Source organism: Bufo gargarizans, chromosome 5 (genome assembly GCF_014858855.1).
Source record: "Bufo gargarizans isolate SCDJY-AF-19 chromosome 5, ASM1485885v1, whole genome shotgun sequence".
NCBI classification, from domain to species: domain Eukaryota; kingdom Metazoa; phylum Chordata; class Amphibia; order Anura; family Bufonidae; genus Bufo; species Bufo gargarizans.
Window position 1 is genome coordinate 20,863,967 of NC_058084.1, and position 144,179 is coordinate 21,008,145.

The 144,179-nt window shown below is 46.8% G+C and overlaps 1 protein-coding gene across 1 annotated transcript; it reads right to left on the minus strand.

Moving 5' to 3' along the window:
* Window positions 1-14,253: 14,253 nt before the first annotated feature.
* LOC122939126 (cytochrome P450 2C25-like) lies at window positions 14,254-112,344 on the minus strand. Its single transcript, XM_044295119.1, has 10 exons — window positions 112,262-112,344; window positions 57,699-57,880; window positions 53,844-54,006; window positions 49,540-49,680; window positions 40,064-40,224; window positions 35,626-35,802; window positions 32,605-32,746; window positions 21,924-22,111; window positions 16,912-17,053; window positions 14,254-14,768 (listed from the first exon to the last, which is right to left on the minus strand). Exons 2-10 carry the CDS (start codon window positions 57,873-57,875, stop codon window positions 14,575-14,577), a joined length of 1,485 nt encoding a protein of 494 aa, XP_044151054.1. The 5' UTR covers window positions 57,876-57,880; window positions 112,262-112,344; the 3' UTR covers window positions 14,254-14,574.
* Window positions 112,345-144,179: the final 31,835 nt, after the last annotated feature.

Here is a 144,179-nt window from a genome sequence, read left to right on the forward strand (position 1 = left end):
ACTGGCGTTTTGGCTTTCTGTTTGTGAGATTCGTTCAGGGCTCTCACAAGCGTCCAAAACGGATCAGTTTTGCCCTAATGCATTCTGAATGGAGAAGGATCCGCTCAGATTGCATCAGTTCAGTCACCATTCTGCAGTGTTTCACTGTCCGCCTGACGAAGCGGAGCAAATATGTATATTTATTTATAGTTGATGTATTTTATATGTCCGCCTGACGAAGCGGAGAAAATATGTGTATTTATTTATAGTTGATGTATATATGTTTATATGTAAAACTGGGAAAGCGGTGATTTATACTTAATATTTTATTTTTTACTTTTACCGTCATGGATGTGGAAAAATGCTTCCGTTACAATAATACAACCGCATGCATCCGTCATGAACTGACATATTGTCTGTAACATAGCCATGATGGATCTGTCTTGAACACCATTCAAAGTCAATGGGGGACGGATCCGTTTTCTATTGTGTCAGAGAAAACGGATCAGTCCCCATTGACTTACATTGTGTGCCAGAACGGATCAGTTTTCTCTGAAAACGGATCCTTCCCCTATTGACTTTGAATGGTGTTCAAGACAGATCCATCATGGCTGTGTTACAGACAATATGTCAGTTCATGACGGATGCATGCGGTTGTATTATTGTAACGGAAGCGTTTTTCCAGATCCATGACCGTAAAAGTAAAAAGCAAAAAAATAAATAAATAAAAAATATTAAGTACAAATCACCGCTTTCCCAGTTTTGCATATAAAATATATCAACTATAATTAAATACACATATCAGATATCGCCACGTCCAAAAAGTCTAAACTATTAAAATATTAAAAAAATCTCCTATGCGGTGAACACCATAATAGAAAAAAAAAAATGCGAGATTCGCCATTTTTGGGTCACCTTGTCCCCCCCAAAAATAGGATAGGACTGTTCGATTACGGGCTGGACGTTCCATAAAATGCGGAATGCACACGGCTTTTATGGTGTTATATTATTTTCGCATGGTATCGAATGTCGCAATATTTTTTTATGGTATCGAAATCGAATCAAAATTTGGGTATCATGACAACCCTACCATTGATATAACACAGTGATAACTCTCTGAGTACAGATAATGTAGATGTCACCTGCAGTCCTATGTAACACCACAGATAGCATAGTGATAGCTCTCTGAGTACAGATAATGTAGTAGATGTCACCTACAGTCCTATGTAACACCACAGATAACACAGTGATAACTCTCTGAGTACAGATAATGTAGTAGATGTCACCTGCAGTCCTATGTAACACCACAGATAACACAGTGATAGCTCTCTGAGTACAGATAATGTAGTAGATGTCACCTGCAGTCCCATGTAACACCAGAGATGACACAGTGATAACTGAGTACAGATAATGTAGTAGATGTCACCTGCAGTCCCATGTAACACCAGAGATGACACAGTGATAACTGAGTACAGATAATGTAGTAGATATCACCTGCAGCCCTATGTAACACCACAGATAACACAGTGATAACACTCTGAGTACAGATAATGTAGTGGATGTCACCTGCAGCCCTATGTAACACCACAGATAACACAGTGATAACACTCTGTGTACAGATAATGTAGTAGATGTTACCTGCAGTCCTATGTAACACCACAGATAACACAGTGATAACTCTCAGAGTACAGATAATGTAGTAGATGTTACCTGCAGTCCTATGTAACACCACAGATAACACAGTGATAACTCTCAGAGTACAGATAATGTAGTAGATGTCACCTGCAGTCCTATGTAACACCACAGATAACACAGTGATAACACTCTGAGTACAGATAATGTAGTGGATGTCACCTGTAGCCCTATGTAACACCACAGATAACACAGTGATAACACTCTGAGTACAGATAATGTAGTAGATGTTACCTGCAGTCCTATGTAACACCACAGATAACACAGTGATAACACTCTGTGTACAGATAATGTAGTAGATGTTACCTGCAGTCCTATGTAACACCACAGATAACACAGTGATAACTCTCAGAGTACAGATAATGTAGTAGATGTCACCTGCAGTCCTATGTAACACCACAGATAACACAGTGATAACTCTCTGAGTACAGATAATGTAGTAGATGTCACCTGCAGTCCAATGAGACACCACAGATAACACAGTGATGACTCTCTGAGTACAGATGATGTAGTAGATGTCACCTGCAGTCCTATGTAACACCACAGATAACACAGTGATAACTCTCTAAGTACACATAATGTAGTACATGTCACCTGCAGTCCTATGTAACACCACAGATAACACAGTGATAACTGAGTACAGATAATGTAGTAGATGTCACCTACAGTCCTATGTAACACCACAGATAACACTAAGTACAGATAATGTAGTAGATGTTACCTGCAGTCCTATGTAACACCACAGATAACACAGTGATAACTCTCTAAGTACAGAAACTGTAGTAGATGTCACCTGCAGTCCTATGTAACACCACAGATAACACAGTGATAACTCTCTGAGTACAGATAATGTAGATGTCACCTGCAGTCCTATGTAACACCACAGATAGCACAGTGATAACTCTCTGAGCACAGATAATGTAGATGTCACCTGCAGTCCTATGTGACACCACAGATAGCATAGTGATAGCTCTCTGAGTACAAATAATGTAGTAGATGTCACCTGCAGTCCTATGTAACACCACAGATAACACAGTGATAACTCTCTGAGTACAGATAATGTAGTATATGTCACCTGCAGTCCTATGTAACACCACAGATAACACAGTGATAACTCTCTGAGTACAGATGATGTAGTAGATGTCACCTACAGTCCTATGTAACACCACAGATAACACGGTGATAACACTCTTAGTACAGATAATGTAGTAGATATCACCTGCAGTCCTATGTAACACCACAGATCACACAGTGAGAACTCTCTGAGTACAGATAATGTAGTAGATGTCACCTGCAGTCCTATGTAACACCACAGGTAACACATTGATAACTCTCTGAGTACAGATAATGTAGTAGGTGTCACCTGCAGTCCCATGTAACACCACAGATAACACAGTGATAACTCTCTGAGTACAGATACTGTAGTAGATATCACCTGCAGCCCTATGTAACACCACAGATAACACAGTGATAACACTCTGAGTACAGATAATGTAGTGGATGTCACCTGCAGCCCTATGTAACACCACAGATAACACAGTGATAACACTCTGTGTACAGATAATGTAGTAGATGTTACCTGCAGTCCTATGTAACACCACAGATAACACAGTGATAACTCTCAGAGTACAGATAATGTAGTAGATGTTACCTGCAGTCCTATGTAACACCACAGATAACACAGTGATAACTCTCAGAGTACAGATAATGTAGTAGATGTCACCTGCAGTCCTATGTAACACCACAGATAACACAGTGATAACACTCTGAGTACAGATAATGTAGTGGATGTCACCTGTAGCCCTATGTAACACCACAGATAACACAGTGATAACACTCTGAGTACAGATAATGTAGTAGATGTTACCTGCAGTCCTATGTAACACCACAGATAACACAGTGATAACACTCTGTGTACAGATAATGTAGTAGATGTTACCTGCAGTCCTATGTAACACCACAGATAACACAGTGATAACTCTCAGAGTACAGATAATGTAGTAGATGTCACCTGCAGTCCTATGTAACACCACAGATAACACAGTGATAACTCTCTGAGTACAGATAATGTAGTAGATGTCACCTGCAGTCCAATGAGACACCACAGATAACACAGTGATGACTCTCTGAGTACACATAATGTAGTACATGTCACCTGCAGTCCTATGTAACACCACAGATAACACAGTGATAACTGAGTACAGATAATGTAGTAGATGTCACCTACAGTCCTATGTAACACCACAGATAACACTAAGTACAGATAATGTAGTAGATGTTACCTGCAGTCCTATGTAACACCACAGATAACACAGTGATAACTCTCTAAGTACAGAAACTGTAGTAGATGTCACCTGCAGTCCTATGTAACACCACAGATAACACAGTGATAACTCTCTGAGTACAGATAATGTAGATGTCACCTGCAGTCCTATGTAACACCACAGATAACACAGTGATAACTCTCTAAGTACACATAATGTAGTACATGTCACCTGCAGTCCTATGTAACACCACAGATAACACAGTGATAACTGAGTACAGATAATGTAGTAGATGTCACCTACAGTCCTATGTAACACCACAGATAACACTAAGTACAGATAATGTAGTAGATGTTACCTGCAGTCCTATGTAACACCACAGATAACACAGTGATAACTCTCTAAGTACAGATAACTGTAGTAGATGTCACCTGCAGTCCTATGTAACACCACAGATAACACAGTGATAACTCTCTGAGTACAGATAATGTAGATGTCACCTGCAGTCCTATGTAACACCACAGATAGCACAGTGATAACTCTCTGAGTACAGATAATGTAGATGTCACCTGCAGTCCTATGTAACACCACAGATAACACAGTGATAACTCTCTGAGTACAGATAATGTAGTAGATGTCACCTGCAGTCCTATGTAACACCACAGATAACACAGTGATAACTCTCTGAGTACAGATAATGTAGTAGATGTCACCTACAGTCCTATGTAACACCACAGGTAACACATTGATAACTCTCTGAGTACAGATAATGTAGTAGATGTCACCTACAGTCCTATGTAACACCACAGATAACACGGTGATAACTCTCTGAGTACAGATAATGTAGTAGATGTCACCTGCAGTCCTATGTAACACCACAGATAACACAGTGATAACTCTCTGAGTACAGATAATGTAGTAGATGTCACCTGCAGTCCTATGTAACACCACAGGTAACACATTGATAACTCTCTGAGTACAGATAATGTAGTAGGTGTCACCTGCAGTCCTATGTAACACCACAGATAACACAGTGATAACTCTCTGAGTACAGATAATGTAGTAGATGTCACCTACAGTCCTATGTAACACCACAGATAACACAGTGATAACTCTTTGAGTACAGATAATGTAGTAGATGTCACCTGCAGTCCTATGTAACACCACAGATAACACAGTGATAACTTTCTAAGTACACATAATGTAGTACATGTCACCTGCAGTCCTATGTAACACCACAGATAGCACAGTGATAACTCTTTGAGTACAGATAATGTAGTAGATGTCACCTGCAGTCCTATGTAACAGCACAGATAACACAGTGATAACTCTCTGAGTACAGATAATGTAGTAGATGTCACCTGCAGTCCTATGTAACACCACAGATAACACTAAGTACAGATAATGTAGTAGATGTTACCTGCAGTCCTATGTTTCACCACAGATACCACAGTGATAACTCTCTGAGCACAGATAATGTAGATGTCACTTGCAGTCCTATGTAACACCACAGATAGCATAGTGATAGCTCTCTGAGTACAAATAATGTAGTAGATGTCACCTGCAGTCCTATGTAACACCACAGATAGCACAGTGATAACTCTCTGAGCACAGATAATGTAGATGTCACCTGCAGTCCTATGTAACACCACAGATAGCATAGTGATAGCTCTCTGAGTACAAATAATGTAGTAGATGTCACTTGCAGTCCTATGTAACACCACAGATAACACAGTGATAACTCTCTGAGTACAGATAATGTAGTAGATGTCACCTGCAGTCCTATGTAACACCACAGATAACACAGTGATAACTCTCTGAGTACAGATAATGTAGTAGATGTCACCTGCAGTCCTATGTAACACCACAGGTAACACAGTGATAACTCTCTGAGTACAGATAATGTAGTAGGTGTCACCTGCAGTCCTATGTAACACCACAGGTAACACAGTGATAACTCTCTGAATACACATAATGTAGTACATGTCACCTGCAGTCCTATGTAACACCACAGATAGCACAGTGATAGCTCTCTGAGTACAGATAATGTAGTACATGCCACCTGCAGTCCTATGTAACACAACAGATAACACTAAGTACAGATTATGTAGCTATCTGAGTATAGAAAATGTAGAAGTGTTACCTGCAGTCCTATGTAAAACCACAGATAACACTAGTGCTGATAATGTGGTAGTGTTACCTGCAGTCCTATGTAAAAACACAGATAACACTGGTGCTGATAATGTGGTAGTGTTACCTGCGTCCTTAGTGTGCCTCCCTGTGCCTCTCCCGTGGGACTCCATGCTGGCGACGCTGCCTCCTCTTCTTCCTTCTTCTTCTTCTTGCCCCGCACAGAACGTCCTGATGCAGCTGTGTCAAGACATAGGTGGTGATGGTGACACACACAGGGACACACACAGGTACAGACACACACACAGTGACAGACACACACAGGGACGGACACACACAGCGACAGACATGCACACAGGTACAGACACACACAGGGACACACACACACACAGGGACAGACACACACACACACAAGGACAGACACACACAGGGACAGACACACACAGGGACGGACACACACAGCGACAGACATGCACACAGGTACAGACACACACAGGGACACACACACAGGGACAGACACACACACACACACAAGGACAGACACACACAGGGACACACACACACAAAGGGACACATACACAGGAACAGACAGACACACAGGGACACACACACACAGGGACAGACACACACAGGGACAGACACACACAAGAACAAACACACACAGTGACAGACACATACAGTGACAGACACGCACACAGGTACAGACACACACAGGGACACACATACACACAGGGACAGACACACACACAGGTACAGACACACACAGGGACACACACACAAGGAGAGACACACACAAGGACACAGACAGGGACAGACACACATAGGGACACACACACAAGGAAAGACACACACAGGGACACACATACACAGGGACACACACACACAAGGACAGACACACACAGGGACAGACACACAGAGGGACACACACACAAGGAAAGACACACACAGGGACACACACACACAGGGACACACACACACACAAGGACAGACACACACAGGGACACACACAGGGACAGACACACACAGGGACACACACATACAAGGACACACACACACAAGGACAGACACACACAGAGACAGACACACAAGGACAGACACACACAGTGACAGACACACACACAGGTACAGACACACACAGGGACAGACACACACACAAGGACAGACACACACAGGTACAGACACACACACAGTGACAGACACACACAGCGACAGACACACACACAGGTAAAGACACACACAGGGACAGACACACACACAAGGACAGACACACACAAGGACAGACACACACAGGGACAGACACACAAAGGGACAGACACACACACAAGGACAGACACACACAGGTACAGACACACACACAGTGACAGACCCACACAGCGACAGACATGCACACAGGTAAAGACAAACAGGGACACACACACACAGGGACAGACACACACACAAGGACAGACACACACAAGGACAGACACACACAGTGACAGACACACACACACACAGGTACAGACACACACAGGGACAGACACACACACAAGGACAGACACACACAGGTACAGACACACACACAGGGAACAACACACACACAAGGACAGACACACACACAGTGACAGACACACACAGCGACAGACATGCACACAGGTAAAGACACACACAGGGACACACACACACAGGGACAGACACACACACACAAGGACAGACACATGCACAAGGACAGACACACACAGGGACACGCACACACAGTGACACACACACACAAGGACAGACACCCACAGGGATACACACACAGGGACAGACGCACCTTGGGACAGACACACACAAGGACAGACACACACAGTGACAGACACACAGGGACAGACACACACAGTAACAGACACACACACAGTAACAGACACACACAGGGACACACACACAGTGACAGACATACACACACAGGTACAGACACACACAGGGACACACACACACAAGGACAGACACACACAGGGACATATACACACAGGGATAGACACACACACAAGGAAAGACACACACAGGGACACACACACACACACAGGGACACACACACACAGACAGACACACACAGGGACAGACACACACAGGGACACACACACACAGGGACAGACACACACACAAGGAAAGACACACACAGGGACACACACACACAGCGACACACACACAAGGACAGACACACACAGGGACAGACACACACAGAGACACACACACACACATGGACAGACACACACACACAAGGACAGACACACACAGGGACAGACACACACAGAGACACACACACACATGGACAGACACACACAGGCACACACACACACACACAGGGACACACAAACACAAGGACAGACACACACAGGGACAGACACACACAGGGACAGACACACACACAGGTACAGACACACACAGGGACACACACACAAGGACAGACACACACAGGGACAGACACACACAGGGACAGACACACACAGGGACACACACACACACAGGGACACACACACAGGGACAGACACACACTCAGGGACAGAGAGACACACAGGGACAGACACACACACATAGGGACAGAGACACACACAGGGATAGACACACACAGGGACAGACACACAGTTAGGCCTCACCACACTCCAGCCTGTCTTCTCTCCATACAGGAACACAGCTCTCTGCTCCTCTGGCTCCTCCCCCACTGGTATTATGGGTGGATGACATCAGGAAGGTCCTTTAGCCATGTCTGAATCTTGAGGCCGGCCACCCCAGCAGTGCACTAGAAGAACATTTTCTGCATTCCTGGGGTAAGCTGCTCTAGAATTCAGAAAAGGCAGTTTTATGAAGTTTTCAGCTCCTCTCACTTTCCTCATATTTTGTTATCTTGCTCCTTGTGCTATAAGTTCCCCCATAATGAGAAAGTGAGAACAGAATGTTTGAAATCTTTACTAATTTATAGAAACTGAAAAACTACAATCTTGCATTTACATAAGTCTTCAGCCCCTTTACTCTGGACATAAGTCTTCAGCCCCTTTACTCTGGACATAAGTCTTCAGCCCCTTTACTCTGGACATAAGTCTTCAGCCCCTTTACTCTGGACATACGTCTTCAGCCCCTTTACTCTGGACATAAGTCTTCAGCCCCTTTACTCTGGACATAAGTCTTCAGCCCCTTTACTCTGGACATACGTCTTCAGCCCCTTTACTCTGGACATAAGTCTTCAGCCTCTTTACTCAGGTCATAAGTCTTCAGCCTCTTTACTCAGGTCATAAGTCTTCAGCCTCTTTACTCAGGTCATAAGTCTTCAGCCCCTTTACTCAGGTCATAAGTCTTCAGCCCCTTTACTCTGGACATAAGTCTTCAGCCTCTTTACTCAGGTCATAAGTCTTTAGCCCCTTTACTCAGGTCATAAGTCTTCAGTCTCTTTACACAGGTCATAAGTCTTCAGCCCCTTTGGCAGTGATTCCCTCCTACAGTCTTTTTGGGGATGACATCACAAGGTTTGCACCCCTGGATTTGAGGATTTTTGGCCATCCTTCTCTGCAGATCTGTCACGACCATGGTCATGGTCGTGACTCCTGTAACCGCATGCAGTTGCCTGCAGTCTTTGTTTTGTTGTCAATCACAGGTGAGGGCTAAAGTATGTTGCCTCACCTGTGTTAGCCTCTGGCAACAATGTTTATGTGGCAGCAGAGCAGCCTGAGCGTTGCTAGGCAGCTTGCTGCAATCTGCATGCGGTTGCACCTGGCAACCTGCCTTTATATGTGTGCACATTCCCTGTTTGGTGTGCACAGGGTTTGAGTTGTATGCACTTCCCCTTTAAGTTGATATCTTCCCTTCCCTGGTGTTGGAAGGGTTAACTTCCCTTCCTAGTTTGTGAGCACTGGGTGTGTCTGCGTGGGTGTGGCTACATGGGCTATTAAAGCCTCAGTTAAGACCTGATGTCTGAGGGGTACTCCAGCCTTGTAGTAAGCTGGAGGCACTCTCCTGGTCCCATATACCATCTGCCAGTGACGGCCACCCTTGTGGTCATAAATTGTGATACTAATATGTTTATGTGATGTTAAGTTTATGTCTATGTGGTGTCTGTTATTATTGCAGCTATGGTTCTGGGTCCCTGTGTGTTTATGTGTGCTGTGTCCTTTTATGTTTGTGTGTGGACAGCCAGCACTTGTGTCCAGGGATCCAGTCAGTGTGTCTGTGGCAGGTAGAGGTGGAAGTCTTTCACTCTCCTGCCATATCCATAGTCTGTTTATGGTTATATCCCATTGCAGCTCGGCCAGTTTAGACTCCTGTTTCTCCGCATCCAGGAGGAACAGGTGGTCTACCCAGCTCCTAGTTCAGGGATCGGCGGAGGGTGAGTAGGGATCCGAGGTTCCTGAGCATGGGCCCTCCTACCTTCAAGGTCGGCTCATGCAGCTAGGAGTTAGGGTCGGATTAGGGATGCGTTAGGAGGTGACCTGCTCCCTAATTCTGTCATCCTGGCCGAGCAGCCACTAACATCTTCCAGGCATCGCACGGCTGAGGGTTTTCCCCATCCTCAGCCGTGACAGTATGACCACAAAGGATCCTCACAGTGGCATTTCCCTCGAAAGAGGGGTGCAGCATGTACCGCCATCCGCTTGATGGGGTGCATGCACGTTCTCCGGAGGGAGAGCGTTATGGGGGTTTTCGCCGCTGACGGCCCGGTGAGTGGCTTTGCCCCGCCATTCCTTCACCAGTTGCCTGTTTTGGTGTCCCCTTACTTTTATTTTTCCCTCACTGTTGTTTGTTTGGTGTGCGGTTGCACACCTTCGAAAGAGGGTGCAGCATGCAGCGCCATCTGCTTTTGGCCTGCATGCGCATTCTCCGGAGGGAGAGCGTTTTGGGGATCACCGTTAACGGCGCGGTTGGTGGCTTATTCCCCGCCACCTTACCTTCCGTGTCCGTGTTGGTGATCCCTTATCCCTCTCCATGTTTCTATCTCTGGTCGTCTGCTGGCAGCTTTCCGTTAGTCGTCCGGCTGTGTGCTGGTTAGAAGTGTCTGCTGGCAGCGACTGGAGTGGGGACGTGAGTGGGGAGTGGACGCAGTGTCAGTGCGCTCTCCCCGGGCTGTTTCTTTGCTGGTCTCCGGTTCCTGTGTGTTGTTCCGGAGCCTGGCAGTCGGCTCCTGGTCCCTGTGTGTTGCTCCAGGGGCCGGCAGCAGTCCTGGGGAGACGCGCATGTTATGACACTGATTCCCCTTCTCCTATCCCCTTGTATGGGCCCCTCTCTGGTTTTTCCTTTTTTTTGGGGGGGGGGGGCTTTGAGGGGTGGGAGTGTCACGACCATGGTCATGGTCGTGACTCCTGTAACCGCATGCAGTTGCCTGCGATCTTGGTTTTGTTGTCAATCACAGGTGAGGGCTAAAGTATGTTGCCTCACCTGTGTTAGCCTCTGGCAACAATGTTTATGTGGCAGCAGAGCAGCCTGAGCGTTGCTAGGCAGCTTGCTGCAATCTGCATGCGGTTGCACCTGGCAACCTGCCTTTATATGTGTGCACATTCCCTGTTTGGTGTGCACAGGGTTTGAGTTGTATGCACTTCCCCTTTAAGTTGATGTCTTCCCTTCCCTGGTGTTGGAAGAGTTAACTTCCCTTCCTAGTCTGTGAGCACTGGGTGTGTCTGCGTGGGTGTGGCTACATGGGCTATTTAACCTCAGTTGAGACCTGATGTCGGAGGGGTACTCCAGCCTTGTAGTAAGCTGGAGGCACTCTCCTGGTCCCATGTACCATCTGCCAGTAAGGGCCACCCTTGTGGTCATAAATTGTGATACTATATGTTTATGTGATGTTAAGTTTATGTCTATGTGGTGTCTGTTATTATTGCAACTATGGTTCTGGATCCCTGTGTGTTTATGTGTGCTGTGTCCTTTTATGTTTGTGTGTGGACAGCCAGCACTTGTGTCCAGGGATCCAGTCAGTGTGTCTGTGGCAGGTAGAGGTGGAAGTCTTTCACTCTCCTGCCATATCCATAGTCTGTTGATGGTTATATCCCATTGCAGCTCGGCCAGTTTAGACTCCTGTTTCTCCGCATCCAGGAGGAACAGGTGGTCTACCCAGCTCCTAGTTCAGGGATCGGCGGAGGGTGAGTAGGGATCCGAGGTTCCTGAGCACGGGCCCTCCTACCTTCAAGGTCGGCTCATGCAGCTAGGAGTTAGGGTCGGATTAGGGATGCGTTAGGAGGTGACCTGCTCCCTTATTCTGTTGTCCTGGCCGAGCAGCGACTTACATCTCATGGCATCACACGGCTGAGGGTTTTCCTCATCCTCAGCCATGACAAGATCCTCTCTAGCTTTGCCAGGTTGGAGGGGCTGTCGGTGGACAGCCATTTTCATGTCTCTCCAGAGATACTCTATTGGGATCAGGGCTCTGGCTGGGACACTGAAGGACATTCACAGAGTTGTCCCTAAGCCGCTCCTATGTTGTCCTGGCTTTGTTCTTAGGGTCATTGTCTTGTTGGAAGGTGAACCTTCTGAGGTCCAGAACTCCGGATTAGGTATTCATTAGGAATATCTCTGTACATCCATTCAGCTTTCCCTGATCTCTGACCAGTCTCCCTGTATGTACAATTACAGGTGTGGTCCAGTAATTAGCAGTGAGTCGCATGTGAATCCCATTTCCTGGACCGCTTTGTGTATGGGCAGCCTAATGCATGTTATGTAATCACATCTATCGCATAGATGGTAGAATGTTGGATGCATGACCAATAAGATCAAAACATGGGTCACGAAGCAACTATTGGATATACCATTGTCACCAACTTACCTGTCCAAGCTCCAGCAATGCGCTCTAGGGTTGTAGCATATACGCGCGCTGTGAGATGCGCTTCCGGCCTGCGTCCCTTGCAACACGCTGTCTAGACCACACCCCATGATGACACCCTGTGATCCCAGTCTGGTTCTGACTTTGGCTTGGCTATTCTTTCTACCCTCTATTTGGTAATGTATTGTCTGCCTGGTTTTGATATATTTTAAATACGACCTGTCTCTGCTTGGTTGTGTCTGTGTGTCTGTCTTGGACTTAGCAAAGCAGGGAACGTCGACCAGTTGCAGACTGCAGGTTCTAGCCCAATGGGGCGCTGAGTCTATGGACCTATCAGGTTTGGATCTAGGGACTCAGCACTCTATTTAGATCCCCTGCTGGTAATTCACCCTTGTATGTAGGTTTTAACTCCCTTCCTGTGCTCCCGGTTCTGTTCTTGTTTGGATTGTTATATTAGTATTGACCTCAGCTTGCCTCTGACCACCCTCTGTCTCGTGATTTGGTACTGTGATCCCAGTCTGGTTCTGAATTCGGCTTGGCTATTCTTACTACCCTCTTTCCTCTGATTTGGTGATGTATTGTCTGCCCGGTTTTGACCTATTTCCATATGACCCTTCTCTGTGTGGTTGCATCTCTGTGTCTGTCTTGCACTTAGCAGAGCAGGGAACGTCGACCAGTTGCAGACTTGCAGCATAGGGCTTGCACTGCAAGTAGGCAGTGCTTCTGTATTGCATTGTAATGAAAATGGGACTGTTAGTCTAATGCATCTGCCACAGGGAAGGGATGGAACCCTCTCTCTTGCCTAACTGTTCAGGCATTGTGGTCACAAATACGTCTGATTCTGGCTGCTGCCGTAGTGTGTCCATTGAATAACACCGCCGTCTCAGCACCATTCCAAACACCCCTGACATATATGTATATACGATGCGCTTAAGGCTTAATTTTCACCCCTTAAGGACGCTGCATTTATTTTTTATTTTTTTTATCCCTGCCTTCCAAGAGCTATAGCTTTTAAAATGTTTTTTTCTGTCGACCTGGCTGAATGACGCCTTGCTTTTTTTTTGGGGGGGGGGGGGGGGGGGTTGGGATAAATGGTTAAATGCATGAAAGCTCTGACATGCATTTACAGCAGAATCCGCAGCAGAAGTCCAAGGCCTTCTCATCTGTCTTTTCACAGATCTGACAGTGCATTAGCCCCATTTAATTTAAATTCTAATTATTGTACTGGACCCGTGAATTTCCATGCGGGAAACCATCAAGAAGGGATATATCGCTTCTTTTTTCTGCTATGCGTTTTTTTTATGCTGCGCCTTGGAAAACAGATTTCCCATCAGATGAAAAATAACAAGCTGAAATCCATGCAGGAAACAAGGCGGTGGGAACATAACCCTCAGAATCTGTACCAGAAATCCACCACAAAGTACAATATAAAGTGAGCAAGGGAGGATTTATATCATTAGAAGATGCAGCAATACCACAAGACATAATAGTGCACATCATCATCTTATCATTACAGGAAGATGGCGGAGAGCCGCAGCAGATCCCGAACCTCATCCACACTGGATTCACCCTAGAAGGCATAAGCTCCTGAGATATTCTAACACATGACGGCTGATCCGTCGCCATCACACTTTACGTTAATACTTGGAAACTTTTTCATGTTTTTTTTTCTAGTTTTTTTTTTTTCGTCATATTTTCGTGATTTTATTTCTCATTCTCTTCCACGGTCTGCGGCTGAACAGCGGGCTATCAGTTGCGTGCATGACGATACTCCGCGCATATCTCGGCTTCTCTCATGTAGTATTGCTTGCGTTTATTTAGCGTTTTAAAGTCCCGTCGTGGTTCCCCTGGGGGCATTTTGAAGGTGAAGTTCTGGACCAGAGCAGCAAAGACGATGAAGAGTTGCATGCGGGCCAGCCAGTGTCCGGGACACCCGCGCTTCCCTAGAAGGAGAACACAACTGTGTGTAATAAGCAGGACACTATTACTTTTTGTTTTACTTTTGCACCATTTTAAGACCTCTGCTTGTTGTCAGTGAATTTGAACATTCTTGTTTATATGTAGATGATGGGTTTTCTGCCGTGTATCTAGACTGGAAGTAATTGTATTAGGTCTATAGGCCAGGTTCACATGTGCGCACAGAGCATTTTTGCTGCATTTTACCAAGTGTGGTGCATTTTTTTATTTATTTTACAGAACACAATGTTATTTTTCACTGAAAACCACACAGCAGTTGCAATGCAAGCGCCACGTGTAAACCCGGTCTTAGGCTAGCTTCACACTAAGTATTTCGGGCAAGGATTTGGGCACAGATTTGGTGCCAAAAACTCATGCAGAACTTCCACATTGCTCTCAGTGGGAAATATGCATATTAATCCATATTGGACAGTTTTTTTTTCCAGAAGAGATTTTGAAAAACGCATGGTGGAAAAAAAGAAGTATCCTATCCAATCTTGACGTGGATTCAGTGTCTAGAATTCCATTGAAAATGGTCAGAAATGAAAATCCTCACCAAAACGACAACCAAAACCGTTTTAAGGAACACATGGAAAATGTGCTAAAAATCCTCTGTGTGAACCTAGCCTGGCTTGAAAACGCACTTATGTTAATGCGGCCTTAGGCTAGGTTCACACAGAGGATTCATGGCCTGGATTTTTTGAACCGGAATCCGCTGCCAATGTTAATGAATAGCGCTATTCACATGGATGTATAATTTCCGTCAGTATATGAAGTCCGCAGCATGTCCGAGTCTTGTGCGTATTTGCTTCCAAATACGCACATCATAGTCTATGAAGGGCATAAAAAATGCAGGAAGGAAGGAATACGCATATAAATCTGGAGGAAATACTGATGACAATACTGACTTTAGATCATCCGGAATCAATGCTTATTTCACATGGTCAGCATTCGGTCAGTATTTTGCATCAGTATTTGTAAGCCAAAGCCAGAAGTAGAACCTACAGAGAAAAGAATAGAAATATTTGTGCCTCTTCTGTGTTTTGGACCCACTCCTGGATTTGGCTTATAAATACTGACCGTGTGAAAGAGGCCTTAGCTAGGTTCGCAGTGAATCCGCCTCCAAAATGAGTGCACGTTCCATACTGATTTTGGATATGGACTTCACAATACACTTTGCCCGTATTGCAGCCTGCCATATGCGGGCATCGGCCGCGTGCTCACCACATCATGGATGTGGACCCATTCGCTACGGAGTGCTCCCGCTGAGTTTCTCTCCGTGTCTCCGCACTGCAAGAAAATAGAACATGTTCTATTTTTTTGCAGCGCGGACGGATTGAATGGAATCTGCACGGATGTTTGCCCATGCATTGGGGACCACAAATTGCAGTCCCCAATGCACAGAATGGCCAAGCAACAGCTGTGTGCATGAGCCCTTACAGTTCAAATTCCCATTGAAATCAATTGAAGGCAGATTTGAGGCGTTTTTCATGCTGATTCCAACTAGAAGGTTCTTTTACTCACAGTAAGCAGAGGTTGTGAGAATGGTGAGAAATTTCTACAATGATTATCACCAATTTCTGTACAACACGACTCCTGAGGACGAGACCAAAGTTGCTGCCTCTGGAGCCAATTCTTCCCTTCTGTCTGTGATTCATGGGCCAACATTTACTAATGTCACCTAGACCTGTCGTAAATTACTGCATTTGGCGCATCTAGTTTTAGAAAAATCCACTGCTCCTAGCTCACACTGGGACCAGCACCACAAAAACTGAGAATTTGTATTCTTTGGATCCCCCTGAAATGAACAGAGAGACAGGTCGAGCATGCTACTTCTCTGCTGGAGATCCAGAGACAGCGGAGTACAGCGCTCGGCTATATCCGGGTCTCCCATAGAGATGCATGGAGTCAATGCTAGGACCTTCACTGATCTAATACTTGACCCCAACTGGAATACCCTTTAACTATGAGGATGAACTAAATAATGTGGTCCTGATTAGTTAATTGAAGCCTTCTGCCTAATCCCTATTCACTATGATAGGAAATCTGCCTCTTTGTCCCTTCTGCTATAAACATCTCAGATGCTTCTCCATCTTTTCTTTGCCTCTGTTTTGAATCTCCAGTTCTTACCTGCGGAGAAAGGCAGGAACGCCGGCTTGGTGCAGAACTGTCCGTCCTCAGTCAAGAAATGTCCAGGATTGAACTCTTCCGGAGTCTCCCACTCAGTTGGGTCTCTGAGAGCGGATGTGAGGAAGGGGATCAAGGTAGACCCCTGACAACGAGAAAGACATGCGTTATATAAATGTGTCTCGCTCATGAGGATTGCGGTATGCTAATGACTCTATCATTGTCAGGTGCTATACATGAGTTATATAACTTTATGGAGCTCGAGTACAGGTCAGCTTATCGGCTTTATAAAGATATGTGCATGTGGACATAGGCATAAGTAGAAAAACTCTCTCTTGTGAAAGGGGCCTTGGGAGGTGTGCTTCTCAGGCTCTGCTCAGATAGAACTTTTAGTCACAAACATAATTCCTTATAAGTTTTTCCAAAATGATTTACTTTACTCCAAAGTTGCATGAAGGTGTCTACCAGTATTAGCGAGCTTGGTGGCGTTTTCACCTTGTGCCTAATGTCCACATGAGAATGGTCCTCCAACCATTTTTACCTCCTCCTGCAGACAGTGAGACGATCTGTCCATAGGAGGCAGACCTCCCTGCTAATGCAGGACTTTCTCTGCCTTTTTATTTTATTTTATTATTTTTATCAACTTTTTAGGAGGCAAACTATGTCAGCTCCCACACCATTCCACCCTTTTACCCCAAGAAAAGAAAGTGGAACAGAGTAACCATGTGGTCCCACCACCGGTGTACTGCCACAACTATATGCCAGTCACTGAATGGGTGACCCTGCTGTTGGTTCTCATGGGGGAGAAGAAGTGAAAAAGGATGAAGATGGGATGAGCATTTTGGGATTAGGTATTCTCACCTACCCAACCATACAGATTCAACTTCTCAACTTCATGGCAAGAATGCAGTATCTTCCTCAAAGCTTGCATAGTATACATCCTAGTGTCGCTATAGAAGCAGTTTGCATGTTCTGTACACGTTTTTCCATCTCGCTCTCTTTTCCAAGATCCTCCAGAGAAATCAATTCTGATTGGTTTGGGATTGACCCTGCTGGGGCTGGTGCTCCAACGTCATTCAGCCCCTGGGTGACTTTCCCTGGCATGTTTCAGAGGTGACCTTCTCTCTCATGGGCCAGTCTATCACCAGCATTTAATCATTATGTTGAATCTCTAATGGTTGTTGAATCTGCAATTGTACAATCCCATGGTTTGTCTGACAGCATGTCATCTCCCGCCTCTTGAGTTTTCCCCATCTTGTAGCCTGCTATTTTTGCACCATGGTTTAGACTTAAGGCTTAGACATATCTCAACTTTTCCATCATTTCCTGGGTTCCGAGACAGAAATCCAAGCTTATTCCAAGGGTTCTTCCACTCAACTTCCCCTGTTGTCCTTCCATTTAGCCAAATGATCTGGTCCTGTGACAGCAGACAGCTTCATTTGAGCCTCTTAGGGAAATTCCCCTCAGTCTCCCTTACCAGAACAGCTATACTTCTGGTGGATCTGAGGTGATTTGTAGAGGTCATGGCCAATAATGATAGAGATACATTTCCATGGCACTCAACTGTAATATGCTTAAACAAATAGCACTCAGGATTGATGCAAATCCAGGCAAATCAGATTTCATACACAAACTATTATAACCACTGATGAACAAACCAGATATTTCGGTCCTAACAGACTGATATCTAAAAACTCCATCCTCAGGTGCTTCATACCTGGGTGCAACCAGCCATAATAAGGAAATTCTACAGCATTCCATTAGAAGTCTTTTGCAATTCAGAAAATGAAATTTATAATGTTCAAGTCCAGCACATAGTAAATAAAATATCTGATTTGCAAAAGACTTCTAATCTGAAGAATAGAATGTCCTTATGATTGATGGATGACTAGGTGCACTTCTGACACGCACGCTGCATTTAAGGAATGCAAATCTGATCATTCTGATAAAACCAGCCATAGACTCATACCGTTAGGAAAGGTCTGTTAGCAATGAAACACCTGGTTTCTTCATGAGTAGCTATAATTATTTGTGCATGTAATCTTTTTTTTTGCCAGGACCGTGTGTGAATTTTGCATCAATAAAGAGTGCCATTTGTTTAATTAAGTGTTCTTGCATGGCAAGACCACTTATTGTTATCTCACATATATATTATTTTATATTATAGCCAAATTTACCACCCTAACTCCTCCCACAGTTTTTACCCTACATAGACAATAATATTCCGAAATGTACGGATTGTTCCCGATTGGTGTGCTATTACTTTGTGGAACGTTTCGCCGAATGGTTCACAAAATATCAGCGTTTTTGTGGCGAAATTGGTCCCATAGGAATGAATGGCGGAATGTTCAAAACTAGAGTGGGAGCTGACAAAAGCTAGAGTGTGAGCTGAAAAAATAAGGACATTACTTCTAAACTGCCACCACTCCCTCATTTTCAAGCCCACCTACACAAATCTTATATCAAAGCGTTCAGCTATCCATGCTGCCACTAAAAATGTCCACTGCTAAGCCATTTGTTTGCAACTCACGCTGCCCATTGACATTCGTTGAAACTCCACTCTAGCCACCTCAAATTTGAATTTCTAAACTGCGACTGTGCCTTCATTTTTAATATTTCAGAGACATACTATGCATCAAAATGTAGGTATGGGTCTTGTGATTCTCACAATATTAAGCTCTTCACTGTAGGATTTATAATTTTTAAACTACCACCGTTTGAAGATGGCAACAGCCAGTGAAGTGAACAAGTTGGAGAAGTTTGTTTTTAACCGCTCTTCTCTGCCCTTGCTGTAGAGTGAGTTGCCATAGGAACCCAGGTCTGTGAGCAGCCAGCAGAGTGACAAAAGCTAGAGTGTGAGCTGAAAAATCAGGACATGATTTCTAAACTGCCACCACTCCCTCATTTTCAAGCCCACCTACACAAATCGGCTGTTAATGTTTTTATAAATGTATGTTTTAATGTAACTATGAAGCACTTTGGGCAACAACATTGCAATTAAATGTGCTATATAAATATATAAAAGTTGAAATGCATTTCTCACTCTATTAAGCTTGCCATGTGCACTTTTTAAATATGATCAATCAATTGGTTACTGTAATGTTTACTATCTTTATTCACTCCAAACACTCCACACAGTTAATCTGCCCACTCCATAAAGTTACTCTGCCCAGTCCAACATTTCCACAGTTATTCCCGCCACTCCAACCACACAACAGTTACTTAAGCCACTCCACCCAGTTACTCCGCCCACTCCAGTTGTGGACTACTGGTGGAGGCAAAAACACTTCACACAATTTCCCCAGAAATTGTAGCTTTTCTAGTTTCTTCTCTACTCTTCTAGAAAGTGGCCATCATCTCCATCAGACGGGTCTCTGGTTTGGCAGCCCTCTATTACTGGTTGCCCTTCCTGCTACTTCATTAGGATAAGGAGGTTCTCCACCCAGTGCGCTCCTTCCTGCCCAAAGTTGTATCTTCCATCTAAATGAGGATATTGTTCACCCTTTCTTTTGCCCTTCTCCTTTGAATCCTAGGGAATGCTCCCTCCATCCTCTGGATGAACCCAGGGTTCTTTGTATTTATGTGTCCCTGATGTCTTCCTTCTGCTCTTCTGATTTGCTGTTCATTATCATGGATAGCCCCTGGAAGGAGCTGCTGGCATCCAAGGCCACAGACACCCAATGGATCAAATTGGCTATTGGCGAGGCATATCATTCCAAGGGCAGGGCATTCAACTCTAGGTTGAAAGATTTCCATTGGGTGGTGTTCCTTTGGGTATCTGCTTTTCAGATGTGCAATGCCGCTATGTGGTCTTTGGTCCACACTTTCACCAGATTTTACAGGGTGATACCTTTGCATCCACAGATGCTTCTCTGAGTAGAAGATACTGTAGACAGTGGTGCTTTAGGTGTCCAGTAGTGTGATTTCTTTGCTTGTTTTTCCACCGTTCGGGACAGTTTAGTGTCCCCAAAGAACACAAGGATTTTCTTTGTTACTATTGTGGAAAATCTCTTTTTCTCTGAGATCATTGGGGGATGCAGTTCCCACCCAGTTCTAGTTTACCTGTATAATATGTTCTTTTGATGGGTTCCTCTTATTATATGTTCTCAATCAACTTATGGTGTCCATACACATTAGTCTAAAGTTTGTCAAAATGGACGATTTCGAGCAAATGTTTGATGGTGAAGTGATTGTTTTAGTGAACTGATGTCACACCTTTATTGTCTGAAAAGAAACTGTTCAACCATTAACCAAATTCTCTCGAATGTTTATGGACAGTGTGACACAGTAAAGGGAATTGTATGGGGAGGCATGTATTTTCCTCCCAGTGTGTGCTGTTGGACTAATTAGCAGTCCGGTAAGGTCAAACACCGGACTGGATCGCAGGTGCCGATCTGGGTTTTTGTTAACACCTAGCTGCCTTTAAAAGACAGCTGGGTTCATGCGGAGGGGATCTCGGTATTGGGATCTGAGGTTTGTGCCGGGGTTTGTGCTGAGACCCGTGTGAGGGGACATAGGCCGACTAAAGCCTGCTGATGGACTCTTGTTGGCATAACAGGCCGCATGGTGTTTTTTTGTTCTGTGAACTTTCTGACGTGTGAATAAACACTGAACTTTTGGTTTACAAACTGGTTGGTGCCTCTATACTGCATCCGCTTATCCTGTTTACCAGAGCGAATCACCACAACAGCTTTAGTTGATGTTTCCCAGATTAATTTCTTATGTTGGCTTCTCCTGCTTCTATACAAACTCACTTTCTACAGGAGGGGATGTATCTGGTCGGAGGAGCTACTTAGTGTCGCTTCCTAGTGGCAGAAGCTATAACCACAGCCCTCTGTCGAGCAGCTTATCTCCCTGACAAAAAAAGGATTGGACCTGTTGAAACCCAGCTTTTCTGACCCTTCTTTCCCCCGTCATCTTCCTTCAGGGGAGGCCCTAACACACATTAGACTTTTGATCAATCCAGCCAATCTACATTAGCTTCATTTTTGTGTAACGTAAAAAATACTTTGTACCTTTGGGATGGTATAATCCTTGATTTTAATCTCTTCAACATTGCTATGGAAATATGCAGTTGGTGCTACATCGAGAATTCTCTGGCATTCGTGAAGGACAGCATTTGTATATGGTAATTGGGGTCTGTCTTCGATCTCCAGTTGACGCGAGTTCTTGATGTACTCGTCTATCTCCTGCTGAGCTTTAGCTGTGAGACAAAGATCAGATCAACAGAGTGAATAGTGAGAACCAAGGGCAGATTACAAAAACAGATGGTTTGGGTATTTGTCCAGGGCCAAGTCCTCAAAGATTTTAGCAGTTTTAGCAGTGAACCACAGCGAACCACAGCAAAAAACGGAGACTAAACTGCAATGTGCATTGAAGACACAAATGTGTGTCTTGTTACTGCAGAAGGACCTGCACAGATAAAGTCACATAACCACCCGTATGCAGATCTTGTTACTGCAGAAGGACCTGCATTGATAAAGTCACATGACCACACATATGCAGATCTTGTTACTGCAGAAGGATCTGCACAGATAAAGTCACATGACCACATGTATGCAGATCTTGTTACTGCAGAAGGACCTGCATAGATAAGGTCATATGACCACACATATGCAGATCTTGTTACTGCAGAAGGCTCTGCACAGATAAGGTCACATGACCACAAGTATGCAGATCGTATTACTGCAGAAGGACCTACATAGATAAGGTCACATGACCACACGTCTGCAGATCTTGTTACTGCAGAAGGACCTGCATAGATAAGGTCACATGACCACACGTATGCAGATCTTGTTACTGCAGAAGGACCTGCATAGATAAGGTCACATATATGCAGATCTTGTGACGGCATAAGGATCTGCACAGATAAGGTCACATGACCACACGTATGCAGATATTGTTACTGCAGAAGGACCTGCATAGATAAGGTCACATGACCACACGTATGCAGATCTTGTTACTGCAGAAGGACCTGCATAGATAAGGTCACATATATGCAGATCTTGTGACGGCATAAGGATCTGCACAGATAAGGTCACATGACCACACGTATGCAGATCTTTGTTACTGCAGAAGGATCTGCACAGATAGGGTCCCATGACCACACGTATGCAGATCTTGTTACTAAGTCAGAGTGTGAATAGTTTTATGTAAGTGTCTGAGGTGTGTAATAGTTTAAGGAGTCTGGTTTGTTGTCTATGTTTATTTAGGGGTTGGGTCAGTATTTAGGGGGCCTTGTCTGAAGTCTGTATTTATCTATTGGGGTGTCTGGTCTATAGTCTGTATTTACTATACTATAGCAATACATATACATGTAAAAGGAAGGGACGGGACCAAGGGGTTATCGTTTTTGTCTGACTTTTAGCCTTTACTTCTGCTCCAGCTTGGTAATTATATTATATTGATTAGAAGGTTCTCTAATGTGAATACCAGAGATCACTCCAATGTGGTGCGGGGAAATTTATTAAAATTGTGTTTTAGGAGTGAGTCGCCAGAGCTCCTGCCATGATCCTCGTTATCCTCCTGAACACGCTGCCACTAACGCCGCTGACCCTCATCTACCACTGCCTCCAGAAGCATAGAAGAGCAGGCCCCTCATCTCAGACATCAAAATGCCAAAGAAAGGCAAAACCCCACTAAGGCAGAGTGGAAGGCGCTGGCCCAACATGGCGCCGGGGAAGAGAAGGACGGAAGCATGCCGGCTGCAGCGCGCCAGGATATAGCGGTGCAGCTGGAAAGGTTTGCTCATAAAACACAGACAGGCGTGCAGGGGCAGTGGGGAGGGTCAGAGGGAGCCCAATCTGCCTCAGATGGCAATGATATATCCTCAGATGAGGAGCTGCAAGATCAGGAGGGGTCAAAGTTAGCCCACAGTCAGCATAATAGCAAAGGCCATAAGAAACAAGACCAGGAGGAGGGTACTGCAGAGCCTACTTTGAAAGAGGTAATGGCACCAATAGCGAGTTGCAATTCCACACTCAAGAGTCTGAATATTCAACTTGGGAGCCCTAAAGAGGAGCTTTCTATAATATAGTGCGTCATGACCTCGCCGGAATGATATCAGGCTTGTCGGGATGCCAAAAAAAGCAGAAGGCCTGAATGGCACTGAATTCATTAAAAAGTGCTAGCTGAAAATTTACGAGACTACTCTCTATATGCAGTTGAACGAACTCACCGAGTTCCCACTAGACCTCTTTCTCCTGGTCGCCCATAGAGACATTATACTAAAGCAATCCTGGGATCACCCAGAGCTCACGATAAATGGGGTAAAGATCTGTTTATTTCCGAATTATTCGTCTCAAGTACAGAAGAAGAGAGCCGCTTTGTGGATATAAAAAGATGACTCAGTGGATTGCAAGTACAATACTCTATGATGTTTCCAGCGAAGCTGAGGGTGGTGGCCTTAGGATCTACGCTGTTTTTTGAAGACCCAGATTCTGAACTACAGTGGCTGAATAAGAATGACAGAAAGCTCAGGAGCCAAAATCTGGACACTAGAAAGGATTTACTCATTTTGTGGATAAAATATGTTCCTACTTCTGGTGGTTAAGTCACCTCGCGTGGCAGTTGTGGACTAAGAATGGACATCTCGGGCATGTTGCTGGGAACGTCCCACTCCAGGAGCTTGAGTAATGGACGCTATCTACACTCTGGTTCTAGTCTTTTTCTTGCAACTGAACTAGACTGGAGTTAGTTGCAAAAAATAATGGTTTTGGTCGCTTTTGTTAGCCCTATGTTATGACAATATTAATATTTCGACTATACTTTTTTTTTTCTTCAAAATAGTTTCGACAAAACAAAGAGAACTTACAGACATAGATAATAGATATTAATACAATCCTTACACCAACACAGACAATAGCATTATATCCAAATCTGTACACTCTAACCTAATAAATTTAATCCCACCTAAACCCCCTTTTTTTTAATTATTAACTTTATAACTACCACCCCCACTCTAGGCTGCCGTCGCTGATAACCCAACCCCCCTCCCCGACCGGCCCACGGAATCCACCTGCTTGCTACAATGGAATAAACAGTCCTCTCCAATTCTAAAAGAAAAAAAGCGTGTTCACGTACCTCCCCTCCTCCGTGTCTCAACTTCCTCATAGGACTTTATTTGGGACATAATTAGTCTCAACTCCACAAACGCGGGAGAGATGGGGGAGCCACATGTCCGGGACAAAAGATTGGGGAAGCTCCCCTTGCAGCACTGTAAATACCTGCTCCCAAAACCGCTTTATCGCACTACACTCCCATAGAAGATGAATATATCCAACATTCGGGCTACCACACTTCTGGCAAAACTGTTCGCGACCTCTATTCATCGGAAACTTAGCCTGCATTTGCGGTGTATAGTATAATATGTGCCAAATCTTAAACTGAATAAGTGTCACGACCCTTGGTCATGGTCGTGACTCCTTGGGAGCCGCATGCTGTTGCCCGCGGTTTTGGAGTTTGACAACCGCAGCTGGGGGCACTTAGTTGTTTGCCTCAGGTGCGGTTGCCGCGGACAACAAGTGTGCGTGCGGTTGCCCTTGGCAATGGGTTTTGTGTGAATGCCCGTTTGTATGTCTGTGTGCACTTTGTGTTGTTTGTTGTGCACGAGGTGATGTTTAATATGCACCTGGACTCCTCCCTTCACCTGCGGTTGTCCGCGGCAACGTCTGGCGATGTTTGCATGCTGTGGAAGTGTCTCGGCCTGTTGGCTGTTCTGGAGGACACGGTTGCCACGCATGCCGTTGCCGTCGGAGACAGGTGAGTGAGGTTGTGTGCTTTCCCCTTTATGTGAGTTTCCCTTCTGTGTTGCTGGAAGGGTTAACTCCCTTCCCAGTGTGTGTGACTTCACTGGGTGTGTGCTGATCGTTGGGTGGGGCCTCTTGGCCTATAAAGCCTCAGTCCCTGGCTGGGCTCAGTAGGTTGCTCTCAGCCATGCTGGCTGGAGCAGCCTCCTGTCTCCTCCATCTGCCTGGTGGGGACCATCCTTCTGGTCATAAACCTTTGTTACCTTGTCTGATGTTATGTTTATGTGTATGTGGTTGCTGGTTTGTTGCACCTTATGGTTCCCTGGTTCCCCGTGTGATGTATGGTGTGTGCTGTTGTCTTTTCTGTTGTTGTTAGACAGACAGCACTTTTTCATGGGTTCCGGGCTGTGTGTTTATGGCAGGTAGGTGAGGTAGTAGTTCCACATACCTGCCACTGCCATAAGGTGTATTGGATTCCCCTTATTACCAGCTTGGCCTTTCTAGGCTCCTGTTCCTCCGTGTTCGGGAGGAACAGGTAGTCTATCCAGCTCCTAGCCTAGGGACCTGCGGAGGGATAGTAGGGACCCGAGGTTCCTGCGCATGGGTCCTCCTACCTTAAAGGTCGGCCCATGCAGGTTAGGAGTTAGGGTCAGATCAGGGAGACTTTAGGAGGTGACCTGCTCCCTGATCCTGTGGTCCTGGCCTTGCAGCAACCAAACATCTACGGGTACCGCACGGCTGGGGGTTTCCCCCACCGCCAGCCGTGACAGTATGACCAGAAGGATGGTCCCCACCAGGCAGATGGAGGAGACAGGAGGCTGCTCCAGCCAGCATGGCTGAGAGCAACCTACTGAGCCCAGCCAGGGACTGAGGCTTTATAGGCCAAGAGGCCCCACCCAACGATCAGCACACACCCAGTGAAGTCACACACACTGGGAAGGGAGTTAACCCTTCCAGCAACACAGAAGGGAAACTCACATAAAGGGGAAAGCACACAACCTCACTCACCTGTCTCCGACGGCAACGGCATGCGTGGCAACCGTGTCCTCCAGAACAGCCAACAGGCCGAGACACTTCCACAGCATGCAAACATCGCCAGACGTTGCCGCGGACAACCGCAGGTGAAGGGAGGAGTCCAGGTGCATATTAAACATCACCTCGTGCACAACAAACAACACAAAGTGCACACAGACATACAAACGGGCATTCACACAAAACCCGTTGCCAAGGGCAACCGCACGCACACTTGTTGTCCGCGGCAACCGCACCTGAGGCAAACAACTAAGTGCCCCCAGCTGCGGTTGTCGAACTCCAAAACCGCGGGCAACAGCATGCGGCTCCCAAGGAGTCACGACCATGACCAAGGGTCGTGACAATAAGTCTATAACTGGTTGCAGATACTACCTTTTTAATATTTTTTTATATCTGTGGCCAGGGAAGTGGGGGCAATCTCAGTTCCTGTTCCCATTTATGTGTACTTTTAAAAGGAGTAACCGTGGACAGTGAATCTCGCAGTTTAGAATAAATCTGTGCGATTTTAATCCTTTTCCCTGAGTGAACAAAACAATAATCAAAAAATAAATGTTGTTGAGTGATCATGTATTTTTTATTGGATGTAGCTTCGTACGCGTGTTTTAAACATGCATACATAAACAAATCTAAAAAAGTGATTTTTGTAAAGTTAAAGTCCCCCAAGGCTTTAAACTGATCTACGACAAACAAATGTGCCACTCTAGTGATACCCCTACGACTCCAATAGGTATGATCTGTTATTTTCACAAATTCCAATAGGTTCCAATTTTCCCACAACGGGGTAAAGAAAAAAAGCGTATGAGACCTGCAAAATGATTTTCAATTTATCCCACACCCTCTGTAGAGTCCTAGGGATTAAACAACTAGTGTTCTAAACTGTCCTGTTTCTAAATGAGTGAAAATATTCTCAGGTGACCTACCTATTACCCTAGAAAAATAACCTTGTAAGAAAGGAATTGAAAGTCCACCTGCTGACTCAGCCAACCATAAATACCTTTGCTTTATACTGACCCTTTTCCTCCCCCAAATTAGATCCTTTATTAAGGTTTCTAATCTTTTTTTTAAAAAAACATCCTCTATCCAAATGGGGGAGGCACAGATCGGGTACAAAATCAATGGCAAAATGATCATTTTCATCAAGGCAAGTCGATCAGGTTGCGATATTGACAATTTTTGCCAGACTCTAATTTTCCCCTTCACTTTGTCTAGTAGAAAGATTTAAATCATAAAATCTACTTAAAGAAACACCAATCTTTATCCCCAAGTAGTCCAGAGAATCATCCAAAGACAATATCCGGACCCCGGATCCACCTTCGGGGTCATTTCGGTTTAGCGGGAGGAGCGAGGACTTAGCCCAATTGATTAAATAACCCGACAGTTACCTGCATGACATACGGGACAACTTTCCAGCCCTCGTCCAAAAACAGTATGACATCATCTGCATATAGCCTAATTTTGTCACTCTCTCCCGCTATCCCGAACCCCCGAATTTGACTATCTAAGCGAACTTTACAGGCTAACGGCTCCATAAATAATGCAAATGAAGGGGGGAAAGAGGACACCCCTGTCTCGTGCCGCGTTGTAACTTAATAATGGAGGAGTTAACACCATCAATATTAATTTGAGCTATTGGTTGGGTATATAACAATTGGGTAATCACAATAAAGGTAGTCCCCAGTCGAAAATGGGCCATGGTCTGCCATAAAAAGGACCACTCCACCCTGTCAAATGCTTTAGCAGCATCCAAAGACAGGATGGAGCAGTCCAGACTCCCCCCTACCTGCAGATTCAGATAAACCCCATATAAATTCGCTTGAATCTGTCTCCCGGATATAAACCCTGTTTGATTCGGATGAACCAGGGATGTAATTACCCTTTTAAGGCGATTTGCAAAGATTTTTGCGAAAATCTTGTAGTCTGTATTAAGGAGTGATTTGGGCCTATATGACCCAACCTCACTACCATCCTTATCTTTTTAAAAATTTAAAGTGATAATTGCCTCCCTAAAAGATGGCGGAAGAGAGCCATAGCTATATGATTTATTTGGAACCTGCAACAAAATAGGGAGGAGTGCCTTAGCGTGATATCTATATACTTCAAATGGCAAACCATCCGCCCCGGGAGCGGAATTATATGTAACCGACAAAGGAACGGCCTTCAATTCTGCCAGTCGTATAGGGTAGTTGAAAGAAAGGGCATTTCTAATTGAACCAAATAACAGTTGATTGTAGAGGGACTACATACCATTTCAGATCTATATATGGTGAAATAATAATTAGCTAATTCCTGTCTTATCTGATCTGGATCATTAACTATCTGGCCCACTGTGTTTCTAATAGACCTAATTTTAGTTGCGCCTCTTTGATTGGCAACTAATGCGGCTAACAGTTTACCCGTTATCCCCTCCTCACTATAACGTCTCTGTCCTTAAAAAAAAGTTTATGTTGGGCCTTATTTGCCAAAAAGGTCTTATATTGTTGATTAGCTTCATTCAACTGTGTACGAAGGCAGTCACTACTATATATAGTCAGAGCACCCTGCAACCTTTTAATAGTCTCCTTCATTAAATTCTCCTGCTTATGGAACTCCGCTCGTTGTCTTTTTATTTTACCGCAGTAAAGGCCTCTAATATAGGCCTTCAAAGCGTCCCATACAAAATGGATGTGAGTGGAACCCTCGTTCCGCTACCAGAAGTCAACAATCTCCTCATTAGTTAGGTCCCGCTCACTGATAACCTCCAACCAATATGGATTCAGTCTAAAGGCTCTATTAGGACCCGCATTTAGATCCACGCCCCTGAGCAGGAGCAGAACCGGAGAGTGGTCGGAGATTCCATGCAGTTCGTATTTCATCTTCACAACTTGATCAGACATAGCACCATTTGCAAACGCCAGATCAATTCTTGACATTGATTTATCCGTCTGACTAAAGCATGAATACACTCTTTTTTCTCCATACAAATGACACCAAATATCGACCAATGCCAGCTCCCGAGTTATACTACAGAGGGGAGACCGAGTCTGCTTCTGCTCAGATAAAATAGAAACCCTATCCAATCTTGGATCCAGCACAGAGTGGAAGTCACCTACCAATAACACCAGACATAGGGGTTTACTACACATAAACATAGTTAATAAGGAAAGAACAGTGGACGCGAAAGGCGGAGGCACATAAACAAAGGCAAGGATAGTCTCCTGTCCACTCCAAGACCATGGAGAAAAATCTACCCTCCCTGTCCACCCTTACATTCAGCGGATGAAAATCAAAGGCACGAGTGATATTCCAGTTTTGCCCATCGCCTTTTCAATTGGGGGAGCTTGTCGTCCGTTGCAGGCATCTCCAATAAAGCCACTATTGAGGGGATATGCCATGCCATTACATCAAAGACCACAGTCTTTTTAATTCTATCACCCAACCCTCGCACATTCCAACACAAAACCCTAAGCGTCATTATATCCCACCAAAAGACAAAACATTCCGCGGACAGGTAGGGGGAGCGAGAGAGGTCCACTGGGTGCAGCGACAGCAGCCAACCCCCCAACCCCTAAACCACCCCCCACCCATAACCACTACCCCAACCCTCCACATGGCTCACAGAGAATATTATCCCCATCAACATCTTCCACTTCACCAACCCCCACCCCAACCCCACCCCTCACCCTGCCCCACAATCTAACCAGCGCATATACATATAACCACCATAGAAAATGAACCACCACAGCAGAGGCTACACACCGGCCAAATCAAGCCACTGTGCAGCCTCTGTAAATGTAGTGAAGAAATGCACAGAGCCATTATAAACAACCCTAAGTTTAGCAGGGTACAGCATCGAATACTTTATCTTCACAGAAATGAATCTTTTTTTAACATCATAAAAAGATTGCCTTTTCTTTCACGACAAAAATCAGGGTATATTTGGATGTCGTTACCATCAAAAGCTGTTTTAAGGAGTTCTCTTTTGCGTCTAAGTACCCAATCACAGTCCTTAGAACAAACCAATCTGGCTAGTAATGCTCTGGGGGGTGCACCTGGGGGAGGCTTTCTCAAAGGGATTCTATGAGCACACAGAACGTAGAAAGATCATAATCTATCCTGAGGAAAACCACTTTAAAGAACTGTCAGCAGAATCCACCCTATTAAACCAGGCATACTGCCTGGTAAAGGTTGATCCTGATGATTAATATGATACTTGTGGAAATAGGTTGTGGTGTTCCCATGAAAACAGACTTTTTTCCTTTATGCAAACTAGGTCTTCATTGCACTCACCCCTCAGTGCTCTGAAGCCCTCATCTACAAAAGATAAATTTCTTTTTTCTCTCGAACGCTGCATCTTATTCTCACAAGACATTCATTTCAATCAGCAGGAACGACCCTAGCAGGCAGCATGCCTGGTTTAATTTGGTTGATCTTGCTAACAGATGCTCTTTAAGGGCTCATAAACATGACCGTGGCCCAGGAAACACGATCTGTGTGTCGGCTACATCTCCTGGGCCGATCACTGCTCCTCTGAACGGAACTGACTATATCATAAATTACTTCAGTCAGTTTTGGTCAGAAGAGTCGTGGTCGGCCCAGGAGATGTGGTCAATGTATGTAATGTGTTTCCCGGGTCAATCCTGGTGGTGTGCACCTGGTGGTGAGACCAAAAAAGTGTTAACATATTTGGTGCATGCGCCTTCTGCTCCCTCCCATCTAAAGTAACATTTTACGCACAAAATTGTGACTTTTAATTTTTTTTATAATGCTTTTAACACTTTTGAAAAAGTGGTCAGGGCTTAGTGTGAAGAGGCGTTAACATCCTGAAGCCCGACATGTTTACTACTACACTAGCTCATAGCTGGCGTAGGTAGATTAGCGTTCCCGAGGACTCCATTTCTGGATTCACCCCACCGGGAATGATAATGGGGCACATTTGCTAAAGCTATGTAATATTAAGGCAGCATCTACTTAGTCCAGGGAGTCTGAAGACAAGTTTATCTCCCCCCCAGAATAGGCCATCGCTAACTGATCAGTGTGGGTCTGACACGCCGCGCCCCCACGATCAGCTAGTGATGGCCTATCCTGGGGATAGGCCATCACTTAAAAAAGCCTGGACAACCTCTTTAACAACTTGCATTTAGTAAATTCGGGTCTTACTCTAGAGATGCCTCAAATTTTACTGGAACTACCCACTTATAGGCGGAGCTTACATTCATCACACCCATCTTTGCCTGGGACAGCCCAAATTTGCCTGGACTGTCTTTGAAAATTAGGGAGAGAGGGAGTCATTTATTATGCTGAAATATGCCTAAATTAGACATAGAGGACTATCTTCGAATTCTCCCCTCTCACGCCTGGTCTAAAATTATGGACGTGGTGCGGGCTAGGAAGAGGTGGGCAAGCAGGCCTAACTCATTTACAATTTTTACGCCTGTTTTAGGTGTTAAAAAACGTCTAAGGGTCCATTCAGACGTCCGCAAATGGGTCTGCATCCGTTCCGCAATATCGGGCACGGGTGCGGACTCATTTATTCTCAATGGGGCGCGAATGGATGTGGAGAGCACACTATGTGCTCTCAGCATCCGCATTTCGGCCCCGAACTTCCGGGCTGCGGCTCCACAAAAAAATAGAACATGTCCTATTCTTGTCCGCAATTGCGGACAAGAATAGGCAGTTCTATGGGGGGTGCCGGCCGGGTGTATTGCGGATCTGCAATACACCACGGACGTGTGAATGGACCCTAAATGTAAGACAGCAAGGAAGCTGGTGTAGATTTAGAACTGGTTATGGAAAGTCTGGCGCCTCTTTATAACTTCGGCGGATCTTCTCCCAGCTCTGGGGCTTTATTAAGATTGGCATCTAAAATGCAAGTCTTAATAAATGTGCCCCTTAGTTCATACCCTAAGAAGCCCTACTACAGGGTCAATTATGTTCATACCTTGTATTTCTGGATAATTGGCCAATAACACCATTGCGAATTTTAGGCTAGTAGATGTTGTCTCAGTTCCACCTACTAAAAGTGATACAGTCACCATGAGGAGACTGGTGTCACAAAAAGCTGAGTCCTTCTCATGTTCCACCTGAGGAAGCAAAGAACATCTGGTCAGATATGTGATTATTATATTGACATTTCTTCATTATGGTATAAGTAACAGATTAGATGAGCTCTTCTTCAGGGCTAGTGTTAGCACGAGTCAAACCTGAGCAGATACCAAGATCTGCTGGACTAATAGAACCCATGGTGATCTGGTAACTATTTTCAGAGGGTGGGGAGAGACAGTGGGCTTGTAGTTTATAATTATTCTTACATAGTAAGGTTGTAAAATGACAAAGGTCTGACATGTAATTCTACCATGTTGATCCAGAGGAAGTCAAGCCTCCCCCCATGAGTTGTATGTCTAATAGAAATGATTTGTCTATGTGCTGACTTCATGTCTGACTCCTGTATACACAGCATCTGAACAAGAATAGCTCACACCAGCTCCTTCCCCTCACTCCTTGTCTTCTCAGTGTGGACCATAGACTAAGCGGATCAGTGTCACAATATCCAAATCCAAAATCATTGACTTTAGACTGGTATGCATATACCGTAGTCATCTGCTTTATAGGAGCTTGGATGTCAGGTCTTACAAGCACCATTAAGTGTGGCACTATATGAACAGGCTCCTGCTGACGACGGGTCACTAATTTATATGTCCATAGTAACCCCAGCTCCCCCACTGTGCACTTGCAAACCATTGCTGGAATTCATTTAGAGATCGTGCTCAGGAGTCCTCTCCAATATGAGTTCAGAAGTCTTCTCAGTGTATTCCGAGGAACGAAGGTGACTATGAACATATAGATTAGTGCAGTCAGCGGGAGCAGTACTCTGCAGCTAATAGCACTCGGAGAACCTGACAGACCCCCTTTAAGGCCTCTTTCACATGAGCGATATGGATTGTGCCAGGATCTGTTTAGGGAAAAAGTGATGTTTTTGCATGCAAATTCAATCAGTTTTGTCTGCGACTGCATGCAGTGTGTATTCTTTCCATCTGGATTGGATGTGTTTTCCACACGCTTGAAGAAAAACTGAAGAATAACACTCTCCATCTCCTTACAACCATCAGTGAAAAACACATTGCATCCGGAAATTTTCAGTTTTTTAACACATTGACTTCTATGAGCCAGGGCTGCATGAAAAACCCACAATGTAGAATACGCTCAATTTTTCTGAACGCAGAAATTATGCTTGGAAAATTGCACTTCACACATTGTACCCGGACGGAAAACTCGCTCTTCTGAAAGAGGCCTAAGTGTTGCTCTGGATTGTGTATACAGTGCATTGTGAAAAGATGACACTTCTGAGAATGCGAATCTCTAGACAAAGGTCAAACAGACAATGAACAAGCAGGGGGTGCTGGAAAATGTCAGCTCTGAGTTCTGCACAATTGTAAATGCAGTATAATACAGGGTGTAATTTACAATTCTAGTGAAATGGATTACACAACAATTTGAGGTCAAGTGAGGCTGAATTGGGGGCTGAGGCCCTAAGGGGAGACCAGTATGATGGAGGTTTGATTTAGGGAGTAAGAGGGGTAGGACGATTGGGTGGGTTGGGGTAGTGGTCCGGGCGAAGGGGCAACAAAGGAGGGGTTGGCGCCATTTTGTGGGAATAAAACTAAAGCTTCTGTTCTGCTATGGTTTGGGTTGGGTGGGGTGCTCTAAGCATATTGCCTGAGGGGGGGAAGTGGGTGTGTGAAATTTTGATTCCTGTAGCGGCAGTCGTGGTGGTGGGGGGTCCTCTAGGTTGGTGGACTTACACATCGTGTTTCTTGGGAGGACCTCCTCAGTTAGGGCTGGACTCCCTTGGTTGGTAGCATGATTAGGTGGTTGGGCCTGGTATCAGGTTCAGTGGATTTTTAAATGGGATAGGGCCTATTTGGTTGGGATACTGGTCATTAAAGTGGTTCTCCAGGAAATAAGAAAATGAAAATACTTAAATTTTACTTCATTATAAATATATTACCAAATACCTTTCATTAGTTATAATGGCTCGTTTTGTCCAGGGAGAAATCATTAGGAAAAATAAAATTGCCCCCATCCTACTAGTATACACAAAACCTGTCCTAATTACACAGGAGGACAAGTTAAAGAGCTGTGCTATCTTCCCCTCTTTCTTGTCAGGGATTATGATCCTGAATACAGTTTAATATGATCTTCAGCTGAATCTCTGTAGGAATGGAGTCCATGCGGAGACATGAAGTACAGAGAGGAGGTGGGGGTGTAGATAATAAGCAGCAGCACTTCATACAGTCTCCATTACCACAGTCTGTCCTGTCCATCCGCTCTGTACTTCATGTCTCCTCGTGAACTCCATTCCTACAGAGATTCAGCTGAAGATCTTATAATCTGTATTCAAGGAAGAGGGGAAGATAGCGCAGCTCTTTAACTTGTCCTCCTGTGTAATTAGGACAGGTTTTGTGTGTACTAATAGGACAGTGGCCATTTTATTTCTCCTAATGATTGCTCCCTAGACAAAATGAACCATTATAACTAATGGAAGTTATTTGAGAATAGATTTATACTAAAGTAATATGTAAGTGTTTTCATTTTCTTAATTCTCGGAGAACCCCTTTAAATTGAGTATGAAATGATCTTTTATGGTGCCTCGGAGCTAGCCCTCATCGACTGGCGGTAATGTGGTGTGCTCACAATGGTGTAGACCAGATTTTGGGACTTTGAGGACCCTCCCCTCCTGTTTTCCTCTTGTTTTAGAAAATATTTTTGTTTGGGTTTTGGATTTATATATATGTTTGTATTTTGTTAACAAAACGGCTGCTGTGGCCGACTTAAAATCCAACCTCGAGTGTGTGCCTTATTTACTGGGTAAAAGGGGAGTGAATTAAGCATTGGGGTTCTCGTTAGGCTTACGAACAATAACCAATAGCATGGTCATGTCTGTTACTATCACTTCCATTACCTCCTTAATCTTCAGTAGGAAATGGTCTATGAAATCCCGCGGTGGCACTGACATCGAGAAAGTCTCTATGTTAGGCTTTATACATTCTGCCACAAACTCTTGGAGATATTCACTGTCTTTAATGACTTTATGCCTGATTTGAGGGATGTGCAGAAGACCTGGGACAAAATTGCAGAGCTGTAAATAGGAACCAAGACGAGAAGATGAAAATGAAGATTAAACATAAGAATGCGGCTTCCAAGAAAAATAATCCCTCTAAGTTGTTGCAGGTAGTGAATGGGCTATGAGGTCTCTGGACACTGTTCCCTCTAATTCTTTGTAGGTAGTGAGTGGAGCAGTGATGTCACTGAAGACTGTTTCCTCTAATCATTTATAGATAGTGAGAGGGACAGGGAGGTCACCGGACACTGTTCCCTCTACGTCTTTGTAGGTAGTGAGTGAGGCAGTGAGGTCACTGGGCTCTGTTCCTTCTAAATCTTTGTAGGTAGTGAGCAGGCAGTGAGGTCACTGGGCTCTGTTCCTTCTAAATCTTTGTAGGTAGTGAGCGGAGCAGTGATGTCACTGAAGACTGTTTCCTCTAATCATTTATAGATAGAGGGACAGGGAGGTCACCGGACACTGTTCCCCCTACGTCTTTGTAGGTAGTGAGTGGGCAGTGAGGTCACTGGACATTGTTCCCTCTAAGTCTTTGCAATGACTTTTTATGGTACCGCCGAGCTAGCCCTCATTGGCTGGCAGAAATGTGGTGTGCTCACAATGGTGTAGACCAGATTTTGGGGCTTTGATGACCCCCCCTACTGTTTTCCTCTTGTTTTAGACCCCCCCCCTCCTGCTTCCTCTTGTCCAAGAAAAATGATCCCTCTAAGTCTTTGTAAGTAGTGAGTGGGCATTGAGGTGATTTAGACATTGTTTCCTCTAAGTCTTTGCAGGTAGTAAGCAGACTCACTGCACAATGTTCCTTCTAAGTCTTTGCAGGAGGTAGTGAACGGGCAGTGAGGTCACTGGACACTGTTCCTTTTAAGCCTTTGTAAAAAGTAAATGGGCAGTGAGGTCACTGGACACTGTTCCCTTTAAGTCTTTGTAGGTAGTGAGCGAGCAGTGAGGTCACTGGACACTGTTACTGCTAAGTCTTTGTAGGTAGTGAGAGAGCCCGTGAGGTCACTGGACACTGTTCACGTTAAGTCTTTGTAGGTAGAGAGCAGAGCAGTGGGTCGCTGGACACTGTTCACGTTAAGTCTTTGTAGATAGTGAACGAGCAGTGAGGTCACTGGACACTGTTCTAAGTTTTTGTAGGTAGTGAGCAGGCAGTGAGATCACTGGACACTGTTCTAAGTCTTTGTAGGTAGTGAGCAGAGCAGTGGGTCGCTGGACACTGTTCTAAGTCTTTGTAGGTAGTGAGCAGGCAGTCAGGTCACTGGACACTGTTCCCTCTAAGTCTTTGTAGGTAGTGAGCAGAGCAGTGGGTCGCTGGACACTGTTCTTTCTAAGTCTTTGTAGGTAGTGAACGGGCAGTGAGGTCACTGGACACTGTTCCTTTTAAGTCTTTGTAGGTAATAAGCGAGCAGTGAGATCACTGGACAATGTTACTGCTAAGTCTTTGTAGGTAGTGAGAGAGCAGTGAGGTCACTGGACACTGTTCCCGTTAAGTCTTTGTAGATAGTAAGCGAGCAGTGAGGTCACTGGACAATGTTACTGCTAAGTCTTTGTAGGTAGTGAGCAGAGCAGTGAGATCACTGGACACTGTTCCCTCTAAGTCTTTGTAGGTAGTGAGCAGAGCAGTGGGTCGCTGGACACTGTTCCTTCTAAGTCTTTGTAGGTAGTGAGCAGAGCAGTGGGTCGCTGGACACTGTTTTAAGTCTTTGTAGGTAGTAAGCAGGCAGTGAGGTCACTGGACACTGTTCCTTTTAAGTCTTTGTAGGTAGTGAGCAGAGCAGTGGGTCGCTGGACACTGTTCTTTCTAAGTCTTTGTAGGTAGTGAGCAGAGCAGTGGGTTGCTGGACACTGTTCTAAGTCTTTGTAGGTAGTGAGCGGGCAGTGGGTCGCTGGACACTGTTCTTTCTAAGTCTTTGTAGGTGGTGATCGGGGCAGTGGGTCGCTGGACACTGTTCTAAGTCTTTGTAGGTAGTGAGCAGAGCAGTAGGTCGCTGGACACTGTTCTTTCTAAGTCTCTGTAGGTAGTGAGCAGAGCAGTGGGTCGCTGGACACTGTTCCTTCTAAGTCTTTGTAGGTGGTGATCGGGGCAGTGAGGTCACTGGACACTGTTCCCTCTAAGTGTTTTTAGGTAATGAGAGGGGCAGTAGGGTCACCGGGCACTGTTTCGTCTAAACCAGGAAACAGTGGCAAATATAAATTGCTGTATAATGCCAAACAATTAGCAATAAATGTTAATTGGTTTATGTTAATATCCCAGAGGTCTATGGCAGATAAGTTCAAGGGGTTTTCCAAGATTTTTTAACTGATTACCTATGGTTTACCTGGGACTCCTCTGATCAGTGATTTGAGAAGGCCATTCTTGCAGCTGTCCCTAGACCATGTGATGTCACGTTCATCGGCCACCTGGCCTAGGTGCAGCTCAGCCCCATTGATGTGAATGGGGTTGAGCTGCGATACTAAGCACAGAAGCTATACAATGTACAGTACTGCGCTTGGTGAGCTGAGAGGAAGCTGCTCCTGTGAGCGCCAGTGCCTTCTCAAACAGCTGATTGGCGAGGGTCCCAGGTGTCAGACCCTCACAGATCAGATACTGATAACCTATCCAGAGGATAGGTCATTAGTGAAAATATCCTGGAAATCCCTTTTAATGAATATACCATATAAAAGGGTGAGACCCCTGGGGGTTTAGTGCAGTGAATATTATTAACTTCACTGGTAGTCTAGGTCATAAAAGTGGTTATTGTTTGCATCCTTTATTGACTAGAACAGTGATGTAGTTAAGGGTGTTGTTCATCTTCTGGGGGTCTTTCGACAGTCACCTATCCTCATGGCCAGACATTCAGAAGGAAGCATACGTACATGCTACCCACGGCCAGGTCCTGGCTTCTTTGCTCCCCTGCTGCTGCGCTGTAGTTCCCCATTGACTGGCTGCAGCGGTAACCTGCTCCTCATGCCACACATCATTTGGTCACATGATGCAAGGGGACAGGTCACCTCTGTGGACAGCCATTGGCCATAGCAGTGTCAAATTGGATGTTGACAGCAGGGAACCGCAGTTTGGCAGCAGCAGCATGGGAGTGAAGGAAGGTCCCAGCAGCAGGGAACAGGTAAGTATGCTTCTCTCTGTGGGCCCTGCAACCAAGAGTAGAGTGCTGTAAGATGCGAGCAACCCCTTTAATGAAAGCTTCCCTAGAGGTCTAGAACAGTGAAGTGGACAATGTTTTAATCTCGGATAGACTGGATCAGAGGACTGGCTCATGTCAGTATCCTTGGCTGTCTCAGAAACAGAATGGAATACCACCTTAATATACTAGAGCAGTGGTAGGGTAAGTGGCAGAATCCCTGGTGGGCAGTGTAGAGGTGAATGTTTCATACTTAGTGCCCAGTTCTCACTTGCCCCTTCAGGTTTCTGCTGTAACAGGAGGCTAAACACTGAATATTTAGTATCCTGTCCTGCGCACACATCCCAGTAATGAGAGCAGGGAGGGGATAGAGAGGACCGTGCTGCTCTCACTCTACTGTCATGTCTGACCTATCAGGTCATGTTACAGGAGGTGTCTCATAACATACACGTGGACATATTACTCCATGTCATCCCTATTGTACTAGTATGATCAGGACATTATTGTCAAGTCCCTATGCCGGCGCTGTGCTTACCACCAGCACCTCCGACGTCTGGTTGTTAAGGGACAGGTATTCAGGAGAGGGAGCGCCAACCAATCAGTGGTGGCGCTCGCTCCTTGGGTGTACTGACGGCACTGGTCACGTGAGGTCGGGCACAAAGCTTGGCCTATTTAAACAGGCAACCTGCTTGCCACTGTCATTGGTCTTATCCTCTGGATTACTACACTAGCGTTCGTTTCTGTGAAGATGCTGCTGGATTCCTGACCTCTGCTTGTACCCTGACCTGAATGACCTCTTGAAATTGACGTAATCTCCTGGTTTTGATCTCTGGCTAACCCTGGTGTTTTCAAAAATAGAAGAACTCAAAGTGCCCATCTATTCCCCCAGCTTGATCCTGAGCCTTTTTGAAGATTGCAGTGGAATTTGTTTTTGTGTTTTTTTCACTTCGGAGAGGTGCTTGATCGAGGTCCTGGTGGACCCTCATAAGTCTACACAGCACGGTTTCTGTTGATATAGGAAATGTGTAAGGCTAATAGTGTAGGAACATCTTACAACATGATTATAAAAACATGTGAAGCTACAAGTCCCCCTTAACTATGAGGTATCCTGATAATCTGGAGAAAAAATGTCAACAAATGCCCATAATATAATAATATACAACCGTGCTTAGAGGAGAGTTAACCCCGTGGACATGTCTGGCAATAGTCTCGAGAAGTTCCGGAAGCCGCTCATCCAGGTAATCAAAACGACTCCGAAACAGAATAGTAGCCATGGTGTTTATCACAATGGTGGACGTGTACATTGATGCGTTGAAGGGTTTCCCTGTGAAGAGAGAATGAACATCGTAAGGTCATCTGCAGATCGTACACTTGGATGCAAGAGTTTGGATTTCCCTGGTCAAAATTCCTGTTACTGTGAACAGTTAAGCAAGTTGAAGATGAAATGATCTCCAAAAGGCATAATGTTCCAGATGACACATTGCCTATGTATTTTAAGCAAAAAAAACAACATTATTTTCATCTTTTACATTTTCAAAATAACAAAAAAATAAAAGGACCCGAAGCAAAACTTTGAGCCCCCTGCATGGTTAGTACCTAGTAGCGCCCCCTTTGGCATTTATCACAGCTTGTAAACGCTTTTTATAGCAGCCAAAAGTCTTTAAGTTCTTCTTTGAGGGATTTTCATCTATTCTTCCTTGCAGACGTCTTCCAGTTCTGTGAGATTCCTGAGCCGTCTTACACAGTGGCGTGCCTAAAGTGTTTGACACCCGGGTAGGATCCTTTCTCTGGCACCCGCCTCCAATGATTAAAAAAATGGTACCCTCTTACAGTAGTATTGCCCTTATTGTACAACCTTCACAGTAGTTTTGTCCAGATATGTGCCCCTTCATGGTAGTTATGCCCATATTGTGCCCCCTAACAGTAGTTTTGCCCACACTGTGCAACATTAGGCCCCCTTAAAGTACTTATCCCTTCATTGTGCCCACCTCACAGTAGTTATGCCCTCTCTGTGCCCTTTTCACAGTTATAATGCCCTATCTGTGCCCCCTTCACAGTCGTAATGCCCTATCTGTGCTCCCTTCACAGTCGTAATGCCCTATTTGTGCCCCCTTCACAGTATTTATGTCCTCTCTGTGCCCATTCAGAGTAATTATGCCCTCATTTCCCCCCCTTTACAGTAGTAATGGCACTGTATCCCTTTACAGTAGTAGTACCCAGCCTGTGCCTCATAACAGTTATGCTCACCCCATTCACAGCAGTAACGACCTCTGTGCCCCCTAAATAGTATTAATGCCCTCTATGCCCCATTCATAGTATTAATGCCTTTTGTGCCCCCTTCATAGTAGTAATGCCCATTGTTCCTCCTTCATAGTAATAATGCCCATTGTGCCCCATTCATAATAATAATGCCCATTGCACCCCATTCATAGTAGTAATACCCATTGTGCCCCCTTTATAGCAATAATGTCTATTGTGCCCCCTCCACAGTAGTAAAACCCTCTGTTCCCCCTCTGTGTTAAAAAACAAACAAAAAAAACACAATATAGTAACTACTCACCTTGTCCCGTTCCTGAAGTTTACTTCCCTCTCTCCCCTGCCGATACAGATTGCTCTGCAGCACTGTGTGGGAGGAGCTTAGGCAGATTCCTGGGCTGAAGGCTCCACCCACACGGGTAGGCAGCGGGATCTGTGCCTTTAGGCAGAAAGCAGAAGGCTGGAGGTGAGAAGGAGCGCTGGGAGCTGAGCGGTCAGTGAGTGACAGGACTGCAGCTCCCTGTATTGATGGAAGTGCTCATTGCTTCTGAAACCCCCCTGACAGCGGGCAACGGGGCGGACCGCCCCCCCCTTGGCTCGCCACTGGTCTTGCATGCACTGCTGTTTTGAGGTCTAGCCACAGATTTTCAATGTTGTTCAGATCAGGGGACTGTGAGGGTCATGGTAAAACCTTCAGCTTGCACCTTTTGAGATTGTCTATTGTGATTTTGAGGTGTGTTTAGGATCATTATCCTTTTGTAGACACCATCCTCTTTTCAACTTCAGCTTTTTACAGTTGGTGTTATGTTTGCTTCCAGAATTTGCTGGAATTTCATTGAATCCATTCTTCTCTCTATCCGTGAAATGTTCCCTGTGCCATTGGCTGCAAATCAACCCCAAAGCATGATTGATCCATCCCCATGCCTAATGGTTGGAGATAAACATGAGGAAACTTCGGTCGTTACAAATGTTGGAAAATTTCGGCCGGCAGATAAACCCAAACCTTTTCAGGTAAGTTTCTGATAAATCCAGGAAGATGGTGCCATTTTACTGCACATGTCAGCGGAAAAAAGCACATTGGAGGGAGGAAGAAGAAGGGTGCTGCTCACATGACCCTAAGAGGAAGTGAGGGGAGGGGCTTGCCCTGATTGGCTCATGGACTGTCTCTCAGCCTGGGAGCCAATCAGTGCTGCAGCAGACAGGGAGGTGCCCTAGCCGAGCAAAACGCCATTCTGTACTGGGCTGTAAATAAGGGTGGATGGGTGTAGCAGTGTCTGCCAGAAAAACCATCTTAGGGAGTCAGGGACAGTCAGAAGTCAATCAAGCTTGCATTCTACTGCCAGGGACAGTGAAGGGAAAGGCTAGGATTACAAAGAAGAAGAGTTATGTATGTACAATAGGGACAGGCAGAGAAAGCCAGGGAGTGAGAAGTGAGGAGCTGATGCTGGCTAGGTCTCCTAGTACAACTGCAGCTGCTGCAAACCTCAAAAGCAGCTACCTGCAAGGACATTTCATTCATTTTTTCCCATTTTAACAGAAATACATATTTTTTGGGGTGGCGGTGGGAATAAGCTCATAACTCTACAACTGTACTCCAGACGATAGATGCAGCATTTGAAATCTCAGTGAAAACACCTGAAATACTAGTCTGAACTCCATGTCAGGGCATCTCCACATAGTTAATTTTTTTTTTTTGTTTTGAAAACCAGCATACATGTGTCTTACAATACGCAGGGTAGCGAGTCAAAAGTGAGAAGGTGATATACTGTATTAGGCCTAAATCCATGTTTTTCCATCACCACACAGTTCCAGTTTCTTTTTCTTTTTTTTGGGGGGTTAAAGTTTTCTAAACCAGCATATACATGTTTTCACACAGGGTAGTGGAGGATAACATCTGTGAGTGATAACCTTGCATACTAGGCCGAAATCTGTGTTTTTCATCTCCAGGAACTTCAAGTGTTGGTGTGGTGGTGGGAAAATAATTGCATAGTAGTTTGTCAATTTGCGTTTTACACTGGAGGATTTTTTTTCGGAATCTGAATATTTTACCGAGCAAAAGACAACTGTTAGTGGCGCTGATAGTTCCAAAGTATTTCCAAAGTCATCTGTCAGTAGCAGTGTCTTCAGTGTGTTTGTGTCAAGTCAAGGACATCGTATTGTTCCTTCCTGTCTTTAATTTTCAGAAGGAAGATTTGCAAACCGTTCCATACTTTGTCAAGGTACGGAAGGTTTTCAAACGAAAGACACAGAGCCAGAATGTGGGTAGTAGGAGCACTAGCTATCTGGCCAGAAGTAGTGGTAGTAGTAGGCCGCAGTTGTCCCTGGAAAGGCTCAACATTATCCTTGAAGAAAAGGGGATGATATTGTGGATTGGATGGCTCACTCCTCCTTTCAGTCACAGCAGGATGACATAGAGGTGACTTCGGAGTCTACAACCATGCCCTGTAGTCAGGGGTCACAGTGTTCCTCCTTGTAGCCGCAGAGAAGGCTTTCAGTGAAGTCCTCTCAGTGTTCGCTGCCTCTTCCTAGTGGTCCCACTTTTTTTCCGAAAGAAGCAGCAAGAAAACCCCACCATGCACTACATCAGATAGTCAAGAGAGTCACCCTGTTGATGACTTGTGTTAGAGCAGTCAGAATTTGGACTGCCCTGAGGAGGTTCAGAAGGAGGTTTTAGACCCCAGACACAGCTGTGCTGAGGGTTGTAGTAGTGTCACCCATAGCCTTGGTATTGATGTTAGGGGCAGCGACAGTGGCAGTCGGGGGAAAAGGCAGAGGAAGGGAGGGGGGCCAAAGAACCCACCATGATATCTCACAGTCTGATAAAAGCATGAGGGAGGGTGAAGACTCCGAAGACGATTGAGTGTTGGACTGGGTCGGGGTGCTGAGGAGGAGGCAGCATCAGAGGAGGAGGGTGTTGGCAGCAGCAGTAAAGAGCAGAAGCCTCGTACCTCCCCCAAAAAGCCAGGATAATGTCTGCTTCGGGATCTGGTGATGCACTGAAACTGTGGATGGGTTTGCACCAAAAAGTGCCAAAGATAAGCCGAGCTTATTGGGCAGACTAGATGGGCCAAATATTGGGCAGACTAGATGGGCCAAATGGTTCTTATCTGCCGACACATTCTATGTTTCTATGTTTCTATGAGCTCAGCTGCCTCTTCCTAGCATTGCAAGAGCAAAAAAGACATGGGCACGATTGTGTTGGCCTGGCTCCCACACCAGGCACTTAACAGCCTCCTCTATGGATGCTCGCCCTTCGACAATAGCAGCAGGGCACAGCGTCACTCACACTACTCCTTCTTCCTAACACATAGTTTCAAGTCAAGTATTGCCAAATAATGTTGGAGCTGATTGTCCTTGGTGAGAGTAGCCACACAGGCAAGTACCGTACATCAAGCAACAAACATTCTGCTGGCTGTCACCCTGTTGACTCCAACTGGGCAAGGTGGTCAGTGACAATGGGCGCAACATCCTGACCTACCTCACACCTGGGGGAAAATGAGACATGCTCCTTGCATGGCGCACGTAAGTGCAGATGGCGCACAGCAAGTACACTGGCCTGCGCAAGGTGCTGCCAATGTCTAGGAGACTGTCCTTGCATTTGAGCCCTTCTTATGTGGTAAGGATTGCTCTCTTGGACCTGCAGTGACAGAATGGTCTGCCTCTACAACGCCTAATCCAAGATATTCCAACTTGTTGGAATTCGACATTGCACCTGTTCGAGCATCTGTACATGCAGTGAAAAGCCGTGAATGATTTTGTCATGCAGCAGACTGTCTCAGCAATGTGTTGTTACGAGGTCAGGCAGTGGCAGCTCATCTAAGATGCCTGTCAGTTGCTGAAACTCTTCCAGGGGGCCAAGTTTGTGAACAGGGACAACTGTGGCATGAACAATGTCATTCCCCTCACATTTATCTTAGAACAGACGCTGACGCTCCTGCTGCAGGCGACAGCGGTGGAAGAACAACTAATGTATCGTGCTGTCCGCCACAAGGAGAATCTGCCATGGAGGAGGAGGATGAGGAGCTGCCGCTGCAAGACCAGGAATCAGAGGAGGATGATGACGAAGGCACCTGCCAGGACACCCAATCATTTCAGTGGGATGCCAAGCTGCAAAAAACTGGCTCCTCGGGCAGACTGGCGAGCTATAAGCTTGTTTGCTTACGCAGTGATAGGTGTTGACATGAAGCAGTCTGATGATTACTGTATAGCCATGCTTTCAAACCCTCGCTAACAGGAAATACTGTGTACGCAGCTTGCTGCAGTTTTCAGTGAGCAGACACTTGCTGCCAGTGCGTCTGAAAGGGAGGCCCCTCTTTACTCCCTGCGTAGTCACCCCCCTCCCGCCACCACAAGCAGCAGAAGCCACAGCAGCAGCAGCACGTTCAGTCTTACATGATGGAGCAGTTTTTCCATGGGCTGCAGCAGGCTGAGGCCAGTCAGAAAGTCAAGAGCTTCCTTTCTTCTTTCTTTACCAGCCTCCAGTGTCGTATCTGAGACATTTTTCAGTGCCGCAAGGGGCATGGTGAGACTCAAACCGACCAAGTTGTCCTCCAGCAGTGTCCAAAATATCACTTTTGTCAAAATAAACCAAACCACCCATCCTGCCAATTTTTTTGAAGATTTGGAACATGAAAAATCAGAACACACGTTTGATAACGCCGCCAAACGAGCATTTACCCACAGCGATGTATGTCAGTGTCACTGAGACATAATTTACTGTTGCTATCATTGCATTCAAGAACTTGGGGAGGGGGAGGCAAAAAGAAAAAAAAAATCATAAGAAAATAAATGAAAATAGATAACAAGCTTTGATACAAATTCTGAGTCCCAGGAGACTAGAGGGTATTATATATAAACTTTCAGGGCAATTGGAGCCGCTTTGGTTCTGCCCAAATCGATTCAGGTCCAAACCAACTTTTTGAAAAATTTGGCGAACCTAAACCAAACCGAATATCCACTGGTTCGTTGGAAAGGTGTTCTTTTCATGAAATTCTGGGAAATTCTGGGCTTTTTTCTCTAAACATAACTTTGCTCATTGTGGCATTTTTCTCATTTACCCTCATCGGTCCACAGGACTTGTTTCCAGAATGCATCAGGCTTGTTTAGATGTTCTTTTGCAAACTTCTGACACAGAATTTTGTGGTGAGAACGCAGGAGAGGTTTTCTTCTGATGACTCTTCCATTAAGGCCATATTAGAGTTTGCTAAATCTTCCTGAAGGTATTTTGCAGTCAAGTGGGGGTTCTGATTTGCCTTTCTACCAATCCTACGAGCAGCTGTCACTGACAACTTGAAAAAGCTTTGCTATTTCTTATAGCCTTCTCCTGTTTTGTGGGTCTTCACCATTTTCAGGGTTTTAGGCAGATGCTTAGAAAAACCCATGGCTGCTATTTTTGAGAAAAGGTTAGAGGAGTCTGGGTCTGGGTTTTTTCACTCTAAAATCATACAAAACCAAAGTAATAAACTGATATTGCTTTAAAATCTCAAAAATTGTTTTTCATCTTTAACTTTATTCCTTTTGGAGATCGATTCATCTTCAACTTGCTTAACTGTTCACAGTAACAGTAATTTTGGCCCAAACGTTTGCATTCCACTATATTAGCTTATTCCTTCCTGTAACGTATGGACAATTTTTTATATACACACACTGTATGTAGGTTATAATAGTCTAGCAGCAGGATACATGAAGTATATGCATGCCACTGTATATACACACATATTATACAGGAGTGCTGTATGGAGTGACATACTCTGCATATGCGTGTGCACTGTGACTGCTGAAGTCATGATTAAGATTAGACGTGTCCTTCATTTGTGTCCTCCTCCACTAGATGGGGCTGTATTTGGAAGGCTTGGGAATCTATGTGTACCCTGCCTTACCAGCATCGGTCGTCCTCTTCTTTGGGTACCTCTGTGATTGTCCCACCCTTATGTTCTTATTATTACTTATTGTCTTTTTTTTCTGTTGCATGTCCATGTTCGATTTTTGTGCTAAGATTTTAAACCCTTCCTACCAGTTCTCTTCAACCCTGCCATCCAAGAGCCATAGCGTTTTATATTCTTCTGTTGACAGACCATACGTGAAGTACGGTAAACTGTATTCTGCGGTTCAGTAAAATATCAAATTTATTTAGTTTTCCTGTTGTTTTACTACTTAAAAAACTTTTTATTTTTCTGTTGATGGCGGAGTGTACGTGTTTTTTCTGGGGCAAGCTGCAATTTATATTGGTACATATGACTTCTACTTATTCCACCATGTCAACACCACTTGGAATGTGACAATTTGTAATGTTGCCGACAAGCTAAAATAAAAAATAAAAAAATCAAGTTCCCCCATAATTCTGCATCTATCTACCATAATGAAAAAGTGAAAAGAGAATTTTAGACCTTTTTGCAAATTTATGAAAAAGTGAAAACAAAAATTTCGCCTGGACACAAGTATTGTGACCCTTTGCTATGGCACTTGACATTTAGCTCTGGGGTCTCCCATTTCTCTGGATCACCTGTGAGATGTTCTACACCTTGATTTGAGTCACCTGTGGTAAATTCAGTGGATTGAACATGATCTGGAAAGACACAACCCTGTCTATATAAAATATCTCAGCTGACAATGTATATCAGAGCAAAAACCAACCCATGAGGAGGAAAGAACTGCCTGTAGAGCTCAGAGACAGGATTGTGTAGAGGCACCGATCTGGAGAAGGGGACCAAAACATTTCTGCTGCACTGAAATTTACCAAGAACACAGTGGCCTCCATAATTTCTATATGGAAGAAGTTTGGAACAACCAGGACTCTTCCTAGAGCTGACTGCCCCACCACATTAAGTAATTGGGGGAGAAGGGCCCAATGTTCACTCTGGCTGAGCGCCAAAGATCATGTGTGCAGATGGGAGAATCTTCCAGAAGGTCAATCATCATTGCAGCACTCCAACATTCTGGGCTTTATGGTACAGTGGCCAGAAAGAAGCTTTTCCTTAGTTAAAGACACAGGAAATCCGACTAAAGTATGTAAAAAGGCACCTAAACGACTCTCCGACTGTGAGATACAAGATTGTCTGGTCTGATGAAACCAAGATTGAACCTTGTGGCCTTAATTCTAAGCGTCGTGTCTGGAGGAAACCAATGCCGCTCATCACCTCCCAATACCATCCCTACAGTGAAGCATTGTGGTGGGAACATCATGCTGGGGGGACAGGGAGACTGGTCAGAGTGGAGGAAAAGCTGTACAGAGATATTCTTAATAAAAACCTGATCCAGAGCTCTCGGCCGAAGGTTCACCTTCCAACAAGACAATGGCCCTAATTACACATCCATATTTTTGGATTTCCTTTTCAGTAAATTAGCAAACATTCTGTTCTCACTTTCTCATTATTGGGGATTGAGAGCAGATCGATGGGGGAAAATGATATATTTTTTTTATTTTAGCACAAGGCCGCAACGTAACAAAATGTGAAATAAAGTAAAAGGGTCTGTGTGCACTGTATATTATTTCTTGATTATACAGAATGTGGATTTTGCCAGAAATACGAATTAAATAATTTAGCAGGTAAAACCGGTGTGATTAATTGGAAGATACCGGTGAGAGCGTTAGATTAAATCTCTGTTCCTGTCCCTACAGAGGTCAAGGGTGGCGCCATCATGGTGGAATCATAGAAACTGAATTACCCGAAAGATTAATTAACATCTTTGATCACGTTTTTATTAGTACGTATACAATGTTTTGATAAGGTGATCAAAAACAGCAATCCTGGTGTTGTGATTTCCCCCCCCATAGCATTCACTGTGAGGGGCACTTAGGAGATATTCCACTTAGGAGCATCACTTACTACATGAGGGCACTACAGGAACATTCTTATTGCTTTGCCGGACCAAAAGGATTGTGTGTGATTAGAGGTGTAGCTTCTTGCAAAAATAAGCAACTTGCCACACAGCACTAGGCTTCATCTGATGGCAGACTTTTACAATACCATGCAATACTTCTGTGTCGCAGTGTATTGAACCTGTAACATCATTCTATTGCACATTTTCTTTGAATCTTGTCATCTGACAGCTCATGTGTAGCTCTTATCTCTGATCTCCTGACCTCATAAACACTCATTATAGCTCAATTCTAATCAAACTGACTTACTTACTAAGGGGGCAGTTGCTTGCAGGTGTTATGTGTGCTGTGACACTGGTATTTAAATAAAGGAGATAGTTACATCCAATGATGGTCACCAGGAGAAGGCATTTCCAAAAAGAAACCAGAGATCAAGAAAAGCTCACACTAGAAGAAAACATGTTCAAGAAGAAACCAAAGAACCAACATATCCCTCGTGGACCCCAAGAACTATGAAATCTCACTGGATGACAGCAGATTTTGGAATATGCTGAGCTCACCCACCTGCTGTGTCGGCCAAAGCCTTCACCAGTTGCTTGGTCTCTGCCAGCATTTTCACCTCCACAGCTCTCTTCCCCATCCCCAAGTTCCTAAGAGTTAGTAAGGAGAAGCGGCGGAGGGGGCGCCATCGTACTCCATTAATAGCTAAGGAGAGAAGAAGACAAAGTTAATAACACCTAGATACATTACAATACTCACCTTTTCCCTGGATAAATTGAGGATTATTCCCCCCCCCACAGCTGAAGGTCAGATGTAAAGTGTTCACTTTCTTCTTTTGGGATCTTCCAGTAAACTGGCATTTGATAGAAACATAGAATGTGTCGGCAGATAAGAACCATTTGGCCCATCTAGTCTGCCCAATATACTGAATACTATGGATAGCCCCTGGCCCTATCTTATATGAAGGATGGCCTTATGCCTATCCCATGCATGCTTAAACTCCTCCACTGTATTTGCAGCTACCACTTCTGCAGGAAGGCTATTCCATGCATCCACTACTCTCTCAGTAAAGTAATACTTCCACACAGAATCTTGATGGAACTTGTTCAGACTTCTCTGTATTGCATTAGGGATAGGACAGGGGCAGTATTTGGTTATAGTTAGAGATGAGCGAACCGAAGTTGACGATTTTTGTCGGAGCGAGAGGCCTGAGCTTCCAGTGTCATCTAGTGGTCGTGTCTTGACCAGCAACCCAGCGGTGCTTGAGTGGTTGACTCGGTCTTCTACTTTGTCGCAAGTAACATCAGACACCCCAGCCAAGTGTCGGTGGGTTCTTCTGACATGGTGCTTAGTTGGCATGGTCCGGGAGAAGGCCCTGTGCCCTCACCTGTCCTCAACTTGCCTCTGTTATTTTCTGTCGTCCCAGCTCGAGATGTATTATATGCCATAGGCTTGGCTCCACTTTTCAGTGAGGACGAGCTACTAGAGGACAGTCAACAGCTACTTCCCAGCTTAGATCTGGAGGAGAAATCTGCCACTTCCTCCGGTAGGCGGGCAAGTAGTGATGGTGAAAGTTGCGTGGGAGCTAGTGTTGCGATCGGTGAGGCTCCTGGCCCTGAGACCTTTGAGGGGGACAGCAATAACGTGCAGACAGTGGCGGATGTTGATGTAGCGATCACACTCGCGAGCCAGGTGAAGTAGGGGCTTCATCATAATCAGGAGAAGAGGGTGGCAGTTTGCGCTTGAGGCAGCAGCTGAGCCTGCAAGGTGGTAGCGTGGCTGTGAGCCAGCAGGGTGGCAGCAGTGGGAGGTCGGGAGCAAAACGTGCCTGAGGTAGACCACACCCACTTCGCAGGAGCCTACCTGCCCTGAAAGTAGCGGTGTAGGGGTTCACTAGCAGACAGCACCAGCAGGCAGTTAGCGAGGAGCTTTGGGGGGGGGGGCGGAAGTGCCATACTCGCTGGTCTAGCAGGTTTAGCCACCGGAGGAGGTAAACATGGCCATTTGCCGAATCTGTAGGCAGGTGAAGTGTGGCCAGGGGGCCAGGGGGACACTGTGTGCCATAGATACATTCACTTGCCGCTGAACGTGGCCATATAGCTCTGGGATGCCCTTCTGCGAGAAATATTTCCTTCCTGGGACCTTCCATTGTAGTGTTCCAATGGCCACAAATTTTCGAAAGGCCTCCGAGTCCAAAAGTTTATATGGCAGTAGTTGGCAGGCTATCCAACAAGCCAGCGTTCAACCGTTGGGCAAGAGGGTTATCATCATTTTTTCACGCTCGAACATTTGGGCCACGGAAGCCTGCCTTTTTCCTGACAAACGTGAGGACGTCATGATGGAAGGTGGCGTGGAGGACAATTGTGAGGAAAAGGAGAAGAGGCTCGATGGTGAGAGCCTGGAGTGTGGCTTTGTGGGTTCTGATGGTGTTGCTTTCACTGGGCTCGGTGATGGGAGGCCAGGTGCCTTCTTAAGGAGGTCTTCCCTAGGTGAGTGTTGGGCTTACCGTGACTTATGCGTTGACTGGAAAGGCTGCAGATGGCAACACTATTGTCAGCAGCTGACACATAAAAAAAAAAGCCCACACTGCGGAGCCATGTGCCGGCGTCCTGGGAGCGCCAGATGTGACCGTACATGGTTGATGGCTCGCTCCTGATACATAATCAGTCTGGTTTGTCCCTCCTGTGCACTGTAAGATATGCCTGCTTCTCCTCCCTATCTGCTGGTCCATCTCTCCCTCTGAACTCCCCTCCTCTTCCTCTCTTGTGGGCACCCACGTTACGTCCATGGACACGTCATCATCGACGTCACCTTCCCCACCACTAATGTTAGAGATCTCGGAGTAGGCAGCAACAGCGGGGACCAACCTCCTTGGGCTGATCTGGGTACTGTCGTCAGACTGCTGGGTGGCGGCCGTTGCTACCTCCTCTTCCTGATCTGATGCCAAGAATGGCTGCACATCGGAAATGTCTTGTGATGGATCGGAAAATAAAATATATAAGGCCCCGCTTCAATATGTCATTTTGGGGGGACACTGGGGATCACACCAGTTATTAAAAAAAAGAATCCAGGAAATTATTTCAATGTGTGTAGCATAGGTAACGCAGTGAAAGCGTTATTGACCCGCAACCCTTACACAGTATGGACTGAACTGACTCTGATGTGCACCTGAACTGTTGCACCAGGACTGGCCATTCTTGTTGTGCTTATACATCATGCCAATGTGTAATACCCAAGAGTTGGGGGTATTACTGTTTTACATTTGGATACTGTATTTTATATACCTCTTATTCAATGAGAATGTAATTACATGTAATACACTTTGTTCACCAGCAGATGGGTTATGGTTGTCAATGTTCGGTAACTTACCATTCCAAACCGCCCCCCTCCTGGTTGGAGTGGGCTAGTCCGACTTTCTGTCAGAGCTAGAGAGAGTTAGTCAAGAGGGAATTTTAGGAGGAGAGGGGAAGGGAGAGGACCCTCTCCTACCTGGGAATGAGGAAGCAGCTCCTAGAGCACACACTTCCCAGAACTGAAGTAAAGTCTTGGGACAAGAGACAACAGAGTGACCTTCTATGTCCAGCTTCTGCTGACCCTGCTGTAAGGTGAAGGATTATGGTCAAATACACCCTCATCACCACTATGCCAGTAGCATCTTAGTGCAGCCATCCAATCTGCCACCATACCTCCTCATCTGGTGGTGGTCATCAGTATCTGATCACTGGAGATCTATCTGATCAGCTGTTTTGAGAAGGCAGCAGTGCTCCTGTGAGCGCAGCTGCCTTCTCCAAGCTTGAGCATTGAGGGCGTAACTGCCAATCTGTGTACTCACCTGAGACCATAACTGCCAAGCTGTGTATCCATGCGAGACAGTAACCATCAAGCCAAGTGCTATTGTCTGTAACAGTGAAAGCTGTGTGACCCAAACAGATTAAAGCTCTGTTGCGTTAGCTATGCTGTGTCCTCCTCCATTGCTGCTCCACCCTTGATAGGGTCATGGGCCACATACTGAAAACTTACCTTCTTACATAGTGACACCAGTCGACATTCATGTCAAAAGAGGGACCTGTAGAAGTGGACAGTGTCCTGCAGTGAATTCCTACAGTTTCCTCATAACAGTACCAACCAGAGAGCTAGGCACAATGCCCCTCTAAGAGCAATTGTTGTTCAGATAACGCAGTGCCCCCCCATTGCTAGACGTAGTAACCCCAATATCAGCTACAATGCCCTTAGTATTTGCCAACTCCAGCAGTCTTTATCAGAGAGCCTGTGCAGACAGAATCATTATGTCCTGGGACAGTAGAACTCTCCTATTTAATCTGGGAGGTGCCACACGTGGTCAAGTACTGTGGGGTGAAGGGAGAAGACCGTGTGGTGTGGAGAAATTGTTGGCCATAGCTGCATCACATCAACTACATCACTAGGAGCCTGGATAAATACTGAAGGAGCACCTTCATTCAGCTTATTGTCGGAGGTCCCAGGAGCCCTCACTGATCACCCAACCTTGGGGCAGACAATAGTTTACCACTGATGTAAAGAAGCACCTAATGTTACAGAAGATAATGCCGCCGTTCCACTGCTGTAGATGTAGAGCAGGCAAAATATTGTGTCTAACCTTAAAAGCTGGGATCTTCCTGGTGGAGGCAGAGCCGTGCTGTACACTCTGACCATTCAGATGTCTCCTCTGCTGCTTCCCCTCCTCTTCTCCCAGCTAGAGATAACCTGCAGCTCCATCCCCCTCCTCCCTCTCTAGTGCACACTGTATTACTGTAGGAAACTACTGTAGGTCGTTAACATTTACACAGATTCTCCATGATGTAAATTTTAGAAACAGAATTGGTCTAAATGGTATAACGTGTTCCTCTCACCGTATCCCTTGGTGGCGACTTCAAATACTGGAAGGAATGGTCGTTCGGACACCTCCTCGGGGTAATCCATCAGACCCGCTTTTATCATTTCATAACCGCACAGGACGATCACCGGTTCTGACAATTTCCAGATGGTGAATATTCTGCCATATTGCTTGCTGAGCTGATGGAGGAAACACAAATGTGCGGACAGTAAGAGGTTAATGGTTTTGTAAACTTTTATAAACAAAAATTGCAAAGTCTCACTGAATAACTGACTACACACAGAAACAGCAATACACAAAGACACACCGCACACCTATACTTACATGTACACATTGTGACACTCATACAAACATATACACAGTGACACACAGGCACACAGTGACACACACAGACAGGCACACAGTGACACACACAGACAGGCACACAGTGACACACAGGCACAGGCACACAGTGACACACAGGCACACAGTGACACACAGGCACAGGCACACAGTGGCACACAGGCACACAGTGACACACAGACACAGGCACACAGTGACACACAGACACAGGCACACAGTGACAAACACAGACAGGCACACAGCGACACACACAGACAGGCACACAGCGACACACACAGACAGGCAGACAGCGACACACAGAGACAGGCACACAGCGACACACAGAGACAGGCACACAGCGACACACAGAGACAGGCACACAGCGACACACAGCGACAGGCACACAGCGACACACAGAGACAGGCACACAGCGACACACAGAGACAGGCACACAGCGACACACAGAGACAGGCACACAGCGACACACAGAGACAGGCATACAGCGACACACAGAGACAGGCACACAGCGACACACAGAGACAGGCACACAGCGACACAGACACAGGCACACAGTGACACAGACACAGGCACACAGTGACACAGACACAGGCACACAGTGACACACAGACACAGGCACACAGTGACACAGACACAGGCACACAGTGACACACAGACACAGGCACACAGTGACACAGACACAGGCACACAGCGACACACAGACACAGGCACACAGTGACACACAGACACACATACACAGGCACACAGTGACACACAGGCACACAGTGACATACAGACACGGGCACACAGTGACACACAGACACAGGCACACAGTGACACACAGACACAGGCACACAGTGACACACAGACACAGGCACACAGTGACACACAGACACAGGCACACAGTGACACACAGACACAGGCACACAGTGACACAGACACAGGCACACAGTGACACACAGACACAGGCAGACAGTGACACACAGACACAGGCAGACAGTGACACACAGACACAGGCACACAGTGACACACAGACACAGGCACACAGTGACACACAGACACAGGCACACAGTGACACACAGAGACAGGCACACAGTGACACAGACACAGGCACACAGTGACACACAGACACACAGTGACACACAGACACAGGCACACAGTGACACACAGACACACAGTGACACACAGACACACAGTGACACACAGGCACAGGCACACAGTGACACACAGGCACACAGTGACACACAGTGACACACAGACACAGGCACACAGTGACACACAGACACAGGCACACAGTGACACACAGGCACACAGGGACACACAGACACACAGTGACACAGACACACAGTGACACACAGACACAGGCACACAGTGACACACAGGCACACAGTGACACACAGACACACAGTGACACACAGACACACTGTGACACACAGACACAGGCACACAGTGACACACAGACACACAGTGACACACAGACACACAGGCACAGGCACACAGTGACACACAGGCACACAGTGACACACAGGCACAGGCACACAGTGGCACACAGGCACACAGTGACACACAGACACAGGCACACAGTGACACACAGACACAGGCACACAGTGACATACAGACACAGGCACACAGTGACACAGACACAGGCACACAGTGACACACAGACACAGGCACACAGTGACACACAGACACAGGCACACAGTGACACACAGACACAGGCACACAGTGACACACAGACACACAGTGACACACAGACACACAGTGACACACAGGCACACAGTGACACACAGACACACAGTGACACACAGACACAGGCACACAGTGACACACAGGCACAGGCACACAGTGACACACAGGCACACAGTGACACACAGACACACAGTGACACACAGACACAGGCACACAGTGACACACAGACACAGGCACACAGCGACACACAGACACACAGTGACACACAAGCACAGGCACACAGTGACACACAGGCACAGGCACACAGTGACACACAGGCACAGGCACACAGTGACACACAGACACAGGCACACAGTGACACACAGACACAGGCACACAGTGACACACAGACACAGGCACACAGTGACACACAGACACAGGCACACAGTGACATACAGACACAGGCACACAGTGACACACAGACACAGGCACACAGCGACACACAGACACACAGTGACACACAGGCACAGGCACACAGTGACACACAGGCACACAGTGACACACAGACACAGGCACACAGTGACACACAGACACAGGCACACAGTGACACACAGATACAGGCACACAGTGACACACAGACACAGGCACACAGTGACATACAGACACAGGCACACAGCGACACACACAGACAGGCACACAGTGACACACAGACACACAGTGACACACAGGCACAGGCACACAGTGACACACAGACACACAGTGACACACAGGCACAGGCACACAGTGACGCACAGGCACACAGTGACACACAGACATACAGTGACACACAGACACAGGCACACAGTGACACACAGACACAGGCACACAGCGACACACAGACACACAGTGACACACAGGCACAGGCACACAGTGACACACAGGCACACAGTGACACACAGGCACACAGTGACACACAGGCACAGGCACACAGTGACACACAGACACAGGCACACAGTGACACACAGACACAGGCACACAGTGACACAGACACAGGCACACAGTGACACACAGACACAGGCACACAGTGACACACAGTGACACATGGACACAAACATTCTCATACATGTTCACAGCCGGACGGCTCCAGCCAGCAGTGTTGTGCAGATGCTTGAGCTGTAACTAAATAAATAAATCCCTTCATCCTTCTCCCTGTTCTCTCTTATTTCAGTCTAAATATTGAACATTTCTGTTCACTGACAGTAGGGATCTGAAAAATGGTAAGGACAGGGGTGCACCACCAATGAGGTTAGGTGAGGAGGCAGGCAGCACCAGGTAGGGACAGTAGGGGGCAGCAGAAAGGCCTTGGGCAATGAGCGCTTTAATTGTGAAAGTCTTCATCTCTACATATTAAACTGTATGGCTAAATTAACCAGTATGTGTTGTAGTCCTATATGAAATGTTTTCCAAGCATGCCTTTAACAGTAAGGCTGGAGAGAAGGGGTTGGGTTGAGAATTTGGCATTGGGGGGAGGGGGGGGGGCGTCATTACAGTTTTTGCTCAGGCAGCAGAAAGGCTAGGTGCACCCCTGGGTGAGGAGCACAAGTGGTTACAGCCTCTTCCATTACACAATGGTACAGGTGCCCATCCCTGTGTATTCTGGATCTGTTGGATTGACCTCTATGTTTCCCCCATGTCTTGCTCGGTGGGTCTATGGGGATGATGACAGCTCCGTCATGTCCCGCTGTCAACTGTCTCTGCGTCCTTAGGAGTCTAATGTAAAGTTAAGGTTTCAACAACATTGTCAGCAAACTGTCGTCATCTTGGTACCAATGAATATTGTATCTGAAGGAAACCGTATCTGAAATACCGCGCATGATCTGCACAACGTCTCTCCGTGGACACTTACCATGTTATAGTTGCCAATGGCATCTCTCAACCGTAGGTACTGGGGGGTCCCGACCACAGGAATTGGGGTAGGTCCAGGAGGCAGTGACTTGTATTTATTCTGTTGGGACCATGACTGGTAAATGATGTGAGCGATGAAGAGGATGAAAGAAACTGCGAGGATGATGGACAGCGCCATGGCTCCTGCGATTAAGAAGAATACATCAGTAATTCCATCTTTGTGCTCAATGATCTCTGAAGTCCATTATCTCACCAAAGTAGACCAACCAGGTTTAACCCCATTCTGACCAAAGACGGGAGGACTATTGTGCTGGATTATAAGAGTGGAATCATTTCTCTCCGTGCTGGTGAGATATAGAGCAACGTGGCAGCATGAAGTCATCCACCTCTCATCAATGAGTCACATGAATCTGTCCCCAAGAAAGATGCCCCAATATGGGTCTCTCTCTGATATGAGGGGTCAATGGTAACGGAGCCACTAAACACAAGGGTCATTTATACAGAAGTCCCCGATACAGGAGGAATAGATACCAGTCACCTATAGAGGAGTCCCCAGTGGAATAGTCCACAACATGAGGGTCTCTGATACAGGAGTCACTTAAACAGTCGTCCCCGATACAAGAGTTTCCTGATCATCAGACACAGGAGTCACTGAATACACAAGTCCTTGATATAGGAGGCCCTGATACTACGGTCCCTGATACGGGAGTCACTGACATACAGTGCAGAAGTTGTAGGCAGGCGTGCAAAAAAACATTGCAAGTTAAGCATGTTTTCAAAAATAGTCAGTGGCGGATTATTATTGGGGCGTTTGGGTCGGTTGCCCCGGGCCCAAGCACATAGTTCCTTGCCTCGCCACTGTCTGACGATCACCGCCATACCCTTCAGGCCTAGTAGGCCGCACCTGTGCCCGTGTGGCGTTTGTGCGCAGCGCGTCTGCACCATCGACAGGTGAGCGCCAACTGGGACACAGTTAAGTAATTTTTTTAAATTACTATATGGGGCAGTGTGGGGGAAATTACTATATGGGGGCAGTGTGGGGGAATTACTATATGGGGCAGTGTGGGGGAAATTACTATATGGGGCAGTGTGGGGGAAATTACTATATGGGGGCAGTGTGGGGGAAATTACTATATGGGGCAGTGTGAGGGAAATTACTATATGGGGCAGTGTGGGGGAAATTACTATATGGGGCAGTGTGGGGGAAAATTACTATATGGGGCAGTGTGGGGGAAATTACTATATGGGGCGTGTGGGGGAAATTACTATATGGGGCAGTGTGGGGGAAATTACTATATGGGGCAGTGTGGGGGAAATTACTAATATGGGGCAGTGTGGGGGAAATTACTATATGGGGGCAGTGTGGGGGAAATTACTATATGGGGCAGTGTGGGGGAAATTACTATATGGGGGCAGTGTGGGGGAAATTACTATATGGGGGCAGTGTGGGGGAAATTACTATATGGGGCAGTGTGAGGGAAATTACTATATGGGGCAGTGTGGGGGAAATTACTATATGGGGCAGTGTGGGGGAAATTACTATATGGGGCAGTGTGGGGGGAAATTACTATATGGGGCAGTGTGGGGGAAATTACTATATGGGGCAGTGTGGGGGAAATTACTATATGGGGCAGTGTGGGGGAAATTACTATATGGGGCAGTGTGGGGGAAATTACTATATGGGGCAGTGTGGGGGAAATTACTATATGGGGGCAGTGTGGGGGAAAATACTATATGGGGCAGTGTGGGGGAAATTACTATAGGGGCAGCCAGTGTGGGGGAAATTACTATATGGGGCAGTGTGAGGGAAATTACTATATGGGGCAGTGTGGGGGAAATTACTATATGGGGCAGTGTGGGGGAAATTACTATATGGGGCAGTGTGGGGAAATTACTATATGGGGCAGTGTGGGGGAAATTACTATATGGGGCAGTGTGGGGGAAATTACTATATGGGGCAGTGTGGGGGAAATTACTATATGGGGCAGTGTGAGGGAAATTACTATATGGGGCAGTGTGGGGAAATTACTATATGGGGCAGTGTGGGGGAAATTACTATGGGCAGTGTGGGGAAATTACTATATGGGGCAGTGTGGGGGAAATTACTATATGGGGCAGTGTGGGGGAAATTACTATATGGGCAGTGTGGGGAAATTACTATATGGGGCAGTGTGGGGGAAATTACTATATGGGGCAGTGTGGGGAAATTACTATATGGGCAGTGTGGGGGAAATTACTATGGGGCAGTGTGGGGGAAATTACTATATGGGGCAGTGTGGGGGAAATTACTATATGGGGCAGTGTGGGGAAATTACTATATGGGGCAGTGGGGGAAATTACTATATGGGGCAGTGTGGGGGAAATTACTATATGGGGCAGTGTGGGGGAAATTACTATATGGGGGCAGTGTGGGGAAATTACTATGGGGCAGTGTGGGGGAAATTACTATATGGGGCAGTGTGGGGGAAATTACTATATGGGGCAGTGGGGGAAATTACTATATGGGGCAGTGTGGGGGAAATTACTATATGGGGCAGTGTGGGGGAAATTACTATATGGGCAGTGTGGGGGAAATTACTATGGGGCAGTGTGGGGGAAATTACTATATGGGGCAGTGTGGGGGAAATTACTATATGGGGCAGTGGGGGGAAATTACTATTGGGGCAGTGTGGGGGAAATTACTATATGGGCAGTGTGGGGGAAATTACTATATGGGGCAGTGTGGGGGAAATTACTATATGGGGCAGTGTGGGGGAAATTACTATATGGGGCAGTGTGGGGGAAATTATTATATGGGGCAGTGTGGGGGAAATTACTATATGGGGCAGTGTGGGGGAAATTACTATATGGGGCAGTGTGGGGGAAATTACTATATGGGGCAGTGGGGGAAATTACTATATGGGGCAGTGTGGGGGAAATTACTATATGGGGCAGTGTGGGGGAAATTACTATATGGGGCAGTGTGGGGGAAATTACTATATGGGGCAGTGTGGGGGAAATTACTATATGGGGCAGTGTGGGGGAAATTACTATATGGGCAGTGTGGGGGAAATTACTATATGGGCAGTGTGGGGGAAATTACTATATGGGGCAGTGTGGGGGAAATTACTATATGGGCAGTGTGGGGGAAATTACTATAGGGCAGTGTGGGGGAAATTACTATATGGGCAGTGGGGGAAATTACTATATGGGGCAGTGTGGGGGAAATTACTATATGGGGCAGTGTGGGGGAAATTACTATATGGGGCAGTGGGGGGAAATTACTATATGGGGCAGTGTGGGGGAAATTACTATATGGGGCAGTGGGGGGAAATTACTATATGGGGCAGTGTGGGGAAATTACTATATGGGCAGTGTGGGGGAAATTACTATATGGGGCAGTGTGGGGGAAATTACTATATGGGGCAGTGTGGGGGAAATTACTATATGGGGCAGTGTGGGGGAAATTATATGGGGCAGTGTGGGGGAAATTACTATATGGGCAGTGTGGGGGAAATTACTATATGGGGCAGTGTGGGGGAAATTACTATATGGGGCAGTGTGGGGGAAATTACTATATGGGGCAGTGTGGGGGAAATTACTATATGGGGCAGTGTGGGGGAAATTACTATATGGGGCAGTGGGGGAAATTACTATATGGGGCAGTGTGGGGGAAATTACTATATGGGGCAGTGTGGGGGAAATTACTATATGGGGCAGTGTGGGGGAAATTACTATATGGGGCAGTGTGGGGGAAATTACTATATGGGGCAGTGTGGGGGAAATTACTATATGGGGCAGTGGGGGAAATTACTATAGGGGCAGTGTGGGGGAAATTACTATATGGGGCAGTGTGGGGGAAATTACTATATGGGGCAGTGTGGGGGAAATTACTATATGGGGCAGTGTGGGGGAAATTACTATATGGGGCAGTGTGGGGGAAATTACTATATGGGGCAGTGGGGGGAAATTACTATATGGGCAGTGTGGGGGAAATTACTATATGGGGCAGTGGGGGAAACTATATGGGGCAGTGTGGGGGAAATTACTATATGGGGCAGTGGGGGGAAATTACTATATGGGGCAGTGTGGGGGAAATTACTATATGGGGCAGTGTGGGGGAAATTACTATATGGGGCAGTGTGGGGGAAATTACTATATGGGCAGTGGGGGAAATTACTATATGGGGCAGTGTGGGGGAAATTACTATATGGGGCAGTGTGGGGGAAATTACTATATGGGCAGTGTGGGGGAAATTACTATATGGGCAGTGTGGGGAAATTACTATATGGGGCAGTGTGGGGGAAATTACTATATGGGGCAGTGTGGGGGAAATTACTATAGGGGCAGTGTGGGGGAAATTACTATATGGGGCAGTGTGGGGGAAATTACTATATGGGGCATGTGGGGGAAATTACTATATGGGGCAGTGTGGGGGAAATTACTATATGGGGCAGTGGGGGGAAATTACTATATGGGCAGTGTGGGGGAATTACTATATGGGGCAGTGTGGGGGAAATTACTATATGGGGGCAGTGTGGGGGCTTTTTCTCTTAGGGGACATTATTTTTGGGGACACTATACAGGCATTATTACCTGGGGCACAATATAGGATGTTATTATTACTGGGGGTCTCTAGGGGACATTATAATTGCTGTAGATGCTATAGGGACCTTTGGGGTAATTTATCAAACTGATGTAAAGTAGAACTGGGTTAGTCGCCCATAGCAACAGATTCCACCTTTCCTTTTTCACAGCTTCTTTGGAAAATAAAAGCTGGAATCTGATTGGTTGCTATGGGCACCTAAGCCAGTTCTACTTTACACCAGTTTGATAAATGACCCCAATTATGAGAAATCTAACGTGTCTGTAAAAAACTCTGCAGAGACGAGATGTGGCTGAAAGAATCTGTCATGGCGGTCTGGGTCAGATGGAGGAGAAGAGGAAAGAGAAGTTCTACATGACAGGAGATGTCACTGGATGTAACAGGCATGTGGTGCTGTATTCCCCTACATGTAGAGCTGCTCACTACTGTGACCTGCGTCTCATCTTCTCCTCCAAGCCTATTTCATCATAATCGTATGTATTTTAAATTTGGCAACTAAAATTTTAATTTGTCACCTGCAGTTCTATGTAACAGCCCAGATAACAGTGATAACTGTCTGTGTGCAGATAATGTAGTAGATGTTCCATGCAGTCCTATGTAACACCTCACATAACACATTAGTACACTGTGTTATGTGGGGTGTTACATAGGACTGCAGGTAGCATCTATGACAGCGGTCCCCAACCACTGGGCCGCGGCCCAGGACCGGGTCCTGGAAGATTTCTTGCCGGGCCGTGGCGATCAGGGCCGTCTTTAACGCGGTTCTTATGAAGTACTTCCATTATGGAAGCATTTCATTAGTACAGGAGGATCAGGAAGCGGTGAAGGTTCTGTACTCACCGCTTCCTGGTCCTCGGCTCGGCTATCGGCTGTGCAGGGCTGCGCACAGCGAGATGTCGCTCTGTGACCTCACACTGTGCGCCGTGATACACAGCTGTCAGCAGGATGAAGAGGATTGAGATGGTGAACAGGAGCAGGAGAGGTAATTTTTTTTTTTTTTTTTTTATTTGCGCTGGGGGCTGACATAAGGGCTGGGGACTGACATTGGGGGCTTATGGCTGACATATGGCTGATGGCTGATATAAGGGGCTGATGGCTGACATAAGGGGCTTATGGCTGACATGGAGGTCTGATGGCTGACATGGGGGTCTGATGGCTGACATGGGGGGCTGATGGCTGACATAAGGGGCTGATAGCTGACATGGGGGGCTGATGGCAGACATGGGGGCTTATGGCTGACATGGGGGGCTTATGGCTGACATGGAGGCTTATGGCTGACATAAGGGGCTAATGGCTGACATAAGGAGCTGAATGCTGACATAAGGGTCTGATGGCTGACATAAGGGTCTGATGGCTGACATAAGGGTCTGATGGCTGACATAAGGATCTGATGGCTGACATGGGGGGCTGATGGCTGACATGGGGGTCTGATGGCTGACATGGGGGGCTGATGGCTGACATGTGGGGCTGATGGCTGACATGGGGGGGGGGGGGGGGTTGAGCTGAGGCATTGGGGGCCTGATCTGAGGTCTGATTAACATTAGGGGTCTGATTGCTGGTCTGACCTGAGGTGTAATGAAAAAAAATTTTTTTCTTATTGTTCTACTCTAAAACCTAGGTGTATCCTATAGGGCGAAAAATATGGTACAGCGCAGTAGAGACCATGTGCAGCAGAGACCAGGTGCAGCAGAGACCTGGTGCAGCAGAGACCTGGTGCAGCAGAGACCCTAGTCAGTTTATATAGTTGTTATATATTTTAATATGCACCTTGTGTTTTGTTATGCGTGTTAATCAGTCAGCGCAGACTAGCACCCTTAAGCCCCACCCACCCCCTAAGCCCCGCCCCAGAATCCCCGCTCGGTCCTTGGGAAAATTGTCTTGCATGAAACTGGTCCTTGGTGCAAAAAAGGTTGGGGACCACTGATCTATGACATCTGTGCTCACAGAGTTATGAGATGGTGGGGGTCATACTCCTGGCACCCCAACCAATCAGCTGTTTGAGGAGACCGCGATGTCCCAGTGAGCGCCGCAGCCTCTTTGCTCCTCACCAAGCACAGCACTGTCCATGTGATAGCCCTGCGCTCGGTATTACAGCTCCGACCCAATCACTCAGATGGGACAGAGCTGCACCGAGGCCACGTGAACGATGATTATGGCCTAGGAAGAGACTATGGGTAGACAGCCCCGGGCCTATCATGCACTTAATCCGCCCCTGGTAATAGTTTAAATTTATGTTTATTCAGCAGCAGGACAACGACCCCCAACATCCAGGCAATGTCATCAAGAAGTATCTCTAGCATAAAGAACAATCAGGAGTCCTGGAGGTGATAATATGGTCCCACAGAGCCCTGATCTCAGCCTCATCCAGTCTGTCTGGGATTACATGGAGAGAAGAAGAAGGATCTGAGCAGGAGATCTGTGCTTAGTCCTCCAGGATGTTTAGAAGCTCCCTGCCAAGTTCCTTCAAAGCCTATGTGCCAGTACCTAGAAGAATGGATGCCGAAGACAAAGGGTGGTCACACCAGATACTGAAAGCGTTCAGATTTCCCTTTTCTCCACTCACTTTGCATTTTGAGAAAATAAACTTTTAACACTTCTAGTTTTGAAAGAATTCTTACTACGCAGCACTTTTTCCACATCTGCCTAAAACTTTTGCACAATGTTGTACACGCGTGACCAATATATAAGCCATGTCAAATATCTATGGCCATGTGACCTGTGCAGATACAGGATTCTGATATTCTGGAGTCATAGAAGTCACCGCTACAAGAGTCCGTTATTGTACAGAGGAGTCATGTATGCAGAGTATATGGGAGTCACAGAGGCAGAGCCCCTAATACAGCAGCTGAATGGACATGGAGGGGTCAGCATGATCACTATCGGCATCCCGCGCCCCCACATTGCCCACATAAGACCACTGCATGCCCATGCTTTAATCTTCAACAGATCAGGGGACTGCGAGGACCATGGTAAAACCCTCAGCTTTGAGGTTTATGGTGGATTTTGAGGTGCATTTAGGATCATTATCCTTTTGTAGAAGCCATCCTCTTTTCTACTTCAGCTTCTTTACAGTTGGTGTTACGTTTGCTTCCAGAATTTGCTGGAATTTTAATGAATCAACTTTTCCCTCGAGACATTGATGACAACACAACCCCCGAAGCACGATTGATCCACCCCCATGGTTAAGAGTTGGATAGGTGTTCTTTTTATGAAATTCTGTGCCCTTTTTACTCCAAGCATACAGTATCACACAAAAGTAAGTGCACCCCTCACATATACAGTCTCTCGCATAGGTGCACCCCTCACATATACAGTATCATGCATAGGTGCACCCCTCACATATACAGTATCTCACAAAAGTAAGTGCACCCCTCACATATACAGTATCTCATGTAGGTGCACCCCTCACATATACAGTATCTCACAAAAGTAAGTGCACCCCTCACATATACAGTCTCTCGCATAGGTGCACCCCTCACATATACAGTATCTCACAAAAGTAAGTGCACCCCTCACATATACAGTCTCTCGCATAGGTGAACCCCTCACATATACAGTATCTCACAAAAGTAAGTGCACCCCTCACATATACAGTATCATGCATAGGTGCACCCCTCACATATACAGTATCTCACAAAAGTAAGTGCACCCCTCACATATACAGTATCTCATGTAGGTGCACCCCTCACATATACAGTATCTCACAAAAGTAAGTGCACCCCTCACATATACAGTCTCTCACATAGGTGCACCCCTCACATATACAGTCTCTCACATAGGTGAACCCCTCACATATACAGTATCTCACAAAAGTAAGTGCACCCCTCACATATACAGTCTCTCGCATAGGTGAACCCCTCACATATACAGTATCTCACAAAAGTAAGTGCACCCCTCACATATACAGTATCATGCATAGGTGCACCCCTCACATATACAGTATCTCACAAAAGTAAGTGCACCCCTCACATATACAGTCTCTCGCATAGGTGCACCCCTCACATATACAGTATCTCGTATAGGTGCACCCCTCACATATACAGTCTCTCGCATAGGTGCACCCCTCACATATACAGTATCTCGCATAGGTGCACCCCTCACATATACAGTATCTCACGTAGGTGCACCCCTCACATATACAGTCTCTCGCATAGGTGCACCCCTCACATATACAGTCTCTCGCATAGGTACACCCCTCACATATACAGTCTCTCGCATAGGTGCACCCCTCACATATACAGTTTCTCGTGTAGGTGCACCCCTCACATATACAGTATCTCGCATAGGTGCACCCCTCACATATACAGTATCTCACATAGGTGCACCCCTCACATATACAGTCTCTCGCATAGGTGCACCCCTCACATATACAGTCTCTCGCATAGGTACACCCCTCACATATACAGTCTCTCGCATAGGTGCACCCCTCACATATACAGTCTCTCACATAGGTGCACCCCTCACATATACAGTCTCTCGCATAGGTGCACCCCTCACATATACAGTATCTCGCATAGGTGCACCCCTCACATATACAGTATCTCACGTAGGTGCACCCCTCACATATACAGTCTCTCGCATAGGTGCACCCCTCACATATACAGTATCTCGCATAGGTGCACCCCTCACATATACAGTATCTCGCGTAGGTGCACCCCTCACATATACAGTATCTTGCATAGGTGCACCCCTCACATATACAGTCTCTCACAAAAGTAAGTGCACCCCTCACATATACAGTCTCTCGCATAGATGCACCCCTCACATATACAGTCTCTCGCATAGGTGCACCCCTCACATATACAGTCTCTCACATAGGTGCACCCCTCACATATACAGTATCTCGCATAGGTGCACCCCTCACATATACAGTATCTCACATAGGTGCACCCCTCACATATACAATCTCTCACATAGGTGCACCCCTCACATATACAGTATCTCACATAGGTGAACCCCTCACATATATAGTATCTCGCATAGGTGCACCCCTCACATATACAGTCTCTCGCATAGCTGCACCCCTCACATATACAGTCTCTCGCATAGGTGAACATACCTCACCTATGCGAGAGACTGTATATGTGAGGGGTGCACCTATGCGAGAGACTGTATATGTGAGGGGTGCACCTACGCGAGAGACTGTATATGTGAGGGGTGCACCTATGCGAGAGACTGTATATGTGAGGGGTGCACCTATGTGAGAGACTGTTTATGTGAGGGGTGCACCTATGCGAGAGACTGTATATGTGAGGGGTTCACCTATGTGAGAGACTGTATATGTGAGGGGTGCACCTATGCGAGAGATTGTATATGTGAGGGGTGCACCTATGCGAGATACTGTATATGTGAGGGATGCACCTATGTGAGATACTGTATATGTGAGGGGTTCACCTATGCGAGATACTGTATATGTGAGGGGTTCACCTACGTGAGATACTGTATATGTGAGGGGTGCACCTATGCGAGATACTGTATATGTGAGGGGTGCACCTATGCGAGATACTGTATATGTGAGGGGTGCACCTATGTGAGAGACTGTATATGTGAGGGGTGCACCTATGTGAGAGACTGTATATGTGAGGGGTGCACCTACGTGAGATACTGTATATGTGAGGGGTGCACCTATGCGAGATACTGTATATGTGAGGGGTGCACCTATGCGAGAGACTGTATATGTGAGGGGTGCACCTATGTGAGAGACTGTATATGTGAGGGGTGCACCTATGTGAGAGACTGTATATGTGAGGGGTGCACCTACGTGAGATACTGTATATGTGAGTGGTGCACCTACGTGAGATACTGTATATGTGAGGGGTGCACTTATGCGAGAGACTGTATATGTGAGGGGTGCACCTATGTGAGAGACTGTATATGTGAGGGGTGCACCTATGCGAGATACTGTATATGTGAGGGGTGCACCTATGTGAGAGACTGTATATGTGAGGGGTGCACCTATGCGAGATACTGTATATGTGAGGGGTGCACCTATGTGAGAGACTGTATATGTGAGGGGTGCACCTATGCGAGATACTGTATATGTGAGGGGTGCACCTATGCGAGAGACTGTATATGTGAGGGGTGCACCTATGTGAGATACTGTATATGTGAGGGGTGCACTTATGCGAGAGACTGTATATGTGAGGGGTGCACCTATGTGAGAGACTGTATATGTGAGGGGTGCACCTATGCGAGATACTGTATATGTGAGGGGTGCACCTATGTGAGAGACTGTATATGTGAGGGGTGCACCTATGCGAGATACTGTATATGTGAGGGGTGCACCTATGCGAGAGACTGTATATGTGAGGGGTGCACCTATGTGAGATACTGTATATGTGAGGGGTGCACTTATGCGAGAGACTGTATATGTGAGGGGTGCACCTATGCGAGAGACTGTATATGTGAGGGGTGCACCTATGTGAGAGACTGTATATGTGAGGGGTGCACCTATGCGAGATACTGTATATGTGAGGGGTGCACCTATGCGAGAGACTGTATATGTGAGGGGTGCACCTACGTGAGATACTGTATATGTGAGGGGTGCAGCTATGCGAGAGACTGTATATGTGAGGGGTGCACCTATGCGAGAGACTGTATATGTGAGGGGTGCACCTATGCGAGAGACTGTATATGTGAGGGGTGCACCTATGCGAGATACTGTATATGTGAGGGGTGCACCTATGTGAGATACTGTATATGTGAGGGGTGCACTTATGCGAGAGACTGTATATGTGAGGGGTGCACCTATGTGAGAGACTGTATATGTGAGGGGTGCACCTATGCGAGATACTGTATATGTGAGGGGTGCACCTATGCGAGAGACTGTATATGTGAGGGGTGCACCTACGTGAGATACTGTATATGTGAGGGGTGCAGCTATGCGAGAGACTGTATATGTGAGGGGTGCACCTATGCGAGAGACTGTATATGTGAGGGGTGCACCTATGCGAGAGACTGTATATGTGAGGGGTGCACCTATGCGAGAGACTGTATATGTGAGGGGTGCACCTATGCGAGAGACTGTATATGTGAGGGGTGCACCTATGCGAGAGACTGTATATGTGAGGGGTGCACCTATGCGAGAGACTGTATATGTGAGGGGTGCACCTATGCAAGATACTGTATATGTGAGGGGTGCACCTACGTGAGATACTGTATATGTGAGGGGTTCACCTATGCGAGAGACTGTATATGTGAGGGGTGCACCGATGCAAGAGATGACACTATATAGCATCTTATGCTATATGTGTCATCCACAGATCCACCCCATGACAGTGTCATCCACAGATGCCCCTCCCCATAACAGTGTTATCCACTGATCCCCCTCCCTATAACAGTGCCATCCACAGATCCCCCCTAAACAGTGACATCCACAGATCGCCCTCCCATTACAATGCCATCCACAAATCCCCCCCTAAACAGTGTCATCCACAGATCCCCCCCATGACAGTGCCATCCACAGATCCCCCTCCCCATAACAGTGCCATCCACAGATCCCCCTCCCTATAACAGTGTCATCCACAGATCCCCCTATGACAGTGCAATCCACAGATCCCCCTCTCTATAACAGTGTCATCCACAGATCCCCCCTAAACAGTGTCATCCACAGATTCCCTATGACAGTGCCATCCACAGATCCCCCTCCCCATAACAGTGCCACCCACAGATCCCCCCATGACAGTGCCATCCACAGATCCCCCTCCCATAACAGTGCCATCCACAGATCCCTCTCCCCGATGCTCACAGTAGTACATTTATAAACTGTAATCCGTAACTTTAACTTTATTTAGCGCTCATCTCTTTACTAGGGTACCTTACTCTCAGCTCCAGTAACAGGCAGTACAGGCAGCGCTCACTCACTGACGTCACGCGGCTGCGCCGCCTAGTGGAGGAGCAGGCACGTGACGTCAGTGAGTGAGCACCACCCGCACGGCCTGTTACCGGAGCTGAGAGTAAGGTACCCTAGTAAAGAGATGAGCGCTGATTTAAGTTAAAGTTACGGATTACAGTTTATAAATGTACTACGGTAAGCGGCGGGGCCCTGTATATTCTAACCCCCAGGCAAGCGACCCCATCACCATGGGAACGCCTGGGGGTTAGAATACACTAGCGGATCCAAGTATACCCGGCGTGTAAGACGACCTCCGACTTTTAAAAATAATTTCTAGTGTTAGAAAGTATTATACGCTGGAAAATACGGTACTGCAGTTATATTCTGGGTTTAAAAAAACACAATTTTTTTGCAATACCCTACATCTGGGTGAAATACAAGCTTTAAATACTGCAATTATATACTGGGTTTAAAAACACCCATTTTGGGCAAGATAATAAATTTGCGGCTTTTCCTGCATTTCTGGCAGTCCAATACAAGTGTTAGATACTGTTGTTATATTCTGGTTTAAAAAAAAACACCCATTTTGGGCAAGATACTACATTTGCTGCCTTTGTTGCATTTGTGACAGTCCGATACAAGCGTTATATACCACTGTTATAGTCTGGTATTAAAAAAACAACAATTTTTTGCAAGACCCGACATTTGGGGCCTTTGCTGCATTTGTCACAGTCAAATACAACCTGCTGTTACATTGTTGGTTGACAAATTAAAAAAATTTGGGACCATGAAGTAATTCGCCTGTCACACTGTTGTGGACCTGAAGAATTGTTTTCTCTTTATGACCCTGGAACAGCCTGACTGTCAGTGAACTTAATTGTTGACTATTGGCGATTACATTGTCGCCTGACATAAACCATCTGTTAGTTTGGTGGTTGAACGCAAAGAATGAGGAGAGCATCGAATAAGGGACGTGGCCCCAGTCGTGGTGCTGCTGGTGGAGCTCCTGTTGCAGGGAGAGGACGTGGTCGATCTGTGCCAGCTACACACACAAGTGAAACCCCTTCCTCAGGTGCGAGTAGGCGACAGAACCTGCAGCGGTATTAGGTCGGGCCGAATGCCTCTCTATGAATGGTGAGGCCAGAACAAGTACAGGCGATAGTAGATTGGGTTGCTGACAGTGCCTCCAGTTCCTTCACATTGTCTCCCACCCAGTCTCCTGCTGAAAGATCAGAGTTGGCACCTGCAGCCGATGTCCATCAGTCTTTCACCTCACCTCCTTGAAAATCAGCCAAGCAGTCTGAGCCCCAAGTCATGCAGCAGTCTCTTCTGCTTTTTGATTACTCTGCTATCAGGGTTTCCCCGAGCCATCCACCTAGCCCTGCCCCAGAAGAGGAAGAGATTGACTGCACTGATGCCCGACCACTTATGTTTCAGGATGAGTACATGGGAGGACCATCACAGCACGTCTCGGATGATGACGAAACACAGGTGCCAACTGCTGGGGCTTTCTGCAGTGTGCAGACCGACAAGAAGGGCAGGGGTGAAGACTGGGTGGAAGATGATTTGGAGGACGATGAGGTCCTCGACCGCACATGGAATCAAGGTCATGCGAGTGACCTATGTAGTTCGGAGGAAGAGGCGGTGGTCGCACAGAGCCACCAGCACAGCAGAAGAGCGACCAGGGTGCAAAAGCGGAGCGGCCGTCCTCTACTGCCCACCGCAGCAAGGGACCGAGCACACCAAAGCCAGATCCAAGGAGTTCCCTGGCGTGAAGCAAGGCATAAACGTTCTCAACCTGAGAGGACAAGGCCATTCCCTGGGTCTTTCATTTGGAACCCCTTCACAAACCTTTTCACAAAGTATGGAATGTTTTGGAAATCTGTTTTGTCGAACTTAAAGAAAGAGAGGTGCACTCAGACATGATTTACTAATGTCATTGCGTTCAGGAGCTTAGGGTGGTGGGGAGGGGAAAAGCAAAAATTCATAAAAAGTAAGGAAAAGAGATAACATGTTTTCCTAAAAATTTAAAGTTCCAGGAGAATAGAGGGTGTTATTAGTGTTGATTGCGAATTTTAATCGCGAATATTGCCACTTTGAGAATTCAAGAAGATTTAGAATATAGCGCTATATATTCGTATTCGTAAATATTCAAGATTTTTTTTTTCCATCTGAACCCATGATCCCTCCTGCTTCTGGGGCCAATGAGAAGGCTGCAATGTCTTTTTATGAGCTTAGCAAAATCCCTAGCAACCAATAGGAAACTTGCCTCCCCCTTACTATATGAGAAACACCCCAGCAGCCATTTTATGCAGTTCTGAGAGAGAGAGAGAGAGAGAGAGAGAGAGCAGTGTTATTGCTGTGTAATGACATTAGTTAGTTATCTCATATACAAACCGGATTCCCAAAAAGTTGGGACGCTATACAAATCGTGAATAAAAACTGAATGCAATGATGTGGAGGCGCCAACTTGTAATATTTTATCCAGAATAGAACATAAATCACGGAACAAAAGTTTAAACTGAGAAAATGTACAATTTTAATGGAAAAATATGTTGAATCAGAATTTCATGGTGTCAACAAATCCCCAAAAAGTTGGGACAAGGCCATTTTCACCACTGTGTGGCATCTCCCCTTCTTCTTACAACACTCAACAGACGTCTGGGGACCGAGGAGACCAGTTTCTCCAGTTTAGAAATAGGAATGCTCTCCCATTCTTGTCTAATACAGGCCTCTAACTGTTCCATCGTCTTGGGCCTTCTTTCTTGCACCTTCCTCTTTATGATGCGCCAAATGTTCTCTATAGGTGAAAGATCTGGACTGCAGACTGGCCATTTCAGTCCCCGGATCCTTCTCCTACGCAGCCATGATGTTGTGATTGATGCAGAATGTGGTCTGGCATTATCTTGTTGAAAAATGCAGGGTCTTCTCTGAAAGAGATGACGTCTGGATGGAAGCAGATGTTGTTCTAGAACCTGAATATATTTTTCTGCATTGATGGTGCCTTTCCAGACATGCAAGCTGCCCATGCCACACGCACTCATGCAACCCCATACCATCAGAGATGCAGGCTTCTGAACTGAGCGTTGATAACTTGGGTTGTCCTTGTCCTCTTTGGTCCTGATGACATGGCGTCCCAGATTTCCAAAAAGAACTTTGAATCGTGACTCGTCTGACCACAGAACAGTCTTCCATTTTGCCACACTCCATTTTAAATGATCCCTGGCCCAGTGAAAACGCCTGAGCTTGTGGATCTTGCTTAGAAATGGCTTCTTCTTTGCACTGTAGAGTTTCAGCTGGCAGCGGCGGATGGCACGGTGGATTGTGGTCACTGACAATGGTTTCTGGAAGTATTCCTGAGCCCATTCTGGGATTTCCTTTACAGTAGCATTCCTGTTTGTGGTGCAGTGTCGTTTAAGGGCCCGGAGATCACAGGCATCCAGTATGGTTTTACGGCCTTGACCCTTACGCACAGAGATTGTTCCAGATTCTCTGAATCTTCGGATGATGTTATGCACAGTTGATGATGATAGATGCAAAGTCTTTGCAATTTTTCACTGGGTAACACCTTTCTGATATTGCTCCACTATCTTTCTGCGCAACATTGTGGGAATTGGTGATCCTCTACCCATCGTGGCTTCTGAGAGACACTGCCGCTCTGAGAAGCGCTTTTTATACCCAATCATGTTGCCAATTGACCTATTTAGTGTTAATTGGTCTTCCAGCTCTTCGTTATGCTCAAATTTACTTTTTCCAGCCTCTTATTGCTACTTGTCCCAACTTTTTGGGGATTTGTTGACACTGTGGAAATTTGAATCAACGTATTTTTCCTTTAAAATGATACATTTACTCGGATATTGACATTTGCCATCTCCACATCATTGCATTCAGTTTTTATTCACAATTTGTTTAGTGTCCCAACTTTTTGGGAATCCGGTTTGTATATACTACAGATAGTTAGTGGGAGATAGTCAGTGTAGGTTATACCCTGATATAGTGGAGCTGAGAGGTTCTGCTGTCCATACATACATGCTACAGACATAGTGCTGTGATGTCACAAGTTCCCAACAATACTTAATGCACCAATCAGCAATAAGTAGTCAGACCTGCTAAAATGTGAAGTTGCACATATTGCGCAAAAATATTTGCATCATTAATGGCCAATTTGTGCAATCGCGAATATATTGGAGCACTCTATCTGCTTATAAAGCTATTGTAATGTTCTGCCGTGCCGACTATTTTCTCCAGTCTCAGGAAACTTCTAGCAGCTTGAAAAATGTAGCAAAAGTGACCGACGCCTGTATTGCACGCACAATAAGCGCATAATACATTGCCGATTTTTGCAATCAAGAAAATAATTGCGAATGTTCGAATTTCTGACAACTATTCACGAAATATAGCAAATTCGAATATTGCCCCTGCTGCTCATCACTAGGTGTTATATACCAATTTCCAGGTCAATTGGAGTCACTTTTTGTTTTTGGATGATTGAGCCCGAACTGAACTTAGAATCATAGAAAATTGATCTTTAGAAGGTCTCTTTAATAGTGTCCACTGGGCGCTCACTCTTGCTGCGTTATCCCAACCTTACAATTCTTTTTTTGAACACTTCATATCCTTGAAGTTAGTCTTTCTAAAGTCTTATACTTTAGTTCTAGTGTAGGATTGTTCCCATAAACATTGCTGATCACTGGAACCCAAATTCAGTTGTGGAAATATGGCAGATATTACATTGTCTAGGTGCAAGATATGGGCTGTCCAATCTGAACTATAGACAATGACATCAATCCCATCGATGAAGAGAATGCAAGGAGAGATGAACAGTTCTTTCAGGTACTCCAAGCCATGCAGCGCAATATGCCTAATGTTACCACTTTAAAGCTTACCAAGTTAACAGAGACTGATGATATAGAGTCCTATCTGAAAGTTTTTGAAAGTGTCTCAAGTTAATAAATGGCCTGAGGAACACTGGGTACTTCATTTAGCACCATGTCTCACTAGCAAAGCTCAACAGTCTTATAGCCAAATGAGAACTGAGGATGCTGAAAACTATGAAAAAGTCAAAACTGAATTCCTAAGATGCTGCAATATACGGTACAGACCAAAAGTTTGGACACACCTTCTCATTCAAAGAGTTTTCTTTATTTTCATGACTATGAAAATTGTAGATTCACACTGAAGGCATCAAAACTATGAATTAACACATGTGGAATTATATACATAACAAAAAAGTGTGAAACAACAGAAAATATGTCATATTCTAGGTTCTTCAAAGTAGCCACCTTTTGCTTTGATTATTGCTTTGCACACTCTTGGCATTCTCTTGATGAGCTTCATGAGGTAATCACCTGAAATGGTCTTCACTTCACAGGTGCGCCCTGTCAGGTTTAATAAGTGGGATTTAAGGCCTCATGCACACGGCCGTGCTGCTTTTTGCGGTCCGCAAACCCCAAAAAATAAAAAATGGAAGCCGCCTGTGTTGCCTTCCGCAATTTGCGGAAAGTAACGGGCGCCGGCAAAGCGCGGACAAGAATAGGACATGTTATATTTTTTTTGCGGGGCCGGAGCTACGGATGCGGACAGCACATGGAGTGCTGTCCGCATCTTTTGCGGCCCCATTGAAATGAATGGGCCCGCATCCAAGCCGCCAAAACGACGGCTCCGATGCGGACCCAAACAACGGTCGTGTGCATGAGGACTAAGGTTGTGATCTTGAGTTTTGTGTACTTAAAGGCACCTGTGTAATGTGCTAGAAATCCATCTTCAGTGTGTTGTTAGCTCCCCCAGTGTGTGAGTGTTAGCTGGACACTTGGGGAGCTAATAATTTATAATTGCTGTTATTTTGCTTTGTTTTTGCTTTTACCAAAAACTGAGTTTAGACTGTTTTAACGGCATATACACCCACATCTCAACAGTGGTTGATCAGTGGTAGCAGTGAAAGGGCAAGAATGGGGAAAGGCACCATAGCCTGCCAAAGAAGCTGTTTCAAATACCTAATATTTTTCAAAACCAATGTTAAATTGTTGTTATCTCTCATTTTTCACAGATTGGCTTTTGGACTACGATGGATTCGCTGGACTGCATGAAAGAGTCATGTGGAATTTATTGAATAAAATGGTCAAAGATGGCGCGCTCTATTCCACTCTCCCAGCACTCCCCAGGTTTCAGACCGCAATCTCTGATTGTTCAGTCCTTCGATAATCCGGGATTCGAACTACAGCTATGTGCCATTCAAATCCAGTAGTAATAGCTCAGAACAAACACCAGGCAGGCTTTATGTAAGTTCAAGCAGGAGTCTCTTTTATTGACTCGTTGCTGAAACAAGTCTTCAACGGACCGAGGTCCAGCATCACCATCCCTCTGATCCATCTTGGCTAGCTCACTGATCAAGGTGGCCTTGTTCTTTGTCCCAGCAGTCCCTCCTCGACTCTCAAGTAAGTCCTTCAGCATGTCTCTCCTGCAGGCTGCATAGCTGGTCATTCCTTGTGGAACAATGAAATAACCACAGAGTGATTCGAACCCAAGACAGAGTGGAGGACCCTCCACTGTGTAATATAATCAAGGATACATGGTTCAGTATTCTAATGACCATGACAATACTCTCCCGGGCAAACAGTCCAACAGCCACAGTGGGATTCCAAACTCGAGGATGCTGGAAAATTAGTCTTAAGGTTCCAGGTCTGTCTTCCGGGATAATCCATCCACATTCCCGTTTTGAGGTCCTGGCTGATATTGTATGGTGAAATTGTAGGGTTGCAAAGCCAGGATCCACCTTAGTAATCAGCGGTTCTCTCCCGCCACCCGGTTTAGCCATATCAAGGGATTTTGGTCCGTCATGACGGTAAAAGAGCGTCCATACACGTAGGGCTGCCATTTTTTTTAAAGCCCAGATTATGGCCAAACATTCTCTTTCCACGGCAGCATATCCAACTTCACGGGGTAACAACCTGCGGCTGAGATACGCCACCGGGTGCCCTTTACCGTCATCAACCAACTTGACTTAGTACGGCTCCCAGTCCGAACATGGAGGCGTCTGTATGTACGACAAAGCGTTTGTTAGGATCGGGTGCCGCCAGTATGGGAGCTTGCGTTAGGGCGGTTTTTAACTGTTGAAATGCTGCAGGACTTGTCTAGAGAGAGTCTTTTTGGTCAGATCCATCAGCGGTTTGGCTATGTGACTATAGTGGGGTACAAACTTCCTGTAGTACCCTGCTGACCCTAAAAATGCAAGTACCGGGGTCTTGGTTCTGAGAACCGGGCAGTTTAGTATGGCCTTGATTTTTGCAGGTTCCTGCCTCTGCTTCCCACATCCCGCTTTATGTCCCAGATATTGCACCTCAGACATCCCGATATTACATTTGTCTGGCTTCAGGGTCAGGTTTAAGGCTCGGATCCTATCTAGCACTATGCCCAGGTGTTTGAGATGCTCCTCCCATGTCTGGCTATAGGTTGCAATGTCGTCAAGATATGCACATTAAAAATGTTGAAGACCATCGAGGAGTTGATCTATCATCCGCTGGAAGGTAGCCGGGGCATTCTTCATCCCGAAGTGCATTACTCGAAACTGGTAAAGGCCAAACGGGGTGATGAAGGCTGACTTTGGAATTGCTTCTGCTTCCAAGGGAATATGCCAGTAGCCATTAGACAAGTCAATAGTTGTCAGATAATGTTCCTCAGCTATTTTGTCCAACAATTTGTCCACTTGTGGCATAGGGTAGGCGTCTGTCACAGTACAGTCATTCAGTCGCCTATAGTTCACACAAAGTCGGGTCGTACCATCCCGTTTTGGGACTAATACTACAGGGGAAGCCCAGGGGCTTGCTGATGGCTCGATCACCCCTAACTCGAGCATCTCCCTAATCTCTGCTCTCATCCCTTCCTGCACGGCTCCGGGAATCCTATAGGCTGGTTGTCTCAGGAGCTTCTGCCCAGGGGTCTCTACCTTGTGCACGGCTATGTGAGTGTACCCAGGAAGTGCCGAGAACATCTCCTGTCGGGCCTGGAGTAATTCCTGTTCTCATTCTTGGGGTCCTAACCTATCTCCTAGCTGAATATATTCCAACCCCCCAAAACAGTTACTGATTTCAGTAAGCTCCAGCATAGTTAGGTATTCAGAGCCCCCAGTGGCAGGAATGCATATGGCGGCTACCGCCTCAGCCCTCTCGTGATAGGCCTTCATTATACTGATGTGGAATGTCCTCTTAATTCTTGTGTCTGCACAGCTGGCATCAAACGTAGGTGGTATCGCACAGCTGTTTTACCACCTGATAGGGGTCCTGCCAGGAGGCCTGTAATTTATTTTGCTTCAGAAGTTTTAGTACCAGGACTTTCTGTCCGACACAAAGGTGCGATTCCGAGCAGACCAATCATACCAAACCTTCTGCTGACTCTGGGCCGATTGCATATTCTCATGAACTAGATTGGTAAGTTCCCGCAGTCGCTCCCTGAGTTCCAAGATATAACTAAGGATGGGAAGGCCTTCCGGATCCTCTCCCCTCTCCCATCGGGCCCACACTAAGTCTATGGGTCTCCTAACCCTTCGCCCATACAACAGCTCAAATGAGGGAAATCCCTGTGGACTCTTGGGGTACCTCTCCATAGGTGAACAGTAGATGGGTAAGATATTTCTCCCAATACTTCCTACTCTCCGCAAAGGCCCGAAGCAGCTGCTTCAGGGTCCCATTAAATCTCTCACACAGCCCGTTAGTTTATAGTGGTAGGGGGCATTCTGGAGGGGTTTAATCCCACAGAGGCGCCAAAGCTTCTGTGTCAGCTCGGCTCTAAACTGGGTTCCCTGATCGTACAATATCTCTTGGGGGAACCCTACCCTAGTGAACACTTGCAGTAAGGCATTGGCTACCTTATCAGCCTGGATATTGGATAGGGGAATGGCCTCCGGGTAGGGGGTGGCATAATTCACCACCGTAAGAATATACTTTTTCCCTGTGGCACTGGGATGGACCAGTGGGCCTATAATATCTACCGCTATCCAACTAAAGGGTTTTCTAATGATCGGCAGGGGGTGCAGGGAGACTTTTGGGTGATCCCCTGTCTTCCCTACCTTCTGACAGGTCTATCAGGTCCGGCAGTATTCTCACACCTCAGCATGTAACCTAGGCCAGAAAAAAGCACGAGACAACCAACTCCAGGTCTTATCTATCCCTAAATGTCCGGCCAAGGGGATGTTGTGAGCCAGCCGCAATAGCTCACATCTGTATTTCTGGGGTACGATTAGCTGTTTGTGGGGACTCTCTTGCTTCCTGGTGCCCACCCCCTCAGTGTTACGATAAATAAACCCTCTGTCCCAATCTATTCTGTCTTCCCCTAACCCCCCTGGATCCTTGCCCACCCTATCCCGATAACCAGCTAAAGTAGGGTCACTCTGGGTCTCTTGCCTAACGTCGGAGGGAGAATCCCAGGACATGGGGGCGTCAAGTCAAGGTAACATAGGAGGATTTGGTCTTACCTGGGTCCCCATAGGAGAGGAGTTGTCTTGAAGTTGGCTCTGTTGTTGAGTGGTCATGGCCATGGTGGTCTCTGGTGCATATGAGGAAGTTGTTCCCCAAAATTACTTCCTTGGGTAACCCACGTAGTATTCCAACTCACACTTGTCGTGCCTCTGAGCCCCAATCCAAGTGGACTCGGCAGTGGATAAATGTAGCACCTTCGTTCCAGCTGACAACTCGTAAACAGGTACCACTGTATCAGACACTGCAGCCACGTGGGACGCCACTGTGAGCGCAGGTTGTATATCACAATAAGATTACGTGTGTACCGCAGAATTAAACCATATCATTATGTGTCAGCAGATTTATGCATCATTTTTCTGTGCAATATATTTACACAAAATTGCCTCCAACACACGGGAGAGAATACAATTGGGATCCATATATGTGACATTTACAAGCTACCATCAAAGTCACTACACAGCATTCATGTTCCAGGATCGGACAGTATAAAAACCTTATTGATGTATTAGACACGGCTCTACAAAAATCCAGTTAGTGATCCAACACAAGCTCATCCCCTTGATTATTTTATGTTGTTACTACATGTATTTATTCCAGCACTGCGCTCCGTTGACAGAACGGATAGTGCAAGTAGGCAGGGACAGGGGAGTTGGTGGAGTCAGGGGTGCACTACTCCCTAACCCCTTTTCGTGACAGAATCTCAGGCCTTACTGCCGAATCATGGATCCGTTGCAAACTCTCATGGATCATGTCCAAAATCTGGCTCAGATTGTCCAGGAGTTATAGGAGAGATTCAAGCACAGGAAACTGACTGTTTCTTTGTCATCCGCTATACAAGTTGAACCACATGTTAAGCCTCCTGATCGGTTCTCGGGGGATAGCAATGGTTTTTTGGCCTTTAGTGAGATCTGCAAACTGTATTTCCGTTTGCGCCCTCATTCTTCTGGTTCTGCTCAGGAAAGGACAAAACCTACATAGACAAATGCCAGACCGCTGGTATTCATTGATTCTTTATTACAAAAAACGTTATAATATAATGACATACATGATTAAAAGAGAAACAGTCATCACTGGAGGAGGCATACAGTGGACAAAGTCCCTATCCCTTCAACATGATTATTCACAAAAATGCATATATGGAAGTTCATCAAAACAGGACAATAGGACATTTACCCATACTGCGTCTCCTCCAGGATGGCGCCAACCCCAATGCGCGTTTCGGCGTACCTTCGTCTGGGGGTAGCGACATCACTGGAGGACCTGGTTTAAATATAGATATCAGCCAATCATTGCATACCAATTGATCGTTGGTTCGACCGTCATTATACTGGGCCGGAACTTGTCTTATATTCATCCTCACTGCCGGCATCTGAGGGAGCGCGTGACCACCCAGGATCACATAATCCTCTCTGGTCACGTGATCCGGATGACGTCACTTGAATGCGCACACTAGGTCGCGGTCCCGTGGTGTCATCCTCCCTTCCTAAATATTCGGCCATCTATCGAACCAATTATATTGGCATACTCACTTAATCAAGAGGTACAAAAATACATTAGACAGAGGAATCTACCGGAGTATATCCATTATGGCCACCTTGATGGTATACGCATTATATTCAGATATAATTCACAGAATTGCAAATACAAGACAACAACACAAAATGAAATAAAACAAATATATAGATAATAAGGTCCAGTATCTTCCCTTAAAATAATAACACCTATACAATAATCCATGACCGCTGTTTATCCCAATTTTTATATAGCAGCATCTCGATCCTATAATCTATTCCATACTGTGGGTATATGAATAAAACTTATGTGCATATACCATAAGTAACATGATATAAAGTGATCCTATGGTATTATTAAAGGGCATTGTGCTTTAGAATCAATTCATAATCTATTAGACAATGCATGTATGCAGCCTGCATAAAAAATCATTAAAGTGTATAATAATCTATTAAAAAAATACATCAAAAGTGATTAAAGTGTGTAGAAATATATTACCTATGCAAAATTCAGCAAGCAGCGGAGCGGAGGACAAACGGTGCCAGACTGATGCATTCTGAGCGGATCCGCGTCCACTCAGAATGCATTAGGGCCGTACGGATGCGTTCGGGGCCGCTTGTGAGAGCCTTCAAACGGAACTCACAAGTGGAGCCCCGAACGCTAGTGTGAAAGTAGCCTTAAAGGAGTTGTCTCCCTTCAGCAAATGCATTTATCATGTTGAGGTTAATGCAGGACACTTGCTGGTGTGCTGTGGATGGATATAAGATAAGTTCCGGCCCAGTATAATGACGGTCGAACCAACGATCAATTGGTATGCAATGATTGGCTGATATCTATATTTAAACCAGGTCCTCCAGTGATGACGCTACCCCCAGACGAAGGTACGCCGAAACGCGCGTTGGGGTTGGCGCCATCCTGGAGGAGACGCAGTATGGGTAAATGTCCTATTGTCCTGTTTTGATGAACTTCCATATATGCATTTTTGTGAATAATCATGTTGAAGGGATAGGGACTTTGTCCACTGTATGCCTCCTCCAGTGATGACTGTTTCTCTTTTACTCATGTATGTCATTATATTATAACGTTTTTTGTAATAAAGAATCAATGAATACCAGCGGTCTGGCATTTGTCTATGTAGGTTTTGTATTTAATGTACTGCCAAAGGTTGGTTTATGTCTGAATAAGTATTTATTCGATGGTTGTAGGTATATATATTTTTCGGTTGGCTGCTCAGGAAAGGGTAGGAATTATCATGTCCTTATTACAAGGCAACCCCCAAGACTGGGCATTTTTGTTACCCCCCGACTTTCTCGGCCTCTAACTTTATTGATCTTAAATTTGCTTTTCAGGTGAGGATACCTATATTAGTCCTTCCCAATCCTATCTACATTGTAGCCATTGACTCTACCCCCCTGCTAGGGGGCACTGTTAAGTTTTGTACACCTGAAATAACCCTGACTGTAGGGGTAACCCACACCGAGAATTGCTTCTTGTTGATCTTAGAAAGTTTGCCCGCTGAAATGGTTTTAGGTATGCCCTGGCTCCAATTACACAACCCTGTCATTAATGGGACCAGAGGTGAGCTTGAAAAATGGGGTCCCATGTATAACTCTTGTTTACCCATTATACAGGCAGGTATCTCTGTTGAATCTAAGACGTTACCTGCATATATAAAGGAATCTGATGATGTGTTCTCTCCATCTGACCTGGGAAGTCTGCCCCCCTATAGATCTTATGACTGTGCTATTGATTTAGTGATGGATTCCAAGTTCCCTAAGGGTAGGATATAAAATGTATCTGGGCCAGAGCTCAATGCTATGAGGGAGTATATTAAGGAGAGTCTTAATAAAGGACACATCAGACCCTCTGTTTCTCCTATGGGGGTGGGTTCTTTTTTGTTAAAAAGAAGGATAGAGACCTCAGACCGTGTATTGATTATTGCGAATTGAACAAAATCACCATTAAAAATCAATACTCTCTCCCATTGATCCCCGATCTGTTCAATCAGGTTCTGGGGGCGTCATGGCTCTCCAAACTTGATTTGAGAGGGGCATATAATTTGATTCGCATCAAAAAAGGGGATGAATGGAAGACTGCCTTTAATACTCCAGAGGGACATTTTGAATACAAGGTCATGCCTTTTGGGCTCAGTAATGCTCCTGCGGTCTTTCAAAATCTTATGAATGATATATTCAGAGAATTCATCGGTAAATTTGTGTATCTTGATGATATTTTGATTTTTTCCCCCAACTTGGCATTCCCATGTTAGTCATATCAAACAAGTGATGGAAATTCTAAGAGAAAATCAGTTATAGGTCAAATTCGAAAAATGTGTTTTTGGGGTACAAGAAATTTTATATCTAGGTTACATCCTTACTCCACAATCGTTTAAGATGGATCCTGGTAAGGTACAGGCTATTCAAGACTGAGTAAGGCCATCTTTCCTTAAAGGGTTTCTACTAGAGTTGAGCGAACACCTGGATGTTCGGGTTCGAGAAGTTCGGCCGAACATCCCGGAAATGTTCGGGTTCGGGATCCGAACCCGATCCGAACTTCGTCCCGAACCCGAACCCCATTGAAGTCAATGGGGACCCGAACTTTTCGGCACTAAAAAGGCTGTAAAACAGCCCAGGAAAGAGCTAGAGGGCAGCAAAAGGCAGCAACATGTAGGTAAATCCCCTGCAAACAAATGTGGATAGGGAAATGAATTAAAATAAAAATTAAATAAATAAAAATTAACCAAAAACAATTGGAGAGAGGTTCCATAGCAGAGAATCTGGCTTCCCGTCACCCACCACTGGAACAGTCCATTCTCAGATATTTAGGCCCCGGCACCCAGGCAGAGGAGAGAGGTCCCGTAACAGAGAATCTGTCTTCATGTCAGCAGAGAATTAGTCTGCATGTCATAGCAGAGAATGAGGCTTCACGTCAGCCACCACTGCAACAGTCCATTGGCATATATTTAGGCCCAGCACCCAGGCAGAGGAGGGAGGTCCCGTAACAGAGAATCTGTCTTCATGTCAGCAGAGAATTAGTCTGCATGTCATAGCAGAGAATGAGGCTTCACGTCAGCCACCACTGCAACAGTCCATTGGCATATATTTAGGCCCAGCACACACACAGGCAGAGGAGAGAGGTCCCGTAACAGAGAATCTGGCTTCATGTCAGCAGAGAATCAGTCTGCATGTCATAGCAGAGAATGAGGCTTCACGTCAGCCACCACTGCAACAGTCCATTGGCATATATTTAGGCCCAGCACACACACAGGCAGAGGAGAGAGGTCCCGTAACAGAGAATCTGTCTTCATGTCAGCAGAGAATTAGTCTGCATGTCATAGCAGAGAATGAGGCTTCACGTCAGCCACCACTGCAACAGTCCATTGGCATATATTTAGGCCCAGCACACACACAGGCAGAGGAGAGAGGTCCCGTAACAGAGAATCTGGCTTCATGTCAGCAGAGAATCAGTCTGCATGTCATAGCAGAGAATGAGGCTTCACGTCAGCCACCACTGCAACAGTCCATTGGCATTTATTTAGGCCCAGCACACAGGCAGAGGAGAGAGGTCCCGTAACAGAGAATCTGTCTTCATGTCAGCAGAGAATTAGTCTGCATGTCATAGCAGAGAATGAGGCTTCACGTCAGCCACCACTGCAACAGTCCATTGGCATATATTTAGGCCCAGCACCCAGGCAGAGGAGGGAGGTCCCGTAACAGAGAATCTGTCTTCATGTCAGCAGAGAATTAGTCTGCATGTCATAGCAGAGAATGAGGCTTCACGACAGCCACCACTGCAACAGTCCATTGGCATATATTTAGGCCCAGCACACACACAGGCAGAGGAGAGAGGTCCCGTAACAGAGAATCTGGCTTCATGTCAGCAGAGAATCAGTCTGCATGTCATAGCAGAGAATGAGGCTTCACGTCAGCCACCACTGCAACAGTCCATTGGCATATATTTAGGCCCAGCACACACACAGGCAGAGGAGAGAGGTCCCGTAACAGAGGATCTGGCTTCATGTCAGCAGAGAATCAGTCTGCATGTCATAGCAGAGAATCAGGCTTCACGTCAGCCACCACTGCAACAGTCCATTGTCATAAATTTAGGCCCATCACCCAGGCAGAGGAGAGAGGTCCCGTAACAGACAATCTGGCTTCATGTCAGCAGAGAATTAGTCTGCATGTCATAGCAGAGAATGAGGCTTCACGTCAGCCACCACTGCAACAGTCCATTGGCATATATTTAGGCCTAGCACACAGGCAGAGGAGAGAGGTCCCGTAACAGACAATCTGGCTTCATGTCAGCAGAGAATCAGTCTGCATGTCATAGCAGAGAATGAGGCTTCACGTCACCCACCACTGCAACAGTCCATTGGCATATATTTAGGCCTAGCACACAGGCAGAGCAGAGAGGTCCCGTAACAGACAATCTGGCTTCATGACAGCAGAGAATCAGTCTGCATGTCATAGCAGAGAATCAGGCTTCACGTCAGCCACCACTGCAACAGTCCATTGTCATAAATTTAGGCCCAGCACCCAGGCAGAGGAGAGAGGTCCCGTAACAGACAATCTGGCTTCATGTCAGCAGAGAATCAGTCTGCATGTCATAGCAGAGAATCAGGCTTCACGTCAGCCACCACTGCAACAGTCCATTGTCATAAATTTAGGCCCAGCACCCAGGCAGAGGAGAGAGGTCCCGTAACAGACAATCTGGCTTCATGTCAGCAGAGAATTAGTCTGCATGTCATAGCAGAGAATGAGGCTTCACGTCAGCCACCACTGCAACAGTCCATTGGCATATATTTAGGCCTAGCACACAGGCAGAGGAGAGAGGTCCCGTAACAGACAATCTGGCTTCATGTCAGCAGAGAATCAGTCTGCATGTCATAGCAGAGAATGAGGCTTCACGTCACCCACCACTGCAACAGTCCATTGGCATATATTTAGGCCTAGCACACAGGCAGAGCAGAGAGGTCCCGTAACAGACAATCTGGCTTCATGACAGCAGAGAATCAGTCTGCATGTCATAGCAGAGAATGAGGCTTCACGTCACCCACCACTGCAACAGTCCATTGGCATATATTTAGGCCTAGCACACAGGCAGAGCAGAGAGGTCCCGTAACAGACGATCTGGCTTCATGTCAGCAGAGAATCAGTCTGCATGTCATAGCAGAGAATGAGGCTTCACGTCAGCCACCACTGCAACAGTCCATTGGCATATATTTAGGCCTAGCACACAGGCAGAGGAGAGAGGTCCCGTAACAGACAATCTGGCTTCATGTCAGCAGAGAATCAGTCTGCATGTCATAGCAGAGAATGAGGCTTCACGTCACCCACCACTGCAACAGTCCATTGGCATATATTTAGGCCTAGCACACAGGCAGAGCAGAGAGGTCCCGTAACAGACAATCTGGCTTCATGACAGCAGAGAATCAGTCTGCATGTCATAGCAGAGAATGAGGCTTCACGTCACCCACCACTGCAACAGTCCATTGGCATATATTTAGGCCTAGCACACAGGCAGAGCAGAGAGGTCCCGTAACAGACGATCTGGCTTCATGTCAGCAGAGAATCAGTCTGCATGTCATAGCAGAGAATGAGGCTTCACGTCAGCCACCACTGCAACAGTCCATTGGCATATATTTAGGCCTAGCACACAGGCAGAGGAGAGAGGTCCCGTAACAGACAATCTGGCTTCATGTCAGCAGAGAATCAGTCTGCATGTCATAGCAGAGAATGAGGCTTCACGTCACCCACCACTGCAACAGTCCATTGGCATATATTTAGGCCTAGCACACAGGCAGAGCAGAGAGGTCCCGTAACAGACAATCTGGCTTCATGACAGCAGAGAATCAGTCTGCATGTCATAGCAGAGAATGAGGCTTCACGTCACCCACCACTGCAACAGTCCATTGGCATATATTTAGGCCTAGCACACAGGCAGAGCAGAGAGGTCCCGTAACAGACGATCTGGCTTCATGTCAGCAGAGAATCAGTCTGCATGTCATAGCAGAGAATGAGGCTTCACGTCACCCACCACTGCAACAGTCCATTGGCATATATTTAGGCCTAGCACACAGGCAGAGCAGAGAGGTCCCGTAACAGACAATCTGGCTTCATGTCAGCAGAGAATCAGTCTGCATGTCATAGCAGAGAATCAGGCTTCACGTCAGCCACCACTGCAACAGTCCATTGTCATAAATTTAGGCCCAGCACCCAGGCAGAGGAGAGAGGTCCCGTAACAGACAATCTGTCTTCATGTCAGCAGAGAATTAGTCTGCATGTCATAGCAGAGAATCAGGCTTCATGTCAGCCACCACTGCAACAGTCCATTGGCATATATTTAGGCCTAGCACACAGGCAGAGGAGAGGTTCATTCAACTTTGGGTAGCCTCGCAATATAATGGTAAAATGAAAATAAAAATAGGATTGAATGAGGAAGTGCCCTGGAGTCCAATAATATATGGTTATGGGGAGGTAGTTAATGTCTAATCTGGACAAGGGACGGACAGGTCCTGTGGGATCCATGCCTGGTTCATTTTTATGAACGTCAGCTTGTCCACATTGGCTGTAGACAGGCGGCTGCGTTTGTCTGTAATGACGCCCCCTGCCGTGCTGAATACACGTTCAGACAAAACGCTGGCTGCCGGGCAGGCCAGCACCTCCAAGGCATAAAAGGCTAGCTCTGGCCACGTGGACAATTTAGAGACCCAGAAGTTGAATGGGGCCGAACCATCAGTCAGTACGTGGAGGGGTGTGCACACGTACTGTTCCACCATGTTAGTGAAATGTTGCCTCCTGCTAACACGTTGCGTATCAGGTGGTGGTGCAGTTAGCTGTGGCGTGTTGACAAAAGTTTTCCACATCTCTGCCATGCTAACCCTGCCCTCAGAGGAGCTGGCCGTGACACAGCTGCCTTGGCGACCTCTTGCTCCTCCTCTGCCTTGGCCTTGGGCTTCCACTTGTTCCCCTGTGACATTTGGGAATGCTCTCAGTAGCGCGTCTACCAACGTGCGCTTGTACTCGCGCATCTTCCTATCACGCTCCAGTGCAGGAAGTAAGGTGGGCACATTGTCTTTGTAGCGTGGATCCAGCAGGGTGGCAACCCAGTAGTCCGCACAGGTTAAAATGTGGGCAACTCTGCTGTCGTTGCGCAGGCACTGCAGCATGTAGTCGCTCATGTGTGCCAGGCTGCCCAGGGGTAAGGACAAGCTGTCCTCTGTGGGAGGCGTATCGTCATCGTCCTGCCTTTCCCCCCAGCCACGCACCAGTGATGGACCCGAGCTGCGTTGGGTGCCACCCCGCTGTGACCATGCTTCATCCTCATCCTCCTCCACCTCCTCCTCATCCTCGTCCTCCTCGTCCTCCAGTAGTGGGCCCTGGCTGGCCACATTTGTACCTGGCCTCTGCTGTTGCCAAAAACCTCCCTCTGAGTCACTTCGAAGAGACTGGCCTGAAAGTGCTAAAAATGACCCCTCTTCCTCCTCCTCCTCCTCCTCCTGGGCCACCTCCTCTTCCATCATCGCCCTAAGTGTTTTCTCAAGGAGACATAGAAGTGGTATTGTAACGCTGATAACGGTGTCATCGCCACTGGCCATGTTGGTGGAGTACTCGAAACAGCGCAACAGGGCACACAGGTCTCGCATGGAGGCCCAGTCATTGGTGGTGAAGTGGTGCTGTTCTGTAGTGCGACTGACCCGTGCGTGCTGCAGCTGAAACTCCACTATGGCCTGCTGCTGCTCGCACAGTCTGTCCAGCATGTGCAAGGTGGAGTTCCACCTGGTGGGCACGTCGCATATGAGGCGGTGAGCGGGAAGGCCGAAGTTACGCTGTAGCGCAGACAGGCGAGCAGCAGCAGGATGTGAACGCCGGAAGCGCGAACAGACGGCCCGCACTTTATGCAGCAGCTCTGACATGTCGGGGTAGTTGTGAATGAACTTCTGCACCACCAAATTCAGCACATGCGCCAAGCAAGGGATGTGCGTCAAATTGGCTAGTCCCAGAGCTGCAACGAGATTTCGCCCATTATCACACACCACCAGGCCGGGCTTGAGGCTCACCGGCAGCAACCACTCGTCGGTCTGTTGTTCAATACCCCGCCACAACTCCTGTGCGGTGTGGGGCCTGTCCCCCAAACATATGAGTTTCAGAATGGCCTGCTGACGTTTACCCCGGGCTGTGCTGAAGTTGGTGGTGAAGGTGTGTGGCTGACTGGATGAGCAGGTGGAAGAAGAGGAGGAGGAAGCCGAGAAGGAGGAGGTGGCAACAGGAGGCAAAGAATGTTGCCCTGCGATCCTTGGCGGCGGAAGGACGTGCGCCAAACAGCTCTCCGCCTGGGGCCCAGCTGCCACTACATTTACCCAGTGTGCAGTTAGGGAGATATAGCGTCCCTGGCCGTGCTTACTGGTCCACGTATCTGTGGTTAGGTGGACCTTGCTACAGATGGCGTTGCGCAGTGCACACTTGATTTTATCGGATACTTGGTTGTGCAGGGAAGGCACGGCTCTCTTGGAGAAGTAGTGCCGGCTGGGAACAACATACTGTGGGACAGCAAGCGACATGAGCTGTTTGAAGCTGTCTGTGTCCACCAGCCTAAATGACAGCATTTCATAGGCCAGTAGTTTAGAAATGCTGGCATTCAGGGCCAGGGATCGAGGGTGGCTAGGTGGGAATTTACGCTTTCTATCAAATGTTTGTGAGATGGAGAGCTGAACGCTGGCGTGTGACATGGTTGAGACGCTTGGTGACGGAGGTGGTGGTGGTGGTGTTGGTGGTACATCCCCTGTTTGCTGGGCGGCAGGTGCCAACGTTCCTCCAGAGGCGGAGGAAGAGGCCGAGGCGGCAGAAGAGGCCGAGGCGGCAGCAGCAGAAGAGGCCGAGGCAGCAGCAGCAGAAGAGGTAGCAGGGGGAGCCTGAGTGACTTCCTTGGTTTTAAGGTGTTTACTCCACTGCAGTTCATGCTTTGCATGCAGGTGCCTGGTCATGCAGGTTGTGCTCAGGTTCAGAACGTTAATGCCTCGCTTCAGGCTCTGATGGCACAGCGTGCAAACCACTCGGGTCTTGTCGTCAGCACATTGTTTGAAGAAGTGCCATGCCAGGGAACTCCTTGAAGCTGCCTTTGGGGTGCTCGGTCCCAGATGGCGGCGGTCAGTAGCAGGCGGAGTCTCTTGGCGGCGGGTGTTCTGCTTTTGCCCACTGCTCCCTCTTTTGCTACGCTGTTGGCTCGGTCTCACCACTGCCTCTTCCTCCGAACTGTGAAAGTCAGTGGCACGACCTTCATTCCATGTGGGGTCTAGGACCTCATCGTCCCCTGCATCGTCTTCCACCCAGTCTTGATCCCTGACCTCCTGTTCAGTCTGCACACTGCAGAAAGACGCAGCAGTTGGCACCTGTGTTTCGTCATCATCAGAGACATGCTGAGGTGGTATTCCCATGTCCTCATCATCAGGAAACATAAGTGGTTGTTCGTCAGTGCATTCTATGTCTTTCACCGCTGGGGAAGGGCTAGGTGGATGCCCTTGGGAAACCCTGCCAGCGGAGTCTTCAAACAGCATAAGAGACTGCTGCATAACTTGAGGCTGAGACAGTTTCCCTGGTATGCATGGGGGTGATGTGACAGACTGATGGGGTTGGTTTTCAGGCGCCATCTGTGCGCTTTCTGCAGAAGACTGGGTGGGAGATAATGTGAACGTGCTGGATCCACTGTCGGCCACCCAATTGACTAATGCCTGTACCTGCTCAGGCCTTACCATCCTTAGAACGGCATTGGGCCCCACCATATATCGCTGTAAATTCTGGCGGCTACTGGGACCTGAGGTAGTTGGTACACTAGGACGTGTGGATGTGGCAGAACGGCCACGTCCTCTCCCAGCACCAGAGGGTCCACTAACACCACCACGACCATGTCCACGTCCGCGTCCCTTACTAGATGTTTTTCTCATTGTTATGGTTCACCACAACAACAAATATATTATTTGGCCCAATGTATTGTATTCAAATTCAGCGGGATATAAATTTGAGGCCTAGTATTTAGGCGCTGGGTGACCGGTATGGATTTAGTGACAGAATTAGACTTGGAAATGCACAGAAGCGTGTGTGTGTGAAGTTATTCTGAATGACCCAATGTGCACCTTGAATATTATATACCCTTTTAGGGATAGATTTCAAATAGCTCTGATATAGCAGAAACCACTAAATTATGAAATTGCTAAATTGGGAATTGTATTTCAACCCAGAACAAAAAATGTGCTTTGACGGACACTAAATAACTTTCCCAGCCACAACAGGACAGCGTTAACGAGAGATTTAGCAGGATATAAATTTGAGGCCTAGTATTTAGGCGCTGGGTGACAGGTATGGGTTTAGTGACAGAATTAGACTTAGAAATACACAGTAGCGGGTGTGTGTGAAGTTATTCTGAATGACCCAATGTGCACCTTGAATATTATATACCCTTTTAGGGATAGATTTCAAATAGCTCTGATATAGCAGAAACCACTAAATTATGAAATTGCTAAATTGGGAATTGTATTTCAACCCAGAACAAGAAATGTGCTTGAACGGACACTAAATAACTCGCCCAGCTACAGCACTAACGACAGATTTAGCTGGATATGAATTTGAGGCCTAGTATTTAGGCGCTGGGTGACAGGTATGGGTTTAGTGACAGAATTAGACTTGGAAATACACAGTAGCGGGTGTGTGTGAAGTTATTCTGAATGACCCAATGTGCACCTTGAATATTATATACCCTTTTAGGGATAGATTTCAAATAGCTCTGATATAGCAGAAACCACTAAATTATGAAATTGCTAAATTGGGAATTGTATTTCAACCCAGAACAAGAAATGTGCTTGAACGGACACTAAATAACTCGCCCAGCTACAGCACTAAGGACAGATTTAGCTGGATATAAATTTGAGGCCTAGTATTTAGGCGCTGGGTGACAGGTATGGGTTTAGTGACAGAATTAGACTTGGAAATGCACAGTAGCGGGTGTGTGAAGTTATTCTGAATGTCCCTATGTGCACCTTCAATATGATCTACCCTTTTAGGGATAGATTTCAAATAGCTCTGATATAGCAGAAACCACTAAATTATGAAATTGCTAAATTGGGAATTGTATTTCAACCCAGAACAAGAAATGTGCTTGAACGGACACTAAATAACTCGCCCAGCTACAGCACTAAGGACAGATTTAGCGGGATATAAATTTGAGGCCTAGTATTTAGGCGCTGGGTGACAGGTATGGGTTTAGTGACAGAATTAGACTTGGAAATGCACAGTAGCGGGTGTGTGAAGTTATTCTGAATGACCCTATGTGCACCTTGAATATTATATACCCTTTTAGGGATAGATTTCAAATAGCTCTGATACAGCAGAAACCACTAAATTTTTAAATTGCTAAATTGGGAATTGTATTTCAACCCAGAACAAAAAATGTGCTTTGACGGACACTAAATAACTTTCCCAGCCACAACAGGACAGCGGTAACGAGAGATTTAGCGGGATATAAATTTGAGGCCTAGTATTTAGGCGCTGGGTGACCGGTATGGATTTAGTGACAGAATTAGACTGGGATATGGCCAAAAAATAACCACACTATTGCTGGTTAAATGCACTTGGTGATGGGCGCAGCTTGCCCCTGATGTAGTATATGGCCAAAAAATGAACAGACTATTGCTGGTTAAATGCACTTGGTGTCACAGCTTGACCAACCACACTACTGAGGGTTAAATGCACTTGGTGACGGGCGCAGCTTGCCCCTGATGTAGTATATGGCCAAAAAATGAACAGACTATTGCTGGTTAAATGCACTTGGTGACGGGCGCAGCTTGCCCCTGATTTAGTATATGGCCAAAAAATGAACAGACTATTGCTGGTTAAATGCACTTGGTGTGATAGCTTGACCAACCACACTACTGAGGGTTAAATGCACTTGGTGACGGGCGCAGCTTGCCCCTGATGTAGTATATGGCCAAAAAATAAACAGACTATTGCTGGTTAAATGCACTTGGTGTGACAGCTTCACCCTGATGTAGGCTTTAGCCAAAAAACAACCACACCATTGAGGGTTAAATGCACTTGGTCGCAGCTTGTGCTGGCGCACCACAAGACACAAAATGGCCGCCGATCACCCCAGAAAAATGTGACTGACAAACGGTCTGGGCAGCCTAAAAACAGTGAGCAATTGAGTATCAGCAGCTCAATGATCCACAGCTGCAGATCGATCAGTTAATCAAGTCCTTTGGAGGAGTTAATCTGCCTAATCTCGCCCTACTGTCGCAGCCGCAACCTCTCCCTACGCTAATCAGAGCAGAGTGACGGGCGGCGCTATGTGACTCCAGCTTAAATAGAGGCTGGGTCACATGGTGCTCTGGCCAATCACAGCCATGCCAATAGTAGGCATGGCTGTGATGGCCTCTTGGGGCAAGTAGTATGACGCTTGTTGATTGGCTGCTTTGCAGCCTTTCAAAAAGCGCCAAGAAAGCGTCACAAAAGCGCGAAGAAAGCGACGAACACCGAACCCGAACCCGGACTTTTACGAAAATGTCCGGGTTCGGGTCCGTGTCACGGACACCCCAAAATTCGGTACGAACCCGAACTATACAGTTCGAGTTCGCTCATCCCTAGTTTCTACCACTTCGTTTTCACATAATTAGGTGTCAGACACTAGCGATCCGCTAGTGTCTGCTCTGCCAAACAGTCCTAATATAATAGCTTTTGGGGCAGCCGTTTCGCTAAAAAAAGGACTTATATTGATATGCTAATGACCCTCTAGGTGCTATGGGGGCTAGAGGATCGGTCTACCTTCGCAAAATGCTGCCGCCCAGCGCGTCCCTCCAGCCCGCCAATCTCCTCCGGAATGCGATCAATCGGACAAATTCTCGTGCATGCGCCGTGCGCGTCTGTATTCGGCGCAAGCACAGTGAATGTCCGACCACTTCCCTGCTCAGACATCTCCACTGCGCCTGTTCCTCGGAGCACTATGGCGTCATCGGCGCACTGACACTCCTCCTCCTCCGCATCTGTATTTGCAGATTTTGCTTCAGATATTGAGACGGCACAACATCTAGCTCCGGAGCAGACACCCACAGATAAATTATTAGTTCCTGGTCATTTTCATCTCCGGTTGCTGGGTGAGTGCCATGATTCTGTTTTATGTGGTCATCCTGGTATTGAGGCCACCAGGGAACTGGTGTCCAGGTCTTATTGGTGGCCTACGTTATCTAGAGATTTCAGTTCTTTTGCCTCTGCTTGTGAGGTATGTGCCAGATCCAAGACTCCTAGAACACGTCCTGCTGGTGAATTGCGACCATTACCCATTCCTAGTAAACCTTGGTCACATAGTTACATGGATTTAATTACTGACTTGCCACCCTCCGAGGTAAATCTGTGATTTGGGTAGTGATTGATAGGTTTAGTAAGATGGTACATTTTGTTCCTCTGGCTAAGCTTCCAAATGCCAAGACTCTGGCTTCTGTTTTTATTGAGCAAGTGGTACGATTGCTTGGAGTTCCGGAGAACATTGTATCTGTATCTGTTCAATTTGTTTCTAAGTTTTGGAGAGCATTTTGTCAGAGGTGTCAGATATAATTGTCCTTTTCATCAGCTTTTCATCCTGAGACTAATGGACATCTCTTGCATCTCTGATAATCAGCAATCGTGGGTGAAATTTCTTCGCCATCAATAACCGTGTGAACTTTTCCACTGAAGTCTCGCCGTTCTTTTGTAATTTTGGTTTCCATCCTCGATTTAATTCTTGCTCATCAATTTCCTCACCTAACCCTGAAGCTGATAGTCTAACTTCAGAACTGTGCAAGGTTTGGGCTCAGGTTCAATCGAACCTGGAAAAAGCTCAGGAGGTTCAGAAAATTAATGCTAATAGGAAGCATTCCAAAGGGATTGATTTTAAGGTCGGGGAATAAGTCTGGTTGTCCACAAAAAATTAGTCCTTAAAAGTGTCTTCTAGGAAATTTTCGTCATAATTTGTTGGACCGTATAAAATTCTTGAAATCATTACCCTGTATATTTTAGGTTGAAGTTGCCAGACTCATTTCGTATCCACAATGTATTTTTATAAATCTTTGCTTAAAGGGAACCTGTCATTTTTTGTGTTAGAGCTGTGTATAGAGCTGAGGACATGGGTTGCTAGATGCCCGCTAGCACATCCGCAATATCCAGTCCCCATAGCTCTGTGTGCTTTTATTGTGTAAAAAAACCGATTTGATACATATGCAAATTAACATAAAAGAGTCATATCTTACTTGTGTGACCAGAGAAGAGTCATAATTTCAAGCTCTGACTCATCTCAGGTTAATTTGCATATGTATCAAATAGGTTTTTATACTCAATAAAAGCACACAGAGCTATGGGGACTGGGTATTGCGGATGTGCTAGTGGCCATTTAGCAACCCATGTCCTCAGCTCTATACCCAAAATCCCGGTGACAGGTTCCCTTTAAAAAATATATTTCACCCATAGTTCCATCTCAGGCAGTTTCTTCCCCGGTTCTGGTGGATGGTTAAAATGAATTTGTTATTTCTAAAATCATTGATGTTGGAAAGTTTGTAATTCGTTTCAATATCTGGTCCATTGGAAGGGTTATGGACCCGAGGAGAGGTCCTGGGTGCAAGGTAATAAGATTCATGCTTCTAGGTTGATTCGAAAATTCAAACAGTTCAAACAGGAGTCTCTTTTATTGATGGCCCACAACACACTTTTATACACAACAGTTTGAACACCCCGCCCAAACAACCACTTACTATTGGTCAATTGTAAAGTCCCCTCTAGTCCTCACTTAGGTCCTTTTGGCCATGCAAATAAGGATTTGAAACAGGGTCAGCAGGGATTGCTCCCATAGCTTGACTGGACAGGCGGATATGTGTTGCCATGCAATTGAGGACTTGAAACAGAGAAGTCCCAGGAGATAATTAAATTACATAAGCAAACAAACAGATCAATTCCTTCCTTCCAGAACACGGAGCCGTTTGGAGGGGATTGTCCTAAAGACAAACTGTGAACAATGAAACAAGCACAGAGTGATTCGAACCCAAGACAGGGTGGAGGACCCACCACTGTGTAATATAATCAAGGAAACATGGTTAATTCCAAGGGCCATGACAGCCCTAGAGGCTGCGGCACCTAAGCAAGAGGCATCACTAACCAAACAGTGCCATGAAGACCAAGGAACTCTCCAAACAAGTAAGGGACAATGTTGTTGAGAAGTACAAGTCAGGGTTAGGTTATAAAAAAAAATATCCAAATCTTTGATGATCCCCAGGAGCAAATAACACACTACAAATGAAAATAAAGTAATATACGTTGGACCTTTTGGAATTCATATTGACGCACAATGTCTTTTTGTTTGAACGCCAAACTCATGGGAGTTGCGATAGGCAGTCATTGTGCCCTCACTTACGCAAATCTCTACCTGGGCTGGTGGGAAAGAGAGGTGGTTTTTAATGAGACTATGAACCAATTTACATTGTCGATATTGATTTGGATCAGATATATCGACAATGTATTTGTATTGTGGAAAGGCACCAATTTGTAGCCGCACTGAATGTGAATGATCTGGGCCTATTTTTTACATCAGAGATCAACGAGCATGAAATCATGTTAATAGATCTCACCATTTCTCAGAGGATAGAAGGTAAGATTGTCACCAACCTGTTCAGAAAAACAACAGCAACAAATAGCCTACTGCGCTGGGACAGTGCCCTCAAGAAAGGGATCCCTAAGGGACAATATTTGAGTTTAACTGTTCTGAACTGGGTGACTTTAAGAGAGCTGCTCGTGATCTTAGATCCGGGTTTATTGACCGAAGCATGGGCGTAGGGATCACCATAGCAGCCATAGCAATGGCTATGGGGCCCTACGCTACTGGGGGCCCGGGCTGCCTGCTGAGGATTATTATTATTTTTCACATTAATGTGGTATAGCTACAGGGGTCGCAGGCCCCTCCAGGACAGACAGAGAAAGCGCTATCTGCAGGGCCTGTAGGCTGTGGGCAGTGCGATAGGGGGCGGCTGGAGGCAGAGAGGCGTACCTGCAGTGAGGAGAGGGAGTGGTCCCGCTCCTAGTCTGGGTGGCAGTCCTACTGGCCGGAAGTGGAAGAGGCGGAGCGTACAGCGAAGCTGCATGCTGCTGGGCCTGGCAGCGCTGTTGGAGTGTGGGCGTGCAGACGTTCAAGTGGCTGTGAGGTGAGGGCTGGCTGACTCTGGGACTGGTAAAATTTACCCTGGAGTCCTGGACCATTATATCTAGGGAGGAGGGGGGCCCAGTCATTTCTAGCTACGTCCCTGGACCGAAGCTACCCACAGGTAATTTTAAAACAGGCTTTTCACCAATCCATGTGTGCCAAATGGGAACAACTCTAAAGTCCTAAGGTGTCAACACAGGACGAATACACCCTATGAATAATAGGCACTTATGACAAGGCATACAAACAAATGAGACACATTGGTCAATTTTACAATCTGACCCAGACATAGGAGATTTGGTGCCTACACGTCCACTTGTCCCATATCGCCGTAGGTCAAATTTACGTGTCAGAGGACGTGCACGTACTGCCGATTTGCTCCCTGTGCCGGTACCCATCCCCCGAGGGGAGGGGCTGACATTATTTCAGTCCGGAGTGTACCGGGCTGCTCGCGGCCACTACAGCGCCAGAACACGCACGCTACAGTGCGGTTATGTAATTGTTCACTGTGCCATTATATGTTCTGGGCTCCTGATGAAGCGTGAGAGGTTTCTCCACACAGAAACACGTTGAGCGCATGATGTTTGAATGAGCGTGTGTTATCTAAACTGAGTCCTTGCTAGTTAAGGCAGACGGCAGTTGCCTGTAACACAGCTAGATATCTATCTGCAGTGCAGACGGTCAATGCATAAGTCGTGGTAAGCCCAACACTCACCTAGGGATGGCCGCCTTAAGAAGGCACCTGACCTCCCATCACCAAGCCCAGTGGGAGCAACGCCGTCAGAACCCACAAAGTCACACCCCCAGCGCTCCATGTCCTGTCTCTTCTTCTTCTCCTCCCATTTGTCCTCCACTCCACCTTCCACCGTGCCGTCGTGGCATTCATCTGGCAGAAGGCAGGCTTCCATTTCCCAAATGTTTGAGCGTAAAAAGTTGATGATACTGGATAACCCTCTTGCCCAATGGCTGACCGCTGGCTTGTCAGAACTGCTAGCCCCCCAACGACTGCCATATAAACTGGTGGACTTGGAGGCCTTTAGAAAATTTGTGGCCATTGGCACACCGCAATGGAAGGTCCCGGGAAGGAAATATTTCTCCCAGAAGGGCATCCCAGAGCTATATGGCCACGTTCAGCGGCAAGTGAATATATCTCTGGCACACAGTGTCAGTGCCAAGATACATCTGAATCAGCCGGTGACCAGAAGATCCGACTGTTAGCCACTTTTGATGGCTGTGCCGATAGAATGCGTGGGATCCTGGGCAAACATTGGCCAATTTTAATGATGGACCCGGACATCAGGGACATCATTCACGACTACCCCCAAATAACATTTCGAAGGGGTAGCAATTTAAAGGATCTCCTGGTACACAGCCATTTTACTCCGCCATCCAGGCAGGGGACTTGGCTCGACCGCATGCCTGTGGGCTGCTTCAGGTGCAGCGGCTGCGTAGCGTGTAAAATTATCCAGACAGGGAAATCTTTCTTTAGTTCTAACCTCAATAGGTCCTTTCCGATCAAAGACTTCATTAATTGCAAAATGCAAGGTGTGATTTATAAGATTACCTGCGAGTGCAATTTGGAATACGTGGGCAAAACGAGGCGTGAACTACGCAGACGCCTGGGCGAGCACCTTGGCGACATTGCCAATCAGAGGGACACCGTTATCTCCAGACATGTCCATGATTGCCACCAGGGCAACCCCGGCTGTCTGAGAGCAATGGGAATCGAGAAGGTGGCGCATCCAATTCGTGGGGGTGATTGGGACCGTACTTTACTCCAGAGGGAATCCCGCTGGATCTATATTTTAGGCACGGTCTCACCCACCGGCCTGAATGAACAGCTTAACTATAGCTGCTTTATTTAGGCAACCTATACTGATCCCCTATTTTTGTACTTACTGATTCATATGCCCTCTAATTATTCCTCACTTAACTTATTGTTATGCCATTTGCCCCCTCTCCCCCTCTTTCTGCCCTCCTGTTTTATTTGTACAGTTTTCTCCTCATTACCCCTCCCTCTATCTATATGTGTCCGTGGATTGTCATCCTAGCCAGAATTCCCTTGATTAACACGTTGCCTGAATGCCTCATTCATGCCTGCGCAGCTTCTCAACTTGAAGCTGCGCTATCCGGTGGTGTCAGGGAGTAGCGTCCCGGTCGCCTGGCAACTGCCGTTTGGTCTCGTGTGAACAAACGGGATCGGGCGCGGTGACGTAATCACGCTCACAGGCGTCTGCTGAGTGACCTCCCTCCTCTGTGCGATCCGTCCGTCCGCACATGCGCGTGCGCATCGCACTGTCCATCACGGGTGGGAGTGTCCTGACCAAGCCTCTTTCTGAGGCTCGGTCTTGGTTTAAAAGGTGGCGGATTCGAGCGCTTCCCCAGGCTACATCAGCCCATGCGCCAGAAGTGTATAGCAGTGGTTAGGACAAGTATCAGTTTGCCCTCCTCACTCTTTATTCGGTTTGGCCACATTCTCTCTATATCTGGACTGTGGTCAAAACTTTGCCTCTGTGCAGTGTCCGCTTTTGACATATGTCAGCGTTCCCTGCACAGTCTCAGCCCAGGCTCCGTGTTTCCCCTGATGAGCCATTCACTCATCTATGTTTGCGAAACATGCGTGTAGGGACTAGGCAGCTGACGGCTTATTAGGGTTAGGGTAGGTTCAGGGGTAGGTTCCTGCATTGGCTGATTGCGGGGTTCCGTGGTCACGCCATTTAGGTCATTGTAGGGCCCTAGGGTATCATTAGGGTCAGCAATCCTAGCATCCCTACACCCTGATGCACACGTCTGCCGTCACCAAACGGTGTGCATATCTATCAGCACTGGACGGGCAGTCGTGATTCCAAGGAGCTCCTCATCTAAGCGGTAGGACCACCGGGTTTAATTTGAGTGCCGCCGAGCACCGTTTTTTTTTGCTTTTGGGTTCTGGTTGTTTGCACCTGTTCTCCGTGGGTGTACCACCGCGTCGCTCCTTTAAGTTTCTATAATTGTATCCAACTATCATGGGACCAAATTTTCTATATTTTGTGTATTAAACGTTAAGTTTTAAATTGATCACTTACCCTATACTTTCAATTGATTCAGGTGGTCTCTAATAAATTATCAATATTGTTGTAATATTTGTTGTTATAAATCTTGGCATGGCAGGTTTTCTGACGGTTGGCCTTAATACGGACACTTCGCTTGATGAGGCGAGGGAAGTCTTTTCAGACAAATCGTATGTGCAAAAGAAATTTATTCCTTCTTTCAAAACAGCTTTTAAGGAGTTAAGTAGACTATATAAGGAACATCTGTCTAGCTGGTGGGAGGTTCAAAGCTTGGATAATTATATAAAACATGGCATTGTTCCCAGGGGCTTAAGAATCTCACTTACCCCTGTTAATAAACAGAGGAGCCCTGGCTTTGGCAACCGCTGGGAACAATTAGCCACCGCTAGCTCCCTCCAATTTATGACTCTGTTGCTTGAAGAGGAAAAAATTCATCTCGAGGGCCTGGGGGGGAAACTGAAAGCCCAAATTGACATCACTAAAACCTTTACCCAGGACCCTGATTTTTGTAATAAAGAGAAACAGTTGCAGGCCTCTATAGAAAAATATCAATTTTATCTCCGGGAGAGAAAGCACCGGCAGTTCACTAAAGATCTCGCCGAGTTCAAGGAGAATAAGGCCTACTCTGTTCTCAGAGACAAAGTCACTGTCAGGGAGGTGGTCTCCGATTTGTCCACTACGGAGACTGATTACTCTGACAGTGAACGAGAACAACCGGGCACATCAACCAGACGGAAAAACACATACAGGGGGGGGAAGGGGAGAGGAGGTAGAGGTAGAGGACAACCCCAAGGTTTTTTAGATCAAGCCATTCCTTATCCGTTGAGAACCAGGTCAAGGACTCGGGACCAACAGGGCCCGAAGTAATTAACCTGTCTCAGAGAACACTGAGTACCATAGAGATGGCCGTGCTTAGTAAGGGTTTATCCTTTGTCCCCACACGCCGCTTTGACGCCTTTACGTGGACTAAAGATTTACACCTTTTCATTAGGAATTTTAGATGGCGGAAGTTTTTTAAACACATGGACGAGCGGCAGTGTCAGGAATTAGGGATTCCCTTAAGCCTTTTACCGGATGTTAGGTTGCTACACAGTCTGGAGGAACTGGACGGTGGCATTACTGGTGTGGGTCCTTTCACGACCCTCAGGAACAAGAGCACCAAGATGCCTCCGACCAGCGACATTTCATGCTTGGATGTGTTCCTCCAGCTTGTATCAGCAGACCTCAAAAAAGTGGCATCCACCCCACTGAATAACAACTTTACTAGGGAGGAATGGGAGGCCATCACGGCCCTCAAGAATGATACCACAATCACTGTGAAGCCTTCGAACAAAGGAGGCAACACAGTGATTATGGACACTACTGACTATCGGAATATGTGTGAGCATATTCTTCGGGACAGAAACACCTATGAAGTTTTGCCATCTAACCCTACAGACTCTTATCTAGTAGAACTAAGGGACATCCTGCAGGATGCAAAAACCAAAAAATTGATCTCTGCAGAGGAATTGGACTTTTTATAGCCTAAATATGCAGTGAATGCCACATTTTACAGCCTACCAAAGGTCCATAAGGGGACAACTCCCCTTAAAGGGAGACCTATCGTCTCGGGGGTTGGCTGTATCAGCCAAAACCTAGGTATTTACATCGATAAAGTCCTCATGCCCTTTGTGGTGTCCCTGCCATCCTATGTCAGGGACACCATGGACCTACTTAAAAGACTTGACGGCGTAAACATCGAACCTCAGGTGATCCTGGGGAGTATTGATGTCGAGGCACTATATTCCTCTATTCCCCATGCAGCGGGTCTCAAAGCAGTAGGTTACTTTCTCAGTATGAGGGGCTGTCAGTTTTCTCAGCACAATGATTTTGTGCTGAGACTTCTTGAGTATCTTTTGACACATAATTTTTTTCATTTTGGTACCAAGCTTTACCACCAGCTCAGGGGCACGGCGATGGGCTGTTCTTGTGCACCGGCCTACGCCAATCTGCTCCTGGGCTGGTGGGAGGCAACCTGTGTTTTCTCTGAGGAGATGTCGTCGAGTACCGTGCCCATAGCTCTGTGGGCACGTTACATCGACGACGTCTTTATCATCTGGAACGATTCTCAGTCATCATTCTCTGGTTTGGTATCCAAGCTGAATCATAACAGTATAGGCCTTAGATTCACATTTGAATCTGACCCTAATAGTCTGTCCTTTCTTGATATTTCCATCTTTAGAAAGGGGTCCGATGAACTTTCAACAACCATTTTCAGAAAGCCTGCTTCTACCAACTCAGTCCTACACTGGAGCAGTAGCCACCCTACCCCCCTTAAAAGGGGTATTCCATGTGGCCAATATCTGCGCCTTAGGCTGAACTGCTCCGAGGGACCAGATTTTAGAAAGAAGGCGAACGACCTAAGGGCACGCTTTCTGAATAGGGGTTACCCGGACAATGTGCTTCAGCAGGCTTATCATAGAGCGGTCGACACGGCTAGGTCGGACCTCCTGGTGCCTAAGGCTAAATCAGCCGGTGACCAGAAGATCCGACTGTTAGCCACTTTTGATGGCTGTGCCGATAGAATGCGTGGGATCCTGGGCAAACATTGGCCAATTTTAATGATGGACCCGGACATCAGGGACATCATTCACGACTACCCCCAAATAACATTTCGAAGGGGTAGCAATTTAAAGGATCTCCTGGTACACAGCCATTTTACTCCGCCATCCAGGCAGGGGACTTGGCTCGACCGCATGCCTGTGGGCTGCTTCAGGTGCAGCGGCTGCGTAGCGTGTAAAATTATCCAGACAGGGAAATCTTTCTTTAGTTCTAACCTCAATAAGTCCTTTCCGATCAAAGACTTCATTAATTGCAAAACGCAAGGTGTGATTTATAAGATTACCTGCGAGTGCAATTTGGAATACGTGGGCAAAACGAGGCGTGAACTACGCAGACGCCTGGGCGAGCACCTTGGCGACATTGCCAATCAGAGGGACACCGTTATCTCCAGACATGTCCATGATTGCCACCAGGGCAACCCCGGCTGTCTGAGAGCAATGGGAATCGAGAAGGTGGCGCATCCAATTCGTGGGGGTGATTGGGACCGTACTTTACTCCAGAGGGAATCCCGCTGGATCTGTATTTTAGGCACGGTCTCACCCACCGGCCTGAATGAACAGCTTAACTATAGCTGCTTTATTTAGGCAACCTATACTGATCCCCTATTTTTGTACTTACTGATTCATATGCCCTCTAATTATTCCTCACTTAACTTATTGTTATGCCATTTGCCCCCTCTCCCCCTCTTTTTGCCCTCCTGTTTTATTTGTACAGTTTTCTCCTCATTACCCCTCCCTCTATCTATATGTGTCCGTGGATTGTCATCCTAGCCAGAATTCCCTTGATTAACACGTTGCCTGAATGCCTCATTCAGCTTCTCAACTTGAAGCTGCGCTATCCGGCGGTGTCAGGGAGTAGCGTCTCGGTCGCCTGGCAACTGCCGTTTGGTCTCGTGTGAACAAACGGGATCGGGCGCGGTGACGTAATCACGCTCACAGGCGTCTGCTGAGTGACCTCCCTCCTCTGTGCGATCCGTCCGTCCGCACATGCGCGTGCGCATCGCACTGTCCATCGCGGGTGGGAGTGTCCTGACCAAGCCTCTTTCTGAGGCTCGGTCTTGGTTTAAAAGGTGGCGGATTCGAGCGCTTCCCCAGGCTACATCAGCCCATGCGCCAGAAGTGTATAGCAGTGGTTAGGACAAGTATCAGTTTGCCCTCCTCACTCTTTATTCGGTTTGGCCACATTCTCTCTATATCTGGACTGTGGTCAAAACTTTGCCTCTGTGCAGTGTCCGCTTTTGACATATGTCAGCATTCCCTGCACAGTCTCAGCCCAGGCTCCGTGTTTCCCCTGATGAGTCATTCACTCTTCTATGTTTGCGAAACATGCGTGTAGGGACTAGGCAGCTGAGGGCTTATTAGGGCGCACCAATTCCAGGGGTAGGTTCCTGCATTGGCTGATCGCGGGGTTCCGTGGTCACGCCATTTAGGTCATTGTAGGGCCCTAGGGTATCATTAGGGTCAGCAATCCTAGCATCCCTACACCCTGATGCACACGTCTGCCGTCACCAAACGGTGTGCATATCTATCAGCACTGGACGGGCAGTCGTGATTCCAAGGAGCTCCTCATCTAAGCGGTAGGACCACCGGGTTTAATTTGAGTGCCGCCGAGCACCGTCTTTTGTGCTTTTGGGTTCTGGTTGTTTGCACCTGTTCTCCGTGGGTGTACCACCGCGTCGCTCCTTTAAGTTTCTATAATTGTATCCAACTATCATGGGACCAAATTTTCTATATTTTGTGTATTCAACGTTAAGTTTTAAATTGATCACTTACCCTATACTTTCAAGATACATCTGACCACAAACACGTGGTCTAGCAAACACGGGCAGGGAAGGTACATAACTTTTACTGCCCACTGGGTAAACCTTCTGATCGCCGTCAAGTATGTAATCCGTGGCTCCCGTATGGATTTGGTGTTATCGCCACCGATTGCATGCAGGCCTGCCTCTTCTCCTCCTCCTCCTACTCTCCTCCTCGACTGACTCCTCCTTTTCCACTGCTACCGCCTTTTTTGCTGCGTCCCCCAAGCCCCCCAGAACCTATTTGACGTGCCAGGTGAGACGTTGCCATGCTATGCTGTGGCTGTTGTGCCTAGAAGCCAAGAGCCACACCGGTCCTGCACTGCTTTCAGCTCTGCGGTCACAGGCCGATCAGTGGCTAACCCCGCTCAATTTGACAGTTGGTAAAGTGGTGTGCACAACGGTGCCAATCTGCTGAGCTCGCTGAAACAGGGCAAAATGACACACGTGCCGTGCACGGCACACGTCCTGAAATTAGTCGTGCAGCGATTCGTTGCCAAATACCCCGGGGTCCAGGATGTCTTGCGGCAGGCCAGGAAAATCTCTGGCCATTTTAAAAGATCTTACATGGCTCGCCTTGCTGTCGTTCAGCGGCAACACTACTTGCCCATCAGACGTCTGATTTGTGACGGCCCAACACCCTGGAACTCCACCTTGTATATGCTTGATAGGCTGCTCCAGCAGAAATGTGCCATTAATGACTACCTGTACGAACTCTACGGCAGGAAAGGTTCTGAGTAGCTTGGTTTCTTTTCACCGCGCCAGTGGCTGCTTATGCGCGACGCATGCAGACTTCTGTGGCCATTTAATGAGGTCATTAAACTGGTCAGTCGCAGCCAGGGCGCCATCAGTTGAAGAGCAGGAGCACGAAGATGAGGAAGTTGCAATGCTGAATGAATTCCCAGGAGGGGCTACTCCATCTGAGACAAATCATCAGGAGTCTGAAGATAAGTCAGAGGAGGATGGTGGCTGGGGGGAGGAGGAGGAGGAGCAAGAAGAGCAGGCTTTGAGGGAGACTTTAAACTTTACGGGGATTCCTGGTGTTTTCCGTGGCTGGCGGGAGGAGACCAAGGACGACATTCGCCTGGGCGATGAGCAGGAGCCAGGGTGCTCCACTGCTTCCAATTTAGTGCAAATGAGGGCCTTCATGCTCCAGTGTTTGAAGAGGGACCCCCGTATAAAAAGCATAAAGGTCAAGGACCTGTACTGGGTACTTAGACCCCGGTACAAACACAAAATGGCACACGTTAACATCATCAGAGGGCTGTCAGTATGCACCAATTCCCGGCCTTGATGCAAGAGATCCTGCATTCTTCTGTTGCGTGCAATGGCAGAGGGATTTCTACCTACAGCGAAACACGTGCAGTTACCAATCCTACTGCGCCTGCAAGAAGAAGGCGGTTTGAAGATGTGTTGGTCACTTAGGGTATGAGATAATTCTTTCAGCCAACCCATCGACAACAGCCCTCTGGATCCAGCCTCAGGGAATGCCTAGACCGACAGGTGTCCGACTACATCGGGTTAACAGCCGATGTGAACGCTCTGAGAAGCGAGGAACCCCTAGACTACTGGGTGTGCAGGCTTGACCTGTGGCTAGAGCTAGCAAAATTTGCCATGAAACTGTTGGCTTGCCCCTCGTCGAGTGTCCTGTCCGAAAGGACATTCAGCGCAGCAGGGGGGGTTCGTGACCGATAAGCGCACTCACCTAGCTCATGACAGTGTGTGGACTACCTCATATTTCTAAAAATGAATTAGGTATTAAGAACTAAAGAACTCTAAAGAACTCAACACCTGTGACGACCATGTGTAATTGAATTTTCTCATGCCAGCCCACACACATCCGCCACCATCCAGAACTAAGAATGGTCTTTGTCTTATGTATATACAGACGAATAAAAGACCTTTTCGGTCAGGTGAAAGCCACCTTTTTGGGGCTTGTACTGGACTACAGTAACATTTTTATCCAGTGACCGCCTAATTTACCTCCAGAAACATCATGACAAGTATTTTTTTGCTGTCAGGTGAATGCCTAATTTTTGGGGCCTGTACTAGCCGACAGTAAAATTTGTATCCAGTGACAGCCTAATGTACCTCTAGCACATGTTATTATATGCATTATATAAGTACTTTTATGAATATAGTAAGTACTTTCTTCTACTTGTTCTTTAATATATGCTCACATGTACTGTGTTTTACTAGAAATACTATGGAGGGCCATGCTTGGTACCCTCTATGCAGGCCTTTTTTTCTGGCAGAACGCCCCGTTGTGATGTGGTGTAAAAAAAAAAAAAGTTGGTTATATAAGTTCGGCCGGCAGCGCCCCTCATGCTGCGCCTCCTGAGCGGCTGAGCGCTTGCCGCTCTAAAGAATCTCCGGCCACCGGCTCAGTGCTGCGCAGCCTGCCTGCGCCTGCTGTGTCTGCTCTGTGCTGTTGTTAGTGTGGCGTGGCCGCGCTCTGTTCGGTCCGCGGTACAGGAGCTTTTGTTTCCTGTACCCGGCTGACAGGAAGTGCTCACTTAGTGTGCACTTCCTTTCAGTCCGGCCGGGTACAGGAAACAAATGCTCCTGTACCGCGGACCGAACAGAGCGCGGCCACGCTACACTAGAGGTGACGGGGGGGGGGGAATGGAAATGAGTGACAAGGGGGGGGGGGATGGAAATGAGTGACAAGCGGGGGGGGAATAGAAATTAGTGACAAGAGGGGGGGGGAATGGAAATGAGAGTGACAAGGGGGGGAATGGAAATGAGTGACAAGGGGGGGGTATGGAAATGAGTGACAAGGGGGGGGATGGAAATGAGTGACAAGGGGGGGATGGAAATGAGAGTGACAGGGGGGGGGAATGAGAGTGACAAGGGAGGGGGGAGAGGAGAGTGACAAGGGAGTGGGGAGAAGAGAGTGACAACGGAGGGAGGGGGGAGAAGAAAGTGACAAGGGAGTCCCCAGAGCCAGACTGCAGCCAGAGACCAGATCATCTTATTGTCCTGGTGGTCAGTAGACAATGCAATATGTTTATTATGTAATTGTTTAGTTATTAATACTACATTGGAAACTAATTTACCTCACATTTAGGGTCCATTCACACAAATCCGTGTGTGTTTTGCGGATCCACAAAACACAGACAGCGGCAATGTGCATTCCGCATTTTGCGGACCGCACATCGCCGGCACTAAGAGAATATGCCTATTCTTGTCCGCTATTGTGGACAAGAATAGGACATGTTCTATTTTTTTCAGGATCGGAATTGCGGATCCGGGTCCCCAATTCCGGATCGGGGCCGCACATCCTGCTGCCCCATAGAAATGTATGGGTCCGCAATTCCGTCCTGCAAAAAGAGACAGCTACAAGAAGCTTGATTAACCATAAGGGAAGCATAGCAGTTCTTTTAATTTAAAAGCTGAGAAAGGGGTGGAACATGATATGGGCAGATCATCTGATAAGGAAGGGGGGGCGGCAATTTTTATCTTGCCTAGGGCGGCAAAAATCCTTGCACCGGCCCTGCTCAGGCTGCTTACTTACAGTTTACATGATTGCTCAGTCCCTGATTGCCACAAAAGGCAGCTCTACAAAGTATTGACTTTAGGGGGGTGAATAGTTCTGCACATTGACTTTTTCTGTTATATTTGTTGTTTGCCTCCAGGTTGTGAGGCACCAAAACATGAAAAAAGTCAAGGGGGGGGGGGGCGGGTGAATACTTTTGCAAGGCACTGTATTTTTGACGAGAGAAAAAGTACAGCAGGACTTCTTCTCACGTCTAAAATAACTGATCTCTGATGGAAGTGACACAAACTGATGCTCAAAATAACAAATCAGTTTTTTTTTTCCTTTATTTTTCTATCTGTAAAGAATAAATCAAGGCAACTGGACGTCCTGTAGATTTCTTGAAAACGTTTCACTCGTTCTTCCAACGAGCTTTCTCAATTCTGAGTGACTGTACAAGAATTCTCTGGGAATAAATATGTAACTAAATCAACATCTGGTAATTATACCCAGCATGGGGTCAGAGGTCATTATACCCAGCATGGGGTCAGAGGTCATTATACCCAGCATGGGGTCAGAGGTCATTATACCCAGCATGGGGTCAAAGGTGTTGATTCCATTATTAGATAACTCAATTTAATGAGAATAAACTAACTTATACATACTCATTAGGGTGGGCCATGACACAGTTAGACACACTATGTGAGTGGTGGGGAGATTGTCCCTGCCACTACTGCCCTACTCTTGTCCTCTGCCCAGGGATGTCCCCTAGTGGTGGGGACTCCCTGTCCTCGTGCCCAGCCTCACCTTCTGTCTAACCCTGATGAGGTGACAGGTGGAGAGAAACTAGTGTCAGAGTGGCCCCCCTACGGATGACCAGCACAGATAACAAAGAAAGGAAAGAAGGTGTCCACTGTATACAACCCTCGTGACGGATCGCCAGGAGGTACAGGGTCAACCTAGTGGATAAAATACGCAGACAAACACACGCACATAAACACACTGATAAGATGGTTTTATGATGTAAATATGATACACTACAACCCCGACGCGTTTCACCCACCGAGTGGGATCATCAGGGGGTAATACGAGGTAGGTATACTACAGACAAGGGGCCAATCGTGATAAATCGAATAGGCCTCGTCCGATAATGATGCGTAATTTTAAAATTGCGTTTGGAAATTACATAAAGACAACAGACCCATACTTAATATACCGGAGAATAGATAAATGTGAACCCTGAGGTCTCAGACCCTTTTCTCCATATCGACGGTGGTACCATGCACTAGATGTTGGGTAGCTCCATATTGTAGGAGCCATACTCTGCTGGACCGCTCTGCATTGGCAGTCACTCTCAGTTTTACCTATGAATGTTCAGGGCTATCACCCCTGATGCCCTCCCATGAGCACTCTCACAATTTATCACTTTGTGACTCGGTGCCCTCTGTGACATCAGAGATCTGCACTTTACGTGCATTGGTCATACCCCATCGTCAATTCCTCTGTCAAGTGACCGGATGTACTTCACCATTTGGCACACATTTATCTATTCTCCGGTATACAGTCATGTGAAAAAATTAGGACACCCTTTGAAAGCATGTGGTTTTTTGTAACATTTTTAATAAAAGGTTATTTCATCTCCGTTTCAACAATACAGAGAGATTAAAGTAATCCAACTAAACAAAGAAAACTGAAGAAAAGTCTTTTCAAGATCTTCTGTAAATGTCATTCTACAAAAATGCCTATTCTAACTGAGGAAAAAGATAGGACACCCTCACATGTATTCCCTCTTAAATTGGCTCAGATCTCACACAGGTATATCACACCAGGTGCACATAATTAGTAGATCGTTACTCTGCATGTTGAATGAGGCTTGCCCTATTTAAACCTCAGACATTTAGTTTGGTGTGCTCCTGACTGTTGAAGTGAGAGTGAGCACCATGGTGAGAGCAAAAGAGCTGTCAGAGGACTTCAGAAAAAAGATTGTAGCAGCCTATGAGTCTGGGAAGGGATTTAAAAAGATCTCAAAAGATTTTGAAATCAGCCATTCCACTGTCCGGAAGATAGTCTACAAGTGGAGGGCTTTCAAAACAACTGCCAACATGCCCAGGACTGGTCGCCCCAGCAAGTTCACCCCAAGAGCAGACCGCAAGATGCTAAAAGAGGTCTCCAAAAACCCTAAAGTGTCATCTCGAGAACTACAGCAGGCTCTGGCTACTGTTGATGTAGAAGTACATGCCTCTACAATCAGAAAGAGACTGTACAAGTTTAACTTGCATGGGAGGTGTGCAAGGAGGAAACCTTTGCTTTCCAAGAGAAACATCGAGGCCAGACTGACATTTGCCAGAGATAAAGTTGACAAAGACCAGGACTTCTGGAATAATGTTCTTTGGACAGATGAGTCCAAAATTGAATTATTTGGACACAACAGCAGAGGACATGTTTGGCGTAAACCAAACACAGCATTCCAAGAAAAGAACCTCATACCAACTGTGAAGCATGGAGGTGGAAGTGTCATGGTTTGGGGCTGCTTTGCTGCAGCAGGACCTGGTCAGCTCACCATCATAGAATCCACGATGTATCAGAAGGTGCTTGAAGAACATGTGAGACCATCAGTTAGAAAATTAAAGCTGAAGCGGAACTGGACCATGCAACATGACAATGACCCAAAACATACTAGTAAATCAACCAAAGATTGGCTGAAAAAGAAGAAATGGAGAGTCCTGGAATGGCCAAGTCAAAGTCCAGATTTGAATCCCATTGAGATGCTGTGGGGTGACTTGAAAAGGGCTGTACGTGCAAGAAACCCCTCAAACATCTCACAGCTGAAAAAGTTCTGCATTGAGGAGTGGGGTAAAATTTCCTCAGACCGATGTCGAAGACTGGTAGATGGCTACAAGAACCGTCTCACTGCAGTTATTTCAGCCAAAGGAGGTAACACTCGCTATTAGGGGCAAGGGTGTCCTATCTTTTTCCTCAGTTAGAATAGGCATTTTTGTAGAATGACATTTACAGAAGATCTTGAAAATACTTTTCTTCAGTTTTCTTTGTTTAGTTGGATTACTTTAATCTCTCTGTATTGTTGAAACGGAGATGAAATAACCTTTTATTAAAAATGTTACAAAAAACCACATGCTTTCAAAGGGTGTCCTAATTTTTTCACATGACTGTATTAAGTATGGGTCTGTTGTCTTTACGTAATTTCCAAAGCAATTTTAAAATTACGCATCATTATCGGACGAGGCCTATTCTATTTATCACGATTGGCCCCTTGTCTGTAGTATGCCTACCTCGTATTACCCCCTGATGATCCCACTCGGTGGGTGAAACGTGTCGGGGTTGTAGTGTATCATATTTACATCATAAAACCATCTTATCAGTGTGTTTATGTGCGTGTGTTTGTCTGCGTATTTTATCCACTAGGTTGACCCTGTACCTCCTGGCGATCCGTCACGAGGGTTGTATACAGTGGACACCTTCTTTCCTTTCTTTGTTATCTGTGCTGGTCATCCGTAGGGGGGCCACTCTGACACTAGTTTCTCTCCACCTGTCACCTTATCAGGGTTAGACAGAAGGTGAGGCTGGGCACGAGGACAGGGAGTCCCCACCACTAGGGGACGTCCCTGGGCAGAGGACAAGAGTAGGGCAGTAGTGGCAGGGACAATCTCCCCACCACTCACATAGTGTGTCTAACTGTGTCATGGCCCACCCTAATGAGTATGTATAAGTTAGTTTATTCTCATTAAATTGAGTTATCTAATCATTGAACAGGGTATAACTGCTGGACTTTTTGATTTCTTTACTATTACCCTTATTCTGTATAAATTGGTATCCTTACTGCTGGACTTTCATGTTGATTCCATTATCCTATTTATTTTTCTGTTCTTTTAACGAATCAGCTAAATGCTGATGTGAACTCAGCAGAAATGTCAACACATAAATCACACAACAATTTCCAAAGCGTACTGCGGAAAATAGTAGCCAGACAAGCGTTACACTGCACCAACCCAGTCATCCTTATGGCTGTACTCACCAAATATCTCCGACGTTCTCAAACTCCAAACACTTCACCAGAGTAAACACCTATACTTAGCAGCTTTCTTAAATACAGGTAGAGCTGGCTTTGGCAAATGAACTATGTGAGCTGGACACACCCTATCCAATCCACACAAAGCCTGAACTAAACGGCTTTACCAAGCCCAATCAGCATCTACGCCGAGAAAGAACAACAACCAAGACAAAAACAATTTTTTTTAGCATGAATAACCAAATGAAAGAGGACAAAATAAATGAGATTTTGATGCAATGCACTCACCATAAGCAAACTCACCAGAACTTCTTTTCAAAAGGTAGGCAAACCGGCACCAAATGGAATCTCAAAAGCCTCGCCGATCAGCAGAAGTACATGAGATCAGATTCGTGGAAGCTGTTCTGCTTCGCGTTATTGAACTGTTGTGATAACACTAGTCAGACAGCTTAACAATAATTCAGAAGTCAAGAAACGTGAGACATCAGATCTGTCTGTATTCTTTGTTCTGAATAACTTTGTAAAACTACAACATGAGCATAAACAACATATGTGTCAGTGCATTAAACATTATACAACAGCTTCACTCCATCAGTGAGAGTACTCACGGACAATTCCATCATAGGTCCAGGAATAGCTAAGAGCTCCACTGTATGCTGCTTGCTAGATCCAGGAGCTGATGCTCATGCGCACTTCGCTCAACGAAGCCGCTGCCAGGAGTCTGCGGCGCATCAGGCTGAGCCTAGTGCACAGCGTGGGATCTGGCAGAGGGACGGGTAGGATTGTGGATTCGGCGCTGAGTTAGGGAAGGCGGCGCCGGGCACCCTGTATTAACGGACCGCCCCTTGGGCACCTTAAGTGAGTCATTGACAGGTTATAAAAACCAGTTTTTTGTGCAAATAGAGCCACAGTCAAGTTTAATAAGGCCAGATTAGGATTCTTATTATTACTCTGGACATGAGCATATGTTTCGGTTATAGGGGTAAAATCTCATGTTGGAATCCCTTTAAAGGTTATTGCATCTCATAACTAACTCTGACCACTACATGGCAGCAACGTCAAACTAACATTGCAGTATAATCTGTAACAGCACATTGCACACATGTACTATGCACAATATGGGCAGAACAGAAGCCTTATTAATCCTTTAGGCACTAAAGAATTTAAACAGTTCTCTGGATGGGTCTCTAAACTCAGAACCAGTAAGTAAGAATACCCAAAAAATGAAGTTCTCTCTAATTTGGAAACTTTGGTCAAATTGTACTAACTTGTTGTGATTTGGCATTGTATTTGTGAGCAATAGTAAAGTAAATACAGTCACTGGCAAAAAAGTTGTTGGGATGAATCTTTCTGTGTATGACTGTAATGATGATAAATGGAAGTGATTACAACATTAGAGAAAAGGAGAAGATAATTGGGGAAAAAGTAGAACTGAAAGGAAACTCTAGGACTCTGTTGGATGCCTCTAGCCTGGATACAAGATAAGATACGGCCTCTAGCCTGGATACAAGATGAGATACGGCCTCTAGCCTGGATACAAGATGAGATACTGCCTCTAGCCTAGATACAAGATGAGATGCGGCCTCTAGCCTGGATACAAGATGAGATATGGCCTCTAGCCTGGATACAAGATGAGATACTGCCTCTAGCCTAGATACAAGATGAGATACGGCCTCTAGCCTGGATACAAGATGAGATACTGCCTCTAACCTGGATACAAGATAAGATACAGCCTCTAGCCTGGATACAATATAAAATACGGCCTCTAGCCTGGATACAAGATGAGATACGGCCTCTAGCCTGGATACAAGATGAGATACGGCCTCTAGCCTGGATACAAGATGAGATACGGCCTCTAGCCTGGATATAAGATGAGATATGGCCTCTAGCCTGGATACAAGATGAGATACGGCCTCTAGCCTGGATACAAGATGAGATACTGCCTCTAGCCTGGATACAAGATGAGATAGGCCTCTAGCCTGGATACAAGATGAGATACTGCCTCTAGCCTAGATACAAGATGAGATACGGCCTCTAGCCTGGATACAAGATGAGATACTGCCTCTAATCTGGATACAAGATAAGATACGGCCTCTAGCCTGGATACAAGATAAGATACGGCCTCTAGCCTGGATACAAGATGAGATACGACCTCTAGCCTGGATACAAGATGAGATACGGCCTCTAGCCTGGATATAAGATGAGATATGGCCTCTAACCTGGATACAAGATGAGATACGGCCTCTAGCCTGGATACAAGATGAGATACTGCCTCTAGCCTGGATACAAGATGAGATACGGCCTCTAGCCTGGATACAAGATGAGATATTGCCTTTAGCCTGGATACAAGATGAGATACGGCCTCTAGCCTGCATACAAGATGAGATACGGCCTCTAGCCTGGATACAAGATGAGATACGACCTCTAGCCTGGATACAAGATGAGATACACCCTCTAGCGTGGATACAAGATGAGATACAGCCTCTAGCCTGGATACAAGATGAGATACAGCCTCTAGCATGGGTACAAGATGAGATACAGCCTCTAGCCTGGATACAAGATAAGATACGGCCTCTAGCCTGGATACAAGATGAGATACAGCCTCTAGCCTGGATACAAGATGAGATACAGCCTCTAGCCTAAATACAAGATGAGATATGGCCTCTATCCTGGATACAAGATGAGATACGGCCTCTAGTCTGGATAGAAGATGAGATACAGACTCTAGCATGGATACAAGATGAGATGCATCCTCTTGTCTGGATACAAGATAAGATACAGCCTCTAGTCTGGATACTAGATGATGTACGGCCTCTAGACTAAATATAAGATTAGATACAATCTCTAGCCTGTATACAAAATGAGATACAGCCTCTAGACTGGATACATGATGGGATACGGCCTCTAACATGGACACAAGATGAGATATGGCATCTAGCCTTGATACAAGCGGGGATACAGCCTCCTGCCTAGATACAAGATGAGATACAGCCTCTAGCCTGGATACAAGATGAGATATGGCCTCTAGCCTGGATGCAAGATGAGATACGGCCTCTAGCCTTGATATGTAACACCCCAGAGTTGTGTTAATACATGCTTCTACCCCGCTACTATCTTCTATGAGCTTTATACTGTTATCAGATTTGATTTTGCTCATGTCCTCCACAAATATGCATACAAATCTATGTTAAATACTATTGTTCATGTAATTTCCCTGGTTACCAGTAGGTGGCAGCAAAACATTGGCTAGTAAAGGATCAGTTTAGTGAATCTAGGCTGGAATGGATTATTCTAGCTTAGCTCCCCCTCTGTGAGAGAAGTGGGCAGTTCCCACATCCTGCAGCATGGGTGGAAAAGGAAGTTAGAGTGCGTGTAGCCCACCCCCTGCTAGGGGTAGGGTGTGTGTGAGGAGTTACCCTGTATAGGGAAGACAGCAAGGGCTAGTCTCGGCTGAGACTTGGCCATATACCCTGAGCACCTTCAGCTCAGCTGGAGAAGAAGAGCAGAAAACTACAGACAACCTCCAGAGTTCCAGGAAGAAAGCATCCCCTGATAATCCATCTGTGAGATAAGTTCAGAGACCTAGGAGAAGCTATTCCCTCCTCAGCTAGTCTATCCCCCACACAGCAGAAGTCATATTTAAAGCAGAAGTACTTATTCCTGCAAATGATTGCCAAAACCTGCTGGGACCAAGAAATTAAAGCTGTATACTCTCTTGGATAAAAGTTATGTCAAGTAAAGAAACGTTTGAACTTCATCTAAAGGTCTGGACATCATTTCTTCAAGAAAATTCCTGTATTACTCCTACTATCACAACACTCAAATTTATTGCAAGTGAGCCAGGAGCCAGGATTCTGGCTGTACCCAGGTAGGAGACACCGTGACACAACTACCACAAAATTACAGAGATATTATAGGCCATTACACCACTCTGGCATTCCTAATCTGGGACGTGCGTTATAACAACTTGAAAGGGCCCTGGTATAGTACCCTGCGCATGCTGCATTTGGCGTCACGACAAATATAGAACATTAACAACCCATATCCTGGCCATTGCAGATGTAAGATGAGATACAGCCTCTAGTCTGGATATAAGATGATGTATGGCCTCTAGTCTGGATATACGATGAGATGCAATCTCTAGCCTGGATACAAGATGAGATATGGCCTCTAGCCTGGATTCAAGATGAGATACAGCCTCTAGCCTGGAGACAAGATAAGAAACAGCCTTTAGCCTGGATGCAAGATGAGATATAGCCTCTAGCCTGAATACAATATGAGATACAGCCTCTAGCCTGGATACAAGATGAGATACGGCCTCTAGCCTGGATACAAGATGATATACGGCCTCTAGCCTGGATACAAGATGAAATATGGCCTCTAGCCTGGATAGAATATGAGATACAACCTCTAGCCTGGATAGAAGATGAGATACAGCCTCTAGCCTGGATACAAGATGAGATACAGCCCCTAGTCTGGATACAAGATGAGATTTGGCCTTTAGCATGGATACAAGTTGGGATACAGCCTCTAGCCTTGATACAAGATGAGATACGGCCTCTAGCCTGGATACAAGATGGGATATGGCTGTCACGGAAGGTGTACAGGAAACTAGAAGACACAAAATGAATATCCGACTCACTGGATCCAAAACTAAGGAACAAAAGGGAGAGCCCTGCATCAGACCTGGCTCTCTCCCTGACTGCTCAGCCTATGCGAAAATCCCAATGGTAGATGATCGCATATCCTCGTTACTCGACTGCATAACACCTGAACACCCTATAATAGTGAGGGGACACGGCCAACGGCTCCCTACACTTGATACAAAGGGAGTCAGGGTCACCTGGGATCCAGCAAACAGAAAAACACAAATGAATGAACAAAACTTATCTGTAGAAGACTCAGAAGTAGGATCAGCATGCACACACTCCAGGAAGGAATATAAACCGCAAAGGGAAGCAGTCTGGGAAGGGATTTAAAAGGATGCAATCAGTGCAACTACATGACAGCTGAGAGAGGCTAACGAGATGAGAAAATGAAAGCAAAACAAAAGGAAGCTCAAGAAGGAGGTTCTGAAAGGCATCTGTCAGAGCTTCTCAGATGTCTGGTGGTGACAGTACCCCTCCTTCTACGAGTGGACTCCGGACACTCAGAGCCCACCTTCTCAGGATGGGACCTATGGAAAGCCCTGATGAGACGAGTGGCCTTAATGTCCGTCACTGGGACCCACATCCTCTCCTCAGGACCATAACCCTCCCAATGAACGAGGTACTGGAGAGAACCGCGGACAACACGAGAATCCACAATCCTAGAGACCTGAAATTCAAGATTACCATCAACCACAATCGGAGGAGGAGGCAAAGACGAGGGTACAATGGGTTGGACATAAGGTTTTAATAAGGACTTATGAAAAACATTATGGATCTTCCAAGTCTGAGGAAGATCAAGACGGTAGGCAACAGGATTGATGACGGACAAGATTTTGTAAGGCCCAATAAACTTAGGACCCAACTTCCAGGAGGGAACCTTCAATTTGATATTCTTAGTAGACAACCAGACCAGATCACCAACATTCAGGTCCAGACCAGGCACACGTCTCTTATCCGCCACACGCTTATATCTCTCACTCATGCTCTTTAGATTATCCTGAATCTTTTGTCAAATAGATGACAACGACGAGGAGAATCTGTCCTCATCAGGTAAACCAGAAGACCCCTCTCCATGGAATGTCCCAAACTGCGGATGAAACCCATATGCACCAAAAAATGGTGACTTATCAGAGGACTCCTGTTGACGGTTATTTAAAGCAAACTCAGCAAGGGACAAAAAAGAACACCAATCCTCCTGATTCTCCACCGCAAAACAGCACAGATATGTCTCCAGATTCTGATTGACTCGCTCTTTCTGGCCATTCGACTGCGGGTGGAAAGCAGAAGAGAATGACAACCGAACCCCCAAGCGAGAACAGAAAGCCTTCCAGAATCTGGAAACAAACTGCGTGCGCCTATCAGAGACTATGTCTGAAGGAATACCATGCAATTTGACAATGTGATCAATAAATGTCTGCGCCAGCATCTTAGCATTGGGCAAGCCAGGAAAAGGGATGAAATGCACCATTTTGCTAAAACGGTCGACCACCACCAGAATCACAGTCTTCCCCGAGGAACGAGGCAGGTCCGTAATGAAGTCCATGGACAGATGTGTCCAAGGACGGGAAGGAATGGGTAAGGGAAGGAGAGGACCTGATGGCCGTAAATGAGGAACTTTGGCACGAGCGCAGGTCTCGCAGGCTGCCACAAAACCCTCAACCGACTTACGAAGCGCCGGCCACCAGAATCTCCGAGCGATGAGATCCACTGTGGCTCTTGCCCCCGGGTGCCCAGCAAGGACAGTATCGTGGTGTTCCTTAAAAATCTTAAAGTGAGAGGCACAAACAACCTCCCAGGAGGACAAAGATCAGGAGCCTCTGGCTAGGCTACCTGAACCTCTGCCTCTAATTCAGGATAAAGAGCAGAGACCACCACACCTTCAGCCAAAATGGGACCCGGGTCTTCAAAATTCCCACCTCCCGGAAAACAACGTGACAGGGCTTCCGCCTTCACATTCTTAACCCCAGGGTGTAACGTGACAACAAAATTAAACCTGGAAAAGAACAAAGACCATCGGGCCTGTCTCGGGTTCAGCCGCTTGGCTGACTCCAAGTAGGCCAGATTCTTATGGTCAGTAAACACGGTAATAGGGTGTCTGGCTCCCTCTAGCCAATGGCGCCATTCCTCAAAAGCCAACTTGATGGCCAACAACTCCCTATCTCCCACATCGTAATTTCTCTTTGCGGAGGAGAGTTTCTTGGAGAAAAAGGCACACGGTCGCCATTTGGCAGGAGAGGGACCCTGAGACAAGACCGCACCCACACCCACCTCAGAAGCATCAACCTCAACTATGAAGGGTAGAGAAATATCAGGTTGTACCAAGATGGGAGCGGAAGCAAAACTCTCCTTGATATTAGAAAAGGCCTTATGCGCCTCTACCGACCGGGAGGAAAAATCTACCCCCTTTCTAGTCATATCAGTGAGTTGTTTAACAACAGAGGAATAATTCAAAATAAACTTCCTGTAATAATTGGCTAAGCCCAAAAAACGCATCAGCGCCTTCTGATTCTCAGGAAGCTCCCACTCAAGCACAGCGCGGACCTTCTCGGGGTCCATGCGAAAACCAGAAGCGGAGAGAAAAACCCCCGAAATGGAATTTCTGGAACCGCAAACACACATTTTTCCAGTTTAGCGTACAATTTATTCTCCTGCAGGATGAGCAAGACCTGACGTAAGTGTTCCTTATGAGTTTTGAAATCAGGAGAAAAAATCAAAATGTCATCTAGATACACTAATACAAATTTCCCCATTAAATGATAAAAAATGCTGTTCATAAAATGCTGAAAGACGGCTGGGGCATTCATCAAACCAAAAGGCATAACCAAATTCTGTAAATGGCCCTCAGGGGTATTGAAGGCCGTCTTCCATTCGTCTCCTTCTCTGACCCTGACCAGGTTGTATGCCCCTCTTAGATCCAACTCTTAGATCCAAAAACTTTAGCCCCAACAATCTGGTTAAACAGGTCCGGGATCAGAGGAAGCGGATAAGGGTCACGAATTGTGATACTGTTCAGCTCCCTGAAATCCAGACATGGTCTTAAAGAACCATCTTTTTTCTTAACAAAGAAAAAAACAGTGGCAACAGGTGACTTCGAGGGTCGTATGTGTCCCTTTCTCAGACTCTCAGAGATATAAGCACGCATAGCGACCCTTTCAGGTTGGGAGAGATTGTATAAACGAGATTTAGGCAGCTTGGCGCCTGGGGTGAGATTAATAGGGCAATCGTACTCCCTGTGCGGGGGCAAGTCCTGAACACCACTCTCAGAGAAGACATCTGAAAATTCAGAGAGAAAAGATGGTACAGTCTTAGTAGAAACCTCAGAAACAGATGTCGTGAGGCAATTCTCTCTGCAAAAGTCACTCCAACCATTTATTTGCCTCGCTTGCCAATCAATGGTGGGGTTATGTTTAGTGAGCCAGGGTAGCCCCAACACAAGAGGAGTAGGCAACCCGCTAAGGACGAAACATGACACATCCTCAACATGAGCATCACTCACAATCAAACGGATATTGTGAACTATGCCCTTTAACGATTTCTGAGAAAGTGGAGCGGAATCAATAGCAAAAACAGGAATATCCTTTCCCAAAGTGCATACCTGGAAACCATGAGTTATAGCAAATTGATTATCAATAAGATTGACAGCTGCTCCACTATCTACAAAAATCTCACAAAAAATGTTCTTGCTCTCTAGCGCCACCCTGGCAGGTAGGACAAAACGGGAATTACAAGCAAACGGAAAACCTTCAATTTCCGCATCAATCTTGCCAATGGTAACAGATGGCAAGGTTTTTTTCTTTTAGTCTCTTTATTACTCTCAAAAGACTGTCTGAATCTCCTAGAGGAACAAACATTTGCCAAATGATTTATACCCCCACAACAGAAACAAACCTTCCTATTAGGACTGAATCTTCCACTGTTAGAGGCAATCAAACCGAACTGCATGGGCTCCTGCTCAGAAGGGATTGAGAGCGACTGAGACCCCTGTGCACTGAATGAGACCGCCGCACTGTCCTGCGACTGAGTATGACAGGAAGGAGTGATCTCTCCTCTCTCTCTAAGACACCTGTCAATACGAACGGCCCGAGACATGGCAGAGTCCAAGGAGGTAGGTCTCTCGTGAAAGGCAAATGCATCTTTTAATCCCTCTGAAAGACCATGGCAAAATTGACTTCGGAGTGCAGCATCATTCCAACCAGTATCAGCTGCCCATCTCCGAAATTCTGAACAGTATATCTCTGCGGATTGTTTACCCTGGCATAAAATACATAGTCTAGACTCAGCCAGAGCAATACGATCCGGATCATCATATATCTGACCCAGGGCTAAAAAGAATTCATCCACTGAACGGAGGGGCCGTGCCCCCACCGGCAGCGAAAAGGCCCAGGACTGAGCGTTATCCCTGAGCAGCGAGATGATGATCCCCACCCTCCGTTCCTCATCACCAGAGGAATGGGGAAGTAGGCGAAAATGGAGTTTGCAAGCCTCTCTAAAACGAACAAAATTCTCACTACCCCCGGAGAACGTATCCGGGAGCGAGAGCTGAACCGGTCACCTGAAACTGAGAAAGAGTCTTACGGAGATCTGCTACCTCCAATGAAAGACCCTGCATGCGTTCAGTCAAAAGTGAAACCGGATCCATGCTTGAGACGGTTTTGGCAGTTTATAATGTCATGGAAGGTGTACAGGAAACTAGAAGACACAAAATGAATATCCGACTCACTGGATCCAAAACTAAGGAACAAAAGGGAGAGCCCTGCATCAGACCTGGCTCTCTCCCTGACTGCTCAGCCTATGCGAAAATCCCAATGGTAGATGATCGCATATCCTTGTACCTCGACTGTATAACAACTTAACACCCTATAATAGTGAGGGGACACGGCCACCGGCTCCCTACACTTGATACGGAGGGAGTCAGGGTCACCTGGGATCCTGCAAAAACACAAATGAATGAACAAAACTTATCTGTAGAAGACTCAGAAGTAGGATCAGCATGCACACACTCCAGGAAGGAATATAAACCGCAAAGTGAAGCAGTCTGGGAAGGGATTTAAAGGGATGCAATCAGTGCAACTACATGACAGCTGAGAGAGGCTAACGAGATGAGAAAATGAAAGCAAAACAAAAGAAAGCTCAAGAAGGAGGTTCTGAAAGGCATCTGTCAGAGCTTCTCAGATGTCTGGTGGTGACAATGGCTTTTAGCCTGGATACAACATAAGATGCAACCTCTAGCCTGGATAGAAGATGAGATACAGCCTCTAGCCTGAAAACAAGATGAGATACAGCCCCTAGTCTGGATACAAGATGAGATACGACCTCTAGCCTGGATAAAAGAAGGGATACAGCCTTTAGCCTGGATACAAGATGAGATACAACTTCTAACCTGGATAGAAGATGAGATACAGCCTCTAGCTTGGATACAAAATGAGATACGGCCTCTAGCCTGGATACAAGATAAGATTTGGCCTTTAGCCTGGATACAAGATGGGATACAGCCTCTATCCTTGATATAAGATGAAATATGGCCTCTAGCCTGGATACAAGATGGGATATAGCCTCTAGCCTGGAAACAGGATGAGATACAGCCTTTAGCCTGGATGCAAGATGAGATATGGCCTCTAGCCTGGATACTAGATGAGATACAGTCTTTAGCATGGATACAATATAAGATACAGCCTCTAGTTTGTATACAAGATGAGATACGGCCTCTAACCTGGATTAAAGATGAGATCCATCCTCTAGCCTGGATAGAAGATGATATACAGCCTCTAGCCTGGATACAAGATGAGATACAGCCTCTAGTCTGGATACAAGATGAGATACAGACTCTAGTCTGGATACAAGATGAGATATGACCTCTAGCCTGGATAGAAGATGAGCTACGGCCTCTAACCTGGATAGAAGATGAAATCCATCCTCTAGCCTGGATAGAAGATGAGATACATTCTCTAGCATGGATAAAAGATGAGCTACTGCCTCTAGCCTGGATATAAGATGAGATACGCCCTCTATCCTGTATAGAATTTGAGATATAGCCTCTTGCCTGAATACAAAATGAGATAGGCCTCTAGCCTGGATACAAGATGAGATACAGCATTTAGCCTGCATACAAGATAGGATGCAGCCTCTAGCCTTGATACAGGATGAGATACAGAATCTAGCCTGGATACAAGATGAGATATGGCCTTTAGCCTGGATACAAGATGGGATACAGCCTCAAGCCTTGATATAAGATGAGATACGGCCTCTAGCCTGGCTACAAGATGGGATATAGCCTCTAGCCTGGATACAAGATAAGATACGCCCTTTAGCCTGGATAGAAGATGATCTTGGAAGTCAAAAGTTGCAAAAACTGTGATTTTTCTCCTTTTTACACCACACGTGCCAGTTTTTTAACAAGGGGTTGGGTAGGAAGGTCTCCAGTCCTTGGGCGAAAACTAGCAGAAGTTTTAGCTGATTATAGCTCTGAGCTAGATTTTATTCAGTCACAGTTAAGCAAAACTGATTACTTTAGACGTCTGAAGAGATGATGGCCCGGATGGGAGTGGTCATTGAATATTTTCAGAGCCCTGGAGCGCAGTCTGTTGGAGAAGATAGAGTCAAGGGGTGGTAGTGGCAGTCGAGTAGTTCTCTCCGCCGAGCTGATGACCCTTTGTAATTTGCGCTTGTCACTGGCTGATGAGCCGGCATACCACACCAGAAGGGACGAGCACAATACCGACTCGATGGTACAGGAGTAGAAGGACTTCAGTAGGTCCTGAGCCGTGCCGAACTTCCTCAGTTGTCGAAGGAAATAGAGCCGCTGGTGAGCCTTCTTTATGATGGACGAGATGTTGGGACGCCAGGATAGGTCCTCAGAGATTTTCGTGCCTAGGAGGCGGGCACTGGGTACCCTTGCAACTTCAGATCCGTCAATATAGGTCGGGGTGGGGGACTACCCTTCCCTTCCTGAAGTCGACGACCAGCTCGACCGTCTTTGTGGCGTTTAGGACCAGATTGTGCCCGCTGCACCAGTTGCTGACCCTGTCAATTTCCTTACTGTAGGCCTGCTCATCGATGTCGCTAATCAGGCCCACGAGTGTGGTGTCATCTGCGAACTTGATGACTTTAACTGAGGCCTCCTCCGATCTGCACTCGTTCGTGTACAGAGAGAACAGGAAGGCGATAGTACACATCCCTGAGGGGCGCCAGTGACCCTCCGTTTGGAGGTCAGATTGCCTAATCTGACGACCTGGGACCTGTTAGTGAGAAAGTCCATGATCCAATGTCGTAGTGTTGGGTGGACATCAAGTGCCGTAAGGTTCCTCTGCAGGATGCTGGGCGAGATGGTATTAAAAGCTGAGCTGAAGTCTAGAAGGATTCTCGCGTATGTGTTGGGTTTGTCAAGGTGTTCAGTGACGTATTCTAGGCACATATTAATCGCATCGTCAGTGGATCTGTTTGCCCTGTAGGCGAATTGCAGAGGGTCCAGCCGGTCCAGAGTGGCGGTCTTCAGGTTGGAGAGGATCTATTTCTAGGGTCTTCATGACCACCGAAGTCAGAGCCACGGGCCAGAAGTTGTTTAGAACAGAAACGCCCTGTTTCTTCGGCACAGAGATGATAGTTGAGATCTTAAAGCAGGTGGGGACATGTCCCTCCCTAAGGGATCTGTCAAATATTTGGGTTAGGGCCGGGGCCAGTTGGACTGAGCAATATTTCAGGCACGCAGGAGTGACATGATCGGGACCAGGGGCTTTTCTCGCATTTAGCTTGGACAGCAGGGTGTGAACCGTAGTCACATTCACTGTAGGTGGATCAGCGAAGTGTCATGGAACCATGAACCAGACGTACAACAGAGATAGGTGGAATAAGAAGGCTTTATTGAAAATCAAGCCGTAGCTAAAGTCCAAACGGATGGCTAAACCGAAGCAGGGTCTTGCGTAGACGGAGGTCAGGAACCAGGAGGGTAGTCAGACGTAGCCAGGATCAGGAACCAACGGGGTAGTCAGACGAAGCCAGGATCGGGAACCAACGGGGTAGTCAGACGAGGCCAGGATCAGGAACCAGAAGCAGCAGCAGTCTTTGAAGCATGTGCACACAGGAGGACCAAGCAAGGAACTGAAGCCACAGACCTTCTATATATATGAGCTAGGCATCCAGCTCCTCCCAGTGGGAAGGAGGAGCCGCAGGGTGGGAGGCTACAAGAAACCCAGAAACCAAGATGGCCGCCAGCACATGTCAAACGAAGGAGAACAGTGAGAAGGTAAGACCATGACAGTACCTCCCCCTCAAGGGCCCCTCCTCCGCGGAGTAAGGAACGGTTTCAGAGGGAAGCGTGCGTGGAAGGCTCGGAGCAACGCAGGAGCATGGACATCTGTGGAGGGAACCCAGGAACGCTCCTCTGGACCATAACCACGCCAATGGACCAAAAACTGCAACCGACCGCGGACCAGGCGTGAGTCCAGGATATTGCTCACCTCATATTCCTCACGATTGCCCACTTGGACCGAACGGGGCCGAGGAACCGAGGAAGTGAAACGATTACACACCAATGGCTTCAACAGGGAGACATGAAACACGTTGGAGATCCGCATGCCAGGAGGAAGCGCAAGGGCATAGGCTACCGGGTTTACCCTGTGAAGCACTCGGAAGGGACCAACAAAGCGAGGCGCCAGCTTGGGAGTGGGCACTCGAAGGTTGAGGTTGCGGGTGGACAACCATACACGGTCTCCGACCTGGTAGGAAGGAGCGGGCGCTCGTCTGCGATTAGCCTGGAGTCTCTGGCGTTGCGCAGAGACCTCAAGGGACCTCTGGATCTGTACCCAAGAAGTACGTAGGACGGAAAGGTGATCCTCCACAGCCGGAGTATCCTGGGGAGAGAATACCTCCGGTAACACGGCAGGTTGGAACCCATAATTGGCCATGAAGGGAGACGTCCCAGAGGAAGAGTTCACCGCCGTGTTCCTGGCAAACTCAGCCCAAGGCAGGAGGTCAACCCAATTGTCTTGGTGATCGGAGACATAGCAACGAAGGAATTGCTCCAAGGCCTGATTGGATCGTTCTGCGGCCCCATTGGACTGAGGGTGGTAGGCCGAGGAGAAAGAGAGATGAATCCCCAACTGGGAGCAAAAGGCGCGCCAGAACCTGGACACAAACTGACTCCCCCGATCCGACACAATCTCCTTGGGCAAACCGTGCAACCGGAAGACCTCCCTGGCAAAAATCGAGGCCAACTCTTGTGCAGAGGGTAACTTCTTGAGAGGAACACAGTGGCACATTTTGGAAAACCGATCCACAATCATGAGAATGACCGTATGGCCTCGGGATGCAGGAAGGTCCACAATGAAATCCATCCCCAGGTGTGACCATGGACGCTCCCCGGTGGCTATGGGTTGCAAAAGGCCCAACGGAAGGTGCCGAGGGGACTTACTCTGGGCACAAACGGAGCATGCCGCTACATATGCGGCGATGTCGGAACGTAGAGAAGGCCACCAGAACAGACGTGAAACCGCCCAGGACAGCTGATTCTTTCCAGGGTGCCCCGCGGCCTTGGAGTTATGGTAGGTTCGCAACAACCGAGTGCGCAACTCCTCAGGCACAAAACATCTGCCGTTGGGTCTCCCAGAGGGAGCACCAGATTGAGCCGCCAAAATCTGCTCACCCAGAGGAGAGGTCAGGCTGGTGCGAATAGCAGCCAGGATCTGATTCGGGGGTATGACCGTAGTCGGAATCGACTCCTCCCCGGACAGCTCGGAGTACTGCCGTGATAAGGCATCCGCTCTGATGTTCTTGGAGCCGGGTAGGTAGGAGACCACGTAATTAAAACGTGACAAGAACAGAGCCCATCTGGCCTGACGTGGTGTCAATCTCTTGGCCTCAGAGAGGTAGGTCAGATTCTTGTGGTCCGTCAGGATGAGAACCGGAACCACCGAGCCCTCGAGCAAGTGCCTCCATTCTTTAAGGGCCTGCACGATGGCCAATAACTCCCTGTCACCAATCTGATAGTTGCACTCCGCGGAAGACAGTTTCCGGGAGTAAAACCCACAAGGAAGCAGAGGACCCTCTGGTGTTCTACGCTGAGACAGGAGGGCGCCTACTCCCGTCTCAGACGCGTCCACCTCGAGGACAAAAGGCAACCCAGGGTTGGGATGCGACAGAATCGGAGCCGACACAAAGGCGGACTTTAGAGCCTCAAAAGCTCGGATGGCCTCGAGCGGCCAGACCTGAGGATTACTGCCCTTCCTGGTCAGATCCGTGAGAGGCTTGGCTAGCATGGAAAAGTCCCTGATGAACTTCCGATAATAATTGGCGAAGCCCAAAAAGCGCTGCAGGGCACGAAGCCCACTGGGCTGGGGCCACTGTAAGACAGCCGAAACCTTCTCAGGATCCATGGAGAACCCCTCAGCGGAAATGATGTAACCTAAGAAGGTTACCTGGGATCGGTGAAATTCGCATTTCTCAAGCTTACCGAACAGCTTGTTCTCTCGTAAGCGTTGCAACACTCGTCTGACATCCAGAATGTGGGCCTCCATGGATGCAGAATATACCAAGATGTCATCCAAATAGACCACCACACACTGCTGCAACAGGTCACGGAAAACATCGTTGATGAATTCCTGGAAGACTGCGGGCGCATTGCACAACCCAAAGGGCATAACCAAGGATTCATAATGACCGGTCCTGGTGTTAAACGCGGTCTTCCACTCATCGCCCGCCTTGATCCTTACCAGGTTATATGCCGCCCTCAGGTCGAGTTTGGTAAAGACCGTGGCCCCTTTGAGGCGATCGAACAGCTCGGAAATCAAGGGTATCGGGTAAGCGTTCTTGATCGTGATGCGATTGAGACCCCTGTAGTCGATGCAAGGCCTCAACTCACCGCCCTTCTTTTTCACAAAGAAAAATCCAGCCCCTGCCGGGGACGAGGATTTGCGAATGTGTCCGCGTGAAAGCGCCTCCCTCACGTACTCCTCCATGGCCTCATTCTCCGCTACCGACAGTGGATAGACTTTGCCACGAGGAGGAACGGCACCAGATTGTAACTCTATGGCACAATCGTATGGGCGGTGCGGAGGTAGGGCAACCGCACGCACCTTATCGAATACATCCCGGTACTCCTCGTATTCAGGAGGCAACAGAGAGTCCGAGGAAGTACACAGCACCTTGACAGGCCCATGGATGCAACTAGCCCCACACCGCGGTGACCACGAGAGGATCTCGGCCGATCTCCAATCGAAAGTCGGATTATGCTTCTGGAGCCAGGGGTACCCCAAGACCACCGAGTAGTGTGGAGACGAAATAACCCGGAGACAGACCGACTCTCTGTGAACGGCACCAATGGCCATCCCCACTGGAAGGGTCTCCTGAGTCACGTGTGGCGGCAGAAGGGGTCTGCCGTCTATCGCCTCAAGAGCCAGTGGGGAACCTCGAGGCTGCAGAGGAATGGAATTGGCGGCGGCGAACACACTATCAATGAACAAGCCACCAGCACCAGAGTCCACCAACGCCTGGGTCGTCACCGAGCCCCCGACCCAGGAGAGGACAACAGTAATCAGTGGTTTGTCAACACGGGAAACCGGGGACGAGGAGACTCCACCCAAGATCTGCCCCCGACAGGATCTCAGGTGCGAGCGTTTCCCGGACGGTTCGGGCATGCCAACCGAAAATGCCCACCGAGACCACAGTACATGCATCGGCCCTCGCGTCTCCGGAGTACCCTCTCCCCCTCGGACAGGCGAGCAACCCCCAGCTGCATGGGTTGACCCCCAGACCAGTCATCCCCAGGAGGCGTGGGAGGAGAGGGAGGCACGGGTGGGACAGCAAACGTAGGCGCCAATCTGTTAGAAGGCCTCCGCAGGCTCTCCTTAAAGGAAGGTCTCTCCCTGAGACTGGTGTCAATCAAAATCAGGAAAGAAATAAGGGACTCGAGCTCCACTGGTAGGTCCTTGGCTGCAATCTCATCCTTCAAGGCATCCGAGAGACCATGAGAGAAAGCAGCGACCAGAGCCTCATTATTCCAGCCCACCTCTGCTGCCAGGGTACGAAACTCAATGGCGTATTCAGCTACGGATCGTGAACCCTGTCTGATGGACATAAGGAGCTTCGCAGCAGAGGCAGCACGAGCCGGCACATCGAATACCTTCCGAAGAGAAGCAACAAAACCGGAAAACTCGGCAACCACCGGATTGTTGTTCTCCCATAAAGGGCTGGCCCAGGCCAAGGCCTTGTCCGAGAGCAGCGAGATCAAGAAGCCCACCTTTGATCTCTCAGTAGGAAAGGCATGTGGCAGCAACTCGAAATAAATGGCCACCTGGTTAAGGAAACCTCGGCACTGAGTTGGCTCTCCCCCAAAGCGCTGTGGAAGGGGGGCAGAACCGGTCATACCCCGAAACACCGCAGGTGCAGCAACAGGTGTCGGGGTAGACTCTGGCGCAACAACCGGAGCGGCAGTAGGAGCGGGCCCAGGAGCGACAACCGACCCATCGGCAACGGAAGCTAAATGAGCCGTGCGTTCAAGCAGGGTTTGTAACGCCACAGCGAACCGACCCAACAGGTGATCCTGCTGATCAAGTCTGGCAACCAGCGTAGGTAGCGAGGATGGCCCTGTACCGTCAGAATTCATGGCTTGGTCCTAATGTCATGGAACCATGAACCAGACGTACAACAGAGATAGGTGGAATAAGAAGGCTTTATTGAAAATCAAGCCGTAGCTAAAGTCCAAACGGATGGCTAAACCGAAGCAGGGTCTTGCGTAGACGGAGGTCAGGAACCAGGAGGGTAGTCAGACGTAGCCAGGATCAGGAACCAACGGGGTAGTCAGACGAAGCCAGGATCGGGAACCAACGGGGTAGTCAGACGAGGCCAGGATCAGGAACCAGAAGCAGCAGCAGTCTTTGAAGCATGTGCACACAGGAGGACCAAGCAAGGAACTGAAGCCACAGACCTTCTATATATATGAGCTAGGCATCCAGCTCCTCCCAGTGGGAAGGAGGAGCCGCAGGGTGGGAGGCTACAAGAAACCCAGAAACCAAGATGGCCGCCAGCACATGTCAAACGAAGGAGAACAGTGAGAAGGTAAGACCATGACACGAAGTCAGCGAGCGGGCCAGATAATGTGGCAGCTGGGACTGGGGTGCCCACTCTGGGGGGCATTGTCCGAGTTGCATCACCCTCGGTCGAGGTCTAGAATCTGCAGTAGAACCTGCCCAGCTCCTCTGCCAGCACCTGACGAGGGGTGGTGAGCGCCGGGGGGGGTTTGTAGTTGGTCGCGGACCTAAGGCCCTTCCAGACCGCCCTCCGGTCGTTTGAGCGCAAAGAATGGTGGATGCGTTCCGCGTATGCCCGTTTCGCCGCACGCAATTCCCGATTAAGGCAGTTTTTGGCCAGTCTGTATTCAAATTGATTACCGGATTTATGCGCGGTTTCCTTGTGTTTAAGAAGGCAAGTGGACATTGAACAAAATGTATGAGGTATTCTGACTATTTGTTATGTGTTGTATCTCCAAATATGTGGTCACCCTTCCCCTTCAGGCAAGAGGTCACATTGGAATGAGTAGAAAAGCCTCTAATCTTCTGGTCAAGGCACATACATATCCTTACAGTGGACAAAAATGGGGAAGTCTACAAGCTAGATGAGCAAATTTCTTGAAATTGGTTTCAAGGCCATTTCTAATGTATTGGTCAGAAAATTCCCTGTCAATCGATTCTACCTGAATGGAAAATTGGTATATACAGTAATATTCGAAGATCTCCTAGGACTCCTATTTATTGTCTCTTGTCTTTTTATTTAATTTTTTTTCCCTCTCTCTGCCTCTCCCTTTTCAAACTGTTTAACCAAAGACAGCGATGGTAATATCAGAAAGACACTACAGTAATAATAATGTCAGAGTGACACTGACATACATAGCTATGGGTAAACACACGCGGGGTCACTCAGCTGAGGATCATTCGGTGTTCCCAGGATCTCATACCACAGTGAGCCCTAAAGAACCTGGAGACAATACTCATTTGGCTGCCTTTGGAGCCAATCAATTGCCACTAGGGGCTATTTCTGTGATTCAAAACATTATACTTTACTGTTGATATAGGGGTTTTGCATCCTGAATACTTTACTCTGGTGGGCCTCCAGGAACCTCAGTCTGACACTGAACACATGGTTGATGGTATAATAGTGATATGTTATGTTTAAAAAAATAAAATAAAAAATAATCCAAAAATTGTCCCTTATTGGGGGAGATACCTTATGTTTAAACACAAACACGGTGGTCAGGGCCGGCTCCAGGTTCATGTGGGCCCTTTGGCGATAAAGCCTCAGTGGGCCCCCTTGTGGTATTTTGCATATCACACGTGGCAATAAAACTGCATGTATTATATATGGTGCCAAATACCATAGACAGAACATGCTACAGCGTGGATAGATGTGAATTAATCCTTATGTCCCTACCCAGTGTTTTAATCCCTCAGGTCTACTCACAGTATTCCGTTTTTCCTGTACACCCCCTAAACAGAAAAAAACAGGCATTGAATATGAAAATTTTTTATTTGAACATACTGTAAAGACATAAAACATTTTAAAAAGTATGAAAGGAAGTTAATGCAGAATACGATGAAATGTCTTGTTGGAGTCCAGCATTAATGGTCGAGAACTTTTTTGGCAGAACACAAACGTGGTATTGTCACGGATGGTGTTGCTGAAAGCTGGAGCTTATAAATAAACATCTGACTGGCTTGATCCCAAACTAAGGAGCATATGGATGAGCCCTATAAAACCTCTAGAGCTCTCCCTGACTGCTATGCCCATGTGTCACGGCTGAGGATGGGGAAAACCCTCAGCCGCGCGATGCCAGAAGATGGACGGTCAGTGCAAGGCCAGGACAGGAATCAGGGAGCAGGTCACGTCCTAACAATCCCTAATTCTGACCCTGTCTCCTAGCCGTATGAGCCGACCCTGATGGTAGGAGGGCTCATACTACGGAACCTTATATTCCTGCTAGCCCTCAGGGTGGCCCTGGACTAGGAGCTGGGTAAGACTACCTGTTCCTCCTAGATACGGACGAAACAGGAGTCTCACTGGCCAAGCTATAAAGAAAGGGGAAACAGGAACAGACATATGGCAATGGCAGGTAAGTGCAACTAGTACCACACCTACCTGCCACCGACACAGAGCCTGGAACCCATGTATAAGTGCTGCTGTCCACAACAACACAAAAGACACAGCACACAACACACATCACACGGGAACCCAGGAAACCATATGCTGCAATAAATAAAGACCAAAGAAACATCTACTTAACACCATACATGATGCTTATGACCACAAGGGTGGCCCCCACTTGCAGATGGTATAACACAGGAGGCTGACTCCAGCTAGCCATGGCTGAAGTACCCCTCAGACTAGTGATCTTTACTGAGGCTTTATAGGCCCAAGTAGCCACACCCACACAGACACACCCAGTGTTCACACACACAGAAGGGATTTAACCCTTCCAACACAAAGCAAGGGAAGACGGGCACTTAAAGGGGAAGTACACACATAAACACACACTTCACCTGATGCCACGGGCAACGGCATGCGTGGCAACCATGTCCTGGGGATAAGCCAGGAGGCAGAGACACTGCCACCACATGCAAACAACACCAAACATAGTCACAGGCAACCAAGTGAAGGAAAGTGTCACTACACACACCATAGGCCGTGACACCATGCAAAGGTCTTTATGATAGACGATTGCATGCCCACGTACCTAATACTATGTGACACCTGAAAACCCTATAATAGTGAGGGGACACAACCACATGCACTTAATATGGACGGAGTCAGGGTCACCTAGAATCAAGCCAGCAAGGAAACAAAAATAAAGGAAACAGACTTATCTGTGGAATCAGTAGAAGCAGCATCCAGCAGTGAACAACTCATCCAGGAAGAAGTATAAACGGCAAAGTGAGGCAGTATGGGAGGGAATATAAAGGGAGACAATTAGTGTAAATAGGTGACAGCTGGGAGAAGGAAAGGAGATGACAAAGTGAAACCAAAACAAAGAACGTCGTGCAAGAGGTAGAGACGAACGTCTAACAGACCTTCTCACAGAACTGGCGGTGACAGTACCCCTCCCTCTACAGGTGGACTCTGGACACTCAGAGCCCACCTTCTCAGGATGAGACCTATGGAAAGCTCTGATCAGACGAGTGGCCTTAATGTCCGCCACTGGGACCCACATCCTCTCCTCAGGACCATAACCCTCCCAATGAACGAGGTACTGGAGAGAACCGCGGATAATGCGAGAATCCACAAGCCTAGAGACCTGAAATTCAAGATTACCATCAACAACAATCGGAGGAGGAGGAGGCAAAGAGGAGGGCACAGTGGGTTGGACATAAGGTTTTAATAGGGACCTGTGAAAAACATTATGGATCTTCCAAGTCTGAGGAAGATCAAGACGGAAGGCAACGGGATTGATGACGGACAAGATTTTGTAAGGCCCAATAAACTTAGGACCCAACTTCCAGGAGGGAACCTTCAGTTTGATATTCTTTGTAGACAACCACACCAGATCACCCACATTCAGGTCCGGACCAGGCACACGTCTCTTATCCGCCACACGCTTATATCTCTCACTCATCCTCTTCAGATTACCCTGAATCTTTTGCCAAATAAATGACAAAGATGAGGAAAATCTCTCCTCATCAGGTAAACCAGAAGACCCCTCTCCAGAGAATGTCCCAAACTGCGGATGAAACCCATATGCACCAAAAAATGGTGACTTATCAGAGGACTCCTGGCGACGGTTATTTAAAGCAAACTCAGCAAGGGACAAAAAAAGAACACCAATCCTCCTGATTCTCCACCACAAAACAGCGCAGAATTGTCTCCAGATTCTGATTGACACGTTTGGTCTGACCATTCGACTGCAGGTGAAAAGCAGAAGAGAACGACAACCGAACCCCCAAGCGAGAACAGAAGGCCTTCCAGAATCTGGAAACAAATTGCGTGCCCCTATCAGAAACGATGTCTGAAGGAATGCCATGCAATTAAACAATGTAATCAACAAACGCTTGCGCCAGCGTCTTAGCATTGGGTATCCCAGGAAAGTGAATGAAATGCGCCATTTTGCTAAAACGGTCCACTACCAACAGAATCACAGTCTTTCCCGAGGAACGAGGCAGGTCCGTAATGAAGTCCATAGACAGATGCGTCCAAGGACGGGAAGGAATGGGTAATGGGAGGAGAGAACCAGATGGCCGTGAATGAGGGACCTTGGCACGAGCGCAGGTCTCGCAGGCTGCCACAAAACCCTCAACCGTCTTATGAAGAGCCGGCCACCAGAATCTCCGAGCGATGAGATCCACTGTGGCTCTGTTCCCGGGTGCCCAGCAAGGACAGTATCGTGGTGCTCCTTAAAAACCTTGTGTCGTAAAGCAAGAGGCACAAACAACCTCCCAGGGGGACAAAGATTAGGAGCCTCTGCCTGGGCTGCCTCAACCTCTGCCTCCAAATCAGGATAAAGAGACAACCACCCCTTCAGTCGATATGGGACCTGGGTCTTTAAAGTTCCCCCCTCCCGGAAAACAACTTGACAGGGCACCCGCCTTCACATTTTTAACCCCAGGGCAGAACGTAACAACAAAATCAAACCTAGAAAAGAACAAAGACCATCTGGCCTGTCTCGGGTTCAGACGCTTGGCCAATTCCAAGTAGGCCAGATTCTTATGGTCTGTAAACACGGTAATAGGGTGTCTTGCTCCCTCTAACCAATGGCGCCATTCCTCAAAAGCTAATTTGATGGCCAACAACTCCCTATATCCCACATCGTAATTTCTCTCTGCAGTGGAGAGTTTCCTTGAGAAAAAGGCACACGGTCGCCATTTGGCAGGAGAGGGACCCTGAGATAAGACCGCACCCACACCCACCTCAGAAGCGTCCACCTCAACAATAAAAGGTAGAGAGATACATGGGGGGGAGAAACAGAACTGGATCGCACATCCACAATGCTATGCTTTGATATAACTCGCTTATCAGCGCTATATTAAAGTGTACAGCCCCCCATACTACATGCTGTACAAGAGGCATTAGTGTACATTTTGATCAAAAAGCATAAGCCCACTCACCACGCCAAGGTCGCCTCTTTTGAGTGGGACCTACTCTGACAAAAGGGCGCAGCGCAGTGCGGTGACAAAGCGGTAATGTCACCACCAGACATCTGAGAAGCTCTGACAGATGTCTTTCAGAACCTCCTCCTTGAGCTTCCTTTTGTTTTGCTTTCATTTTCTCATCTCGTTAGCCTCTCTCAGCTGTCATGTAGTTGCACTGATTGCATCCCTTTAAATCCCTTCCCAGACTGCTTCACTTTGCGGTTTATATTCCTTCCTGAAGTGTGTGCATGCTGATCCTACTTCTGAGTCTTCTACAGATAAGTTTTGTTCATTCATTTGTGTTTTTCTGTTTGCTGGATCCCAGGTGACCTTGACTCCCTCGTATCAAGTGTAGGGAGCCGGTGGCCGTGTCCCCTCACTATTATAGGGTGTTCAGGTGTTATACAGTCGAGGTACGAGGATATGCGATCATCTACCATTGGGATTTTCGCATAGGCTGAGCAGTCAGGGAGAGAGCCATGTCTGATGCAGGGCTCTCTCTTTTGTTCCTTAGTTTTGGATCCAGTAAGTCGGATATTCATTTTGTGTCTTCTAGTTTCCTGTAAACCTTAAATGACATTATAAACCGCCAAAACCGTCTCAAGCATGGATCTGGTTTCACTTTTGACTGATCGCATGCAGGGTCTTTCATTGGAGGTAGCAGATCTCCGTAAGACTCTTTCTCAGTTTCAGGTGACCGGTTCAGCTTGCGTTCATGGAGTTTGTTCTGAGCCTAAGATCTCGCTCCCGGATACATTCTCCGGGGGTAGTGAGAATTTTGTTCGTTTTAGAGAGGCTTGCAAACTCCATTTTCGCCTACTTCCCCATTCCTCTGGTGATGAGGAACGGAGGGTGGGGATCATCATCTCGCTGCTCAGGGATAACGCTCAGTCCTGGGCCTTTTCGCTGCCGGTGGGGGCACGGCCCCTCCGTTCAGTGGATGAATTCTTTTTAGCCCTGGGTCAGATATATGATGATCCGGATCGTATTGCTCTGGCTGAGTCTAAACTACGTCTTTTATGTCAGGGTAAACAGTCCGCAGAGATATACTGCTCAGAATTTCGGAGATGGGCAGCTGATACTGGTTGGAATGATGCTGCACTCCAAAGTCAATTTTGCCATGGTCTTTCAGAGGGATTGAAAGATGCATTTGCCTTTCATGAGAGACCTACCTCCTTGGACTCTGCCATGTCTCGGGCCGTTCGTATTGACAGGTGTCTTAGAGAGAGAGGAGAGATCACTCCTTCCTGTCATACTCAGTCCCGGGACAGTGCGGCGGTCTCATTCAGTGCACAGGGGTCTCAGTCGCTCTCAATCCCTTCTGAGCAGGAGCCCATGCAGCTCGGTTTGATTGCCTCTGACAGTGGAAGATTCAGTCCTCATAGGAAGGTTTGTTTCTGTTGTGGGGGTATAAATCATTTGGCAAATGTTTGTCCCTCTAGGAGATTCAGACAGTCTTTTGAGAGTAATAAAGAGACTAAAAGAAAAAAATCCTTTAAAAATGTTCCATCTGTTACCATTGGCAAGGTTGATGCGGAAATTGAAGGTTTTCCGTTTGCTTGTAATTCTCGTTTTGTCCTACCTGCCAGGGTGGCGCTAGAGAGCAAGAACATTTTTTGTGAGATTTTTATAGATAGTGGAGCAGCTGTCAATCTTATTGTTAATCAATTTGCTATAACTCGTGGTTTCCAGGTATTCACTTTGGGAAAGGATATACCTGTTTTTGCTATTGATTCCGCTCCACTTTCTCAGAAATCGTTAAAGGGCATAGTTCACAATATCTGTTTGATTGTGAGTGATGCTCATGTTGAGGATGTGTCATGTTTCGTCCTTAGCGGGCTGCCTACTCCTCTTGTGTTGGGGCTACCCTGGCTCACTAAACATAACCCCACCATTGATTGGCAAGCGAGGCAAATAAATAGTTGGAGTGACTTTTGCAGAGAGAATTGTCTCACGACATCTGTTTCTGAGGTTTCTACTAAGACTGTACCATTTTTTCTCTCTGAATTTTCGCATGTCTTTTCTGAGAGTGGTGTTCAGGACTTGCCCCTGCACAGGGAGTACGATTGCCCTATTAATCTCACCCCAGGCGCCAAGCTGCCTAAATCTCGTTTATACAATCTCTCCCAACCTGTTGCCTACCGTCTTGATCTTCCTCAGACTTGGAAGATCCATAATGTTTTTCATAAGTCCTTATTAAAACCTTATGTCCAACCCATTGTATCCTCGTCTTTGTCTCCTCCTCCGATTGTGGTTGATGGTAATCTTGAATTTCAAGTCTCTAGGATTGTGGATTCTTGTGTTGTCCACGGTTCTCTCCAGTACCTCGTTCATTGGGAGGGTTATGGTCCTGAGGAGAGGATGTGGGTCCCAGTGACGGACATTAAGGCCACTCGTCTCATCAGGGCTTTCCATAGGTCCCATCCTGAGATGGGACCTATGGAAAGCCCCATCTCAGGATGGGACCTATGGAAAGCAGGAGTCCACTCGTAGAAGGAGGGGTACTCGTAGAAGGAGTCCACTCGTAGAAGGAGGGGTACTGTCATCACCAGACATCTGAGAAGCTCTGACAGATGTCTTTCAGAACCTCCTCCTTGAGCTTCCTTTTGTTTTGCTTTCATTTTCTCATCTTGTTAGCCTCTCTTAGCTGTCATGTAGTTGCACTGATTGCATCCCTTTAAATCCCTTCCCAGACTGCTTCACTTTGCGGTTTATATTCCTTCCTGAAGTGTGTGCATGCTGATCCTACTTCTGAGTCTTCTACAGATAAGTTTTGTTCATTCATTTGTGTTTTTCTGTTTGCTGGATCCCAGGTGACCCTGACTCCCTCTGTATCAAGTGTAGGGAGCCGGTGGCCGTGTCCCCTCACTATTATAGGGTGTTCAGGTGTTTTACAGTCGAGGTACGAGGATATGCGATCATCTACCATTGGGATTTTTGCATAGGCTGAGCAGTCAGGGAGAGAGCCAGGTCTGATGCAGGGCTCTCCCTTTTGTTCCTTAGTTTTGGATCCAGTGAGTCGGATATTCATTTTGTGTCTTCTAGTTTCCTGTACACCTTCCGTGACATTATAAACCGCCAAAACCGTCTCAAGCATGGATCCGGTTTCACTTTTGACTGAACGCATGCAGGGTCTTTCATTGGAGGTAGCAGATCTCCGTAAGACTCTTTCTCAGTTTCAGGTGACCGGTTCAGCTTGCGTTTATGGAGTTTGTTCTGTGCCTAAGATCTCGCTCCCGGATACGTTCTCTGGGGGTAGTGAGAATTTTGTTCATTTTAGAGAGGCTTGCAAACTCCATTTTCTCCTACTTCCCCATTCCTCTGGTGATGAGGAACGGAGGGTGGGGATCATCATCTCGCTGCTCAGGGATAACGCTCAGTCCTGGGCCTTTTCGCTGCCGGTGGGGGCACGGCCCCTCCGTTCAGTGGATGAATTCTTTTTAGCCCTGGGTCAGATATATAATGATCCGGATCGTATTGCTCTGGCTGAGTCTAGACTATGTCTTTTATGTCAGGGTAAACAGTCCGCAGAGATATACTGCTCAGAATTTCGGAGATGGGCAGCTGATACTGGTTGGAATGATGCTGCACTCCGAAGTCAATTTTGCCATGGTCTTTCAGAGGGATTGAAAGATGCATTTGCCTTTCATGAGAGACCTACCTCCTTGGACTCTGCCATGTCTCGGGCCGTTCGTATTGACAGGTGTCTTAGAGAGAGAGGAGAGATCACTCCTTCCTGTCATACTCAGTCCCGGGACAGTGCGGCGGTCTCATTCAGTGCACAGGGGTCTCAGTCGCTCTCAATCCCTTCTGAGCAGGAGCCCATGCAGCTCGGTTTGATTGCCTCTGACAGTGGAAGATTCAGTCCTCATAGGAAGGTTTGTTTCTGTTGTGGGGGTATAAATCATTTGGCAAATGTTTGTCCCTCTAGGAGATTCAGACAGTCCTTTGGGAGTAATAAAGAGACTAAAAGAAAAAAATCCTTTAAAAATGTTCCATCTGTTACCATTGGCAAGGTTGATGCGGAAATTGAAGGTTTTCCGTTTGCTTGTAATTCCCGTTTTGTCCTACCTGCCAGGGTGGCGCTAGAGAGCAAGAACATTTTTTGTGAGATTTTTGTAGATAGTGGAGCAGCTGTCAATCTTATTGATAATCAATTTGCTATAACTCATGGTTTCCAGGTATGCACTTTGGGAAAGGATATACCTGTTTTTGCTATTGATTCCGCTCCACTTTCTCAGAAATCGTTAAAGGGCATAGTTCACAATATCTGTTTGATTGTGAGTGATGCTTATGTTGAGGATATGTCATGTTTCGTCCTTAGCGGGCTGCCTACTCCTCTTGTGTTGGGGCTACCCTGGCTCACTAAACATAACCCCACCATTGATTGGCAAGCGAGGCAAATAAATGGTTGGAGTGACTTTTGCAGAGAGAATTGTCTCACGACATCTGTTTCTGAGGTTTCTACTAAGACTGTACCATCTTTTCTCTCTGAATTTTCGGATGTCTTCTCTGAGAGTGGTGTTCAGGACTTGCCCCCGCACAGGGAGTACGATTGCCCTATTAATCTCACCCCAGGCGCCAAGCTGCCTAAATCTCGTTTATACAATCTCTCCCAACCTGTTGCCTATCGTCTTGATCTTCCTCAGACTTGGAAGATCCATAATGTTTTTCATAAGTCCTTATTAAAACCTTATGTCCAACCCATTGTACCCTCGTCTTTGTCTCCTCCTCCGATTATGGTTGATGGTAATCTTGAATTTCAAGTCTCTAGGATTGTGGATTCTCGTGTTGTCCGCGGTTCTCTCCAGTACCTCGTTTATTGGGAGGGTTATGGTCCTGAGGAGAGGATGTGGGTCCCAGTGACGGACATTAAGGCCACTCGTCTCATCAGGGCTTTCCATAGGTCCCATCCTGAGAAGGTGGGCTCTGAGTGTCCGGAGTCCACTCGTAGAAGGAGGGGTACTGTCATCACCAGACATCTGAGAAGCTCTGACAGATGTCTTTCAGAACCTCCTCTTTGAGCTTCCTTTTGTTTTGCTTTCATTTTCTCATCACGTTAGCCTCTCTCAGCTGTCATGTAGTTGCACTGATTGAATCCCTTTTAATCCCTTCCCAGACTGCTTCACTTTGCGGTTTATATTCCTTCCTGGAGTGTGTGCATGCTGATCCTACTTCCGAGTCTTCTACAGATAAGTTTTGTTCATTCATTTGTGTTTTTCTGTTTGCTGGATCCCAGGTGACCCTGACTCCCTCCGTATCAAGTGTACGGAGCCGGTGGCCGTGTCCCCTCACTATTATAGGGTGTTCAGGTGTTATACAGTCGAGGTACGAGGATATGCGATCATCTACCATTGGGATTTTTGCATAGGCTGAGCAGTCAGGGAGAGAGCCAGGTCTGATGCAGGGCTCTCCCTTTTGTTCCTTAGTTTTGGATCCAGTGAGTCGGATATTTATTTTGTGTCTTCTAGTTTCCTGTACACCTTCCGTGACACTAGCTCCGTCATCCACTCCTACAGATAAGTTGTTTGTTCCCGTACAGTTTCATCTCCAACTGCTGGGTGAGTGTCATGACTCAGTTTTTTATGGACATCCAGGCATTGAGGGCACTAAGGAGCTGGTTTCCAGATCATTCTGGTGGCCTACTTTAACTAGAGAATTCAAGTCTAATGTGTTGGCCTGCGAGGTTTGTGCGAGGTCTAAGACCCCTAGGACTTGCCCGGCTGGGGACCTACTCCCCTACCCATTCCCAGTAGACCCTGGTCTCATATCTCAATGGATTTTATCACTGATCTGCCACCTGCGGAGGGTAAGACCGAGGTTTGAGTAGTGGTCGATAGATTCAGCAAGATGGCCCACTTTCCCCTGCCTAAAATCCCAAGTGCGAAGACCCTAGCATCTTTGTTTGTGGAACAAATTGTACGTTTACATGGCATTCTAGAAAATATTGTATCTGACAGGGGTGTGCAGTTTGTGTCCAAGTTTTGGAGGGCCTTCTGTCTGAGATGCCAGATTTCTCTGTCCTTCACATCTGCTTATCACCCTCAAAGTAATGGCCAGACTGAGTGCCTCAATCAGACGGTGGAACAATTTCTCAGGACATATGTTGCAGATGATCAACAGTTGTGGGTGAAATACCTTCCGTTAGCCGAATTTGCTCTGAATAACCATGTTAATTCCTCTGCTGGGGTCTCTCCTTTTTTTTGTAACTATGGCTTTCATCCTCATTTTCTTTCTGTGTCGTCCGACTCCTTGTGTAATCCCGAGGCGGATGAGATCTCCTCAAAACTGTGCACAGTATGGGCTCAGGTTCAATCTAACCTGGAAAAGGCTAAAAATACTCTGAGTCAAGGCCAATAGGAGACGTTCCACAGGGGTGAACTTTCAGGTGGGTGATAAGGTGTGGTTGTCCTCTAAAAATCTTTAACTCAAAGTTGCTTCAAGAAACTTTGCTCCTTGCTTTATAGGGCTGTACAAAATCGGAGAGGTGATTAATAGTGTTGATCACGAATATTCGAATTGCGAATTTTAATCGCGAATATCGGCACCTTGAGAATTCGCGAAAATTTCGAATATCGCAAAATATATTCGTAATTGCGAATATTCGATTTTTGGGGAAATACCAGTCCATGCGAATTTTTATGCGAAAAATTAAATGCGAATTTTATGCGAATTTTCGCAATCAAGAAAATAATGCCTGGAGATCATGAATTCGCGAATTCGTGAATATATGGCGAATATTCGCGCAAATATTCACGAAATATCGCGAATTCGAATATTGCCCCTGCCGCTCATCACTAGTGATTAATCCTGTATCATTTAAGTTAGAATTGCCTGACTCCTTCCACATTCACAATGTATTTCACAAGTCCCTACTAAAAAAATACATTGAACCTGTTGTACTGTCACAAGCCGTGCCTCTGCCTGTTCTGGTTAAGGATTCTGCGGAGTATGTGGTATCTAAAATTGTGGATGTCTAGGAGGCGGGCACGTCCGGAGCGTGAGCGCATCATTAGGACGTCCATCGTCGCCTGTGCTCCTGATAATACTATGCGCGCCCCTCGTGCATCTATGCGCATTAATGCGAATGGTTTTAGGGCTAAGCACCGAGCTGATCACTCGGCGCTCGGCTTTGTAGTCTGTGTGGATTCATGTGATGCTGGCCACGTCACATGACCCCTCTGGCTCCCTATATAAACAGGCAATCTGCTGGCCACAGATTGCCTATTATTTAGGTTCCACCTGCGATTTAGTCTTTCCTGGGGTACTTACCTCCTGCTGAATTCCTGATGATCCTCTGCCTGCTGTGTAGTTTGCTGCTTTCCTGGTATTCTGACCCCGGCTTCCTCCTGACGATCCTCTGCTGATTCCTTTGGTACTTCACGACTCTCCTGGTATTTATGACCCCGCCTTCTCATGACTATTCTCTGCTTGCTCCATTTGTACTTCGTTGCTTTCCTGGTATTGACTCTGTCTGTTCACGTTCTGTTGTTTGTCTGTCTGTCGTCCCTGCACTTATTCCAAGCTAGGGATTGCCGTCCAGTTGTCCCCTGTCATTAGGACTTGCAAAGCAAGTAGGCAGGGCCGTGAGGGTGGAGTGCAATGGGAGAACCGGAGCATTAAACCAGGCACCCCCTGCTCTGAAGAGGGGAGGGTGCCTGGTTCATAGGAAAAGGTCAGAAATTGATGGAAACTCCACTGAATTGGTTCTGGAACAGCATGAGGAGGATCTCTGGATGCATCTTGGACTCCCAGGTCGCTGCTGGGAATGATGTTGTCCGAGTAGTACGCCACTTTTGCAGATTGACAATAATATCCCAGGCTACGACTCCCTCCCGGCCTCAACGTTCACCCAGTGTGCCGTCAGGGAAATGTAGCATCCCTTGCCGAAAGCACTTGTCCATGTGTCAGTGGTTAAGTTGAACTTCCCAGTAACTGCATTGGTCAGGGCACTGGTGATGTTACTGGACACATGCTGGTGTAAAAACAGTGGCGGCTGGGGACTGCGTAATGAGTGTCCACAAGCCTAAATGGCAACATTTCCATGGCCAGTCATTTGAAAAAAATTTGCGCATTTGGTGCTATGGCCTGTGGGTGGGTGGCTGGGTATTTGCGCTTACGTTGAAATGCCTGGGGTAAGGACATTTGCACACTGCGCTGGGATACGGAAGTGTATGTGGTCGCTAATGGTGCTTGCAAAGGTCCAGTTGCAGGGCAGGAGGCATCCCGGCCTGCGCCTTTGACAGAGGATTGGCCAGCAGTGCGTAACACAAGGGAAGAGAAGGCAGTGGTTTGACCCGCAGACACAGATTGTGGACCCAGGTGTTCGGCCCACCTATTACGATGCTTTGATGCTATGTGGCGGATTATGCTAGTAGTGGTGAGATTGCTAGTGTTTACGCCCCTGCTCATTTTTGTATCGCACAAGTTGCAAATTGCAGTTCCTTTGTTGTCTGCACTTTTCTCAAAAAAGCGCCAGACCGCGGAACACCTACCCCTTGGCAAGGGAGATTTCCACAAGGGTGTGCTTCGAGGAACAGTTGCGGGCCTGTTTGGTGTGGCCCGCCTTCTCCCTTTTGCCACCCCACTGCCTCTTTCATACTGTTGCGGTGCTGCGGATCCCTCCCCCTCTGTACTGCTGTCCTCGCTCGGCTTGCCACCTTCCCAGGTTGGGTCAGTGACTTTATCGTCCACCACCTCCTCTTCCACTTCCTCACTCTGCTCATCCTTCTGACTTGTTGACCTAACAACAACCTCAGTTATTGACAACTGTGTCTCATCCTCATCATCAACCTCTGGAGACACTAATTGCCATTGACTTATTGGCAACTGTGTCTCATCATCAGCATCCACCTCATGAAACAATAATTGCCGTTCCCCATCATCATCTTCCTGTGACTGTGGATGCTCAAGAGTTTGGGAATCAGGGCACAACATCTCATGTCCCTCTTCAAGGGGGCTTGTCGAGAGGCCCAAATGAAGGAATGGAGCTGAAAAGAGCTACTCAGAATATCCGAGTGTGGGATTACTTGTTTGGCAAGACTCTCCATGGTGGGAGGAAGGAGGATCAGGGTGAGGATTGTTTTGACCAGACTCTTGGCTATTGAGACTAGACATGGCAGAAGACAGGGTGGTGCTTAACCGACTGGAAGCATTATCTGCTGCAATCCAACC

Bases quoted from the DNA above. Each gene is read 5' to 3' on its own strand.
- LOC122939126 (XM_044295119.1), bottom strand. From the start codon at position 57,875: ATGGCGCTGTCCATCATCCTCGCAGTTTCTTTCATCCTCTTCATCGCT. The intron at 40,225-49,539 runs GTGGGTGAGCTC...CTCTCTTCACAG, and splicing joins GGCTTTGGCCGACACAGCAG to GGAAACCCTTCAACGCATCA. The intron at 14,769-16,911 runs GTAAGAACTGGA...TTCTCCTTCTAG, and splicing joins GTTCCTGCCTTTCTCCGCAG to GGAAGCGCGGGTGTCCCGGA.